Source organism: Apodemus sylvaticus, chromosome 2 (assembly GCF_947179515.1).
Source record: "Apodemus sylvaticus chromosome 2, mApoSyl1.1, whole genome shotgun sequence".
NCBI lineage: Eukaryota > Metazoa > Chordata > Mammalia > Rodentia > Muridae > Apodemus > Apodemus sylvaticus.
Window position 1 is genome coordinate 12,918,692 of NC_067473.1, and position 144,179 is coordinate 13,062,870.

A 144,179-nucleotide genomic window follows, 5' to 3' on the forward strand; every position below is an offset into this window, starting at 1 on the left:
AGGAAATGGACAATTTCCTAGACAGAAACCAAATACCAAAATTAAATCAGGACCAAATAAATCATCTAAACAGTCCTATAACCCCTAAAGAAATAGAAGGGGGTCATAGAAAGTCTTCCAACCAAAAAAAGCACAGGACCAGATGGTTTCAATGCAGAATTCTATCAGACCTTCAAAGAAGACTGAACACCAATAATCTTCAAACTATTCCACAAAATAGAAACAGAAGGAACACTACCCAATTCCTTCTATGAAGCCACAGTTATGCTGATACCAAAACCACAAAGATCCAACAAAGAAAGAGAACTTCAGACCAATTTCTCTTATGAACATCGATGCAAAAATACTCAATAAAATTCTTGCCAACCGAATCCAAGAACACATAAAAACAATCATCCACCATGATCAAGTAAGCTTTAGCCCAGGGATGCAGGGTTGGTTCAATATACAGAAATCCATCAATGCAATCCACTACATAAACAAACTCAAAGAAAAAAACCACATGGTCATTTCACTGGATGCTGAAAAAGAATTTGACAAAATTCAGCATCCTTTCATACTTAAAGTCTTGGAAAGAACAGGAATTCAAGGCCCATACCTATACATAGTAAAAGCAATATACATCAAACCTGTAGCCAGCATCAAACTAAATGGGAGAGAAACTTGAAGCAATCCCACTAAAATCAGGGACTAAACAGGACTGCCCCCCCTTTCTCCTTATTTTTTCAATATTGTACTTGAGGTACTAGCTCAGGCAATTAGACAACGTAAGGAGGTCAAAAGGTTACAAATTGGAAAAAAAGAAGTCAAACTATCATTATTTGCAGATGATATGATAGTCTACCTAAGTGACCCAAAAAAACTCCACTAGAGAAATCCTACAGCTGATAAACAACTTCAGCAAAGTGGCTGGTTATAAAATCAACTCAAGTAAATCAGTAGCCTTCCTATACTCAAAGGATAAGCAGGCTGAGAAAGAAATTAGGGAAGTCACACCCTTCACAATAGCCACAAACAGTATAAAGTACCTTGGGGTGACACTTACCAAAACATGTGAAAGATATATATGACAAGAACCTAAAGACTCTGAAGAAGGAAATGGAAGAAGACCTCAAAAAATGGAAAAACTTCCCATGCTCATGGATTGGCAGGATTACTATAGTTAGAATGGCCATTTTGCCAAAAGCAACATACAGATTCAACGCAATACCCATCAAAATCTCAACTCAATTTTTCATAGAGTTAGAGAGAGCAATTCTTAAATTCATCTGGAATAACAAAAAAACCCAGGATAGCTAAAACTATTCTCAACAACAAAAATTCTGGGGGTATCAGTATCCCTGACCTCAAGCAATACTACAGAGAAACAGTGTTAAAAACTGCATGGTACTGGTACAGTGACAGGCAGGTGGATCAATGGAACAGGATTGAAGATCCAGAAATGAACCCAAACACCTATGGCCACTTGATCCTCAACAAAGGGGCTGAAAACATCTAATGGAAAAAAGATAGCCTTTTCAACAAATGGTGCTGGTTCAACTGGAGGTCAGCATGCAGAATGCAAATTGATCCATCCTTGTCACCTTGTACTAAGCTCAACTCCAAATGGATCAAGGAGCTACACATAAAGCCAGAAACTATGAAGCTAATAGAAAAGAAACTGGGGAAGACCCTTGAGGACATCGGTACAGGGGGAAAATTCCTGAACAGAACACCAATAGCTTATGCTCTAAGATCAAGAATTGACAAATGGGACTTCATAAAATTACAAAGTTTCTGTAAGGCAAAGGACACCATTAAAAGGACAAATCGGCAACCAACAAACTGGGAAAAGATCTTCACCAACCCTACATCAGATAGAGGGCTAATATCGAATATATACAAAGAACTCAAGAAGTTAGATTCCAGAAAACCAAATAACCCTATTAAAAAATGGGGTACTGAGTTAAACAAAGAATTCTCACCTGGAGAACTTCGGATGGCTGAGAAGCATCTTAAAAAATGCTCGACTTCATTAGTCATTTGGGAAATGCAAATCAAGACAACCCTGAGATTTCACCTTACACCAGTCAGAATGGCTAAGATTAAAAATTCAGGAGACATCAGGTGTTGGCTAGGATGTGGAGAAAGAGGAACACTCCTCCACTGCTGGTGGGGTTGCAAATTGGTACAACCACTCTGGAAATCAGTCTGGTGGTTCCTCAGAAAACTGGACACATTTCTTCCCAAAAGATCCTGATATACCACTCCTGGGCATATACCCAGAGGATTCCCCAGCATGTAATGATACATGCTCCACTATGTTCATATCAGCCCTATTTATAACAGCCAGAAGCTGGAAAGAACCTAGGTATCCCTCAACAGAAGAATGGATGCAAAAAATGTGGTATATATACACAATGGAATACTATTCAGCCATTAGAAACAATGAATTTATGAAATTCTTAGGCAAATGGATGGAGCTGGAGAACATCATACTAAGTGAGGTAACCCAGTCTCAAAAGATCAATCATGGTATGCACTCACTAATAAGTGGCAATTAGCCTAGAAAACTGGAATACCCAACAAGCAGTCCACACAACAAATGAGGTACCAGAACCGAGGAGTGGCCCCTTGTTCTGGAAAGACTCAGGGTAGCAGTATAGAGCAAAACCAGAACAGGGAAGTGGGAAGGGGTGGGCGGGGAGAACATGGGGAGGGAAGGGGGCTTATGTGATTTTCGGGGAACAGGGGCCCAGAAAAGGCAAAATCATTTGAAATGTAAATAAAAATATATTGAATAAAAAAATTTAAAAAAGAAAGAAAAGGTCTTGACCCATTTTGTCTTAACGAGAAATGTTTTTGTTTTTATATAAAATGTTCTACAAGTACATATTCAATAAATATTATTTGGAAAAAATATCAATAAGCATTCTCACATAAACTGTTATAGTATACAACATTAGAGTTATATTATTTAAATTTGAATTTATTTTAGCAACTTATTAAATTGATCCAATGTTCAAATTATAATATTTACCATATGATTCAGATATTATTTTACAGATAGCTTAACATCTTAGTAAAAGGATATTATTAGAATTTTTTAACCTTTAGAAAATCTCATGGAAATAGACTGATGTGGCTATAACCCAATCTTGAACATAATAGAGAGATTCTTTATGTCTATATTTCCAATTATTTTTATGCTAATGTGATAATTAGCTTTATTCACAGAACTTACAGTAATTAAATTCTATTGTTAGAAGAAGATAATAGTGAATTTCCCATGAGTCGGATAGAAGTCAAGACAAATCAAATTCATGGTTAAAGGTTTTTTCACATGAAAAGGGAATCTTGGGAGCTTCATATACCAATGGTGAGTTTGGGAATAAAAGTGTAAAGGGAAAATCTATAATATATCCTTTGGCTTTTAAACAGTTCCATTGCTTCAGATAAAAGATTCTTTATCTGTTAGTTTCTTGTTTCTGATTTTTAAAATTTGCTTCTATGCTTGCATATAAAAAAAAGACTCCTATAAGGGCGATTGTTTTTAAAATAGTAAAAACAACTATACAAAAGACAAGTTTGAACACTTGGAACTTTTTTTACATAGACAAGTTTTTACCTACCATAGTAATCAACTTTAGGGGCATCAAACAAATAACATATACCTACTCACAAATTGAGAAAATGAAGACATATAGGCAAGACATTTTAATTATTTTATTTTAATTATGATCTAAACATATTTGAAATTTCCCTTGACCTTTTCATTTTATAAATATTAAATTGTGTGGTGTGTGATATAACCCCATAAACTACGTTCCATAAAACGTTGGGTATTCTCACTGCCTTTAGAACACTTGGAATCACTCTGCAGACAGGAGTTATGTCACATGCTTAGGTTGTTCCCAAAGTTGTTGGCATTATTTATCAGTGATACTTTCATAATTCACTTTGTTTTTTTCTTTGTCAATTATTTATTTCTTTTTTTTATAATTCACTTTGTAAGCATTGAAAAACTCCACTGAATAGTCACCCTGATTCTTTACCAATTAGATTGGTAGAAATATTATTTTATTAAAACATGGAATATGATTATAATTTTTGTTAAAAATAATTACATTGGCATAATTTTTAACATAAATAAACTAAAATATTCTTATGTTTACTGAAATCAGAACATTTATAGTCTGGGTTATAGTTTTTACACATCAAAATGGGAAAACGGGACATGTGTCTGTTTCTTGTGTTCTTTTAATTTATAGTGGTAATGATAAAATAATTTATGTCATCCACATTAGAAGAGGTTTGTGTTGTGGGTTACTCAGAGGAGAAGACTGTTTAGACATGTGCTTAAACTAGTAGAAAAGTCTTTATCAGCCACTTGGTGACTACACTAGTGTGTTCAGGATCTCAATGTTGCCCTGAGTCTTTCAAGGTTAACTTTAAAGCACAAAACCCATGTTCAGAGTTAACATACTTCAATTAACAAGAACAGGTTCATATAGTGGAACTACTGACGCTAAAATGCAATGTTTGTACATTTTGAGGCTTTCCCAGAGCTATAAGGTCTTTGATAGATAAGACCTTTATTTTAGTTGTGGCAGGTGATGCTGTCTGAGTTTTACAGAATGAATGATACTTCCATCATGGAATAAGTTGTGCTAAGGGCCCTGTTGCTGTTTGAAAATCAGTGTGGTATTTCACTGATGCTATTGTCTGCAGTATTCATGATTATACTATTCATGATTACACAGAATGCATTCTAATTTGTTTCATATGTATAGTTCTCTGTTGTTGTGGGTTCAGTCTGATACTATAAGCAAGCATTGCTTAAGTTTGTGTTTCTTGCACATAAAGCTGGTACATGACCAGCTCCAGAGACAAGAACTATAAAGGGAATCATAGCTGCAACTGGTTAAAGTGAATGTTAAAAATTTTGCTTTTCCAAAATGATATATTTATTAATACTTATTCAAAAGTATTTCATAATTTTTAGTTTGTTTTTACTACTGGCTGGGAAAGTTAAATTGCAATTAGACAGTTTTACTAGCTTTACTCTGGAAGTACAGCTATGTTTTTTTAAGTTTAGTTATATCTCTGCATAGATACTTTTTATATCCTAGCTTCTTTTACAGCAGAGTAAAGATTAGCACATTACTGCTCTGGCATCGGGCACTAATGTTGGAATGAAGTAGATAAGTTTATACTCTGATGGCAAAAATATTTAATCTTCTTACATTTCAAAAGAAACAAAGCAAAACAAAACAAAGCAAACAAACGATAAATTGGTTGTGGGATGTCTAAAGAAAACAAAGCACAGGACTTCATCTAGAGGGAATAACCTACAGTCCAGGAATGAGCGATATAAAACCTCTCATGAATAAGCTGGTAAGTAGCATATTAGAGTCAGAAGTTCATGCTTTGCACGTCTATTGGTATTGTCTTTGTTCAGCTCAGGTTTCTGTAGTCATGTTGATGTAGCTAACAAGTACATTAACATTCCTAAAAGATCCAGTCTCGCAGTACACTCCCTGGTCCTCTGGCTCCTATATCTTTCAGTTACCTCTTCTTTAATAATCACAGAGCTTAGGTGCAGACTTAGGTGTGTTAGAGATGTATCCATTAGGACTGGCATAACTATGCATATTGATTAGTTGTGGTATTCTGTAATGATATCTGTTAAAAAGAGAGGTTCCCTTGATTTGGGGTGAGGACTACACTTATCTGGAGATAGAATGACAAATATTTAGACTGTAGTAAAGGATCAAACAGCATAGAGGGAGCCCAGGAGGCCTGACTGCTACATAGCTACATACTCTAAGGAATGCTGCGAGCAGTAAAAACATTCTATCTCTATTTTATATATCACAACGATTAATGATAAAATAGAAAATTAATGTCAAAAAAGACAAAAGGGTTTATAGGAGAGATTTTGGGTGAAGGAAAGGGAAGGAAAAAGTTATGTGATTTTTTTTTCCTTTTTTTATTTCATTCGATATATTTTTTATTTACATTTCAAATGATTTCCCCTTTTCTGGCCCCTCACTCCCCGAAAGTCACATAAGCCCCCTTCCCTCCCCCTATTCTCCCACCCACTCCTTCCCACTTCCCTGTTCTGGTTTTGCCTTATACTGCTACACTGATTCTTTCCAGAACCAGGGGCCACTCCTCCATTCTTCTTGTACCTCATTTGATGTGTGGATTATGTTTTGGGTATTCCAGTTTTCCAGGCTAATATCCTCTTATTAGTGACTGCATACCATGATTGATCTTTTGTGACTGGGTTACCTCACTTAGTATGATGTTCTCCAGCTCCATCCATTTGCCTAAGAATTTCATGAATTCATTGTTTCTAATGGCTGAATAATACTCCATTGTGTATATATACCACATTTTTTGCATCCATTCTTCTGTTGAGAGATACCTGGGTTCTTTCCAGCTTCTGGCTATTATAAATAGGGCTGCTATGAACATAGCGGAGCATGTATCCTTATTACATGCTGGGGAATCCTCTAGGTATATGCCCAGGAGTAGTATAGCATGATTTTTCAGAAGTGACAGGCCCAGTTTTCTGAGGAACCACCAGACTGATTTCCATAGTGGTTGTACCCTCCTGCAATCCCATCAGCAGTGGAGGAGTGTTCCTCTTTCTCCACATCCTTGCCAACACCTGCTGTCTCCTGAGTTTTTAATCTTAGCCATTCTGACTGGTGTAATGTGAAATCTCAGGGTTGTTTTGATTTGCATTTCCCTGATGACTAATGAAGTTGAGCATTTTTTAAGATGTTTCTCGGCCATCCGAAGTTCTTCAGGTGAGAATTCTTTGTTTAACTCTGTACCCCATTTTTAATAGGGTTATTTGGTTATCTAGGGTCTAACTTCTTGAGTTCTTGTATATATTCGATATTAGCCTTCTATCTGATGTAGGGTTGGTGAAGATCTTTTCCCAATTTGTTGGTTGCCGATTTGTCCTTTTGATGGTGTCCTTTGCTTTACAGAAACATTGTAATTTTATGAGGTCCCATTTGTCAATTCTTGATATTAGAGCATAAGTTATTGGTGATCTCTGTTCAGGAACTTTCCCCCTGTACCGATGTCCTCAAGGGTCTTCCCCAGTTTCTTTTCTATTAGCTTCAGAGTGTCATGACTTCTGCTGTTTGACTTACTTTCTCCTGCATTTCTTTAAGGTTGTGTGTGTGTGTGTGTGTGTGTGTTTCTTCTTTATTGGCTTCTATCTCTTTAGCCATATACTCCTGAATTTCTTTAAGTGATTTTTGTGTTTCCATTATATGGGTTTCTAGCTTATTCATGTTCCCATGTATTTCTTTAAACGATTCATTTGTGTCCTTTTTGTGTTCTTCTAGCAGCATCATAAACAGTGATTTTAAATCCAAATCTTGCTTTTCTGGTGTGTTTGTATAGTCAGGACTTGCTGATGTTGGAGAGTTTGGTTCAGATGCTGCCACATTGCCTAGATTTCTGTTAGTAGCATTCCTGTGTTTGCCCTTTGCCATCTTGTTATTTCTGGCTTTAGTTGGTCTTGTCTCTGGCTGGTATTTGTGCCTCCTGTGAGACTATAGGGCTATTTCTGCAACACTGGATGGCTGGGTTTCCCCTGTTACAGATTGCTAATGCACTGCATTCCTCTTGGTTGCCCTTGCAGCCCTAGTGTTCCTTGCCCCAGGTTGTCTGTGTGAACCAGGAGTGGCCCATTTGCTCCTCCAGTGAGTACTGATGGTCTATGTTGAGGGACCTTTTCCGAGTGCCGGTCACTCTGCTGGGCAGCCTATCTCCCAACAGGGTTGGTGCACACAAGGCTAGCCTAGCTGCTGAGGCCCTGAGTCTACTCAAAAGTCTGGTAGGCTAAGGCCTGAGCAAAGTTCCCTTCGGGCTATGACTGTTAATTGGTTCTGTCAGGTGGCCAGGATGGTGGAGTGTGTGTGCTCCCTGAGAGTGCCTGGAGACTCTGCTAGGCTAACAACCTCCTGGCGGGGTTGGCACACAGATGGCCCAACGAACAGCCCATGGCCTGGGGGCAGTCCAAGGCCTGTCTGTCTTAGACCCCTGCAATGTTAGCCTCAGGCTATGATTCTTAGATGACTTTGCCTGCTAGAACTCTCTGGCATCCCATAGTCAAAATGGTGGAGGGCAAGAGCCTGTTCAGGCCAACAACCTCCTGGCCGGGTTTGCACACCGATGCCCCCACCCCAACAGCCCTGGGCCTGGGTGCAGGCCAGTGCCCATTGGGCTTAGACCCTGCGATGTTGGCCTTGGGTTATATTTGCGTACCTCAGTCTGTCTGGTTTCTCTGGTGCCCGAAATCCAAGATGGTGGAAAGAATCTCATAACTGACTGGCGGGAGGCAGAGTTCTGCTGTAGCTTCTGTGCAGTGAAAGGCGCTGTAAATCTGCTACCGCTTGCAGCCCGGCTGGCCAGCGAAGGTCAGTGGTAGGAGGTGCAAGGCCTGCCTGGACCCTGTCACCTTGGTTCCACTGCTAATGGCCCTTCCGCTGGACCAGCCACCACCACTGCTGCTGTGGTCGCCACTCAAACGTTATGTAATTATAATCTCAAAAATAGTATATAATTATTATATATACCAGTAGTCATGCAAATGCATAAAGCTCTGATTATAGTATGGATTTACTAGTTTATTCTTGAGAGTTTTTATATTTCTGATACATAGTTTATACATGAAACATCACCTATTGCCACTAGGTGGCAAACATGAGCTGATAATTTCATATCTCAGGAGCAGTCTTGATGCTGTCTCAAATATTTCAAAATAGTTTGAATTACTATTAATAATACATATATCTATAGATTGAAAATAAATATTTTAAATTGATAAATAAACACTTAATACTGTGACCTGATCCTGTCTATAGTTGGGTTTGTGTATATTCAGTGGCTTCCAAGCAGGGTGCTCAATAAAAAACGCAGTAATATAAATAAGGGAGTAAAAGATACACTGTTTCTCCTACAGAGCAAATAGATTTTTTTCTCTAGCTTATATTTCTTCATAATTGTGTCATTGTTTTAAATATTAATGGAATTTAAATAGTTTCTCCAATATGGCAGATTAGGCTACAATTAATTTTAAGTTAATAAAATTGTAAATATGTAGATTATTTCTATATTGACTTAAATAAGGAGTGTTAATTTTATTTACAAAAAATAACTTTCTGCTCTCTCTTCTAATTTGTGGGCATTTTATATGATTTTTCTTATATGATTTCTCTAGATTGTATTTCTAGCACTACCCTTAGTAGAAGTTGTAAGGGACATCAAATCTTAGCTGAAATGCTTTTTAATTTGAATCTTCAAATGTTAGACTACCTACATTTTTATTTACTATGTTGAGGTCAATTCCTTCTACGCTTAGTTTGTAAAGAACAGTTTTTGGTTTATTTCCCCCCAAAATAGATTACCATCTTTTTCTGTGTCTCTTTAGATGAACCTCCAGTTTCCATCCTTGTTTGGTTAGTGTGGTTCATCCTGCTAATTGATTTGCATGTTGAACATTACTTGCATTATGATAAATTCCATTTGTTTTTAATGTAAAGGCTTTTTGATGTATTGATGATGTGTTTCTCTCTCTCTCTCTCTCTCTCTCTCTCTCTCTCTCTCTCTCTCTCTCTCTCTCTGTGTGTGTGTGTGTGTGTGTGTGTGTGTGTGTGTAAGACATGTATATGTACAGATGTCCAGATTTAGGAGGCCAAAGAGGGCATTTGGTGTATTCTTTGGTCAATTCCCCTCTATTCCTTTGAGGTATTGTCACTCCCTTACCCTGGTGCTCAAATTTCCAAGGCTAAGCAGGAAATCAATAAGCCCAAGCTGGCTTCCTGTGTCTGTCTCCCTTAAAATTGGGGAAGCATATATACAGGGATAACAGGTTTGTTATATGGGTGCTGGAATTTAACATTTAGTCCTTGTGATTCAGTAGTCTTAATCACTGAAATGTCATTCTACCCCTATTGAGGATTTTTGCATAACATTTTCCATGGATTTCCCATCTCACAGTGTATCTGGGCAGCTTCAGGGTCAGTGCAATGTCATCTTCAGAAGGCTGAGGAATATTGTTTCCTCATCAATCTTGTTAAAGCAGTTTGAAACGTTTTGGTATTAATTCTCTAAATGTTTGGAACAATGCAGTAGTGAGCCATTTTATCCTTGGCTGTTCTTTAATAAGATTTTTTTTCTTCTGATGCAATCTTCTATTTGTTACTGTAAAGCATATGTTTTCTCTTTAAGATTACAAATCTTTTTATGTTTCTCAGAACTTACCCATTTCTTCTAAGTTGCATAATTTGTGGCAGTTGCTCATAGTTTCTTTTGATTGTTTTTTTTATTTTTATCAGTTATAATGTCTTCCCCATCATTTTTGAATTTACATGAACTTTCTCTCCAATTTTCTTTATCAAACTAAATATTTTTCAATTTTGTTTATCCTTCAGAAAAATAATTTTAGTTTTGTGTACAAATTTTAAATGATATGATCATTAATAGCACATCTAAAAACAATGCTGCACAAAAATATTGTTAAAGGTAAATCGATTTAATAAAATTGAGGGATAGAAAATTTATACACACACAAACACACACACATACACATACACACACACACAAATAGTTGTGCTGTATTTCAATATACAGACAACTATAAAATAAAGAAATAGACACATTGTCACTAATAACAGAAATGGGAAGAAAGAATTTAGCATCTTTTCTTCCTTTAACATCTCTTCTTTTAATCTGAGTACTGATATCATTTTTATTTCTCAGTATAGAATTCTATCACTGATACAGTAAAGAATGGACTCTACTTCTATACTGAGGCATGTTCTTGTCTTAGTCCTTGTGGTAAGCCAGTCAGTCTGATCCAGGACCACGTTAAGGTACTATTCTACAAGAGGGTAGGAAGGCATGTTTATTTTTGAGATAATGTACTTTTTCTTCCTAGAATTTCTGCCCCTCCCTGCTTAGTGCCCCTTAGAGCCATCCTCAAGGTCAACTGTATTTAAGTGTGTCTTTTGAGTCTTGACTCACAAAAGTATACCTCTTTATTATTTTCACTTATGTCTTCTTTCAGATGGTGTCCTGAGACTGACTATGCTTTCCCTGATCTTTGAGCTTCCTTGCCATTTCTTTAAATCTCCGTGAACTATCAAATGACTTTTAAGCCACCATGTGACTAATTCTTTGCTGACTTAAACAGCATATTGTTTTCCTTTATCTTCCCCACTCTCCTCCAGATAGCTGCTAATAATTGATGTTTATGTAACCTAAGGTTTTTCTTTTGAAGATGAATGAAATTGACTTTGAGTTTCTGAGTCCATTTTTAAATTTTTTTTTACCGTTTTTTAGATGTATTTTTTAAAAATTTATGCATGTGGGTATTTTTGTTGTGATGCATTATTTCACACAGAAGTTTGCTACCTAGCCAGTAGGAGTATTTCTGCAACCAAATCTCTCTATATAAAGTATATATATATATATATATATATATATATATATATATATATATATATATATATATATCCTGGAGAGCACATAAAATAAAGAATCTCAGGCCAAGTCCAGTTTAGTCAAAGTCCAAGGTGATGACAAGCTTCTCAATTCTTGTTCCATCTGCTGACCACCTTTTGTTCTAGGACAAATAATCACATATAACATGATGTGGGCCCATCATGATGAGCACAGAATTGGTGTTTTAGCCTGTCAAAAACAAAGGTCGAATGCATGGCTTTGAATCTACTCCCACTATGGTAAAAACAGTGTATTAAAAGCATCACTATTTGGGGATCAGGAAGCACAACCCTGTTTAGTGGTATCCATTATACTTAGAGGGAAGTATTGGTTCCCATCATAAGACTTTCCATTGCAAAAGTCAGAATGAGAAGAGACAACCTCAAACTCTTCCCAGAAATAAACTTTTCCCACCTTTGGGATGATTACAGCAGCTGTGCTAGTCAGATCAGCTCTCCCTCAAGTGCATATTATGAGAATGATGACTTGAGAATATTCTTTTTACTATTATTATTATTACTTAATTTTCTATATTCTTTGTTTACATTCCAAATGATTTTCCCTTTCCTGGTTCCCCCCACCCGCTAAGTCCCATAAGTCCTCTTTCCTCCACCAGTTCCCCAATCAACACTCTCCCTCTCCTCTGTCCTGGCAATCCCCTAAAATGCTGCATCAACTTTTCCAGGACCCAGTCCCTCTCCTTCCTTCTTCTTGGGAATGATTTGATATGTGGCTTGGGTTTTGGGTATTCAGAGCTTCTGAGCTAATATGCACTTCTCGGTGACTGCATTCCATGTGTGTTCTTTTGTGAATGAGTTACCTCACTTAGGATGATATTTTCCAGTTCCAACCATTTGCCTAAGAATTTCATGAATTCATTGTTTTTAATTGCTGAGTAGTATTCCATTGTGTATATATACCACATTTTCTGTATCCATTCCTCCACTGAGGGACATCTGGGTTCTTTCCAGCTTCTGGCTATTATAAATAAGACTGCTATGAATATAGTGGAGCATGTGTCCTTATTACATGTTGGGGAATCCTTTGGGTATATATGCCCAGGCGTGGTACAGCAGGATCCACCAGAAGTGTCCTGATCAGTTTTCTGAGGAACCACCAGACTGATTTCCATAGTGGTTGTATCATCTTGCAATCCCACCAGCAGTGGAGGAATGTTCCTCTTTCTCCACATCCTCACCAACACCTGCTGTCTCCTGAGTTTTTAATCTTTACCATTCTGACTGGTGTGAGGAGAAATCTCACAGTTGTTTTGATTTGCACTTCACTAATGAACATTTCTTAAGGTGCTTCTCAGCCATCCAAAGTTCTTCAGGCAAAAATTCTTTGTTTAGATCTGTACCCCATTTTTAATAGGGTTATTTGGTTTTCTGTTGTCTAACTTCTTGAGTTCTTTGTTTATATTGGATATTATCCCTCTGTCTGATAGAGGGTTGATAAAGATCTTTTCCCAATTTGTTGGTTGCCGTTTTGTCCTTTTGACAGTGTCCTTTGCTTTACAGAAACGTTGTAATTTTATGAGGTCCCATTTGTCAATTCTTGATCATAGAGCATAAGCTATTGGTGTTCTCTTCAGGAACCTTCCCCCCTGTGCCCATGTCCTCAAGGGTCTTCCCCAGTTTCTTTTCTATTAGTTTTAGTGTGTTTGGTTTTATGTGGTGGTACTTGATCCACTTGGAGTTGAGCTAAGTGCAAGGAGATAAGAATGGATCAATTCGCATTATTCTGCATGCTGACCTTCAATCGAACCAGCACCATTTGTTGAAAAGGCTATCTTTTTTACACTGGACATTTTCAGCTTCTTTGTCAAAGATCAAAGACCATAGGTGTGGGGGTTCATTTCTGGGTCTTCAGTCCTATTCCACCTATCTGTCACTGTACCAATACCATGCAGTTTTTAACACTATTGCTTTGTACTATTGCTTGAGTTTTAGAATACTGATTCTTCCAGAAGTTCTTTTACTGTTGAGAATACTTTTAGTTATCCTGTTTTGTTTTGTTTTTTGTTATTCCAGATGAATTTGAGAATTGCTCTTTCTAACTCTATGAAGAAGTGAGTTGGGATTTTGATGGGGATTGTGTTGAATCTGTATATTTTGTTTTTGGCAAGATGGCCATTTTAATTATTTTAATCCTGCCAGTCCATGAGCATGGAAGATTTTTCCATTTTCTGAGGTCTTCTTCAATTTCCTTCTTCAGAGACCTGAAGTTCTTGTCATACAGATCTTTCACTTGTTTGGTTAGAGACACCAAGATACAATATAGTTTGTGGCTATTGTGAATGGTGTTATTTCCCTAATTTCTTTCTCAGCATGCCTATCCTTTGAGTATAGGAAGGCTATATGCAACTGAGAAAAGAATCAAAAATAGACCATGATAACTGCCTGTGGTCTTGTTTGGGTTAAATGAATCCTCATACTTCTGTTATAGTAAGTCTAAAGGAACCATGACTGTTGGGATATGGCATCACAATGATACATTGATACCTCAGTGTCACACTAATCATGCAGGTGTGCAAAGTAAGGAAGTTATAGGGCTTGTCAAGATGCACATACAAACATTTGTAAAGAATAAAATCCACACACTTAAAAGAAAAATTATTTCCACTTGGTTATTTGTTTGTTTATTTTGTTCCCATGCAGTTTGGTGTAGTATTGTGATGCTACCTTAAAATAGTCAATACAAATTATTTATTTTGGTATTCCCTAATCACGAAGAAGAACAAGAAAACCCAGTATCTTTACATAGTAAATTTATCTACTTTCTAGTTGCATGTATGAGTCTCAGTTGCAAATCCAAACTGCCTTCAGGAGAGAGTCCTACAACATTAAAAAACAGAAAACAAAACATAAATGATATTTCTGAAGTTCTAATAATAAAGTGTCTGGATACAGAATTTACTAAATGCCTTTGTGGCCACATGTTGGTTCTAACAAACCAACGGAGGCAAAAACTGAGCAAAACTTACAATAATGCAGGGTAAAACAAATGTACCAATATATCCGAGATCAGCCATGCTAGTGTCTGAGGAGCCAAGTGAGCTATGTGTTTCGACACCATGCATTAGTAGTCTATGTTCAGTTATATGACTGAGGTGACCCAGGTCTTAGAAGAAAGAAAAGCCAATATCTGATTATCGATTGATATTTCATGGTATGCAGATGACTGCAGAAAATTGGCTGCTGCTGGCACAGCTGGTTAGAGAACTGCAACTACTATTTGCTATTTCTTTCCTACTATTTATTTTACATTATTTTTCATCCATAATACAAGCCCCATTGCACACCTTTGAAAATTCTATTTCCAGTCAACCAATCTATCACTGTCTTCAACGTGTATCCCCAAAGCACCAAAGAGTCACAGATGAATGCGTGCAAAAGAATTACAGTTTCACATCTACTGTAAGAGGAAACTTCTTTGATAACAGATTAAGAAAGGCAATGATCTTATCCTATGGGTATACCAGAAAATAATCAGGCATCATTTTATTGCTATGATCCTTTAGCAGAAGAGTAGTATTTTGCTCTATCCTAGGCCCATGAGCTATGCAGTCTAAGGTTCATGGCAATCTGAGCAATGTCTAACATGGGTTTTTGCTTGTGGAGCATGTGTGTGTGTGTGTGTGTGCGCGCGCGTGTGCGTGTGCGCGTGCATGTGCATGTGTGTGTCTGGGTGTGCTTATGTGTGTTTCTTGTGTTTTTAATTTATTCTGGTAGGTCAATTTTTGATTCTTTAATTGCCAATTGGTTGATCATTACATGAATGGGAGAGAGAATAAAGTTCTCTGTTTGGGAGGTGGAGTCTGTAAAGAGTTGGGGGTGGGGAAACCATGGTCAGAATATAATGTTTTACTTTTTATTTTAAATAAAATAAGATTTAAAAATTCATTTTCAGAGAATCTCACTTAAGACGTGCCTATTTCCACAAAACCTAGGTAAGTGAAATTAGCTGTCTTTCTTTGCATTGCAACTGATAAAATGCTACTCATCATCAGAACACCTAAGTTTTGGGGTTTGTTGGTACAGATGATTAAATAAGGCTCATAGAAGGATTCTAAAATAGGGATGGAAAAGAAGCTTCATGACCTTGCAGAAAACCTGGATTTTCTTTCCAGCACCCAAATGGGGTAGCTCACAACAGCCTGTAGCTCCAATTCTGGGGGATGTTAATACTTTCCTCTGTCCTTTATAGGCACTTGAACATACATGGTGCACATGTACACAAGCAAACACCACCCCATACACATAAATAAAAACTAGTTAATCAGAAAATGTCATTGTTTACAGGATATAGACTTATCATACATGCTCAACCTTGTTTTCCAAAAATAAAAACAAATATCTTGGTAACTTAATGAAGAATTTAGTCTTCTAGTGTATATTTTATGTTCTGAATTAATCTGTATAGTGGCCACTGACCCTAAATACATTAAAACTAGTTATTGAGATGTCATCACAATTTGAGCATAATTTAGATCAGTGTAATTTCAACTGGTGATAAATACTTCACAGTAGATTGTTAACTGTTCATGAACATAGCCTTACAGCATATAAAGCTTAGCCCAAGTGCTGCGGTAGAAATGAGGGATATCAAAGCATATGGCAGGTTATACGAAGGTACCAGGCCGTGTTGGAGAACGTGACAGTCTTTTATTGCTAAAAAGCTGTGTTTTCAAAGACCTTTTCAAACAAAGCAACTGACATGGAGACACAGTAACCTTTCTTATGGTTAAAGTCAAAGTGTCTACAGTTTAAATAATTTTCTTTTCGTTTCCTTGTTGGGCTGTCCAGTAGATACTGTGTTTCTGTCACTGGTGAAAGAAAAGAAATACTGAATTAAATTTGTAGTAAAAATCTGAATATTAAGTTAAATATCTTGACATCTTGACAACTTCTTGACATACCCTGTCTGGCTGTTAAATAGATATTTCATTTCTGCCACTGAAGAAAAAAAATATGAGCTTGAAATTTAAGTAAAAATTTGAATATTAAGTTATGCATTTAAATATAATATTTAGTAGAGATAATACCAATGGAAATATTATATAGTGTTAAAATTAATTAGTACTGCTTCTAGTGCCACATATGTTTCCAAACTTATTCATCTTATTGAAAACAATAATACCCCCATAATACCAGCTTCACCAATAATTACCCAAATGTATATGTTCATTGCTTTACATATAACATATAAGAGAATAAAGATGATATTTAGATTAAGCTTAATTGCCGTACAAATTTATAATGACATATATTGATTTCTTGTTTTATTGTATTCTGCCAATGAAATACCTTCACTCTCTCTTAGGAAGCTTCATGAATCTCCTTCTGCTCTTGAGGAACTCTTCTCCCTATTGTCAATAACATCTGCTCACTCCATTTTTCTAGGTTCTAAAGAGCAGTCTCATTGAGAGATTAACAAGAAGAACTGCACAATGACCTATCCTGAAAAATTCTTTTATTTTCTAAGAGACCAAAACTTTTTCTAGGGCTTACAATCATAATATTCCTTGAAGTCACTTAAGTCTACTGTGTATGCAAACTATTTGCTTGACATGTCTTTAAAAGAACATTCTAACAACCAACTTTACTTGTTTTGGACATATATGTGTAATCAACTTTTACAACCTAAACTAATGTATACCTGACATCTTTCTTATATAATCTTCCATGGCCCTGAGTGAGTATAATGCATGCAAACCATTTGCTAAAAGCAACAAATGCATAAAATTTAAAGTAACTTCCCAAAATCTACCAGAAAATTTGAAGGCAAACATTTACTGGTGTTGGTTAATAAACAATGATATTTGCTATATGTGTTAGTTGAGATCAGTCGGTGTGAGTGATTTAATCCCTTGTAAGACTCTGTTAATGATTTCTGTAAATTATTTCATTCCTTATTCTATCTGATGTTTTCTATGAGGTTTAGAAAATACAGAGTAAAGCCCTTTGTTGGGGACAGAAAATAACACCAGTCATAGATAGCCAGAGAGAGAGAGAGAGAGAGAGAGAGAGAGAGAGAGAGAACTCTTACAAGTGACAGACACACATAGGGATAGACACACACAGGCAAGTATAAATTGACTCGCAAGACTGCTGTCAGGCAGCCACAGATTCAGACTAGTAAAGCAGACAGAGGGAACATGAAGTAGGGACTCAAATATGGACTCACTTTTCTGAAATGGCTACAAGGGAAAGTTCTTTTTATTTCTTTCCATAATGTGACACAGATACATTATTTGGAACTTGTAGTTAATCACAAATGTGCTATGCAGGAAGGAAATCCTCAAGATGATGCACACTCTATATATGGTGGGTACATACAAATGCAAACCAAATGGTACTATAAATATTTTCAAGTAGTCTAACTTAAAGCCAATCATTAAACCAAAATAAACTTATGGAATATGGTTTGTAGGAAATTTGAAGGTAGAAATGCAGGTTCTGGAGCCAGACTACTTGCAAATCCTGTTTCCATATCAGCCATCTGTGACTCTTGTACAAAATTCTTGACTATTCACTGTATCTGTCTTTAGAGTAAAACAGTACTTAGCTCCTAGGTTGGTTATGAACCTTGTATTAGTGTATATGTTTATTCTTTTTATAAAAAATACTGGAAAATCTAAGGATTTTTGTCATTCATAGTATGAGGGAAACTCTCTCATCCTCTCTAATAATGAATTTAGGATATAATATAGGAGATGCAATCATAGAATCAAAAACATTTGCATAGCTATAAAATGAAGAATGAGCACTATATAAGGTTAGTGTTTAGGGGGCTCAGTTGTCATGTGAATTGTTCTTCAGAATTCATTATCAGTATTTCCTTTTATTCCATTTATGGAAAGAAGAGTTGAAAGATACATAGTTTTCACAGTAAACGACCTACCTAATATTATTTTGCTTCATCTCATTTTATTTTCAAGATGAGGATCATAAGCATTAACAAAATCAGGAAAAAATGGAAGACCATGGTGAATAAATATGTGTGAGCTGTTTTCTAACTATGAGGGTGGGAAATCTGAGGAGTTGATCCTGACTGACTGAGTACACTCAATAGCGGTTATAAAACAAACACAAATAAGCAAACAAAAACTCAATATAAACGTTGTTATCAGGTTTTCATGTGTAAACTCATCCAAGTATTCAGAAACACACATAAAGAAATCACTGATATTTAATGGGACAAAAACTCTCCAAATGGAATATAAGGTAAAGAAGACACTGTTGTATCACTTGATCCAAATTGCACAGAGTGATGGACAAAAACTTAGGAAGGGATAGTTTTAGAGAAAAAATAAATGGAATGGATTTTATATTACAGAAATAATTTGAAATAAACTTAGTTTGAGAAATTGGCAAAAGCATATTAGGTTTTAATCAATTTCCACAACTACTGACAATAATGTCAACTACACATTACAGAAGAAAGAACAGATTAAAAGTGTATGGAAATGATGCAAAAATATTATGACTCCTAAATATTCCAAACTCCAGTTTCTATATATATACTTTCCACATCTGAATCAAACAATACATATTATTCACCTCACTTACCATTTCAGTAAATGTCTCCTTATCTTATCATTATACACACAAGACAGAAATGGAGACAAACAAAGATTATGTCCAGAGCTTTATACTATCTTTAGACAAAGATAAAGTACCACATGAAATCCTCTGTGGTGAGCTACTATATCCTTTCCTCAATTCTGCTTTTAAAAAATCTCTGGAAAAAAATAGATTGTACCTGATTGACTAAATAATTTTCTAATTAATTCGTGAGCCTTGTTATTTACATTTCTAAAGGTTACCAGCAATAACTCAAATAGAAAATCCCCTTTAATCAAACATAATTTGAATACATAGTATTTACTTAGCACAAGAAATAATAATTTAGTTGGCATTTCATATGGTCTTCAAATAAGTATATAATAAGGATAACAAAGACCAGCATTATTATATATATAGGGAAATGATTTTCTAAGCATAATAGAGATATGCACATTCAACAAAGTTTATCCAGAGGATAGGAATTCTATCCTCTTTTCAAATATGGGTTGGTTAGTTGAGAAAAAGTTAAGTAGGTCAGAAATGGCCTAAAACTTGTAAAATACATAAGCACCCTATATATAAAGATTTCCTTTAGAAAAGAACAAAGTTGTGGTACACTGTGAGAAAATTATAAACTACAAATGGCACTATCATATCAGAAATAATGGAATATATTTGGAGTTCTGTATATTGACAGATATTGAAAACATTCTGATCATTGTCAGCTAATGATATGAAAAATTGGCAATATGATATTTGCCCAAATTTTTATTTTCAGGAGGTTCCTATAATATTGCCCATAGCAAGAGATGCAGAGTTTGAATTGCTAAGAAATACAAGAAACAAAGAGTAAAGCAAAATAGGGGACAATTTCCTTGCATGGGAAAAAAGATTAATTAAGGCTGTTCAGGTAACAAAGGAGGTTAAAGGGAGATAATTGAAATACTTGCAATTAGTTAGATAATTATGTCTGAACTTTTGTAATATAAAATTTCAAAATGTACCTACAAAGTTTATAAACTAGTGTGATGACAAAAATAAACAATACCTATTTTTAAGTATATAATAGTTTATAATACACATGGATCTTTAAGCATAAATGAACATTCTTAGTTTCCTTAATTAATATCTTTAACATAGTGAAAACTTGATAGTATAATATAAATCACACAATAATGCTTCTCTTCAGTGTTATGCAAGCTTTCCATGATTTAGACACAGGCGTATTGATTGATATAGTATGCTTCTTACCAGGATCTACTGCATGTCCATCATAAACTACTGATTGCTGGAAAAACACTTGTAATTATTATTTTATTCCAAGTTTTTTATCACTATATGCAGATGCTTAAATTATTAGTTACATCATAAATATTATGAAAATAATGCTTCACAATTATGCCCTATCATCCTTGAGTCATTTATACACAAGAATTCTGAGAATAGAGAGAGTAATTATTTTGTTTAATGCTATTACCCATAAAGGAGCATTTAGTGTTATCTTCCTACTGGATTTACAACAGGTTTAAAGAAATCACAATTAGGACAATTATCTTCTAAATTTTATGCATAAGGAATATATAAAGAAAATATTGATTATATGAGGACCCCTTTTGAGCTGAATATATATATATGAATATATATATGGGTTAGCAGTTGTATACAGCTACTTAGTGCTTCTCACTAAGAAGAGTTTGGATGGGTTCCTATAAGAGTGAATGGTGTCACTAAAAGTACCATAAAGTTGAATTGTGAATTGTGAGACTTTGAGAAAAGCAAAATAACAGTGCCTTGCCATCTTGGGCCATACACATTAGACAGCAGAAAGAGACCAGAAAAGTATTTTTTATGAAATGATCAGAGAAGGGTACTTAATACATAAGGAGAGCTGAGCACTGAGATATGAACGAAGATACTATGATACCTGGAAGTTCGACGAAGTTTCTCCTGTGACCTCTTAAGAGCCTAAGAGAGCTTTTTAAAGATTTGTTTATTTATTTAAAATTTTGTGTGTGTGTGTGCGTGTGTGTGTGTGTTTGTATGTATACATACGCATGTGCACATGCATGTATATGCGGGCATCCATAAATACCAAAGACACCCAATTCTCTACAGGCACATGTAAACCAACAGTTGTAGGTATTGGAAACCAAATTTTTTTCCTCTAAGGGCAGCATATGCTGTGTACTACTTTGGCATCTCTCCAAGCACATCTGAGTGAGTTTTAAATCTAATCTTGTCTTTTTGTTTGTGAAATGTTCGGAGATATCACAGTTCAAAGTGAGAAGACAGAGATGTGCTAAAAATTAAGAAAAAAAATGGAAGAGCTGACAGGCATCCTCAAAGTGGGAAATCTAATTGATTATGAATCTATAGCCTGGTTATGTTGATCTGCCCTTTGAAAGCATTGCCATAAACTGTCGTGAGATAAAAAGACAGAACTACAGAATTTTCTGAGGAAACACACTGTAGATTCATATTGTCATACACTAGATATGTGGATTTCGTGGGGATTGAAGAGTTTTCCTAAATGAGTTTAAAGGAGATGCTGGGAGAAAGATGTGAAATGCTTGGGAGTGGAACTGTGATCTGAGACAGAGAGATGCAAAGTGAAACATTATGTGATAATGGAGAAAGAAGATGCACAGGGTTCTAGAAATGATTCCATGTGTAAGGGCCTGCTTTGCAAGCACGAGGACCCAAGCTTGCATCTCCAGCACCCAATCAAACACTGGACACGGTCAAGTATGTCAATACCACTAACCACAAGGAAGGGAACATGTAGATCAATAGAATCCCTGAGCTTAGTAGCCAACAATCCAAGTGAACAAGTGAGTGCTGGTCTACAAAAAAAAAACATGTAAATTGAGTTAGAAAGATATCTAACATTGATCTCTGTCTTTCATATGCCTATATGTATATATTCACATAAATACACATATGCATACTTACACAAGTACAGAAACACACATACACACAGAGAGTAAGAAGAGAGAAAGAGATGTATTGAACACAACAAAAAAGATATAGAAGCATGATAATCAATATAAAAGAGTTGGGGTAAGTTGAAAATATCTGAATTTTTTAACCAAATTGAGAAATAACCAGAAAGGGATATATTTGCAATCTAGATCTTTAAAAGTGTTAAAACATTCATGACAGAGTCTTGAGGGCTATCATGAGAAAGCATGTCTAGAATAAGTAGAACAGGAATGAAGGAGTTAAAGGAGTGACTGGTCAGGATATATGTTGACCATGTTTGAGATATTTCAGTATTCCATGAAATATGCCAGAAAACACACTGGGAAATACTCCTTGGAGCCAGGGAGTAGGCTATTCAATTAGTTCAGTGGAAACTTTAACATGATAGTGTTTATAAAACATACGATGGCATTTGTGTCCAAATATAGTAATTTGAAGGAGGAAAGAAATATAGACAGGAAGAGGAAATGGGGTTAAAAAGTAAGTTACATATTTCCCCCACAGTCTTTGAGATATCTATCAGGATTTGTGTGCAAACATAACTTTATAGATAATTTGTTTCATGTGAAATGCATTAAAAATTGCTTCAATGAGAAAGATAAAAGAAGTCATGTTCTGGAGATGATGCACACATGCCCATTCATACTACATGACAGTGTAATGTGTGCAGGATTCTGTGGGTACACTTAGCCCACATTAGCATGGACAATTACAGAAGATGGCACCATGGAACTGTGAATCAGCATTCAGAGTCCTAGTGTATGAGAAAGAAAACAGAGAGAGAAATGCTGGTCCAACTACTGCAAGGAAACGTCGTGAAAGATTGAAGAATTTTAAAGCCGTATTTAGTGCCAAAATAAACACTCCATTTCCCATCTACAAATCAATGCAATTTCCTCGTGTGGCCTCACAGACTCATTCTTCTGAAGTTCCCCTGCATGTTCCACTACACAGGGACTATATAGGTCTCTGAATTCCTATGACTTACTACATGCACTATATATTTAGAGAGCTTATCAATTATCAGCATTAATCCTTCCAATATTATACTTGAATTCCTCTAAGATGAAATATAAGCTGATTGATAGTGAAATCCATGTAATAGCTCCTAAATACTCTACAAAAAGACCTTTGTAGTTAGAAATTGAATAAATAACCACTGAAATAATCCCATTGGTTAATATTATATAAGTTGACTTGAAATATTTTACTTGTCAAAGACACTGAATCACATCAAGTTTTAAATAAAATCTATTGCTGTAGTTCAAAAGCATCTAGGTTTTAAGTCATTGTTTTAATCACAATCCATATCATAGCTCCTTCTCCCAAGGCTTAGAGATCATTGCAGAAAAGGGGTGGAAAGTTTGTAAGAGACAGTGGGTGATTAGAACAAGACAGTGTCATTGGGATAAGAGCTTCTCATGTAAAATCACAGCAGGTGGGAAAGCACCTACAAGACCTGCACAAGATGAAGTCCCAGCATGAAGAACTAAGGCAGTCATACAGTTTCATCCTAGCCAAGGAGCTCTTGCCAATCAATGGTTTCTGAAAGAAAAAGTCTGTTCTTATAAAAATGTTCATGTTATCACTGAAATGCATGGTATATGCTATGGATTAAAATAAATATTTCAAATATGCTCTGTAATAGGTATGAAAATTCACCACATTTTGATACTAAAAAAAAACAAAAAAATAAGAAAAATATCCCTCAGTTTTCTTGAAGGATGTATCAAGTGTGGCAGTTAATCAGGCTCCAGTAGAAGACTCTACACCTGTACACATGCAGGCATCACTTAGTGAATTCAGTAGGCGTCACTTAGTGAAATCAGAAAGGGGACAAATCATCTTAGGTTGAGAGGAAATGCTCATGTTCCAGAGGGAAGGAACGAAATGAGGATTTGAGCAGGGGGAATGGGAGGGGTGAACTTGATAAACCATATTGTATGTGTGTATAAAACTCTTATTCATACAATGACAAATGCACTTAAAAGAACATTTCCTCAATGAATACACCAACAGAAACCCTCCCATGAGACAGGATGACATGTGACAAGTATTCACTGAATAATTGTGTTGATAAAGATGAACAGATAATAAAGTCACCCTTAGCAGTGACCCCGCTACATTATCTATGTAATTTAATTTCACCCAAGAAGGAACAAAAGAGACTTGAAAGCTGTCTCAGCAATACCCACCATCAAGTCAGTTCAACCTCTACAAACGTATCAGTGCTCTCCTTGCCTCCCCACAGACATTATCAGCATTAAATCATTGAAAAGTGAGTGGGAATTCTACCTTCTTCAAGTTTTGCTTCCACTCTGAACTGAATTCAATGAATTCTCTCATTTCTACTCATGAGTTACTATTAACCATCAATTATTCATAAGTGTTTTTCATTGTCTACATTCTGTAAAATGCAAGAAACCGGCATTCTAGGCTCTGTGGCCTGATTTTGCTCTTTGTCCTTACTTGGACATTTCCAGTGAGTGCAAACCATTTCCAGGCAGCAGGTTTGATCTTGTGGTTTCTTTGGTGCCAACACTCATTGAATTTTCATACCTATTAGAGAACATATTTGAAACAGTTATTTTAATCTTTAACACAAAATATTCCCTTTGGTGCTAATATGTGCAAATAATAAAGATATATCAGTTCACTTTTATTTTTATACTTACCTTACATAATGCTAGAGGTCGGCAGCAATTAAAGTAACTTGACTAACTTCTGGTATGTTATAGCATATAACTGGTTATGTTTTAAAGTTTATTATTAATAGGGCCTATTATTAGTATCTCATATTAAATCTTCTAGGAATGAGTAATTTGCTTTGATGCTATGCTAAATAAAATTTCTGCAAAGTATTGTATTTGTTCTTGTTTTTTTTTAGACTGTTTGACTTTCATCATTAAAAAAAAAATCAGAGTTTAAAAGTATGATAATGTTATCTGTAGCTAGACTATAATTCTCATTTCAAGTCTGACTTTGCTTTCTGCTATGATCCCAGGCATAGTAGTCAACAAACATTGATGAATAAGACTAGTTTTAAAAATTGATACAGAATTTAAAGGTTTAACCTTTAAAAGCACTGACTATACACACACACATATCTATCTATCTATCTATCTATCTATCTATCTATCTATCTATCTATCTATCTATCTGTCTGTCTGTCTGTCTGTCTGTCTGTCTGTCTGTCTGTCTGTCCGTCCGTCTGTCTGTCCATCCTTCCGTCCATCTGTCCGTCCGTCCGTCCATCCATCCATCCATCCATCCATCCATCTATCTATCTATCTATCTATCTATCTATCTATCTATCTATCTATCTATCTATCTTATCTATTTCAAATGCACTGAATCACTTAAGACTCAACTTATAGCGCCTCAAACTTCTTTCTTTAAAGCATCAAGTCTGCTTTACCTTAGTACCTGTGCAGCATCCTTTTCATCTGGTACAGTCAAATTTGGTTGACTTTTCTGCCTGTGACAGTGAGGAAATAGTCTTGAGCAGGCAGGAACACTGAAAGGAATTGAATATAGCATGTGTTTGTGATGCAAAAAGAAATGGGAGCTCACACTCCTTTCCTATCCCCTACTCCTTTCCTTCCTAACTCCAAGTGACCCTTTTCCTTAAACCCATTCAGTCTACTTAGCGTTATTTGTATGAATAAGAGTGAAGGGAAGACTACTGAACTATGGGTAGCCTATCAAAGGCTCCATCTGTGAACACATAGATTTCCTGCCCCACCCCCTGTAGCTATCAATTGCTAATAGCTTCTCAGCTAGAAGTAAGAAATCATGAGTCCCCTCCTCCCCAGTCCCTGATGGAATTTTGGCTGGCTTGTTTTTGAGCAGGTTATATGTAGTCAGACTCAGATGTTGTGAGCTCATGTGTGCAAATGAATCTTAAAATCTTTTCAGCTGTCTTTTTTTTTTTTTTACCTTCTTGCAAATCCTTTATCTTTATATCATGTCATTTTACCTTTTAGAATCTACAGTACATCTGTGAGGGTAAAATCAAGGTTAGAAGGATAATAGATCCATATGAAACCACTTCTGTTTCTATGATTATACAAAGGAGAATGAATCACCATTGATATGAATAAAGTATTTCCAGTAGCTTTCTGTTAATTTTGCTTCCATTTACTCTTCTAAATCCCACTTTCTAAAGTGCACTTTCTCAGTAAAACTTTCTCATGATAAGGTCTCATGGTAAGGTTAGGGTTAGGGTTAGGGCTAGGGACAAGAGTTCTATATGCCATAGAAAGGTGTTTACATTTCAGTCACCCCTTATCACTCTGCTCTGTGATCTAATTCCTTTTCTACTAAAGGATGTGTTCCTGTCTGGTTATGTCGTAGCACTCAGCCTTTTCCCATCCAAGTGTTCCTATCACCTGTCAAAACAGCCCAACCATGAGGATCACAAGATAATTGCGGGATTATTTCACCCCACCCCACCCAGTCACCCAATTACCACTAAGGCTCCTTGGTCTCTTACCTTATGACTTCTGTCTATCTTTTAAAAGTTAATACAGTCAGAGACCCCAATCTTGATTATGTATGAACAGTTTAACATATCATTTATTGTTATTTTAAACAAATCCACATGGCTATAAGCTGGAATCATTTAATCAACCATTTTTGTATTGAATCTTGACTTTCAGGATAGGATTTCCTTAATACTCCAAATGCACATATCAAACAGTAATCATGACAATGAATGAAAAGCAATGGAGAAATTTTCCCAAAGTCTTTGTCTCCATATTCTATCTGTCTTTGAGGGCATCCTTGATTTATTTTCATTACAAACAAATTCAAAAGAAACCAGAAGATGAAAACTTACTCTTTGAAGAGGCACCATGCAACTGCATAAAGGCACAACATAAAGAGAACTCCTGCTAGCGTGAGCACTGCTGAAAACCAGCTGTCAGGCCTCCAGTAGTATGAGATCTTCCTTAAGACAGAGGTAGTAATCTGAGAAAGTTGAATAAATACTTACTAAGCATTAACACTTGTACAATTGACAAAAAATATGAGATTAAGTATATACTGAGAGGATTTCTTCATATGTATTATCTTTATGATTAGGCCCATTGGTAAATAAACTATTGTTGAACAAGGATTATTTCTTACATATATTTGTGAATTCTGAGAAAATCTTTCCGTGGACAAGCTAATGAACAGTGACTAAACGGCATAAAAGATGAGTCAGCCTGTTCTTTACAGCACAAAGTATTATTTCAAAATGAACCACACTATTATTGGATTTTCCTGTTTTCTAGCAAGAATCACAACATTCCCTCCCCCACCCACGCCCACCCACACACATAAATTTCCATTACTATCTTGACTGGCCATTAAAAAATGATTAAGTAACACAAGGTTTTCAAATCATGACTAATGTCCTTGCCTAAGGACCAGTGGAGTCCAGCAGATGGCAGTGTCAGATAGGGTAAAATTGTGAACACACTGAGACATTTAAGGTAGTATAAGCTGGATAACTTGCGAGTAGGAAGCACTGAAAATGGGAGCAAAAGACATAAAGGATCCATCCTCAGGGGTGGTGGATGAAATCCCATTGTTTGTGCCATTCAGTGAAAGGAGTCTTAGCTGTATTGAATTTGGGTAGTTGTTAAGATTAAGCATTGTACGACTAGCAAAATATGAAAACGAGTGTGGGCATGTCTGAACAGAGACAGATGGGGAAATCAGATTAAGCTTAAGTAATGCCCCTTTAAATACTGTGATCTACTTTTCATAAATAAATACTGTTGGGATGGGTTTCCAAATAATAAACAGATCAAACGGTTGACAATGTGGTACTTAGACACATAGCTTTATTTTCAGATCATTAAGAAATAGCTGGGTGGGATGGCACACCCTTGGAGTTCCAGCTACTCTAGAGGCTGAGGCTGGAGGATTACTATAGCTAAGAAGTTAGAGGGCAGACTGGTCATCATAGTAAGAGTCCCTCTCAGAGATAAAAATAAAAATAATAATAATAATAATAATAATTAATAATGATGATGATGATGATGATGATAGTTCAAGTACATTTGCAGACAGATTCTAACCTGCACTTGTTTAATCTTTCTCCCTACTTCCATCTCTCTTTTTATTCCTTCTAAAGAGTATTCATTAAATATTCATTGTGCTCTGGGAATCAACATACGAAGGTCATACGATATCTTGAATCCAAGGCACTTATTACTAATGACTATGGACCATGAGTGATGAAAGGAACTTGGTAGCAATGGTGCCCAATTGAACTCTCAGAAGAGAGGAGATCACCATGGAGAAGAATCTGTAATGGAGATGCAGAAAGGAGTGGAGCCTCCTTGTCAAGTCCAAAATGGCAGAAGTGGAGTTCACAGTCATACCTGTATGCCTTCCAAGAGCACATCCCTTTCAGAACCTTTTGCTACAAACTCTGAGAGTGTTGTGACAAATTTAAGTCTAAAAAGTCCAGTGAGTAGCAAGACAACAAGGCACAATCTCACAAATAGCCATCGCAGCTCTGCATACAGTTACACAGGTGCAGGAAACTGACAGTACTTGAGGCTCACCTACTACTTTTTCCTCTCCTACCTGAAAATAAGCAAAGATTTTTTAAGGCTTTTTCCCCCTTTGTTTTCTCAACTGTGCTCACCTAAAATTTATATAATGCTTTTTATTTTTAAAAAAAACATACATAATTGTGAAATATGTCAGTCTTCTTAAGACAAGTCAAGATAGTACGTTGAGAAGTGATGTAAAAAGAACAAAATCTATCTGCAGGTAGTAATACAATATAAATAGCTTCTATTTACATAGCATGTTTATTACAAGATCTTTGTGTCTCTTGTTTCGTTTAATCCTAATAAAAACTTTTGTACAGCACATGGAGCTATTCTAATACATCTAGTAATCCCTGTACAATGAGTAAATATTTAAATGTGCATGTTGTGGAGCCTGGACTCTTCACACTATGTGCTTTCCACTGGTGATTCAAAAGAACTTGAAAGAAAGGTGTTGGGTGTGGGATTATATACTCTCATTGCTCACAGAGTTTGTTAATCCTCGCTTTATGTTTTAATTATTTGCAAGTCTGGTGTTGACCACAGTGCACAATAGTCTCAACAGAGGTCAGAGCTTGCCTGACCTTTTGTTGTAGCACTTGCCTGTCTAGTTTCCTTGCCTGTGGTCTTTTTTTCCCCCTGTTCTCCAAGCTTTGTCAATCTACCTAATTTCTTAAGTCCCTGCCTCAGGGCAACCTCACTTTCTGTCTCAGGACACACTTGATCATTTTCTCCTTTTATGAATAAACCATGTGCTCACGAATCTATATTTCGTCAACTGTGGCTGTTGCTTAATGTCTCTGCTTCTCCTTCTGTCCATCAAAACCTACCTAAAATTCCACTATCTCTTCTGGGACTTTCTCAGATCCTTCAAGCCAGAATTTGATATGACATCTGCCCTACATTTGTTTATCCTTCACAGCACTTGTCAAAATGATGTGTAACTTAATTTACTGGAAACCAACCTCTGTTCTTACTGGAACTTCTCAGACTGTATGCGATGGCCCCTTCCTTCTATTTTATACCTTATTTACTACACTGGTCACATGATCCCTCTAGCTCCATGCCTTGCTGTTTCTTACATAATCTTCCCAGTTATGTCATTTTGCAAATCTGTGACCTTGAGAAAATAATTTAACCTCTAGAAAAGAATTTGAACTTTTCAGTGACAGTCAAATCTTTGATTAAATCAAATCACGTTTTTAATGTGAAAATTCAAATTAGGTACATAACTTTCACTACTAGGTAAGAAATCTTACTCACACATTAGTTGCACAATGTTCTCAGGAAAATTGACTTCAGTTATTAAATCCTGCACTTTATAGAATTTATTTTAAATCATGTCTTCATTGTTGTACAAAGTTTGTGCATTTTATATTTGCTTGGAAATGTTGGGTGATGCATGTTCCAAACACTGCCATGTTTGACTAAGTAAACAATCCAAAGGCACCCGTGGACTCAGACACAGGCCTGGCATTCTCTACAGTGACAGATATGGATACCAAGAGTGAGGAAACACACAGCTCTGCGTGGTGGAGTCTGGATGCCATCAGACATTTATCTCACTATTAGGTAAAGCATATGAAAACAGTGGAATGTCCCATCTGTCATTCAGTTGCGCACTAAACCTCTTTCTGCTGCATACACTTAATTTACTTTGATTCTTAACCTTAATTACCTAACTCATTATACTTTACAGGAAAGACAATAAGAATAATCTTCTCTGCCGTGGAATCTTTTATCAGTGTTTGGGATCAGAGTCACAGCAGATGCCCAAGGCTATAACATAGTAGGGCTCCAACTATATAAAAATAATCTATTTCTGCTGCTTGTTATGCCCTTCCATTTACCTCTCACTAAAGGAGACTTTTTTCAAAAGGCGTGTCAACAAGTTTTACACTTAATTTTTATTCTCAAATACTTTATTAAATGCAGAATGAAAATGTCATATAACTTTTAATAGTAAAGCTGATTACTGTAGATAGTCAAAATTATAGAATTAATATCAGAATACTTAAATATTATAAAGAAAACACAGGAGCATTTTTCCTTAGTGGAAATTGTAATTGAGAACTTAGTGATTTGTGCTGGATTCTTGGAAATAAGAAACAATCTATTTCTGTATGATTTCAGTCAATTAAAAAACATTGATGAAGCAAGCTATGTATTAATTACAGCTAATGTTCTGGCCAGTGCACCAGGAAGTGTTGATACAACCTCTATTAGTAATCCTTATTGACAGACCAAAACTGAGGCTCAGTATAGTAGGTGACTCAGCAAAGGTTTGTCTAGTGATGGAGAGGAAGAACTTAAAGTCAAGTCAGGACCTGCCACATTACTAAGGACTATACTCGGCTCCTGCATTTGGATGCAAGATTGTTTACTATCAGTATGAAAACTGTTTTAGCAGGCTCTACATGATTTTACATCACTACAAATTCTTTCATTTCAAATTTTATTTTCCTTCAGCCAGGGCCCTGATAATATTATGAACAAATGGCTATAAAGAACATGTTTAAGTTTAAAGTAAAAGATGTTTGGAAGAATTCTTGTAATTAAAAAAGAATGGCCAGGTATATTTAATTTTTTAATGATGATAATGGTCTTTAAGCTCCTTATCTATGTACTAATTCAATTATTTGCTAAATAAATTATTTATTACACTAATTTAAAAAAACTGGCACAAAAGAAACAGAGAACTTTAAAATATAAATACAGACACTTCTGCATGTGTCAATGCACAGCAGCGATCCTAGATCCTGAGGCAATGATGAACTTGGAACACCCCATCCCACATCCAGAGTTATAGTCATTTAGAGCACTGTTCTCTTACCCCCACCATTTACATATCTCACAACCATCTGAAGTCCAGTTCTGTCGTATCCAACGTCCTTTTCTGAATTCCGTAGGTACCAGAAATGTGTGTGGGGCACATACAAACATGCAGTCAACATAATCATTCACAAACAAATATATATATATATATATATATATATATATATATATATATATATATATATATATATATACAAAGTTAATCACCTATCTCCATTTTCTAAAATGAAAAGGCCATATCTAGAAGATACTGCTTAAAAGGGGAAAATAAAAACTAAAATGATGTAAAAAATGAATTAATTTCTTATGTATTCCTGATCACCAGTTTTCCTTATTTTGGTTACTGTGTTAGTTTATCGTTGTGCAGAGACATGGCCAAGGCAAATCTTATAAATGAAAACATTTAACTGAAGTTTGCTGACAATTTCAGAGGCTAAGGACCTTACCATCATGGTGAGGCTCACAGGGAGGACAAGGCAGGTATCCAAGGAGAAGTAGATGAGAGCTATATCCTGATTTACAGGGAGAGAGAGAGAGAGAGAGAGAGAGAGAGAGAGAGAGAGAGAGAGAGAGAGAGAGAGAGAGAGAGAGAGAGAGAGAGAGAAAGAGAGAGAGAGAGAGAGAGGAGATAGAGAGAGAGAGAAGAGAGAGAGAGAGAGAGAGAGAGAGGTGGGCCTGGCAAGGCTGTGAAACCTCAAAGCCCACCTCCAGATGCACATTTCCCCCAACAGAACCATACCTCCTAATCCTTGTAAATAGAATTTCATTACTTTTAGATAAATAATCATTCCAATACCTAGGTCATTCTTATTCAAACCACCATAACTGCTCATAGCATCAGCACAGAGAAACACTGGATTTTGCCCCACGTATTTTGTAAGCCGTAATTTCCATTAAGGCTTAATATTAATCATTGTGACTTCAGTGAAAGTAATCACATGAATCTTCCTGCATGGTGGGGTTGTCCCGAGTTCCTCATTGCCTCAGGATCTAGGATCGCTGCTGTGCATCCACACATGCAGAAGTGTCTGTCTTGTTTCCTTTATGTTCTTCTATAAACATTTTTTTTTAATTTTTACTATTCTTTTTATTTTTTTTTGAGATTTGATATAATTATTTGATTGTCTCCTTTCCTTTTCTCCCCTACAACCCTTCCTGTGTATCCAAACCCCACTTTCATTGAGATTTCCATTAAGGCTTAGTTGCTACTTTAAGGCACAAGAGTAATCAAGCACAATGATAAAATAGGAAAATTATATATACTTCATCTAGGATGTAGTTCACGTATGAAACAACTGGCACACGCAGGGCACACGCAGCGCAGCGCGTGCGCGACACACACACACACACACACACACACACACACACACACACGGTTGTTTTTCTTCAGTGTTTCCAATGCCTTTCCGAAACAGTATCTCTTATGCATCTCTTCAGTTACTCTGTACTTATTTCTTGTTAGAGTTGAATGAGTACTGAAACCCAGGAAAGGCTGACTAAAAAGGAGCTAGTCAAGCATGCAGCTTAATTTTTAAGGAGCTGTTATTGTGGCAAAATACACATATAGACAAATGCTCAAACACTTGTCTAACATGCAACTTCCCCGACTCAGCACCAGTCTTTGTTTCCCGGTCATATTGAGAAAGGTGACTAAGTCACAGTCCCCATGTCTACAGCCTAAGAACAATACCAGGTCTCACAATAGACCTTGAACCCTGGAAGGTTCCAGCCACACAGTATGTCCAATTCCCATATATGCTCAAGGGAATAGTTATTATTTCATGCAAAGACATATTACCATCATGACCTTTATGTGAAGTTGGTGTAAAACAGACATAATTCTCTTCTGCTTAATTTCTACCTCACAATGAAGTCTCTATATTTATTGTTATCAATTCACTGTTTCAGCACTTAATTATTTTGTTTTATAAATAACTTGATATAATAGATTAATTGCATTCTTTTTTACTTTACTAAGAAATTATACTTTCAAATGTATCTTTGTGTAGGATTATAATCCCAGCTCAGAAGACTAGGCAAAATGCTTGTAAAATAAATGTAAGGGTTTTGCTTATTGACAGGGGATGGCCTGGCACACATGAAGCCCCTAGGTTTAATTTTCCATGCCACAAACATGAATTAGAATTTAATATATTTTCCTTTATCCTTTAAGAATGATACATTATAATAGTAGGAATTTTAATGAAGAATAGGAGTACTTTACATGAGGTTGTAAGCATTCTCTAAGCAATTAATTAATGTTATGATCATTTAATACTCTAGTTCTTATATTCACTGTTAAGCCTTTCTATTAGAAAAATAGAAATAACAAGGGAAGTTTAGTTCAAGTCATAGAGATAGGCAGTTATGGAGTGAATGCTATGGAGCGAACTCTACTTTCTAAGTCAATTCAGAGTGCATTTAAGGCACAGCTCACTGCAATCCATATATTTCTCTCATCTCTGCTTCTGCTTTATAAAAGTAAAGAGTAGATTTATGTTTGCTCATACATTCATAATCCCTGTACTTCATCTTCTGAAGAATGGACATCATCAATTTGAGTCTATCCTGTGCCATCTAGTAAGACCCTGCTTCAAAATGAAGCCACATACAGTGGCACAATGTCTCTAATGATTTTATAAAGTAGAGGCAGGAAGATTCTCAGTGTCACACAAGCTTTAGCTACATATGGAGGTCAGCATCACATGAGTTAGAAGAACCGGTATTAAAAATCAAACTAGACCAAACCGAAACCATAACAGGAAAATTACTAAACTCATCTGTCACTTTTATAAGTACATTGTCCTTCAAAAATGGCCTTACTGGTGTATTACTATTTAAAAGAAGCAAAAGAATAAGAAAATAAACGTCCATCATTCATTTTGGTGGTTTAATAGTATTTTGTTAATTATATATAAGCATGAATCTCACTTACTTTGAAATATTTTCTATGCATTAAGTTCCCTTAAGAATAAGATGGCGGGTCTAAGAGCAGGATAATAGACAACTCAAAAAGGACAAAAGAAAGCAAAATCCTGGGATGTTCCATTGGACCACTTCTGTGATGAAAGCATCTCTATTGTGATCAACTTCAACCTACCTGAGACTTTATCAGAAGAAAGACATTTCTAAAAATTTATACTGGGCTTTGATTACTAAAGTGAATTAATTGCAAATTATTTTATGAGGTACATAGTAATAAGGATTGCTCTTTTGGTGTGAGAAAACTAGCTTTGGAAAGGTAGTTTACCAGTGAGTACATCAAGAGAACAAAGCACAGAAAGCTAGAACCTACCAGGATAGCTTTTAATTCGATTTTAAAGTTCAGATTCACTAAAAGAAATAAAGTACAGATTTTGCCACTCTGCACACTAATGTCTTGTTTCAGTTCTTCACTGATAGGATAACAGCCTTTCCATTGTACTGATATGCATCAAGAAATACGGATGTGCTACCCCGAAGAACTGATGAAAAGGTTGGACAGAGTTATTTAAGGCTTTCTCCCTTCTTTGCTTTATGGTGAAATAGGAATTAAAACCATAGTTACAAGTTAAGATGATTTAAAGTTTCTACCATCTTCCCTTCTGTCAAAATAGATATTAGTCCTGGAATTTTTATTATGAGCTCAATTTGCTGCACAGTCTCTGGAATTTTGATTCATGATTCCTCTGGGGAATTGCATTTGCAGGAAGCAGTGTCTAGCCAGTTACCTCACTGTCTCTTTAGACAACATACATTAATTCAGTTCATGAAAGATGACTTAGTGTCTCTCCTCTTCTCTACCTGAGAAAGAAGCTCTGGATGAAGAGGCAAGGGGTGATCAGAGGCACTTTACATTTCTTCTGTTTGTTCTCAGCAGTCCATGGTTGGGGTCTCTTGTTATTCGCCTTTTAACTAAGTTGCTCTGTTTTGAAAATGAGTTCATCTTGCTTCCGTTCCTTCAGGAATTGTATTACTCATTCTAACATCTATCTTGCCAAGTGTCACCATATTTAAGGATTGTTTTATGGTGTTCTCAATGGCTCTGTAGCCTGTCTTCTTTGTTTCCATTGTACCAAGGGGAACATATTTGTTCATGGAAACATTTTTGTACAAATTCAGAGGCAGTTATATACTGCTGTTTTTAGTCAGGGTTTTGTAATCTGGGTTCCATGGTGGGTTTTTTAAACAAGTCTCTAAGATGGAATATAAAATTTTATATGTGCATGTATTGTTCTACATAGAAGGAATATAGACTTCATCAGATTCTTCAACAGTTCCCAAGCCCCGACAATTCCCAATTAGAAAGTGTCATATGTCCTTCTTATAACATATGGCATTTGTCCTTTGAATGTACTTGTGCATACTTGGCACCATAAAATATGCAGAAGTCTGCAGATTGTCTCCTAGAGATTATAATTTCTGAGATGCCCTGTGTATATTCTGAAAAACTAAAAGAAACTTTTGTTGATCTCTCTCTGCATTTAAAATGAATTTTAGGATGAAGATGTATTCTATACTACTTATAATATAATTGAATAAAATTTAATTTCTTTAAGCTTTTATCATTATAACTTCATTTCTCTAAAACTCACAGACAGACATGGTTAGCAATATGGTTTTTAAGAATGTTCTATTTTTATAATGGATGTGTAATTATATTTTAAAAGCAGTCAAAATTCTGGCAGGGTAGTTTGACCACTTAAAATGTTTTTAAATTTCATATCTAGTTTAACATTCTTAGATGAAAAATTGTCTTACAATAATAATAAAAGATACTTTATAATAATATGGCTAACTCTTAAATTTTTTCTCTCCAGTGATGTATTATGTTCATATATTTGACCTGTTTTGAGTAAAATTCATGAAAATTTTTATATATCTATACATATATATGTATATCTATCTATCTACCTATCTATCTATCTATCTATCTATCTATCTATCTATCTATCTCTCTATCTATCATCTATCTATCATAGCAAAGGTCTTATTTTCAGGTCTCCTTTATCCCTATCATTTCTATAAAAGACTAACAGCAATTGTGGGTGTTTCTTCCACAGTCTACCAATATTCACTGTGCCCTAAAAACCACTATCAAACGTGGAAACATTGTGTCTAGCACAAATATCAAATCACCTGACTGTAAAGCCTTCATTATGGAAAATAAAGTCTATATTCCTTAACTTGGCACATTGACCATTCACCATGTTATTATATGAGTCTGCTACAATTCTGAAATCAATTTTCTCTTATCAAAGCCATTTCTAGTCAAAATTTTTATTATCTGTTTTTCTTTAACTTAATTAATGCTGTATGCTAACAGCTATCCCAAAGTTTCTTCACAACCTTACTAGGCAATTAAAGATACAGGTAAATTATCTAATAATTGTCTGATAATTATATAATATCCTTAAATTAAATAGTAGCTGGTCAATTCAATTTTAAAAACTCTTTAGACATATTCTATATATGTATACTAACACTCAAGCAAGTACATTAAAATTAGAACTGTTTGAGTAGCATTTTTTCTTCCTCTATAAACAAGTTGAATTACAGATTTGTAAGGTTATTTCTGGTTTGGTTGCATTTTTTCATAATGAGAAGTACACGTATCTCTTCGTGTAGATCTCAGTATGATACAAGTTCAGACACAAACATTAACACTAATATAGCTTTTTAAGGGAAAATTATTTGCTTCATGGACATAACTTCATAAGTCACAAGTTGGTAATCATTTCTAGATAGTTTTAATTGCCCTGATTCTTTTAGAAAGTCCAATGCTGGTGACCAAGCGAAGTGTATTAGTCTCTACTACAAATAAAAAACAATCCCTGCATGCTTTGCTACAGAACTTGTTTATTTTGCCTATTACATTTTAGTAAAATGGCTTCTGTTTTTCTCAACTTTGCCTTTTTAATTAACCTTTTGGTTGATAGAAATTTGGGTGTAAACATAAGTTGTGAGGGATGCATTTATTCCCTAATAACAATGTAGGCTAAAATAGTCTCCACCAGAGGAGCAGAAAACAAGCAGAGTAGAATGATTCAGAACCAGGAGATATAGTCTAACTCTTTGAAATACTACTCTCATGTCTCACCACATTACCAATAGGCCTTTCACAGTGTTTCCTGGCTTATAAAATGACTCAATAAATGTTCACAGGACGTAAAAGTTTGATGAGTATATATACCAGGGTGAGTAGAGTAGATGAAAATTAATTGCTGCTCCCCAGAAGAATTTTTCTATTTAAAATCATAACTGATGAAGATTAATTGAACAAAATGTATGACTGGAATCCCTGACAGAGAAGACAAAGCTTCAATCAATGAGCAAAACTGTCTTATTTCTGAAGGCTGTGTTGGAAAAAGAGTTCAAGCCATTAAATATGAATCTTTTAGTAAGATGCATAGCTCCATTAAGCATTTGTGAGAGTGGTCATATTGTATCATTATAATTCATTTCATTTTCTTTAGATTTAGAATATTAAAATTTGTATTATTATGTTTTTCTGTTGCTAAAACCAAACTTAGGTATAAAGTCAATAAATAGAATTTTTTCATAACTTATTTAAAAAAGGACTTATTTCATTTCTAGTGTGTCCCTTTGATTAGCATTTTTAGATGGGGAAACATCAAAGATATGTTAATGAGGTCATAGCTATGCACAGGTACTTGGCTGATTAAATCTAGCTTGTCCAAAGTCATGCACAATCAATTCTACCACAACATTTGCTATTTATTTGAGTATCAGAAAGCTCTACCAAACACTGGTTTTATCTTCTCTGTTGTAAAATGGTTATAATTTCAGGCCTTTCCTAACACACAATCATTCAGCTTCCAGACATCCCCTGTTCCTATAGTTTACATATCTACTAACAATAGATATGTATCTTCTTCATCTGTACGATACATGATCAAACGTCTTTGTCCCAAAAGGGAAAATAGCTTATTACATCACTTTCTTGGGATTCATTATATTCTTCTGGGATAACTGATGCTTATCCCTTGAAAAGTTTTCCTCTTTTTGTATAAAAATATTAATATCTTTTTTAGAAACTACAATTTCTTTTACTCTACAATGGAAAATTAAGAATTCCCATAAAGACTTACATTATTTTCAATCTCAAATATTGAAACAAGTGTACCATAATTTGACGCTGTGCAGTATTAGTAAACTATAGTAAATTTATTAAGTTATGTGTTAAAGACCAAATGTGTTGCTTGTGTTTCTTCAAAATGCATACATTTCCATCCTAAACAATTTAAGAGTGGTTGGAGGCAGGGGTCTTCTTTGTGGTGTGATTTGGTCTTAGATGCAGAGTCTCAGTGGCCTCACTAAAGAGCTGGAAAAGCTCTTTTGGCTTCTTTCTACTATGTGAGGAGATGGTGTTAAGAAGAAAATCTTTTTTATTTTGTTCTGCCATATAACACAGCCTCACTGTGAATCCCTGGCTGACCTCAAACTTCCTATGTAGCTCAGTTGGGCCTACAACTCACAGTGTCACAAAGGCTTGCCTACATGTAAATCTTAGACCTGGAAATGAGAGTATTCATTGTACTCACCTTTACCATCAACCTGTACATGCCAACTCCAACCTGTGTCTACAACAAGTGTCTGTTGTATCAGTCACTCCGTTTTTGGAATTGTTGCTTCAACCAAGTCAACACATGTCTCTTACTTCCCCACGAGTCAAAATGTTTCTAATAAGAGAAAGCTGCTAGGTATCTTTTAAGCATAAAATGCTTTTACCATACTAAATTATTCTTGGATATAATTTTAACAGAAAAGAAAACACTGTGATGGGAATCAACAGAACTAATAAGGTTTCTAAAAAGCAAAGCCCACAAAATTGATGTGTGATGTATTTGTCTTGCTTCAACACTGACAGCTAGCAGCTCCAATAGTTTTTCCTTATTGTGAAGATGAGAATTTTACTCTATTAAAAGAAATCATTTCCTTTAATTTTCCCACCCACAAACAATAAGGAAAGTCCTATGAGAGTTCCCAAGAACTTCCTATGAGACTAATTCAAACTACTTCAAAATCCCAGGTCACCATTTTTACTTACAGTAGTTGTAGCTGGTTTTGTAGAAGTAGTTGGCTGTATTGTAGTCCAGGGAAGCACATGAATTATGACCATAGTAGTGGCTGTCAGCTGACTAGCTGCATTCCCACCCAATTCATCAGTGACTTCAATAAGTAACTGGAAGGTCATTACATCTTGTGCTCCTTCTAATAGATCATACTGGAAATCTTGCCTGGTGGCCAGAAATGGAGACTCAGCACCTTCTCTCCAAAGTGTGAACTGGTTGTTTGTGTTTCCTAAGGATAATGAGGTAATAAAATAATGGAAACCATATTGCAAATGGTTATTTCCAGTTCCTTTCTTAAGTTTCTAAATAAGATATATTTTATGATATGTTCCCAACGGTTATAAAATATCTGACATGAGAATCTTATAGAATAGCCCAGAAGTGACCAAGTTCAAGTCTCATACTTTACCTACCTCCTGTGATTAAATAGCTTAAGTGATCCTGTGGAGAATCCTTGTCTGAACACCTGAGGGGAATGATAGGCCCCCTAAAGGTGGCATAAATCTGAGTCTCTACATGTGGTGGTGTGCAGACTGGAGGCTCGTCATTCACATTCTACAACAAAAGGATATTTCCTTAGGTTACATCATGTTTCAAAAAAAAAAAATCACCACAGACTACTTTTCAACTTTTGTGTATACTGTTGCCCTTGGTGATTTCAACTAAATGATAAAAATATATCACACACAGACACATGCACACACATGCTCATGAACACATGCATGCACACATGCATGCACACATACACACACACACACACACACACACACACAAAGTGCACATGACCGTAAGAGAGACAGAGAGAAAGAAAGAAAGAAACAGAGAGAGAGGCAGAGAGAGAGAGAAAGAGATTCCACACCTCTGCAATTTTCTCCAATGTGCCTCTTCATAGACAATTTAGTTCTCCACATATTTTTCAACTATTCAGCCAACTCTACCTTTTCCTTGAATTTCTAACTTGTGAAATCAAACAGGTATAATAGACAGCTGATTGTACTAATTTGAACCTATAATAGCTCCTTCATGAAGAGTACATAGGAAACATTACTATTTAATTTGTAAATACCCCATACTATGAAGCCCTAGAATCGTGCAGAAGAATTCTACTGTCAACCCCCCCCCTTTTTATTGGATATATTCTTTATTTACATTTCAAATGTTATCCCTTTTCCCAGTATCCCCCCTTCCTGGAGATCCCCTATCTCATCCTCCTTACCCCTACTTCTATGAGGGTGTTCCTCCATCCACCCCACTCCCACCTCCCTGCCCTTGATTCCCCTACAACAGAGTATCAATTGAGCCTTAATTGGACCAAGGACCTCTCCTCCCCTTGATGCCCGACAAGGCAATGCTCTACTACATATGCAGCTAGAATCTGAGGATCTAGCCATACCACTTCTGGGTAGAAGTGCTACCTAGAAGATGCTACAACATGTAATAAGGACACATGTTCCACTATGTTCATAGCAGCCTTATTTACAATAGCCAGGAGCTGAAAAGAACCCAGTCATCCTTCAACAGAGGAATGGATACAGAAAATGTGGTATATTTATACAATGGAGTACTATTCAGCTATTAAGAACTAGGAATTCATGACATTTTTAGGCAAATAGATGGAACTAGAAAATATCATCCTGAGTGAGGAAACCCAATTACAAAAGAACACACATGGTATGCACTCACTGATATGTAGATATTAATCCAAAAGCTCTGACACCCAAAACACAATTCACAGACCACATGAATCTCAAGAGGCAGGAAGACCAATGTGTGGGTGATTCGGTTCTTCTGAGAAGGGGAACAAAATACTCACAGGAGCAAATCTGTAGATATAGAGTGTAGAGCAGAAGGAACGAGCAGTGTAGAGAAGAAGAGGCCATCCAGATTCTGTACCACCTGGTGATTCAACCCATATACAGTCACCAAACAGTATTGTGAATGCCAAGAAATGCTTGCTGAAAGGACCCTGATATGGCTGTCTCCTGAGAGGCCCTGACAGAGCCTTACAAATACAGAGGAAGATGCTCACAGCCAACTATTGGACTGAGCGTGGGTCCCCAATGGAAGAGTTAGAGAAAGGACTAAAGGAGCTGAAGGGGTTTGCAACCTCATAGGAAGAACACTACTGTCTTTTTTTAAAAGAGATATGTAATTTCAAGTTATGAATCGATAATCATGACTGTCAAAGTTGTAAAGGGAAAAGTGAAGTGGTAGAGAAAGAAATCAATTAATTTGTTTGAACTTCTCACAACTTTGGAAGAATTCAATTAATCCACGTTCTTAATGCAGATTAATACATATACAAAAGTAACCACAGTTTAAAAAGTAAAGAAAGAGTGAAGCAAATATTTTTCAGAAAGGAATTATGTAAGCACTTTTATAATTGCTCTTATTATTATATGGAGCTCACTTTCTTAGTGGACTCCGAGAAAACTTCTCAAATAAACTCCCATGACTGTAATTCTCCATAATCATTTTGATATTCCTATTCCATCTTGACGCTCTGGGAACATTTTGGAAGAAGAAATTCTTAGTTCACCAACATTATTATAGCCAGCTTTTAAGCCTGTTCTTAAATTAAGCAAAGGAGACACTGCCAACCTTGAATCATCAGTTTCTTATTTTGAGGTGCTGTTTCTATGGCTTGGAATTCAATATATCATTCCAATCTTGCTTGCCAGAATTAATTTTGGCAAATGACCATCATTTTCTTAAATAACTGGATCTCCAATTACATTAGGATGTAGTGTATTTGTGTTACTAAATTATTATTCTTTATGGAAATTTAAGCAATACATGGTATACAAGAAAGCAAAAACTATGGGTTTAGTTGTTCATACACCTTGAAAATTAGAATCACTATAATTCTGGAACAAACATACTCTGAAATGTTATTCACGTATTTATTCACTAAATTTCAATAAATAAAAACAAACTAAGCCAGTGTATTTGGTAATTTCTTTAAAACCTGTTCCCGATTAAGGAGAAATAAATTGAGTTGCAATTATCTTTAAGCAATCTGGAAAGGCATTTTCAATCCCTGTGTTGTTATGCAATTACCTAAGGTGGTTATTAAATAAAACATATTTGAATTTTCTTAATTTCTAATAAATAAAATGTACTCTTGCTACATAAAATATAAGTCAGCAATATTTATATTTTTATTTCATTTGGAATAGTATATAAATTGTCTTTACATATAGAAGTCCATCATGCTTTTTAAATGCAGGAGTTGGAGACATGGTTTCGTAGTTAAAAGCATTCATTGTTTATAAAGGAGGGCCCAGGTTCAGTTCCCAGCACCTATATGGCAAATCACAATCATTCATAAATTAAGTTTTAGGAAATCAAAGCAAATTGTCTGATCTTTGGTGACATCAGGCATGCACATGGTGATAGTACATATAGGCAAAAATGGATTAACATAACCTAGAACACATAAATAAATTAATTTTTATAAGTTTTTAAATATAAATATGGTAAACTTTGACAGGTTGAGATGCCGTGGATCATTTGCTTGCTATGATTTAGACTCTAAAACTTTAGAGTAGCAAAAATCTAAAATGGATCATTTATAAAGCTGGGTGCTTTTGTGTTTGATGTATAGATGTTTAGGATTGTAATGTCTTCATTGTGGCTTTTTTTTCTGTTAGAATTAGAACTTTCTTTTTATTTTTTATTAGATATTTTCTTTATTTACATTTCAAATGTTATCCCCTTTCCTGGTCCCCCAGCCCCTGAGAATACCCTATCCCATCCCTCCCTTTCCCTGCTCACCAACCCACCCACTCCTGATCCCCTGACCTGACTTTCCCTTACACTGGGGCATCGAGCCTTCTCAGGACCAAGAGCCTCTCCTTCCTTTCATGCCCAACAAGGCGATCCTCTGCTACACATGTGGCTGGAGCCTTGGGTCCCTTCATGTGTGCTCTTTGATTGGTGGCTTCGTCCCTGGGAGCTCTGGTTGGTTCATATTGTTGCTCCTCCTATGGGGCTGCAAGCTCCTTCAGCTCTTTGGGTCCTTTCTCTAGCTCCTCCATTGGGGACCTTGTACTCTTTTTTTTTTATCTGAATGAAGGTGCAATATCCTTCCCCACCTCTTCTGGTTAGTGTTTGTTGGACGTCTATTTTGACAGCCTAGCACTGAAAGGGGTGTTGGACACAGGGTCTCATCTCTCTCCAAGAAACCATTTGCAACTGATACCTGCTAGAAAAAGGAAAATCAGTTTCCTCCACTGGAGGAAACTGGGTTTATCAGCACACTCCAAGACAGAGCCCAGGCCAGGATTATTGTCAACACAAAATACACTCCATGGTTTTGCTGTGCCTGTGTATATTTGTGTGTGTGTGTGTGTGTGTGTGTGTGTGTGTTTGTGTGTGTGTGTACTTTCTGCTTTGATTTTGTCTTATTAGGTTTTTTTCTTATTAGTGTTTTTTCTTATTAGTGTTTTTTTCTTATTAGTGTTTTTTGAAGTTGTTTTGAGAGAAGAAAAAATAGAGACAGAGTGGCAAGAAGAGACAGAGAAAGGACACACCCAAAGAAGCCAGGTGGGTAAGGAAGTAGGGAGGACCTGGGAAGAGATGGGATAAGGGAAAAATAGGATAACAGTACATTATATGAAAAGCTAAACATAAAACAGTTTTAAAATGAAAAAGGGCATGATACATGGTAATATGGTCAAGTCAGTACAGATGTGGTCTAAAACGTATTTATATTCTTTTTTTATTAGACATTTCTTTATATACATTTCAAATGCTATCCCCCTTCTTGGTTTCACCTCTGAAAACACTCTATCCCATCACCTATCCCCCTGCTTCTCTGAGGGTGTCCCCCACTCACCCACCCAATTCTGCCTCTGCGCCCTGGCATTCCCCTACTCTAGGTCATTGAGCCTTAACAGGACCAATGGCCTCTCCTCCCATTGACGCCTGACAAGGCTGTCCTCTGCTACATATGCAGCTGGAGACAGGGGACCCTCCTCTTTGTTTGGTGATTTAGTCCCTGAGAGCTCTGGGGTGTTTATTCTCTTTTTACAAATACGACATTCAACAACTAAAACCTGAAAAGTTCTCTAACAAAGAAGGTTCACTATTGCTTCTCCAGAACTTTAAAATAAATATATAGATGCTATTTATATCTTTATTTACCTATTATTATATAATCATATATAATATATATGATAATTATATATAAACATAATATACATATGCATACATACCCACACATATAGTTCAAGAGAGGAGAAACTAGCACATGGGAACTTCTGAAATAAAAAATAATGGAATACGAACAACCTGCCACCAAAACCATATTTTGTCTGCTTGCCTTGATGGTGATTGTTAACTTCAACTTGCTAGAGTCTTAGTGCTCTCCTTCTTGACATTGGGTATAGAGCGGCCAGCTCCTAACTTTTTAATTTCCTGCCATCATAGACTCTGTGTAGATCTAGAGCCCAAAGGAAGTTATTTTTTTCTTTTCAATTGCTTTTGTCAGAGTATCTTATCACAGCATAAAATAAAAGTGATGAAGACACTTTCTTAAGACATTATTCTTACATAAAATAAACCAGGGCCATCAAGATGAGACCATGGGTAAAGGTTATAGAATTCTACCTGAGTAACAACCTGAGTTCTATTCCTAGAACAGATATACAGAGGCCGAGAAACACAACTCCCCAAAGTTTTCCTCACAACTCTTCAGGTACTCACACAAACACATCAAATACATTTTAACTAAATCAAGAATGAAAAAGAAAGCAAAGGAAGTATGTGAAACTGAAAACTCAATGTCCATTTTTATTTAAAGCTTTAATAGTAAAAAAAAAATAACTACATTGTGTGATTGAAACACCAAATGTTAAAGTATGTACTGACAGCACGCATATCAAGGAGATGAATAAAATGATAAAGTTCCATAGACTTGAAAAGTTCTTAATATTGGCTCTAATGATAACGTTTATTAAGCTTTGCTATCATTGCCCGTGAATGTCTTTTATAGTTTATGACGCGAGAGCTGGGATCCTCTTTCTCTGATTTCTCATTGCTCCCTGGAATTTTTGTAGGCATTGACATAGTGTCTTAGCACTACAATTCACAGCAACAATCCCAGAGCAAGGAACTTCTTTCCTCAAATTTAGTCCTGCATTTACTATTGTAGGGTGTGTGTGTGTGTGTGTGTGTGTGCGTGTGTGTGTGTGTGTGTGTGTGTGTTCGTGCACACACATACGCATATATGAGTGTGGATATTTTAGTTTATTCTACCTTTTAACATTTTTAGTTTTTGGCATAGATTTCAGCACCCCCCCCATAGGACTTTCTCTTCACTCCCAGGTAATACGCCTTATCAAGTGGCTCCAAGTGCATGACATGCCCCAGCTGCTACCTGTATTGAGCAGTCTTGGGGGATGATGTATGGATAAGCCGGACATCCCCCTAAGGTCTGTCTCTGATTCTATAGACCAGTTCAGTCTCATGTCTTGTGCTAAATTTCCCTTTTATCCTTTGCCTCTTATTATGTTTGAGCTCATGTCTGCCTGCCTCTCTGCCAGCTCACCATCCTGAGAGCTAGGATAACACGTGTTCCCCAGGCTTGGTACTCATGTTTACTCAGGCAGCCTGTAGGCCAGATGGAAGGTACATATTTCTCCCTCTGAGATGTTCTCTCACCAAGAAGGACACCCTGTCATCATCCCATAGTGCTGGTGTTGCTATCCCTTCCTGTGCCTTGAGGTGGTGAGTTCTTTTACCCCTGATACTCTGGAAATGCCTGACATTTCCTTTCCGCACCAATGAAGTTAACCATGATCTCCTTTTTACTTCGTAACTCAATACTGAATGCCTTACCTCTAATAGTGTGATCCTTATTTTAATTGACACTTTGATTAATGATATAATATTTTAGAAGGACTTTATAAACAAATATATAGTCCTTTATAGTAAATATTATTTAATTTTATGAATGGGGCATTCATTTGCTTCATTATTTCTTAATTGATTCCTGAGAAATTTGTAGTCACTGGCAAAAAAATGTAACATGCAACTCAAACACATTGAAAAAATAATTGACAGAAAGGAGAAAAATGTAGAAAAAGAAATATAAATATATCTGATAATATGTAAACAAGATAATACATAAATATGAATACATTAACAAGCACAATGACTGCAAAGGCATTTGCTTTGCCGTAAAATACTACTATAATACTGATATAAACCATAAAATGAAACAGAAACATGTTTAAAGGCAAGAATACAAGGACAAGGCTTAAAATGTAAAACTAAAAGATAAAATAAATACAAACAACAGGTCAATATTGAACATAAAAGAATTCTTGTGTATTTACAACTAGCAGCCATTGTTCATTTAAGTAAACATCCGTACAAATTGTCAGTCATCATACCAAGCAAAGGGGAAGTGCAAGCTAAACTATAGTTGTTAGCATCAAATAGTAACAACATCAAATGATGAAAAGGAAGAGGAATATCTTGTACTTCATGGATGGATATACAGTGATCAAGTCAACTTGGAAAAATTAAGAGTTTCCAGATAGCAAACAATGCACTTCAGAGTGTGTCTGTGAAGGTATGTGGAGAGGTTAACACCTGGCTCATTAGAATACATAATAAGAAATAACCCAATGATGAAGATGGACACTGTTCAATCCTCTGAGGAATCAGATTAGAAAGACCAGGCTCTCATCTGATTATTTGGTGATGGGAGCTCCAGGTTATTTTGCTTTGATACGTCAATGTCCCTGTCTCTAAATTTCTCTTTCAGGACTTTTGGACTAAATTGGGCAATGGGTTGAAGCAACAAATTAAACATGAAGCACAGTTTCTGCATGGTTTTGGTAACTTCTGCTCAAGATAACAGTTATTTTCCTCTCTGAGTTCAAGTTTGTCCTATCCACATATTGTAGGAACCACAAAAAGAAGCACAATATAAATTTTGACCCATAACATATGATATTCACAAAGTAAAGAGCCAAAAGAAAACCAGATATACAAGTATAACTTTATGATTCAAATAGTTTTTTCATTTTAAGGAGGAAAACCTGAAAATAGTAAGTATACAAAATTGTAAACCACATACAGTCCTCTAAGAAATGACAGAATTATCAGAAAAGGACAAGAAAAATAAATGTACTTGAATTGCATGATGTTATTTTTTAAATATTAAGACATGGATAATTCAAGATTTCATTAAAATACAGCATGATTACTTCATAATTTGAAAATTAGTGTAAGAACTATAAGCTGCCATTTTTCCACATGCTCATGCTGCTTGTAGTTTTTGATCAAGTCACTGATAACTAATCTTCTTTAATAATTATAAACTAGGAGCTTGGGAGATGGCTCACTGGAAATGAGAATTTGCCTCCAGGCCTGAAACCTGAATCCCACCCCAGAGGCACATGGTAAGAGAGAACAACTACAAGTTGTCATTTGACCTTTACCCAGAAATGATGGTATGTGTTGTTCTCAGGCAAGCAATCACATCTACTAGCCTCTATGGACACCACCATAAATGTCATACACACACACACACACACACACAGAGATACATACACACACACACACACACACAGATACATACACACATATACACACACACACACACACACACACACACACACACACACACACCAAATTAATTAATTAATGTTGTCACTGTAGATTATTTCCCAAATAGAAGCAATGTTCTTTTCTATGTTCCTCTTAAGGCTATCTACAATTTAAAATCACTACTATCCAACAGCATTACAGTTCCCCCATTTCTGCCTGTCCCCAAGGCTACATATTTCCATTCATCCTCCTGGTCCTTGAGACTTTTCTTCTGCACCATTATATCTGGTCCTGTTCCCCTGTTCTCCTCCCCCTTCCATCTCCCACCCAAGTCCCACCGTCACTCTGCCTGCATCCTGTGATTATTTCCTTCTCCCTTCTAAGTGATATTGAAGAATCCTCACTTGGGCATTCCTGCTTGTTAAACTTCTCTCAGTCTGTGTATTCTATAGTTTTAGCTAATATCCACTTATCAGGGAGTACATACCATGCATGTATGTCCTTTTTGGTCTGGGTTACTTCACTCAGGATGATTCATGATGTCCTCATTTTTAATAGTTGAACAGTATTCCATTACGTAAATGAACCACATTACCTGGGAGCTAAGAATCTATTAGGACTTAATGGGGGTGACCTTAGCCAAAATGCCCAATCTTGGGGAAAGGGAACTTGAAGAACCCACTTCCAATAGATAGCCAAGGCCTCAAGTAGAGGGACTTGGTTACCAACCCACACTCAAAATTTATGACCCAGAATTGCTTCTGTCTATAGAACTGCAGGACCAAAAATGGAGACGAGACTGAAGGAAAGGTGGTTCAATGACCAGCCTAACTTGGGCTCCATCTTATGGCTGGGAATGGGGGCAGGTGAGGGCAATAAGGCCTGACAGTATTACTAAAGCTATGATGTGCTTACAGATGGGAGCCTGGAATGGCTGTCCTCTGAGAGACCCTACCAGCAGCTGCTTGAGACAAACACAGATGCTTACATTCAACCATTGGATTGATGTTGAGGACTCCTATGGTTGAATTAGGGAAAGGAATGAAGAAGCTGAAGGGGAGAAAGACCCCATAGGAAGACCAGAAAACCCAACTAACTCAGACCCCAGGGAGATCTCAGAGACTGAACCACCAACCAGGTATCATGCATGGCCTGGTTCGAGGACCCGAGCACATATATAGTAGAGAACTGCCTGGTCTGGCCTCAGTGAGAGAAAATATGCCAAATCCTTGAGAGACTTAAGGCCCTAGGGAAGGGAGATGCCTGGTGGTGTTGGGAGGCCATCCTCTTGGAGGCAAGGAGGAAGAATGGGAGGATGAATTCTGGAAGGCAGGACTTGGGGGAGGGTGAACAATGGTTAAAATAAAATAATTTTCAAAGGAAAAAATAAAACATAAACCCAAAGTTTGATATAATAAAGAAAACCAATATTATCTGTATTATCTTTCTTCTGTCTATCTTTCTCTTTCTCTAGCCTTCTCCCTCCCTCTTTCTCTTTCTTCGAGTTGTTCTTTATTTGATCTGTTGGTTGGTTGGTTTGGTATGGTTTTGCAAGTAAACAACATTGTAGGCAATTGTGTAAGATTTGAAAAGAAAATCAGAGGACGTCCTTGAAATATTTGTCAGATCTCCCACTTCAATTCAGTCATATTTTCTGGTAAGTTAGGGTAAAAGACTGGAGTATATCCTTTAACTTGCATAGCGGGACTCAAATTTCATTATTTTATTATGTTTTTCTTCTTATGAGATCAGTTTTCCATATGCAATTGTAATACTTAAAGGAAGGTTTATATGTTGGCTTTCTCCCTGGTAAAATATATGTTCTTGACTCTGAGTGAACATCCTTAGCCTCAGAGGACCTAAGAGGCTACTTTCATGTTATCTCTGGTGTTTCTATACGTAGCCCCTCTAGCCTCAGGCTGAGCTTTAATTTCTAACTTAGAGAGGACTTTCACTTCTGGGTGGGCACAGAATCTTTTCTTAGACTCACACTAACCATCTTTATCCATTTATATATATATATATATATATATATATATACACGTGTGTGTGTGTGTGTGTGTGTGTGTGTGTGTCTTCCTGTCCTTCCTTTCATTGTTGTGGATTTTGCTGCATTGGAAAAAAATGTTTTAAACAACATCAACATTGAAAATAAATTCAAACTCATATAACAAATAACAAAAAATACCAAAAATCAAAAGCAACCCCCTTATGGGTTTGTTTCTGCATTTTCCTGTTTTGGCCAAAGAAGAAAGAGAAGACTCAGAACTATCCAACAATGCTGTCCCAATGTTCAGAATCTCATGAGCAATCTTGGCTTTCATGGCAAGTGCAGTTGTATGTCTGACACGCTGCTCTAATGCAAGATGGTATGGATGTTGACAGACAGCAAAATGGCACTGCAGCCAACACCAGAGGATCTGCTAATCATAATCTGGAACATGCTTTGTTATGGTCTGGCAAACATCCAAAGATCAAACTAGACTAAAAATAGTAGCACTACTGGGGATTCTTCAGCAGTCATCTCTCCCAGTCTTTTCCAGGTCCCTTTAGCTTCCAATAGATTTTGTTCCTCATTTTTATTAAGTGGTCTCATCTATTTAATGAAGTTATTTAGGGCTCTAAAGAACAAATTTCTTGGATTTTAGCTATTAAAATAAAATTTCAATCCTATGTGTCTATTACATTTTTTCTTATCTAAGTCTTGATTTCTCAAATAAGTATTATCCATTCACCCACTAAAGTACATCCCACTTGTTTCTAAATGTGAGCAGTTAGAAACAAAGATGCTCTAGGCATCTAAATGCTGGCTTGGGATGGACATACATTTTTAGTTAACTCAACTGAATATTGTGGAGCATAACTTCCAGATGGTGTGGCTGAATATTTTTACTTTTGGTAGAAAATGTTGAACTTGTCTGAAGTAGACATTATTTTTAATACTACTGGTAAGGAACAGGAGTAGTGTCTTTTGTCCTACAGTCTTGCCAGCATTTGATGGTATTTTTATTTTGACCATTTAATCGCATGCCTGTTATATTTAATACATTTAATTGCATTCCTATTAGTCTTTCATTATAATTTTAACATTTACATCTGTAAGACAGTGGTGCTGAGCAGAATTTCTTAAGCTTCTTTACATCTATAAATCCTTAGTAAATTATCAACTGAGGATTTTGGTTGTTGGTATTGGTCATGCCTTAAAAAAGTTTCTTTTCTTATTGCTGATATATTTTTTGCACTCTTCAAAGGCCGTCAGCAATAGTCTTAAAGGAGGTAGATCTCTTGCAAACACTTTTTCTCTTTCACTGCAGCTCCTCTTTAAATGCTTTAGTCATTGCTTTTCAGAAAGAAGCTGCAATGAATTTTACTAAAATGTACATTGTCCATCATGTGTCCTCTGTCCTGTGTCTATAGAAGATTGGGTATTAAAAGCACTCCAGAATACTTCTATGTTTTCTAGCATTTTTGCAGTTTGCATTTTACTTTTAGATCTAAAATCACATTGAGTGAAGTCTCAAGATTGTGAGTTCTTTTCCTGATGTCACTACCATTTACTAGAGACACTTGTCTTTGCTCAATGCTTTGGTTTCTGCTCCTATTTCTGTTCTATCAATTTATTTCACTGTTCTTTCAGTAATATGAAGTTGGCTTAATTACTGTGGACTTATATTTTTTGAGTCAGCTCTTCACACTGTAGCAATGTAGACCAAACCAGCCCAAATTTATGGAAATCACTCTACCCAGACCTCCCAGGTGATGGAAGTAGAGAAAGGAGACACAACACCCTGCTGTATGTTCTTATAGACTTTATGCATATTCTTCAGTATTTCATTCTTAGCCTTTGGCTCTTCCAAATTGTTTGTCTATATCCCTAAAGAAAATATGTGGAATTTCATTTGATTACATTGAATCTGTACAGCAAGTTGTAAATAGCTGAAATGTTAACAATAATGAGTCTTCTGCCTGAGAATATGAAAAAGCTCTCCATGTTGTTCTCTTTACTTTTTCATTTAAATTTTAAAGTTTTCTCCATCTAGGCATTAGAAATTGTATATTAGCTTTATACCTAATGTTTCACTTTCTAGACTTTTTATGTCTACTACTTTTATGATTTCAAGTTCTACTTGCTTATTGTGGATTATTAGAAAAATAATAAACATCAGAATATTTTACCATTATCTGGTAGGCTAGTGATAATAGCTCCTCAATTTGGGGATTAATTTATTCTCTTATATTTTATAAATACAAAAAATATCACACAAAGAACAATAATTTCTATCTTTCTTTCAAATAATTAAATCTCTTATTGAATTAACTAGGATTTCTGTTACAACATCAAAAGAAAGATGAAAAGGCACATATTCACGTTATAAAGTAGAATATTAGTTTGAGGATTTTTGCTTTTTAGATGTATCAAATTAAAGAATTTCTCTATTCCTCCTTTGTTTAGAATATTTATGATGAAGTAGTGTTTGATTTTATCAAATGTTTTTCTCCATCAAATAGTATAACTTTTTTTGTTAATCTTGTAGATATGAAAATATTCAACCATCTTCATACAAGAGAAATGACACATAATATCTCTGTCTATTTTAGATATAGCTTGTCATATGCTATTAGAGATGTTGCATCTACATTCAAAAGAAGCATTGGTCTATAATTCTTGTGCAGTTTTCATCTGGCTCTAATATGTAATTTTGTTACCTTGTTCATAAAAGCTCACTGGTTCCTTTTCGCAAAGGAAACAAATTATTCCTATGAAGTGTTTCTGACACTATTGCCCAAGTTAGAAGAATATGGTGATAATATTTTCAGTTGCAAACAAGACAGTGGCCAGGCAGTAGTGGCACATGCTTTTAATCCCAGCACTTGGGATGCAGAGGCAGGGGGATTTCTGAGTTCAAGACCAGCCTGATCTACAGAGTAAGTTCAGGACATCCAGGGTTATACAGAGAAACCCTGTCTCCAAAAACAAACAAACAAAAACCAAACAAGACAGTGCCTTTGCACAGACAGCACCTTTGGCTATCATCTTTAGCCCTTTAGGTTACAAGAAGGTTCAGAAACCTCTTCTCTTTAGAAAAAGACCTTTAGTTGAGAATATAATATTCTGAACATACGCTATCAAGATTAGGAGATATTGATTTTTCACTTATAATATAAATCTGAAATAGTTATCTTATCACTAGGTAAATTCTAAGCAAAATATCATTTGTTGATGAAAACAAAAGAAAATGATCATGTGGTCAAACTGTTTGCCAATATTTATTTTTGTATCTACAAACTACTGCTTTCCTTAGCCCTGATCAAAGAAACTGTCATTTGTAGAGAATGCCATTAATACAAAGTATTCTGGTTACCCAATTACTGAGAATCAGTGACTGTTGTGTACACCACAGGACTCCCAAATAGCCCCCCCCCCCCCTTAAAGGCTCAGGAAGTACCATGGAAAAGGGCACAGAAAGAATGGACAGCAAAATGATAGGGAGGATTGCTGCCAACTGCTGTCTATGCATATCTATGGCTGAACACTCAAAATATATAACAGTTGTGGTTGTCTACATACAGCTTCCACAAGACCGAGAAAGCAAAGATTTAGTCCTAGATAGGAGAGACGATCATAGGGCCCTGCTATTCCCAGACTGAATAACAGTGGAGGGTTTCTAGAGGAAAGAAAATAATTTTCTTCAGTGAGGTAGCTATTGTGTTATTCATGTTGCAGTAGATACATTTGTAATCATGCCCATATGAGTGACCCTGGTCAAATCCAGTGAATCACCAAGCAGGAAAAAACAGAAGGAGGAAGAAGAGAAAGAAAAGGAGGCAGGAAAAAAGGAAGATGGGGAAGAAGAGGAGGAAAAGGAAAAACACCTAAAGATAGAAATAGGCTATCAGAGAGTGAGTGAGTATGAAAGACAGTGAGTGAAGAGTGTGATTAAAATGTATGTTGTGGGTTAAATCATGAAATAACAAAGACTCTTCATTTCTTGTTATTAAAATAATGGTGTATTAGGTTTGTGATGAATTTATCCCCATTTGCTTATGGAATAACAAAGATAATAAATTTATCTTTGTATATTAATTTTATTTTAAGTAATCATCAGATTCTGTTTTATGTTATTGACACACAGGGATAAAAATGTACATGCATATATTTCTTCACACATGTGTATGTATTTGACTATTATATGTAATTCAAAAATACATTGGCTTATATATGATCAACTTCAGTTATTATAACTTGAACAACAATCTTTCAATAAAAATAAAAGGTGCAAATTAGGAAGAGTATTCATGTGAGGCAGTTGTTGCCACAAGGCACAGTGCCCTCCAAATCATCTCAAGGATGGAAAAAGGTTTACACAGAAATATTTTAGAGCTACACCAATATTTCAGCATCATATTTGTGGCTTTCCAAGAACATCACTTTCTATTATTTTTGTACTTTTGTTTGTTAAAATCATATTACATTTTATCACAATTAGTCTGGATTACTCAATGTTGCAATTATTTAGTAATACTGGAAAATTGCCATCTAGTTAGAAAAATCATATTCTCTCACCTCAAAAAGTTAGGTGGTAAAAAGTGGAATCAATAGTTTTCTTTGTGAACAAACTCTTTAAATGAATGTTTCTTCTTTAACACAAACTACCTAAATAAAGAATAATAATTTAATCTCAAAGCATGAGAATAGAAAGCCGGGAATAAGTATAGGAGAATATAATCATTTGGAGGGATACTATTAGAAACAAGGAGAAGTCTGCAGTCTGTTAAATGCAGTAGACCATGCAGAGTCACAAATAAGCATAAAATATGGCTCAGTACACTAGTAACAAGGTTTACTTTGCCTGTGTGAAAATCAGATATGCTAAGTATTTTTGATGGCTGCTTTTTACGCATTGACTTAGAGATTCATATTCATTCTTTATATATTTTTTTTCTGCTTTCAATGTTTCATTTCAGGAGTTCTGAAGGTCATTTTGTTGATAAAGTGCTTGTCATGTAAACACAAAGAATAAGTTTTCTCTCCAGAAAGCCAGGGTTGGTGGGTTTGTATTGGTTATCCCAGCACTGGGGAAGAAGAGACAGCCAGAAGCCTAGAGAAGGCTGGCCAGGAACTTTACAACTTTATACTTACAAAGACAACTCCAGACTGTCTTAAAACACAATATAGCAAAAACCCAGGAGAGCAAAACCTATTCTCACCAATAAAAGAACTTCTGGGGGAATAACCATCCCTGACTTCAAGCTGTACTACAGAGCAGTAGTGATAAAAACTGCATGTTATTGGTTACAGAGACAGGCAGGTAGATCAACGGAATAGAATCTAAGACCCAGAAATGACCACTCACACCTATGGTCACTTGATCCTTGACAAAAGAGATAAAACCATCCAGTGGAAAAAAGACAGCATTTTCAACAGTAGTGCTGGTTCTACTGGGGGTTAACCTGTAGAAGAATGCAAATTGATCCATTCTTATCTCCCATTCTTATCTTATAAAGCTCAAGTCCAAGTGGATCAAGGACTTCCACATAAAACCAGATACAATGAAACTAATAGAAAAGTGGGGAAGAGTTTCAAGCACATGGACACAGGAGAAAATTTTCTGAACCGAACACCAACAGCTTATTCTGTAAGGTCAAGAACTGACAAATGACATCCCCCAAAATTGCAAAGCTTCTGTCAGGCAAAGGACACTGTCAATAGGACAAAAGGGCAACTAACAGATTGGCAAAAGATCTTTACCAATCCTATATCTGATAGTGAGCTAATATCCAAAATATACAAAGAACTCAAGAAGTTAGACTCTAGAGAATCAAATAATTCTATTAAAAATGGGGTACAGAGATGAACAAATAATTCTCAACTGAAGAATACCAAATGGCTGAGAAGTACCTAAAGAAATGTTCAACATTCTTAGTCATCAGGAAATGAAACTCAAAACAACCCTGAGATTCCATCTCACACCAGTCAGAATGGCTAAGATCAAAAACTCAGATGACAACAGATACTGGAGAGGATGTGGAGAAAGAGGAACACTCCTCCATAATTGGTGGGTTTGCAAGCTGGTACAACCACTCTGGAAATTTATCTGGTGGTTCCTCAGAAAATTGTACATGATATTACCGGAGGACCCAGCTATACCACTCCAGTGCACATACCCAATTGATATTCCAACATATAACTAATGTTCATATGTTGAACATATGTTCAAATGTTCACTATGTTCATAGCAACTTTATTTATAATAGCCATAAGCTGAAAAGAACCCAGATGTACCTCAACAGAGAAATGGATACAAAAAATGTGGTATATTTACACAATGGAGTACTACTCAGCTATTAAAATCAATGAATTCATGAAATTCTTAAGCAAATGGATAGAAGTAGAAACTATCATCCTAAGTGAGGTAACCATATTAAAAAAGAACACACATGATATGCACTCCCTGATGAGTTATACTAGTCTAAAATCTCCTAATAACCAAGGTCTAATTCACAGACCACATGAGGCTCAAGAAGAAGATAGACCAAAAAAGTATGGATACTTTGATCATTCTTAGAAAGGGGAACAGTATAACCATGGGTAGAGATACAAAGTGTGGAGCAGAGACTGAAAGAAAGACCATTCAGAAACTGTGCCACCTGGGAATCCATCACATATTCCCTTAACAAACCCAGGCACTATTATAGATGCTAACACATACTTGCTGACAGGAGCCTGATATAGCTGTCTCCTGAGAAGCTCTGCCAGTGTCTGACAAATACGGAGAGTTATGCTCTCAGCCAACCATTGAATTGAGCACAGGGTCCCCAATGGAGGAGCTAGAGAAAGGACACAAGGAGCTGAAGGGGTTTGTGAATCAACAATATGAACCCACCAGATGCCCCCCTCCAGAGGTCCCAGGGACTAAACCACCAACCAAAGAGTACAAATGGAGGGACCCATGACTCCAGCTGCATATGTAGCAGAGGATGGCTTTGTCCAGCATCAATGAGAGGAGAGGCCCTTGGTCCGATGAAGGCTCAATGCCCTAATGTGGGTGAATGCCTAGATGGTAAGGCCAAGTGGGTGGGTTAGTGGAGGAACACCCTCATAGAAAGAGTGAGTAGGGTGGGAAGGGGGTTTTCAGAGGAGATACCAGAAAAGGGAATAACATTTGGAATATAAATAAAGAAAATGTCTAATTAAAAAATCAAACAAATACAAAAACAAAAACAAAAACAAAAAAACAGAAGATAGATAGTATCTGAGGAATGACACCCAATGTTGACTTATGGTCTTTTGTTGTTGTTGTTTTTAATTAACTAATAAAATTTATTTTAAAATATACAACTCAGTATCTACAGTTTTTTAAATCATCAAAATAAGTTATAATAGTTAAATGCCTCTTAAATATAGATGATATCTTTTGAAGCTAGAAATTATATACACTCAACCTTTTTTTAATGTCAATTTGGAACATTAAACATGATAGAAGAAAAAATTCTCTCTTCTTTTTGTTTTGTTTTGTTTTTTCAAGACAGGGTTTCTCTGTGTAGCCCTGGCTGTCCTGGAACTCACTCTGTAGACCAGGTTGGCCTTGAACTCAGAATCTGCCTGCTTCGGCCTCCCAAGTGCTGGGGTTACAGGCGTGCGCCACCACCACTCACCTGAAAAAAAATCTCTTATGAAGTCCTCTTGGAAAGGAAATTGTGACAGGTCTGTGATTAGACCTGAAACCATTCCATCTCTAAGGGAGAATACACAGTAAAACTATGGCTTCATAGAATAGATTGGTTAATATTCCTTCTGTTTCTATTTTTTGCTATAGTTTGAAGAGTATTGGTATTAGGTCTTCTTTGAAGGTCAGATAGAATTCTGTACTAAACCCACCTGGTTCTGGGTTTTTCTTGGATGGGAGACTATTAATAACTGCTTCTATTTCTTTAGGGATAACGGCACAGTTTAGAAGGTTTATCTGATCCAGATAAAAGACAGGAGCACACAAAAGTAGGTAGACCGGTGCGCACACGCATGCATGCACACAAACACACACACACACACACACACACAAACACTACACATACATACAAAACACACAGAGAGATACACACAAGCAAAACACATACACCACACACATAAAAAACACACACATAAACACCACACACACACATACATACAAAAGACACAGAGAGACACACAAAAACAAAATACACACTTATACACCACACTCATACAAAACACACACATAAACACCACACACACACACAAAATACACAGAGAGACACACACACACAAAATACACAGAGAGACACACACAAACAAAACACATATACATACACCACACACATACAAAGCACACACATACCCCCCCCACACACACACACAGTAAATAGGCCTCCAAAACAGGTATTCACAGGCGAATTGGGCAAAGATCCTCATTCCATAAACTTTTCAAATGACCACAATCTTGCTGAAAATTTGCCAGGAAATGTAAAAAGCTTAGTTATGAAGAAAAAATGTTTTCTGGATAAAAAAAGTGATGGCTACTACATTATAATAAACACTCAGAAAAACATCAAAAACCACACTGCTTTTGATTAGTGGTGAGGTTAGGTCTCTGTCTCCATTGTGTAAATGGGAGAACAAATATGATTTTGTTAATTTTTCTCTAGCTCTAAAAGTTTTGGTCTTTGGGATAGAATTTAGGGATCAGTACTTTGTTTTCTACTCAAACTTTCTAGCCACACTTCCAATATATATTATTCTAAATTAATGTTTATGGAAATCCTTTGATGGTTAGATAAAGAGAAAAGATACATGAGAAAGAATTCTGCCTTCAACGGCTTAATGTAATAAACTAAAAGTACATTTTTTTCTGAATTATTTCAGAAAGTTTTAAATGACAAAATATAGATATGAAGAATCCTGGGGATAATGGAAAGAATGATTAATATCCAGTTCTCTGCATCTACCAAAAGAGTAGTTTGGTATTTCTTTTGTCTCCTTCAGCTTGCATTTTTCTCCCTCCGAATGTGATCTTACACAACTTATAAATAAAATCTGTAGTAGGTTAGCTCTTTATGCTATATTTTTAAAATTCCCTAAACTCTGCCATATTTAGTGCATGAAAGAAATTGATTTATAGTTTTTACCATTGCAGTTTCATATTAACATAAACAATTCAAGGAACATTGTGCTTTAAAAAATTTTCAAGATGAGGAATATTTATGCTTTAGCTTAATCTACAAAAGCAAGAACATTTCAAATGTGTTTATCAGTCATGGTTAAGTTAGTGCTTAGCTGTTGTTCTGTGGAAGAAATGATGAAAAGCCCATCCTAATAAAATATGTTAAGCCATTTGAACAACAATGCCAATGAGGTTTTCCTCCATCTGTAGAGTGCTCCTACTTCACTTGCTTATGAAGGATGAGTACAGTATTCACAATGAGCCCGTAGGTGCTTTACAGAGTCATGTTTAAATTTCAGTTATACTACAGAGCTAAATAGAATCATCAGCATTTTGTGAAGAGACGAATTAAAATGTCTCAATAAACTGTTCTACAGTCATAATATTAGGTGGAGATGCTGGGATTCTAACCCAAGTTAACCCTTTGAACTCTACACTTCTTGCAGAGACAAAAAGTATATGTGAAATTAAGTGAGAGTTGGTACTGAACATGCGCACATAGTTCTACATCATTCAGGTTGAGTTTCTGTGGCTAACAGATCAAAGTTGGATATCTGTGTATGTGTTTCACTGGCAAAAAAAAAAAAGTCAAACATGCAAAATCTCACACTTCACAGGGTGATTTGTGTTAAAAAGAAAAATCATTAAAATTCACTTTCTAAACAGGTAGTTTCCTCTAAAACCAGACCAATTTTAGAGGACCTTCCATGCTTTCAGAGTAATGGCTTTCTATAGGAATGAATTTTGAAACTCTGACTTATATGAGAAGCACTTTCAAGGACATTCATTTTTTTTAGCCATTATTCAATTATTATTTGCGATGTAAAGAGAATGTTAAGTCTTTACATGTTCCAGAAATGGAGCATTCATCTGGCACAGGAGAGCCGCTGTGCTTCGGTCTGGAAACAAAGGGCACATGTTTGCTAACAATTCCTTCAAAAAAGACTCACAAAAGAGACAGTGATGATTTAGAAACTGTCCTCTGAGAAAATTGATCATTCTCTTTGCAGGAGACAAAACAGTCTTCAGTTTTGTATGCAAATTCTTGTCAGCAAGTACATTATGGTGAAATATACACTATATGATCATGCTATGAAATGATTTTTGCTTGGGGATTTTTTTCACTTTGTTTTGTTTTTATTTGAGTAAAAGCATCTGACTTTGCTTTGCCTCAAACCCTGGCAGCCAGACTATTGGAATAAAGATTGATTCGCTTACCTTGAGTACTATGGTCTCTGGCTAGACAGGAGCATAGACCCATTTAACTATTTCATTGTTCACAGGACAGGTTTCTTCTGTGCTTATTGTTGCCAAGTTGAGGCGTTGAGTTATTCGACTCATGTATGTACTAATTTATCATTTAACCTTGACCCATTTATCTTTCCACATGTTTGCTAAGGATATAGATTTAATAATATATCTTTCAAATATTTTCTTCACTCTTTTGTGTGCTACCATTACAAAATACAAAAGGTTGCTTGACTTAAATAGCAGCAATTTAGTTTCTCACAGTTTTAGAAGCTGACTAGTCTGAGACTAGCTCATGATCTGTTGGACCTTTTGTTCTTGTGAGTTGTTTTCTACAGCCATTTTCTTTCATAATATCTAGAAGGGGGAGAGGGAATATGCCCTAGAGGGTTTTGTTTGCTTGTTCATTATTCTCTGAGTATACTAATCTCATCACACTAAGGCCACACCTGCCTCTCATCCTTTATCAAATTACCTTCTAATACAAATGCAAGTAACTCCAACAAATCACCCTGGAGATGAAGAGACATGAGTCTTGGGAATGTATGGACTATTCAGTCCAAAAGAACATTAACTTTCCAGTTTATAAAAGGCATAATCTGTTAGTTTATTCTGACAGATGTAGTGTAGATACATTCTTGTGTTTCTGATTTAAATAATAGAACTCCACTATGTTCATCTTCATTATGAATTTTAGTCTCTGTTAAAAACAAGGTACTATTTTAGAAACCTGCAGCTTTAGAAATCTGAGCCTTGACTTACTTTCCAAATAAAATAGTATTGGCAACTTTCACCCAAAAATGTTTTATAGAATGTTTTCAGAATAAAAGGTATGCAGTTCGAAGAAATGTACAAGCTTTGCCTGATCTTTACATATACATATATGTTATATCTACTATAAAATTATTTTTACCAACTGTATCTTTCTGATTCCAAAAACAAAAGAGATGAGTGCTTCTTCAGTGAAGAATACAGGGACCTCTTTCCATCCTACCAAGTTAATATTAGTCATTTACATTCAGAACAGAATGGGAACAATAGGTTTAGAAATCCTAGCATTTGGGCCTTCTCCCAGTAGAGAATCTGTAAATATGAGTATGTATAGGTGTACTGCTGGAAGCTTGCATAGAAAAGAAGTTTCATTAGCTCACGACATCCTTGAGTCATAGTTGAAACCAGTCAAGTCACTTCATTAAATTTCTCTTTAAAAAGATTTTGGCCTGGTTTATTACATTTTCCAGACATAACGAGGCTGTAGAGGGGATTACAACACTGAGCCATGGACACCGCTGAGAGGTTTAGCTCAACATAGCACATGTGAAAATGTTCACCTCTAAGCATTATGCGAAGGCTCTACTCAATGTCTGCAGCTTTAAATCATCATTTGTTTGGAAATTATTGCCTTTTCAATGGGATCCAGAGTTGAAAATCTTGACGGTCTTAAGCAGCAAAAATTAATGCAATCATTTCATAAAGAAAATTTGGCTCTATATATAAAAGATAATTTTTCCTTTTTTATCAGTTCCACCAATAAAAGTGATGCATTTGATTATATTGATGTTCAAACAAGCCAGATCACATATATTCTCACACTGAATCTTTTACGGCCTGTTTTAGAATAATATTTTAATAAATTAAGTACAACTTATGATACTAGGCTCTCTCTTCATGCAAATTCTTATTGTGTGATTTAGAAATCACGACATATTCTACATGTGCTAACAATTCTATCATGGCCCATTACAATTAACAAGTAGTTTTGGACCACACATCTCACTCAGAACTTAGGTCAATGATGAAAGACTATTAACCACTCCCAAGTATCTTTTACTTTGAGCTTTTGAGAATATGTCTGTTAAGTAATAACAATATATCACACATTGATGCATTCTTACCAGAACATGGATGGTCACCTGAGCAGTAGTGCTTCTCTGCCTGAGAGGGTCAGGGAGCAGATCATTTCCCATGTCTATGACTCTCACAGATATATTATACTGAGAAGCCACTTCCCTGTCCAACGAATTCAACAGCTTTATCATCCCTAGCACAAAGACAATGGGAAAGTTAGCTCAGCACTACTTAATAGTTTTAATCAGTGCTAGATTGCAATCTATCTAGATGAAGTCTTTGTGACAGTACCAAGGTAGAAACGGAGTGATATAATAACTTTTGTCTCAAATTCATATCACTACTTCCACAGTTAAATAATGACAGATGTTAATTCATGCATTAGTCACCTACTGTACATTCTGAGGCATTTGGAAGAACACATGTGTGCAGAGGCTTTCTGAGTTTCAATATATCAAAGATCAAAGTTTCAGGGTTTTCTTTATGTTTGCTAAGAATTATGGATACAGCTAACAAACCATGGTGAACACTGTAGCTCAAAGAGGAGGACTCCGACAAAAAGTGTTTTTTCCCATGAATATATTCAATACTTATAAAGTATATTCAAACTTAGGTACTTATTTTTAATTTTAATTCTTTTTTAGATTTTCATACAGTGTTTTAACATAATTTGAACCCTTCACTGTCCCCCCTCTAACTCCTGTCATAGCCCTCGTGAATTCATGACTTCATCTTTTATAACTCATTGTTACACATATACAAACATATAATCTACCAAATCCACTTAGTGCTACCTGGATGTACATGTGCCTAAAGTCAATTAATTAAGACTGGGGAACCTATCAGGGAACTTTGCTTGCCCCTGGAGAAAATTGTTTCTTAGTCTTATTAATAACTGATATTTCTATGTCTACATTACCTGTATCTGATTCAATGTAGAATTTGGGAGGTATTCCAAAGTTGCCTCCAACAATGGCATAGTGTACATTGTTAAATGGCCAGTCTTCATCTATAAACGTAATTTTTCCAACTAGTGTATCAATTGGACTGTTTTCAAATACACTGAAGGTAAATGCCATCACTGTCCCAATAGGCTTGTGTTCATTTATACGGCTCACTCTTAATATGATTCTAATGATGGCTGTGGAGAAAATAATTTATAAAAGTATAGATAGAGCAATGATATGTCCTCTTCAACAATTCTTAGGTTTTCCTTTAAAACGACCATTCACACATTCGATTTTATATGAATAGACTTCACAGATATGCTTATATTGAGGTTTTACTAGAACTTGGTAACTTTTAGTTATACAGTACTTAAAAATAATTAGCAATGCTTTATTAACTGATTTTTAAATATTCTCCAATGTAGAATACATACTGATTACTTGTTCAAACAAGTAAATATTACAGAAAATTTTATTTAAAAGGTGGTGTACTATACATTTGAGAAGTAGTATATCAACTTATTCCTAGTTTTAATTTGTCTTTCAGTATTTAAATATTAATATACAGGGACTAAATAAATTAATTTGATCATAACTATATGTATGATTACAACTTATGATGGGAATATTTTTAACCATAAAAATCTAAGAACTAATACTTAAAATACTATGCATTTTACTTAATTCAAACAATTTTAATATATTGAATTAATAACTTCTTACTTGAAAGTACAGGAGTACCTTCATCAGACACTCTTATAAACAATGTGTGTTTAAAGTCCATTCCTGCAAAAATTGTACTATCATAATCTAGATTCATAGGTCCAATCTGTAAATGAAAAATAATATACTATTAGTTTTGTTTTGATTACATGTCTACTTTGCATTTATGAATCTAAAAAGAAAATATTAAACCAATAAAGAGGAGTATTATTTTACAGTACTACTGTTTAGATAAATATCCATGAGCGAGTTATTAATTCTAATAACATGCTTTATTCAGGAAAACATTTTAAGTACTATGATTTCAAAAATTAACAAACAGGACAATATTAGATATGCATACACTATTTGTTAATCATAATCTGGTGGAGACTCTTAGTTACTTCACAGATGCAGTATAACTAAGAAATGTGGTAGGTTGTTCTGATGCTGTTTATAATCTAATACTAAATACTTGTTCTTTAGGATGTGGTTGCACCCTGCCCCAACCAGCAGATCCACACATACTCAAAATGATGGCATGTGAAACTTCTTCCACATTTAACTGATCAGTAAAAGACTAAAGCCTGTGATGGGCAATGAAGGGGGGAAAGTGGGACTGGAGGTTCAAGCAAAGGAGTTGCAAGTAAAGAGAGAACATAGAGGAAGGCTGCGAGGAAGAAACCACCATGGACGAGAACCACATGGCCAGGAAAAACAGCAAGTAACAGGAACTTTATAGCTCAGGAATAAGTTATTATAGCCCTAGATCTGCCCAATCTAAGCTTACGGCTTGTAAATAAAATACCTGCACTGTGTTTCTTTTATTCAGGCTTGTTAGGATTATAAATTCATAGCACAGAGAAAACTTGTATTTCAGGTGTTCAAGGGAATGTTTAACTCCTGGTTTCCCCAGGAAAGTTTAATCAGTTCCTGGCTATCTGAAGAGCAGCAGGTACCCAGTCTTCCATCTGCCATAACATCATAAGGGTCAATAGCTACTTTTCTGCAGCATACCATGGTGCAGCAGTATAAGTTACAGAACATAGATTTTGGATTAATTGAAATATATTGATGTTAAGTGGAGGGGTACCAGAAATTACTGTTTTGTGTTTTGTACTTAAGAGTTTTGTAATGATATTATAAGAACTTACTTGCTTTTGCCCCCAAAATTTATTAAATGTAAATTGGAAATAATGAGAGTTTATAAAACAAGTCTAAACTCCAATCTTCAACATAATGTCAATGTAAAACTTGACGTCAACTCTGCTAAGGGATCTAAAAAACTCATATGTTTGTTCTTCTGTTTTACTCTCCTGAGATGGACATACAGGATGTTACTGGGTGTTTAATAACAGTAGATATAATAGGCAAAGTAATCTAAGAGACTTCTGTTCACATATCTTGCCTAATCATACAATCCTCATAGAGCTCACATCTTCGACTTCATCTGAAACATTCCAAGAGAATAAGGAAAGCACATGATTGCTTATGGCTTCTCCAGGCTATTTGAGATCCGTTCCATGCCATATCCATGTGCACATTAGGTATTTCTCAACACTCAACCATTATTATTAAGGGAAGATGTATTTAGACATCAAGTGATTAGTTGGCACAAAAATATGTTGCTTTTTAAAGATTCTATGGTGTCCCAAAACTCACAGAGAAGAAAAAGGCTATGTACATTAGCCAACTGGGAGAAAAGAGGTTTATTTGGGAATTAATGAAGATGTTAGGTGGTGTCTAGGGTTTATGCCACTGCAAAAAGTCTACATTCTAAGTAGATAAGGAAAGATGAAATAACTAACATCAATGTCACTGATATCAATAATGCAATTAACTCACAATGGTAGTGTTCCAAGACAATTCCTGCTTATGCTAAAAACTATCTGTTCAGTGATATGAAACATAGAAATAAATCAAATACTAACAGGAATTATAGCTGCTGCCAGAAAATAACCAAGACTGGTACAAACATAGAATTTCTGTACGTGACACCAATAGAATTGAAGACCAATTTAGGAATATGATCCTTGGAATTAAGGTTTGGAATTTTTTTATATTCTTTTATGACTAAAAGAGAGTTTTTTCCCTGTAAACTAGAAATCCAATTTTTTTGACATGTTCAAAAATCTAAAATTGAAACACCATTTGTTAAAATATTTATTTAAAATATAAAGACTTCTGTATAGAAAGTATACCATTGTCCAGGAAATATCGCAGCCTCTAGAAAGGAAAAAAAAATCTTTACAAATGTATATCTGACTAACTATATCTACTATTAAGATATGCAAAATATCTATATTGTAATCAGATATCCAAATTTTATATCTTATTAGAATATTGAAAAACTTAAACTAAAGTCAAGAAAATAATTCAATTAAAATAAGTTAGAGAGCTAAACAAAGAGTTCTCAAAAGATGAAGCACAAATGGCTGAGACACATTTTTTAAATGTTCAGAGTTATTATCCACGATAAAATTGCAAATTAAAACTGCTTTGAGATTTCATCTTTCCTCTGACAGAATGGCCAAAATCAATAAAACAAATTACAGTACGCACTGAGAAAGATGCAATCAAAGGGAAACTTAGTCATTGATGGTGGGAATGCAAAATTGTACTGGCACTATGGAAATAAGTGTGGAGATTCTTCAGAAAACTGTAAGTTGGTCAACCACAACATCCTATTACATGAAGACTCTCAGGAGACATTTATTCAGGCTCTTCTCTCTCATGTCTTTCTGGGTCTGGATTCCCTCACCCCAGATATTTTCTAGTTTCATCCATTTGCCTGAAACTTTTATGCTGTTTTTATTTTTAATAGCTGAATAGTATTCTATTGTATAGATGTACCACATTTTCTTTATCCATTTATTCAGTTGAGAGACACCAAAATTGTTTCGAGTTTCTGGATATTAGAAATAAATCTTCTAAGGACACAGTTGGGCAAGCGTCCTTGTGGTAAAATGGGGCATCTTTTAGGTATATATGTCTTGGAGTGGTATAGGTAGGTCCTGGGATAGAACTATTCCAAATTTTCTTAGAATCTACCAAAATTATTTCCAAAATGGCTGTACAAGTTTACACTCCCACCAGTAATGGATGATGTAATCCATGTTCTCATCACCATGTGCTGCCACTTGACCTTATCAATTCTGAAAGGTCTCAGAGTCATTTTGATCTGTATTTCTCTGATGACTAAGGATGTTGAACATGTCTTTAAGTGCTTCTTGACCATTAGAGATTCCTCTATTGAGAATTCTCTGTTTAGCTCTAGAACCATTTTTAAATTACTTTATTTGGTTTGTCATTGTCTAATTTCTTGAGTTCTTTATATAATTTGAATATTAGTCCTCTGTTGGATGTATGGTTGGTGAAGAACTGTTCCCATTCTGTAGGTTGCTGTTTTGTTTTATTCAGTGTTTTTAGCCTTGCAAAAGCTTAACTGCCTCCTGAGACTTCATCTAGTAGCTGATGGAAACAGATGAAGAAGCCAACAAGCAAACATCAGGAAGAATTCAGGAAGTCTTGTGGAAGAATGAGGGATTTAGTTTGAACAAGCCAGCGGGGTCAAGGACACCATACAATTCACAAAGTCGAGTCACCCGGGCACATAGGCACTCACAGAGACTGCACCATAAAGCAGAGAGCATGCAGAAACTTAGGTTCCCACACAAGTGTGGCAGATATGTAGCTTGTTCTTCGTGTGGGCCCTCTAACAATCAGAGTGGAAGCTGCCTCTACCTCTATTGCCTGCCATTGGATCCCCTTCCTCTAGCTGGACTGCCTGGTTGCCTAGTGCAAAAGGATGTGCTTAGTCTTGCTGAAAATTCATGTCACAGGGTGAGGTGGTACCCAAGGGGATTTTCTGCTTCTCTGAGAAGAAAGGGAGTGGGTAATGCTTGAGGGACTTGTAAGGGTGGAATTAGAAAGAGAGGAACAATAAGGGATGACTGAGATTGGGATATAAAGTAAATCAATAGCTAAATTAATGGAAAACAAACAATCTTGCTATGAAATTCCTGGACATATATTAAAGGATTGAATACACTCCTACAGAAATATTTGCTTATCCATCCAGGCTCATTGCTGTTGTTTTCATAATACACAGAAGTTGGAAACAGGTTAAATGTACAAAGTCGTATGGATAGACAATAAAATACTTGGTACATTTATACTATGAAATATTAGTCACCTACTAAGAAAAATAAAGATATGAAATTTGAAGATAATTACAGAAGGCTAAAAACAATCACTGTGAATGAGGCAACCCAGAAGACCCCCAAAGAAAAATATTAATCTTTGCCTTATATGTGGATACGGCCTTTAAGCTTTAGACTTGTGTGTTTCAAACCAAATAACACAGGAGTTTAGGTAGTAAGTCTAGATAAAAATCTCAGCACAGAAAAGAGTAAGGACAGACAAAGTTTTGTGCTAACCAACAAGCTATTGGATTGATATATGTTGGGAACAAGAAAATAAGTTTTCTTCAATGAAGAGTCTCTGGTTATATGAATTGAATTCCAGGACAGGCTCTGGGTGAGGAGTACTTGGCCAACACTCAAAAAAAGACTTCATTGGTTTTGTTTTGTTTTGTTTGTTTTCATTGTCTCTTTGCTCATTATGACTTTTTAATGTTGTTTTTGCTTTGTTTTGTTTAAATCTTTGGTAAGAAAGACAAAGACCATTAAATTGGATGAATAAGGCAGAGAGGATTTAGAGAGAGATACAAGGGAACTTACTTGACCCGAAAATATTGTATGAAAATATTTTTTTCATTCTTCTGCTCTCATTCAATACATCTTGAGAGAGCCTTCTCACCCCCCTCTCGTAAGCATCCCTCCCCACCCTGCCTTCCTCCCCAGATGCGCTCCTCCTCCATTTCCCTTTGGAACAGAGCAATGATATCAACTAAACACTGCATAAGAAGATGCAAGAAGAGTACACACAACGTTCATATCAAGGCTCAAAGACGCAACACAGTAGTAGGGAAAGGATCCCAAGAGCAGGCAAAAGAACAGAGATACCCCCACTACCACTAGGAGTAGAACATAACTCCAAGCTAAATAACCATGGTCTTATGCAGAGGGCCTAGTTAGACCCATGTAGGATCCATAGCTGCTCTTCAGTCTCTGTGAGCCCCTGTGAGCCCTGCTTAGTTGATTATGTGCACCATGTTCTCCTGATGTACTTGAACCATCTGACTCCTACTAAAACATTATTTTTTTTTACTTTTTTTCTTAGATACTTTCTTGATAACATTTCAAATATTATCCCCTTTGCCAGTTCCCTCCCTGAAACCCCCTATCCGATCTCCCCTCCATGCTTCTATGAGGGTGTTGCCCCATCCACCTACCGACTCCTGCCTCCCAATCCTTGAATTCCCTACTCTGGGGCATCAAGCCTTCAAAGGACTAAGGGCCCCTCCTTTCATTAATGTCTGACAAGGCCATCCTCTACTACATATGCTGCTAGAGCCATGAGTCCCTCCATGTGTACTCTTTGGCTTGTGGGTTAGTCCCTGGGAGTGCTCGGGGGTTTGGTAGGTTGATATTATTATACTTTCTATTGGGTTGCAATAGAAAGTACAATAATACTTTCTATCCAATTCTTCAGCTCCTTCAGTCCTTTCTCTAACTCTTCCATTGGGAGCCCTTTGGGGACCCTGTGCTCAATTCAACAGTTGGCTGTGAGCATCTGTCTCTATTTGTCAGGCTCTGGCAGAGCATCTCAGGAGACAGCTATATCAGACTCCTGTAAGCAAGCACTTCTTGGCATCCACATTAGTGTCTGGGTTTGGTAACTGTATATGGGATGGATCCCCAGGTCGGGCAGTCTCTGGATGGCTTTTCCTTCATTCCCCGCTCCATACTTTATCTCCATATTTGCTCCTGTATTTTGTTCCCCTTTCTAAGAAGGACCAAAACAACCACACTTTGGTCTCCCTTCTTCTTGAGCTTCATGTGGTCTGTGAATTTTATCCTGGGCATTCTGAGCTTATAGGCTAATATCCACTCATCAGTGAGTGCATATCATGTGTGTTCTTTTGTGATTGGTTTACCTCACTCAGGATGATATTTTCTAGTTCCATCCATTTGCCTAAGAGTTGTGTGAAGTCATTTGTAATAGCCAAGTAGTAATGTAAATGTACCACATTTTCTGTATCTGTTCCTCTGTTGAGGGACATCTGGGTTCTTTCCAGCTTCAGGATATTATAAATAAGGCTACTATGAACAAAGTGGAGCATGAGCCCTTGTTATATGTTGGAGCATCTGTTGGGTATATGCCCAGGAGTGGTCCTCATGTCCAATTTTCTGAGGAACCTCCAGACTGATTTCTACTGTGGTTGTACCAGCTTGCAATCCCACCAACATTGTAGGCGTGTTCCTCTTTCTCCATGTCTTTACCAGCTTCTGCTGTCACCTGAGTTTTTGATCTTAGCCATTCTGATGGATGTGAGGTGGAATCTCAGGGTTGTTTTGATTTGCATTTTGCTGATGTCTAAGGATGTTGCACATTTCTTTAGGTACTTCTCAGCCATTCACTATTCTTCAGTTGAGAATTCTTTTTTTCTGTACTCTAATTTTTTAATATGATTATTTGATTCTCTGGAGTCTAACTTCTTGAGTTCTTTGTATATATTGGATATCCGCCCTCTATTAGATGTAGGATTGGTAAATATTGTTTCCCAGTCTGTTGCTTTCCATTTTGTCCTATTGACAGTGTTCTTTGCCTTACAGAAGCTTTGCAATCTTATGAGGTCCCATTTGTTGATTCTTGATCTTAGAACATAAGACATTGGTGTTCTGTCCAGGAAATTTTACCCTGTGCCGATGTGTTCAAAGCTCTTCCCCCACTTTCTTTATTATTTCTATTAGTTTCAGTGTATCTGGTTTTATGTGGAGATTGTTAATCCACTTGGACTTGAGCGTTGTACAAGGAGATAAGAATTGATCGATTTGAATTCTTCTACATGGTGACCTCCATGTGAACAAGCACAATTTTTTTAAAATGCTGTTCTTTTTCCACCGGATGGTTTTAGCTCCTTTATCAAAAAATCAAGTGAACATCAGTGTGTGGGTTCATTTCTGAGTCTTCAGTTCTATTACATTGATCTTCCTGCCTGTCTCTGTACCAATACCGTTCAGTTTTTATCACTATTGTTCTGTGGTACAACTACAAATGGATGGTGATTCTTCCAGAAGTTCTTTTATTGTTGAGAATAGTTTTTGCTATCCTTTGTTTCTTGTTATTCCAAATGAATTTAGGAAATATTCTTTCTAACTCTATGAATAATTGAGTTGGAATTTTGATGGGGATTGCATTGAATCTCTAGATTTTGGTAAGATGGCCATTTTTACTATGTTATTCCTTCCCATCCATGAGCAAGGGAGATCTTTCTATCTTCTGAGATCATCTTCAATTTCTTTCTTCAGAGACTTGAAGTTCTTGTCATACAGATCCTTCACTTGCTTGGTTAGAGCCACACCAAGGTATTTTATATTATTTACAATTATTGTGAAGGGTGTTGTTTCCCTAAGTTCTTTCTCAGTCTGTTTATCCTTTAAGTAGAGGAAGGCTACTTATTTGTTTTAGTTAATTTTACTTCTAGCCACATTGCTGAAGTTGTGTTATTTATTATTTTAACATAAATTTTTAGTGCTGACTCTCAATCTTAGTATTGAATACTGTACTGGCTAGTTTTGTGTGTCAACTTGACACAGGCTGGAGTTATCACAGAGAAAGGAGCTTCAGTTGGGGAAGTGCCTCCATGAGATCCAGCTGTGGGGCATTTTCTCAATTAGTGATCAAGTGGGGAGGGCCCCTTGTGGGTGGTACCACCTTTGGGCTGGTGCTCTTGGGTTTTATAAGAGATCAGGCTGAGCAAGCCAGGGGAAGCAAGCCAGTAAGAAACATCACTCCATGGCCTCTGCATCAGCTCCTGCTTCCTGACCTGCTTGAGTTCCAGTCCTGACTTCCTTTAGTGATGAACTGCAATGTGGAAGTATAAGCTCAATAAACCCTTTCCTTCCCAGCTTGCTTCTTGGTCATGATGTTTGTGCAGGAATAGAAACCCTGACTAAGTCAAACACAAATAAAAACATTTATCATCTTTATATAGCATACATACCAAATGTTAGTTCTCAAAAAGCTAATAAATTATGATCTTATTTTAGTTGAATAGTGAAGGATTGTTGAAACCCCATGTAGATTTTCTTATTATGTTTCTATAATAAATATTTTATTCACCAAGTGATAAAATTGTGTCATTTTCTTTAAATAGCTTGACTTTCCTGCCTTGAAGAAAGATAAGAACTGAGGCATTTTAATAACTTCAAACCTAATTACCTTTTATAGAAAATATCATGTTCATTTTCAAACCATATAGCAAATGGAATGAAAAGAAAATTGTTTAATCTATTAATGTTTTTAGACTCTTGTATTTTTTAAATGGTTTTGATCCTCATATTTTTAGTGGATATTTATAGGGATTTAGTACAAATAGTTTCAAAGCAATAGTTTTGTTGTTTGTTCATGTATTTCATATATCTTATTAGAATTGTCTAATATACATGATTTAAAGAATTGTAAATACTTCTACCATTTTTATATGTCCTACTTCAAGAACAGTGATGTTGTATTTTTCCTTCATTATTGGGTTATAAATGCACTTAGATTGTAAAAATCCATTTTGATATTCTGGTTCCTTCAACATTTCCAGTTATAAAATGTTGGAAGTAATATGTTGCTACATGATACAAAAACCTATTGTTTCACACGGTTTTTCATCATAAATTCAGTCAAAAATTAATAGAATTCTAATTAGGATTATACATATCCCATACATTCATTTGATGTTGAAAGTTTGTCTTTCATTTTCAAACTAGGGACAAATGAAATGTTGAATTAATTCACAGAAGGGCAGACACAAAATATTGGGAGAACCCAAAAAGATATGTGTAACACAGCTCTAAGTCAGAAAAATTGTCAGGGACAGATTCATATGAGAAATGTATGCAAAAACTATTAAGCTATCTAAAAGTACCTAAGTAATGGAGACATAAAAATTAAGGAGTTTTCTAGCTTGATAAACAGTACACTTTCCAAAACTGGAAGACATCTGTTTTTAAGATCATGAATATGATTCTTTGCATTTCATTCACAGAACATAAGTGAACAAAAATATTAGGGGTTTCTATGAAATGTATCTTGGATAGAAGTTCAGTTCTATGGAATCAATATCAAAACACGATATAAATATACATGTTGCCTCCATCCTGCTCAGGCAGTGCACATTGCACTGTTCATGAGCAGTTGTCCAAGGGAACTGCATTTAATTACCATGTTGAACACTGCTTAATTTCACTTTTCTCAATCTATTTTGTAAATGATGAATATAACTACATTTAGCCTAACAGATTTCAAAATGTATTAGAAATAAAATACACAGCTATATCTATCTGTTCTTCTGTATGTCTTTCTGTATGTCTAGCTACCTATTTATCTTCACATACGCACACACATACAAACACACACAAACATACACATATAAACCCATACATATTTACTAAATTGGTCAAAAATATTTGAGCTGCTGAATACTACAGGATACAGTAGTAAAGTATGCATGTTTGTTCTATTTAATTCAAAATAATTTAACATATTTATCAAGAGTATTTCAGCATATTCCTATTGAATACACAATATTTTATCCTAACACTATTGTTCTAAGAAATTCATAACCTTCATAGTTCAGCCCTCGAGTTCAAAATTGCATTCCAGCGTTCATCCTGAAGGAAGCTAGGCTTTCAGCAATTTAAGGTTCATTGGAAAATCCAGGAACAATTTCTGCCATCAGCTATTTGAACTACTGTAGTTCATTAACTCTTTGTAATAATAAAAATAAATGTACTTTTTTATATCTCAGGTTAATCACAGGGCCACAAATCAGAGTAACTTTACAATACTTACTTTCAATTCACTGTTTGTAAGAGTAAAGGTTCTGTTTGTGAAAGTGTCTTTAATCAAATGATAAGTTATATTGTTATTGGGAATAGTTCCGTCCTGATCTGTACAAGTTAAGGAGACTAAAGGGGTGTCAACTGGGGTGTTCTCTGGAAGTTCAATTCTGTAATGAGAAAAAAATTGTTTCTTGATTTAGGTAGATTATTTGAATTTAATTTAATAGATTATTTGAAAAGTGCACACAATTTAAATAACCCTCTTGACAATATGTATTTCATAGTACCCAATGAAACACTTGTATAATATATCATATAGACAAATGACAAAGCCAAGGGAAATGGCATTATTGTTATTCTAGATTTCTGAACAACAAACTTAAGTCATAAGTATTGCTGAACAAATGACAATCCATTCCTCCTCACATAGATAATTTTAAATTTGTATATCATCAACTTCTATGTCATCTTATAAATAGTCATGCTTGTAACTTTAAATTGCTACTATATCATTCTCCCTACCTTAAGAACAAATAAAGTAAGGATTACTCTTTAGATGTACTTAAAAGAGAGCTGAGACTGTAGATTCTGTATTAAATACTTGCCTATTTACTAAGACAAAATACTTGCAAATAAGTAACTGAAGGGAGAAGGGGTTATTTTGGCTTCTGCTCAGGTTCAATGTGATCTGCAGGGTGTGGTCTAGAAGCTATGGGAGTTGGAGAGGAATGCATCTGGGTAATAGTGTAATTGTAGTGAGTCAGAGAGAGCGGTGAGTACTGGTGCCCAGCACATTTTCTTTTTCCTTTTCAGTCCTGACTTTCTAGGCAGGCCAGATTTTGCAGCACTTCATTATTGATCTTTACCTTTTGTGACAACAAATGAAGCAAGTCAATGTGTCCCAGACACATGACAAAAGAGGCTGGGTTGCATGTAAAAATAAAGGAAGAGAAGAGTGAAAGGATGCCACCTCTGTTCTAGGACAAGTGAAGCCCATACACTCATTTCTGTCATGTTTTCTCAATACAAATATCTGAAGACCCAACAACTGCAGACATAACTTACACATAAATTTCCTGAGAGCATCGTGGAGGGTTGTCATTTACATCCTGCAGAATCACTGTCAGTGTCCCAGTTGTTGAATGTGTGCGCTCATTGTCATAAACTCTAACATACAATACCCAAGATTTTGGTATTGTGTCATCTTCATAGTCTAATGGATAGGCAATAGTGACGTCTCCAAAGTCTAAGAGGCAGGCAGATTAGGATATGTTTACTAAACACAAGATAAAGCATGTGTACATTAAAATCATGAAATGAATAGAGTAGTCTTATTGATTAAAGACCATCTGCTGACCTAATGAAACCACAAACAAGTCGCAATTGTGCACCTGTGAGGAGTGGGAGTTGAATGTGTAAGGGAGACAGAAACCTCCTATGTTACTCAGGTTCTTTTGTCAGAAAGTCATAGCAACTGCACTGAACACACAATGAAGGTTAGCTTGAGTAAGCAGTAGTGAACACAGTACAGTCAGGAAAAACTGAGGTCCTGGAGAAGGGTAGGTTTGGGATGGCATACATCCAAAAACAACAAAAAGTGAAAGGAGGAACTACATCCTAAATACTTACATTGCATCTGTACTTGTAGAGTATACAAACTCTAAGTGTATGTACTGCTTTATATAAATAACTGCTGTATATCACTATCATGATGGTAAATAGCCAGGATGATTACTCCTTTATCCCTTACCTTTCCTTCATGTCTGCTGTCCTTCTCTGTAGAGACATTATTTTTCTGGATATAATCTTGTTAAAGAGTTGCTTACTTATAATTATTCAAATTGTAGTGAGGGCATATAGAGATGAAGTGCGTATAAATGCAAGATTCCTTATGTGGAAATCTTTGTTTTGAGATGATGGGCAATGGATATTTAATCTTACTCTATTCTTATATGAAAGCATATGTTCCCTTCTAAAAGGGGAAGAAATGGTTCTTTCCTCTGTATTCTAATTTTATGCTTAAAATAGCCTTTTAACCTCTGAGTATGTGAGATGTACTTAAGTCACAAATTCCATATTCAAATGGGTTGAATCCAAGTGTATCTATGTTATGGAAATTCATCACGGGAGTTTAGGCTGGGAATTTGAGTAACTCAGGGATAAAGCAGTTACCTAGCATTACAAGGCACCGTGGCTGATCCCCTCCATGGTAGTGGAAAAATGGAACAAAAAAACTCCTCCTTAGGACTATATTTCAGATGGGGATTGGTCCAGTAAAAATGCAAACTGCCTTTTATGTACATAATGTCCTGACAAGAATGTACGGCATAAAATGGATATTCAGTTTATGATAACTAATATTCTAGTTTCCATGGGAAAAGTGGTTTCTCAGGGAAAGCTCATAAAGTAAGTTCCCAGTGCAAACTTACACATCTGAATTGTCAACGAGTCTGCCAGAGCAGACCAATACTAGGAACGCTTCCATACTTCTAACAAGGAACGAAAGGATTACCATTTCCTTCATAAAAACATGTTAAGTGCTCTCCTACATATTTTAAATATCATTTCATTCTAATATAATGACTTTAGAGCTTAGTTTTATAAATGAAAACATTTTATAGTATACTTTTTGAAATGACTAACAATAAAAATTGTTATACCTTCATTTATAGCAAATTCTTTCTGTGTACCTATGAATTCATAATGTACTGTATCCTCTATATCACTATCTGTTGCCGTGAACTTGGCCACCTTTGTTCCAACAGGCAGATTTTCATTAATATTTATAGGTGCCTCTGGTCTATATCTATAGGACAAAGAAAAAGTTTTTATCACTCAGTGTAAACAAATGTCTTCTTCCATCCATGTCACACATCAAATATTTGAAATTTTACGTAATACATCTTTTGTGACATTTATGCCCTCTCAATTCAAATAATTTTAATTGACATACACACACACACACACACACACACATATATATATGCCATTGTTGATGTTTAAAAATAAATCTAAGTAATATTTTATCCATTCTATTTCTTTAGTCATTCACTTTCAAATGATTGACAAATTATTAATTATAAAACATAAGAAAATGCTGTAAACATTTCAGCAAGAACCTTACATTTAATGTATATTTGTGCACATATCCATGTCAAAAAGTATTTTGATGCAATTACCTTGAGTAGCTACATTGATCTCACAATATGAACAAATCACTGTTCATTTTTATACTACTTCTCTCAGTAGTAATACATTGCAGAAAACTAAAAAACAATTCTATTTTGTGAAAAAATATCATTTTCTATAGTTTCAAGTGAAAGTATAAATGGAGTTGACTTTGCTTAGTGAATATGAGGAGAGGGAAAAAAATACTCCCAAGCTAATAGAAGTTTGTTTTCGAGCACACTTTGAATATTATAAGTAATTTTTGCAATGAAAATAACAGTAAAACACTGGTATTTTTCCTGCCATAAAAAAGGTCCAGAGGTTAAATTGAACCACTTAAATATTTAGATTAAGCAGTGCTTACATCAGAACAGGACTCTCATCATTAACATTTTGGATGTTTATAGTGATGGTTCCAACGCATGATGCCAGAGACAGGCTGTCCCTGTTTCTCACAGCGATTACTAACTGGAAAAGCTAAGAACAAAAGACAGAATGTTTTATTTTTTTCACTTAGAGTGCTTAGTACATACAATTTCCTTTTACATGAAAAATAATATTTTTAAAATTAAATGGAAAATAAGACTGGAAACAAACTTTTACAATTCCTAATTACCTTAACATTCCTATACATATGCAATACATATATATATATATATATATATATATATGTATTGCAAAAATACTGCCTTCCAATTATCACAGATTTTATGTTGTATTTTTAAACATTACTTTAATATATAATAAGAACATATTCAAAATAAATGAATTGAAGTAACAAAATAAATGTATTGAAGTAACAAAATAAAACTAATCAAGTATTAAGATAAAATGATGAGTTAAGTCTCTTTGTTTAGAGAAACATCTGAAGCATATTGTACTTTTAGAAAATGTTATTAACTCAGATATTTTTACCAATTTTAAATGCACAAACTTTCTTTAAAATATGATTTCTAGCATAACCAAGCAATTGTGAAATATACTATTACAAGATGATGTCTGCTAAAATCTAATTATAGATTTTATTTGTTAAAGTTAATTCTATAATCATTAAGATTAAATATGAATGATAAAATACTATTAACATCCACTAAGTTTCAATGAAAGCTGCCCTTATTGAACCTTAAACTCTAGGAATATTTCGTAAAGGTGGGCAGGTATTGAAGCTCATCCCATTAAATTCTTGTTCGACTATTCCCTTTTCTCCTGTATAACATTGTCTTTTCTCTCTCCAGTTCATTGAAAGGTCAAGTGGACTGACGACTAGAGAGGCAGAGTAGAGGAGGAAATAAGTAGAAGGGATAATAAACTAAGGGCCTTCTGAAACAGTAATCTGGAATAGCTAGAGCCTTTCTCCTGGGTGTATTGGCATAAGCCTTTAATTTTAGTTCTAGCAGAAGCAGGCAGAGTTCTGTGAGTTCTAGGCCAGCATAGAGTACATGCTAAGATACAGAACATCTAGGACTACATAGAGACACCCTTGTGTCAAAAGAATAGCATGAAAAGAAGCTTTCTAAAATAAATGTATATATACAAATAAAATAGTTTAAGTATCTTAACTAGACAGCATATGCTAACAAATAAAAGCCCCAGCACCAGGAATGGGTTATCTCTGTTTTGAACCAAGTAGGATTCCTTAGACTTTCAAACATTATAGGATAATCCACTCTGTTTGGTCACTGGAGGAATTTGATACTAAGAATTTGCTACTCTTACTGAAGACATCATAGCATTGAATTATAAAACCTGAATAAAACAAAGAACTGACTGGAATTGTATCCTTAGGGAGTATTTTTCAGAGCATTACAAGGCATTTTGTATGCTATAAGAGGGGAAAATTAATCACCAGTCTCACCCAGATGTGAACTCTGTGAGCTCTAGTAATAATGATTGTGGCAAGAAATATCAACTTATAGTGCCACAAATATGGGAGAAAGTGCACACATGTTGGTTGGATCTAAGGAAAGCTCCACAAAATGAACTCATTCATAATACTATTATCAGGGCAAAGAATAGATAGCAAAATAGGTGATCAACACTAGAAGATCTTAACATTGTCTAAGTGAATATAGAATTTAAATTGGTCCCAATGATTTATTGCTACATTAGTAGATGAGTACATTTCTCAACACTCATAGAAGCATCTTCTTGCAGTAGACACAGAGATACAACTGGTCAACAGAGAGAAAAATAGAGTGTGTGGTGTTCAGCCCTAAAAGGGACATCTATAGCAAACCCCTCCTCCCAAAGCTCAGCAATCATGATAGAAATGGATGCAGAAATATTCCAAGAATGAGAGGTATATGTTGACTACAATGAAGTGTTTTCAGACAGAACAGACTAAGATACACACCTCTATGCAGGACATACATCAATTCATAACAGTTGTAATGACTACATACACTAGACGAGAAAAAAATTGCAAGACAGGGGGAAAAGAAGATCTAGCTATTGCCTTTCTCCTAGGTGTATTGGCATAAGTTTTTAATTTTAGTACTAGAGAGGTAGAAGCAGGCAGATTTCTGTGAGTTCTAGGCCATAGCCTAGACAGCATAGTGATGTAGGTGAACATGACTTAACACCTATAGCTGAGCAGCTTAGCAATCGATGGTTAAGGGGACTAAGTTTCTTTAAGGATATAGCCGCTATTAAGTGGACCACATTCCAAGGCAGGATGTCCACAGAAGAGTAATTAGGCAACATGTATTGAAAATATATGGACTCAATTGTTTTAAAACAACAAGAAAATAAAACATAAATTTGGGTACATAGATAGGAGAGGGACAATCCAGGAGGAGCTGGGGTAAAAAATTGAATGAGATCAAAACGTACCACATGAAATTCTAAAAAGGATCAAAGTTTTATTTTAAAAAAGAAGTTTAAAAAACAACACTACAATTAGTCATGAACAACATATTGTCCTTTAAGTAAATTGCATATGTGTGCATGTGTGTGTATGTATGTGTATAAAGTTTATTTAGAAATAAAATAGTATGTAAAGCAGGAAGGAAGTACATTATTTCCTTAGGAAAAGAAGAAAAATTCAACAAGCATTACCTTAGAAATAAGAATGAGTGAAAATAATACTTGACATACAAAGATTATTAAGAGTTAGTAGGTGAGTTCTTAGATAGTCAGTGTTAATTTTTTGTTTGTTTTGCTTTGCTTTGTTTGAGATATGGTTAGTCTTTGTAGTGCTGACTGTCCTGGGACTTGCTTTGTAGACCATGAAAGTGTATAGATGTCAATTATTCTCAGTTTAAGTTAAAAATTAATGCAGTCATATCAACGTGAAGGCAGATTAGAGGAACTTCCATGTTCCACAAAACAGGACAGACACCCCTGTGCAGGATTAATGATGGAGCAGAGGAGAGAGTCCTGAAAGACAAAGGCCCAGGAATCCCAGAGAAGTCTGACCCAGAGCCCCCTGGTTTACTCTCAACTTTGTGCTCATGGGTGCTGCTTGTCTGCTCTGATAATGTTCTTGCTTTCCATCTAGTTCTGTGCTGTTTCTGTCCCATCCTTAAAACCCTCTAGCTGCATCTGCCATTTCCATTCCCTTGGCATCTGCAGTTCCCCCATTCTTTTGTCACTTTTACTTTCTCTGCAGCGGTCTTCTTTCTCTCTGTGCCCATCCTAGAGAGTACAGGAAAGGGTATGCCTCGATCAACACCCTCGTATGAATTTCTATTGACCCAGATGAATTGGTTGAATTTTTATGCTTTGTTTCAATTTAAGTAAATTTCAAATATTTTGATTAAAGGGTAAAATAAAACCATTTGCTTTATTAAAGTACTGGTTGTTCTTACCTTAGGATCTGATTCATAATCCAAAAGTGGTTCCACGGTTTTAGAAATGACACCACTATGTGAATCCAAAGCAAAGTAAGCAGTGGCATTGGTTGAAGAATTTAATATTAAAAACTGGAACAAAACCCACAAATATGGCTGATATACTGTGATAAAAGCATGAATTCTGAACTGACATTTTAGATGCAATTATTTGGCAAAAGCTACACACAGTTTCATTCTGTGAAGACAGTGCCTATAAATAAAATCTGAATTCGCTTTTATATTCAGACTTCAAAAACAATGCAAACATTCCTTCACGTTTTAAGCTGTACTCCCCCCTCCTCACCACCATCTTTTGTTTTGAACTTAAGTACTGGGGCATTTTGGTAAGTGGATTTCATCGATTTCACAAGTTTGCATACTTTTTTTTTTGCTACCATGACAGCTTTGTAAAAAATATAAAACCCCATTCCCTCTTGTACACTGAAGAAGGGCATCTAAAGAGGTACATCCAACAAACAATTTTGAACAAAGCTTTTAATCTCATCCCAGTATTGATTTTAAACATGAAAAATAAATTAAAATTAGTGCTTTAGACCAGTAGGTTGTTTTATTATAAACAATGTCATAGTATTCTCTATTGTTATTACCCACACTACTAACAGGGAAATAGGGCCCAGATTAAGAGAAATACTACTGGGTATAAAAGTAGTTGTTAAGAGGTGGAACTGTAGAAAGACAAAAAATTCCATCCTTATTATTTCTTGTTCAGAGAAACAACAAAGCCTGGGTGGTATGATAATTAATGCTTAGAAAGAGATATGGCATCTGTGCTGATGAATACATTGGCTTGCTTTACTTTGCTGTTTCTGAAGAGCCAAAGTTGAACCCACTAAACATTTTCATGAAAAAAATTCTTTTATTTCTTCTGATATCATTTTTGGATTTGCAAAAATTACTGCTTTTAAACTAAGTGTTTCTTCTCACTTTAGTGACTTATAATTCAAATCTTATATTAATTCCCTTCACAGAAAATATACATGTTTACTCAAACTACAGTGTGTACACATACATCAATATATAGTCCCACAATCTCAAGGGCACATTCTTACGTTCTTATGATCTTCCTTCACCATAGCAATAGACTCATAAAAGTACTTTTGTGTACAGTAAGAAGATACTATATTTTACCTTATGGTTTTTCTCAGTTTAAAAAGTTGATAAGGAAAAAATAAATAGATCTTAGTGTTCTGAACAATGCTTCATAATTAAATCAGAAGAAAAATTCTACAAAGACTAAAGTATCATGACAGCTACACTCTCAAACTATAGTATTAGCCATATTACCAAGTTTGTTTAGAAGTCAATGGTTATGAACATAAGCCAAAAAAAAAACCCTCTTGCTCATTGTTTCAAGAAATCGACTAAATTTTTATAATTAGGCGAGAATATCCCAATCTAATAATCTGAAGTATTATACTATCAAGAAACTAAATTTTGTTTAGTTTTGTATAAATATAAGATTCTGGGATGTATTATACCATAAAACTTTTGAGAAAACAATGATAAATTTCTTCCTTTGCCCATTGAACTGTAAAGATCTATTACATATTAATTCTTAATATTTTACAAATTATTGCTGAAGCCAAAATAATAATGTCTAAAATACCCTTTATGTAAATTCTGGCTCTAATAAAATAAATAAATAAATAACCAGAAGAGAACGTTCCAGAGTGCACAGCATCATGAGATAAATGCAGGAATGGGATACACTTCCCTTACAGAGCCTTCAGATTATTTTAGGTCTATGACTTCCATTTTCTGTCTTATTGTGTTTACTTTGCTGCTATACCCAAAAGCTTTAATTCTCGCTTTGTACCTTATGGTGATAAACTTCAGTTATCACCATAAGGTACAAAGACATGCTTAACTAAAACCTGAAAAATCAGTTTTTGTTCATTGAAAATCAAGCAATGCATTCCACTTTTTAAACAATGGGGAAAACATAAATGATAATGACAAACTTACTTCAACCTCTTGTCCCAGATCTGGATCTCTTGAAAGAATTGCATAGATAAAAGCAGATGAGGGGACGTTTTCAGCAACAGACACTGAAATACCTACACAATCACACAAGTCATTAACTGTAATTAAATGACACATGCCTCCGTCTCCTCTTGCTTCACGTGGCCACTGTAAGTCACCAAGCTATAAAAGTCTCTATTGAGTAATTTCCTAAGGATACTTGCTCTAAAAAAACACCACAAATGTTTATTCGCACAAACTTAAATATTGATCTTTTACTTTAACTTTATTTATGTTTTAGGGATGGGGGAGTATATGTGTTTACTGATACTATTACCCACGCAGGCACACGTGAGGGTTAATAGGTTGATGTTGGTTTTCTACTTACCTCTTTAATTTTCTGAGAGGTTTCCTTACATACCATGAGCTCTCACTTTGAGGTGCATGCCCTGGGCAGTGAGCCCCTGATATTTTGTTCATCTTCCCAGGAGTGGGTTTTTTGATGGATACAGTCACACTCTACTTTTGGGGATGTTTCGGGGAAATACACCAGGTTTTCATGCTTACATAACCAGCGCATAAGCACTGAGCAACCTTCCCCACTGTTATTTACATAAAAGCATATGAGACTGAAGGAACTAAAATAATTGTGCCTCGACTTCCTAAATAGCTGGGACTCGAACCTGAGAACACCCAGCCCAGAAAATTGCTTTAGGTTTTGATACTTAAAACAATTTACACAATTCATAATTTTATTTTTAAACTTAAATATCTGATTGATGTGAGGAATTAGGTATAATTGTTCATTGTTTGAAACACCAAAGGTTACAAGGATACTTACACTTAAATCCACATATGCAAGAGTATTGATTTTTTTTATTTTTCCCACAGAAATGCATACAAATAGATGCAAACAGTAAAGTAAAGAAAAATGCCTTTTAATTCATACTGCATTCCTATTCTTATTTGTACAATGCTGATAAACTGCATTCTCAACTTTAGGGTGGTTATGAGAAGTAAGTATAATATGTACATATCTCACACAACTCAACAAATGTTACTCTGCAAACTGTGCTCTTTATCTTGGTTCTGATGTAATCAAGTACGATTCTGTCTCATTCCCAAATTAAATAAGACAGATGCATACATGAGTATGTAAACCACTGAGAGTTTCTTCATCTGATTCATCTTTAGAAAAATGTGATTCATTTACGCATTCATTCATACACAATCGCCACACAAACATTAAAAGAAGGAACAAAAATGAAGTTCAGGGGAGGAAAGAATGCAGAGATGAGCCAAAAAGATACAGTTCTGACATCCAATTGATGCAGCCAGAATTAAATGAATTAATCTGTTGCTTGCAGGTAATTATGTGCAAGTTCTTAATATATTCAAATATTTTATAGACTCTTCTACTTGAGGATTATTGCTTACTGTGCAGATAAATTTAACACCAAACCTGGTGGATTTAAAAATATATTTATTTTTTACTTTTATTTCATCCATATACGTGAGTAGCTGAATATAGATATGTAATACCACATGTATGACTGGACACAAAGTTACAAAAAGGAGGCTAGATCCTCTGGAACTGATGTTGCAGATGATTGTGAGCCATTATGTTGGTTCTAGGAACCAAATCTGGACTCTCTGCAAGAGTATCATGTGTTCTTAACCACTGATCAATTCCTCCAATTCAGTGGTTATTGTTTATCATCAATTTTGGTGGTCCTGAGAATCCTCGTGGTTTTTAATATCACTGAAGATATTAAAAGATAATTAAGAATTCTATAAGAATTAAGATTAGTTTATTTTGAACTACTCTACTCTACTCTAGATGTATGGGAACATATTATCAGGTTTAGGGATTCACTCTGGGTAGCTGTTGCCTTTGGGCAACTAAAAGTAGAAAGTGAACTGATTAGATATATGCCAAATCACCGACATACAAATTACAATAATGTCCTTTGGGGGATTGGTCACAAAATTGTATGCTGTTTTGAAATTACAGTGAGTCGTTCATGCTTTGCCTTAGTTGCAAGGAAACCACAAATGCGATGGGACAAAGGCTCCCTGATCTCCAGCATGTCTTGGGAGTTAAGCCAAGTCCATGGTAGAAATCAGGTCAGCATGACCTTGAGATTCATGCGCATCTTTTAAAAGTTTACTATAATGAGGAGACACTAAAAACAAATTACCAAGAACATCAAATCGTTTCATAGTCATCCAAAAAGATATTATCTTCATGAACACAAAGACAGAAAGCTAGTCTACACCAGGAGCCTTGCAAGATTTGCCGTATTTAAAAAAAAAAAAAACATTGAGATTATAATATAATAAAATCATTTTTCTTCTTCATTTTTCTTCTTCCAACCATATATTTCTTTCCCCCTGGTCTCTTTCAAATTTATGGCTTTTTAAATTTCATTGCTGGTGTGTGTGTGTGTGTACTCCTGAATACATAAATACCATCTTCCCAGTCTGTATAATGTTACTTGCATGTATACATGTTTGTGGATGACCTTATGTCATGGGATAACCAATCCCTGTGTTGTTTTTTTTTTTAATTTGGGAAAGATTATTTCTCCTGCTCTCAGTATTCTACACTTGCCAGTAGTTCTATGTCTAAATGTCAGCTTGCCTGTTGGCTAGGCTGAATGGACGAGGTTCTCCAGAGACCCACCAATCTCTGACTCACCAGCATTAAGACTGTAGGCATAGGACACCAGCTGGAATTTGTTTGGATTTTTGTTTTATCTTGTTTTACATGGGTTCTAGGGGACTTGACACAGGTCCTCACACTTTCAAAGCTCACTTTACTTACCGAACTTTCTCCCCAGTCATTAAAATTGTACCTTACTGTTTACATTTTATATATTTGATTCCTTGTGAGGAACATATTAAACCATATGTTATAGATTCATTTAAAATACTGTTTCTATTACTCTTCTCCTCTGTCTCTCACACAAACTAATAAAGACAATTGAAATTTGAACTGTACAGATGTTTTCTTTCTTATTTTGTAGCCCATCTCTCCTATCTACTTTTAAAAACAAATTCTTTTTTTTTACTCTTTGAATCCTTCCATATTCAAATTCACAGTTATTTTTTCATTGATTGTTGCTAATAAACATTTTCAAACTTAATGGCATACACTGGGAGAATGACGTAGGAAGACCACAAGTCCAAGTCCAGCCAGAGTTATGAAGTAAAGCCTTTGTCTGAGAACTAGAACTAGCTAAGTGGTAGACATAATGTCATGGGTTCCATCCTTAATACCCTTTCCCCTAAATCAAATCACCAAGGAAGCTCAGCTATGTTTCCAAGCTACTTCTTTTTAGATCAGTCTTTCTTGAATCTTTAAAATGATATGTATTTGTAATATACCTGCTCCTGTTGAAAAACTTGGATTACAGGAAATAGGATCATCAACATTTTCCACAAAAACGGTGAACATATATGAACCGGTGTTGTTGCCATCATCTCTGGCTTCAATTTCCAAATGGTAGATTCTGGAGTTACTTGGATTGTCAAGATTCAAAGGTTGAAGAAGAGTGATTATACCTGTGACTAGAAAAGGAAATAAAAATAATTAAACTCAAGTACTTATTCCTGTTAGTTTATCCTGATGATGTCTAAATTTATATAAAGATATAATATTTGTTTGTAAGAAAGTGATACATAAATACCATTCTATCCACTGTAAATATTTAAAGCATTTTCTTTACTACATGTTTATTTTAAAAATAATTCCATATTAATACTTAATTTATTATATTTACTTTGAGTCTTTTTAAATAATTATTATTTTTTATCAAAATATAGAAAGTAGCAATCCTACTCTAAAATACCATATATAAGAGGTACATTTGATATTGATTACAAATATATAAGAGTAATGAGTATAAAAGTTCAACTCAATTATTCATTGCTTCTGATACTAAGCTTCAGTCATTTTGTTTCACTCAAAAGTGGAAGAAAGAAGAATTTAAATGTTAAACTAAATAAGAAAATTTTGATAAAATGAGATGACTGTTCACCCCTGGAGCAACAACCTGATTTTCTTCTAAAAATTTGGGTTTTTTTGTTTTTTTGTTATTTTGCTTTGAAATGATTTATTTTGATATATCGCATATGTCTTCTTCGGTGTTTTTACAAAATTTTAGGACACCCTTAATATTTTCTTACATTCTTTTTTTCCACTTATATTTAAAATTGAAATTTTTTAAATAAACAAAAAACTACAGATTCAAATATTAGAATTTTTTTTTTCAAGTTTTGGCTGATGAGTAGGATAGCTCTGCAATGTGCCAACTTGAAAAGGTTATTTTCATTTGTTTCTGATTTGAGGGCCCACAGGATATCTGGTTAACTGAGTGTTGGAAAGGTAGCAGTAGCCATATAGTTTATTTTAGTTTAGTTTTTACATATATTTTGAAAAACTGAAACAGACGCACAAACATATGCACACACATGCAGGAGAGAGAGAGAGAGAGAGAGAGAGAGAGAGAGAGAGAGAGAGAGAGAGAGAGAGAGAGATCTTAAAATGTTTGGATTAGGTGTATAATTTTGTGTTTCCATAGTCATAGCTAGAGTGAACCTCAGATTGGATACATGTGTTGAATCTTTCACCTTTTCTCACTGCTTGGACAATTATGCATACTATGCTCTGAGACAGAAGGACCCAGATTCTTTAGAATACCAACACCAGCAGAGTGAAAGACGAGTCTTACAGACAAAGTCATGTTACTGGAATTCCATCCATCCTTTTATATTCTAATCTACCCTAAGACTTTTCCATTTCCTATATACCTCTCTTACATGACTTCAAGTTCTTGAATTAAGTGGAGAGCATAACCCATTTTAAAACAATGCAGTAAGGAGAGGGAGTTTCTGGGGGGGCGGGACTAGGAAAGGGGATAATATTTGAAATGTAAATAAAGAAAATATACAATAAAAAACAGTCAGATTCAACAACATATTCTTCATTCTTCTTATATTTCTGTTTCTCATATTTGATAAAAATCACAAGTACAATATTTCAGAGTAACTATTCTGTCCACATAGATAAAATTCATCCATAATCAAATATTTAGGATTAAATTACCTGACAAAAGTCCCAATTTTTAAAAATATAAACCAAAAGATAGCTATGTGTCCCATAGATGTATCCATGTGAATTATCTCTGAAGGATAATGGTCCATCATAAAGGCAAAGTTTTATATCACTTTCTATGTCATGAGACTGTGTTTTAACAAGTAGGAAAGTCATAAGTATAAATGTCATATGTTTCTGCTATGTTTCCTATGCTGTGTTTAATTTTGAAAGGGTAATTCTACCAGCCCAAACTCTCAAGGGAGTGTAAAGATTGGTTATGTTTAGCTAAAGTAGTCTAGAAGTATTTATCTAAAACTTACAAGGGTCTAAAGCAAACATTTCCTGCTGGGTTTTAAAGGAATACATGATGCTGCTGTCTTCATCGCGGTCTGTGGCTTTGACCCTTGCTACAAAATCTCCAATGGGTTTCTTCTCAGTCACATTAATCGAATCCATAGGAAATGGCCTAAGAGAAAAATTGTGAAGAAAATTTTGGAAACAACAATTTCACAACGTAATTGCTGATCCATAAACTTAAGGAACTTCTGGATTTATGATAGCATTCCCTCTTGACAAGAGTATAAGAGCTCCAATCCTAGTCAAATGTTGAAAAAAGTTGTTTGTGGCACAAAGTTACATGATTTTTGAAATTTGTTCCATATCATCTTTGGTTCTAAGCGAGATTACCCGAATCAGGAATGGAATTTTATCATGAATAAGAGAGATAGAAAAAAAAAAAAAAGAGAATGGAATGGTTCAAGTCAATTGTTGCAGATAGATAATATGTGGAATTTGTGGAAAATGAACATACGACACTGACCCTATTCATTTTCATCTTCTAATCTGGTAGGGTGAGTTGCTTTTCAAAGCTGTAACTTAGAGCTAGGTATGAAATCAATTTATATAACATTATTTATTACCTGTCTGCTCCTTACACAATGTTCCTGATCACCTCTATAATACTTCTGAAATGTCAGTCTTTTTATTTAGAACTTTTTCAGGTATCATACTAACTGATAACCTAGGTGTGTCATGTAAGGTTTAAGGACAAGAGAGCTGAGTGTGTGATGCTCGACCTACAAGCAACAGTCCTGATCATGTCACTCTTGGCTTTTTTTAATCTCACCTAATATGATAAATACAATGCCCCATTATAATTACATACTGGATCACTTTAGGTCACATCATTTTCTTTTGCCCTATTTCCTAATGCTCTATGATTTTTTTGTAAATGAAAAATATATTTAAAAGCATTTAATAATTTAGCCATGGCTCATATATGCTTAGCATTAGATTAAGTTAAGTGGGTAGTAATGTTATATTTATTAAGTAATGAGAGCAACAAAATATTATTCCTAAACATAATTAGAACTACAAATTAACTATTTTGAGAAATAATGGATTATAGAACCTCTAAATTTGTTCCAGTTCCTCAGATACCGTAACCATGTGAATGCGGGAACTCAAAAAATTATGCCCTGTAGATATCTGTGGAGACCCAACCTACAAACCAAGGAAAGCAGCTGTAATTCTACTGCCATTTTGTCTTTACTAATCTAAAAATTATTTGACTACTCTTCTATTATAGCAGAATATTTTAATTACTTCATTTTGAAGTCTGAAAAGTATCAATTCACAATCTGCAAATATTTCTTAATGCTGCTTGTACTTAGAAATATGAAAATAAAACATTTAAATATTTTAAATGCTTTAAGGCCAATATCATTCTTAGAAATCAGTATAATAGCTTTGAAATTTTTCACGAATGGAAACAGAAACAAAATAAAATCTTTCCAACTCATTATAGGTGGATCACTTCTAAATTTACTTCAAGTATTTTCTAATAGATTTTGTGTACTGTATCCACACACGCACATCAGTTGTGGATATATACTAATATGGTTTTTGACAGATCATGCTATCACTTTCTTCAGTATCACAGACTCTATCGTCATTTAATATACATAAAATCTCTGTTTTAACCATTTTTCTATGCATATTCTTTAAAAGAAATGTACTTACTCAAATTGAGGTGCCTCATCATTTATGTTTATAATGTTGATAATTATTGTCCCTTGACAGAACAAGCCTGCTGTATCTGTCACTCTCACTGTCAGCTGGAAAGACTGGAAGAGAGGTTTGCAAAATTATAGTATACTATTTGATAACTGGTAATGCATACATACTGTATTTCATGATAAACCCAAAGTACAATGAACTGAAGCTCTCACAAAGCAGATTACTTGGGAATGATACCAAGACACAGGCCTTTGAGGTACTAAGAAATAGTGTAGTTTCTGAAGGGCTTTTAATAGAAATTAAGAGTCATGAGAAATGAGTATGCTCCTTGTTAGCCTGTCCCTCTACCCACTCCTTATACATCATACATTCCCATTAAGGGTCTCTTTGGGAATGCAAAGAAAACACTACTAACATAGGGAAAGGTCTCGCAATTCCCATCAAAATCCCAACTCAGTTCTTCACAGAGTTAGAAAAACCAATTCTCAAATTCATCTGGAATAACAAAAAACCCAGGATAGCTAAAACTATTCTCAACAACAAAAGAAATTCTGGGGGTATCAGTATACCTGACTTCAAGCAATACTACAGAGCAATAGTGTTAAAAACTGCATGGTATTGGCACAGTGACAGACAAGTGGACCAATGGAATAAAATTAAGATCCAGAAATGAATCCACACACCTATGGTCACTTGATCTTCGACAAAGGAACCAAAAATATCCAGTGGAAAAAAGATAGCCTTTTCAACAAATGGTGCTGGTTTAATTGGAGGTCAGCATGTAGAAGAATGTGAATTGATCCATTCTTATCTCCATCTACTAAACTTTACTCCAAGTAGATCAAGGACCTCCATGTAAAAACAAACACACTGAAACTAATAGAAAAGAAACTGGGGAAGACCCTTGAGGACATGGGCACAGGGGAAAAGTTCCTGAACAGATCACCAATAGCTTATGCTCTAAGATCAAGAATTGACAAATGGGACCTCATAAAATTACAAAGTTTCTATAAGGCAAAGGACACTGTTAAAAGGACAAAACGGCAACCATCAAATTGGGAAAGGATATTCACCAACCCTACATCTGATAGAGGGCTAATATCCAACATATACAAAGAACTCAAGAAGTTAGACCCCAGGGAACCAAATAACCCTATTAAAATGGGGTCCAGATCTAAACAAAGAATTTTCACCTGAAGAAATTCGGATGGCCAAGAGGCACCTTAAGAAGTGCTCAACATCATTAGTCATTAGGGAAATGCAAATCAAAACAACCCTGAGATTTCACCTTACACCAGTCAGAATGGCTAAGGTCAAAAACTCAGGAGACAGCAGGTGTTGGCGAGGATGTGGAGAAAGAGGAACACTCTTCCACTGCTGGTGGGGCTGTAAGATGGTACAACCACTTTGGAAATCAGTCTGGCGGTTCCTCAGAAAACTGGACATGACACTTCCGGAGGACCCTGCTATACCTCTCCTGGGCAAATACCCAAAGGATTCCCCAGCATGCAATAAAGACACATGCTCCATTATGTTCATAGTGGCCTTATCTATAATAGCCAGAAGCTGGAAAGAACCCAGATGTCCCTCAATGGAGGAATGGATACAGAAAATGTGGTATATTTACACAATGGAATACTACTCAGCAATTAGAAACAATGAATTCACAAAATTTTTAGGCAAATGGTTTGATCTGGAAAATATCATCCTAAGTGAGGTAACCCAATCACAAAAGAATACACATGGAATGCAATCTCTGATAAGTGGATATTAATTAGACCAGAAGTCCTGAATACCCAAGGCACAAATCGCATAACAAATGACTCCCATGAAGAAGTATGGAGAGGGTCCTGATCCTGGAAAGGATTGATCTAGCATTGGAGGGGAATATAAGGACAGAGAAAAAGGAGGGAGGTGATTGGAGAATGGATGGAGAGAAGAAGGCTTATGGGACATATGGGGAGGGGGGATCTGGGAAAGGGGAAATCATTTGGAATGTAAACAAAGAATATAGAAAATAAAAATATTTAAAAAAAAAAACCTTTGAAAAAGAAAGCATGACTAGATGCCTACGCTGTACACACTTCCAAGTGAATAAAGGACAGTGAATGTGGAGGTAACACTGTGTGCAACCTTATAAAAATTAGTTGCTGCAGTGTATAGTGAGAATAAAGAAGAAAGAAGTTTGGGAAGACTTCAGATGATGGGGAGGATGTGTGAGTAGAGACAGAAGGGAATCGGGTGGTCCCCAGAAGAGTGGCTCTGAACAGCTCTCACACCCATGGCGGTGTATATTTAACTTCCATCTATTTTCTATCTAGCTTAATCTCCTACAACAGGTACACTTAAAGCCTGTTCTTGTCTTTTTCACCATTCTGTAGCATTCAATGTTTCCAAACTGAAGGTAAAATAAGATTCATTTGCTTTTTCCAGCCTTTTAGCTTTCTCAGATTAGAAAGTTGAAGTCATCTTCAACTACTACATTTTCTTCAATGTAATCAGCAACTTCTTTTTGTTCTTGAGCAGTGGTTCTTGGCTTTTGTGTCACAGTCCCTTTGGAGGGTTGCATGTCAGATATTCTGCAACTCAGATATTTGCATTCTGATTCATAACAGTAACAAAAAAGTAGTTATGAAGCAGCAGTGAAATAATTTTATTGTTGAGGGTCTCCACAATATGATGAACTGTATTAAAGTTTCATAGCACACAAAGGTTGAGAACCCCAGCCATAGAGTCTTGCATTTTCTGTTTACTCAACATTTTATCAACTGCATCCTGAGTTAGCTTATATTGAGGTGATTCTAAAACAGTAATGATTTCATAATAATAGCAATAGCAGTCATAATTTATATGCTTCTACATTTCATACTCAATTATCCTAACAGGTCATTTAACTGGTATATCTGTGTTCATTTTATTCTAAATTTCTTTAGAAACATTTGATAATTATGGTACAATTCCTATACTTTGGTAACTAACGAATTAGTCCCAGACATTTGGTTAACTACACAAATCCTTGCCAATGAATCCTAAAAAATTTGTAATGTTACAATGCCTTTAATTTTTCATGAAGATCTCAAAATTACTTTCAATTTACTTCCATTCTTAATAGAGAAATAAATAAAATTAAATTACATGATATCCAGCATCAAAATCCAAGATATCTTCACCTCTTAAGCTTATAACACCATTCACAGGATCTACTCCAAAGGAATGTGCTCCCCTCTTTGGTCCAGATAACTCTGTCTCGATATTGTACTGAAAAAATAAAATGTATATTCCTCATTCCAAAGTGAATCAAAAGGAACATAAAAGTTATCAGTGTACAACAATGGAACAAACATATAGAAAGTTCTTTAGGTTTACATTATTAGTTTTCATAATTACGATTATGCTCTGCCTGGTATAAAATCACAGGCATAATGTCATTTGGATAGAAGAAAATAAACTCACTTGGTCACTGTATTTTATACTCCCTATACTACATTTTTATAACAGAATTTTAAAATGACTATTTCTTATTCTATAAATAATTTTATATATGAAAGGATATAGATACAGAATAAATTTATTGTCAGTTTAACTTTTTAAAATATCAAAGATTTATACACATTTTAAATTTTCAAATAATAATACAGCTGGATATATACATTTTACAATTTTATTGAAAGTTCTCCCGTGATTTAAGGAGAGGTTAATTTAGATAAATCTTTACTCAAAACTATCTGACAAGAAAGTTAAAGGAGAAAACAATTTATTAGAGAAAGATCCAGTTACTGTTGTGAATTCACTAGCATGAATCCTATACCCACCCCATTTTAACTAATTCTCAAAACATTGTATTTTGAAACTATTACCCACTGATCCTTCTCATGTTCCTACAAATAGGAGACTGGCAATAACTATTTTCAGCTGGACCATAGGTTATTTTTCTTCAATCTACTGAAAAGACATTATCTAATGGGAAAGCTCTCAGATTACTCAACAATTTCATATTGGCTAGTCTACAACAATACAGTTTTGACTATTCCATGGAGAATCTTAATATACTCACTGACAACAACACATGTATTAAAGAAAAGTGGGGAAAGAATAATTATCTTTTAATTGAGGAAATCAAGGGCAGGAGAGATTATGTGGCTTTCGTACATGCCGGTATTTTAGGGTAAATCCAGAACACCCCAGGTCAGCAGACACCTCAGCAGCAGCTGGTGCTACATTACTTCACTCTGAGAGTTATTGAATTGGTAGTACAAGATTTCAGTATGTGTTCAAAAGAACCATATGTGGAGTTTATGTGCCAGGAAATCACACAGAGTAAAATGGCAGTACACTTTCCAAAGAGAACCTTAGACGTTTTTGTTGTTATTGTTATTGTTGTTTATGCCAAGTCTATGAAAAACTTTATCACCATAAATCGGTCATGAGAAAAGAAATCTCTGTAGGTTAGAAACTTATGAATTAATCATGTTAAGTATCAAAATCACACACAGAGACACACAGACACATAGGCACACAAACACATATATTCATTTCTGAAAATACAGTGTCTATTCCTAAAAACTGCCTCAGAGACTGCGCCTTGCATGCCTGCTGTGAAAATATATGCAAATCCCACAATAATGGCCACCTACTGTTAGCCTGTCACCATGTGCAATGTCTTCATCTGTTACAGTCACTTTCCAAATGGATTGAAAGAGTGGATAGTCCTCAGCAATTTCAAATGTAGCTGTGAAGCAAATCAAAATCAAAAGCATTGCATTAGAACAAAATATTAATTAGGTTAATGTGAATTTTGGATTATTGTGGATAGCAATGACAATTTAGAACAGGGATCTGATTTTTTTTCTCTTTCCTCTACCATAAAGCTTTTCTTTACTCTGTAGCATTACTGGCAACAACTGTAGCTCAGTAAGAGAGAGCATGATGTGAGGATCCAGTAGGGAGGCACAAAATACTTTCATATCTACTGGAGTCTGTTTCTTATAGAAGTATGTATAGATAATAGTTAACCTGTAACTCTCATAAACCTTCAAATATCTCTTTACATCACTGAAATAAAAGGTCTTTAAAAATACATAAAACCTATAAAAATATATCACGGATTAATGAAGTGGGCTCAGCAAAAGACAGGTTAAGTGAATTCTTTTCTGGATATATGAAATGAGTACATTTGCACATACATGTTTGCATTGGTGCATTCTGTAAGTGTGTGCATGTGTGTGTGTGTGTGTGTGTGTGTGTGTGTGTGTGTGTGTATCTGTTTGTGTCTGTATAATGTTCCATTAGACCTCACTGAAACATGATCTCAAGTTTGGTTGCAAGGTATTCTAAACTCTCCCGCTTCTTATCTAAGAAGTAGACTAAATTGAAATTATAACAAAACCAAATATTACCAAAGTGCTCAACTAAATTTAAATTTTTGTCATGTTTAAAGGAAAGCTCTAAGAGATTGTGACATAGTTCACAGTTATGCTAATACCTAGCAACATGTGTCCCATCTTTTCTCCAGAAAACAAAATGCAAGGAAGAGGAGCAAGGAGGAAAAGGAAGTAGAATAAATGCCAATGAAGAAGAAAACTTTAATAATCTTAGTAACGAATGTCTTAAGTTTTCGTTTCACTATGTTGCCATATGCCAAGCAATAAATAACCCAGAAAAACTGTAAGAGAAAAATGCTAACACCAGTCTAATTATGATGCAGCTTGTCACCAGAAAAATTAAATCTATTCAAAGTGCAAAAACAGAAAATTCTTTTCAAAGCATCACAAATGTACAGTAGTGTAGGGAGGTGCAGAAACAGCTAAGAACACATCCCAAAACTTTTTCTTAAAGTCAAATAAATATTAACAAAATAACTTTTAGATAATAATTGAAATTTAAAATTGACGAGTGAGGGAAAGCATAACTAGACAGAAATAGACATCTAGATCTCTGGTTGAATCAAATCATCAGAGCACTTGATTTAAGCTCCTTTAGAATTTTCCAACTGTTGGACAATTGTCAGATTTGTTTTGAGTCTTTATGAGCCCAAGCTATTATCTACAAAAAGAATTATTGAAGATTTAAATGTTCTGGACCATCAAGGCTCTGAAGCAATTCTCTACTGGCGTACTCTTTGGTACTCTTTGACTTTCTACATTATCTCACTTTGCCTTTTATCCCCTGAAACTTTTAACCCTTTCTTGTCTATCTTGAAATCCATAGGAGAGCTACCAAAATATCACAGAGAAAACAAACAAGCAGGCTATTAAGATCTGAACTTCCCCCAAGCGTTCTGCATAACGACTTAGGTCTGTGTATTGTCCTTGTAGAACTTTTGTCTAAGGTGCAAACCTGCTCACTGCACAGTGCCACTTTTTCACTCATTTCGGCATCCTTTTCACTTCCGCCTACTGCTGGTTAGCATGCCAGCACATGCAATTCTGTAAAACACCACACCTAAGCATGCATTGTTTAACTGTGACCTCAACTCTCTTTCTCTTTGTTGCAAGGACTTTTGATGTCTTTTTACCTCTTATTTCATCCTAAATCCATTGTACAGCACAAACAGTTTCCCAAAACTTATTTGTACATCGATGCTTGCTTGCCAAATGGACTAACTAAACTTGGCATCCAGGTTATTGATTTCCTGTCAACATTTTTACACGTGATTCTTCTTTCTTCACTTGACAGATAAAAGGGTTTGCTCTAAGACTTCCAGCATCTAAGGAAAACACCTACTGCGAAAATCAAAGATAGCAATCTCCCGAATAGCTGTTACGTTCTTTGATAAGGCAGAATCCTGTTAACAGGTTTTCAAATTGCGTCCAACAGTCTTTTAACAACCCACACTCTCTGGTGACTACCACCCTTATTCGGTCATTCTCAAAAACACATTTACTATTCCCTCATAGACAAGAAGAGAATCCAAATTAAGGAGTGAGTAGCCAACAGCCTCTAGAGTCACTAAAATCTGAGTTCCAAAAAGAACTCACAGGAGATCAGGAGATAATCTGATAACCTGCTTCCTGACCATGAGAAGCAAGAAAAACAAAAAGAAGAAAAGAACTCAGTTATCTAATTAAATCTACAGCATGTACCACTGAGAGTAGGTATGCATGTTTCTTTTTCCTTTGAGGACAAACTGCACATAGTTGTCAGGGAACATCTTTTTCATAGTAGTAAAAGACTACTTTTGTATCAACATTATGGAATACACATTGCATTTCCAAATGTAACCAGCATTCCTAAGGAAGTAAATGCAATAGTCAAGTGCAATCTAATGGAAGTACCTTTTAAAAACATAAATAGTAATCTATATTAATGATCATTTTAAAATATTTAATATAGTTCATTTGATAAATTGAACATGTGATCTTGATTTGTAGATTTCAAACTTTAAAAAAATCATTTCTCATTTCCAAAGGCAATTTATGGTTGAAATTTGTAATCTAATCTTCATAATTGAGGAATAATAAATCTCATTTTCATGGAACCACACTTTAATTGCAGTGGTAAAGATGCCTTTCAAGTAGGTACTCTTGGGTCATTAGAATGTTTTAGAATGTAGGGTGTAAGAATAATTTGAAGGGAGAAAATGCAAAATTTCAAGGCATTTTTAAATTTGATAAACACAGAAAATAAATTAAAATGATAAACAAAACATATAACTGTTTAGAAGAGAGATGCACACATTGATAAATCTTTCATTAATTCCAGCTGTGCTTTTATCTGACCCATTTGTACTTTCCTTCATGTGAGTTCAACCTCTCAAGCAAATGAATCCTGTTTGTTTACAAATTACCACAATGTCTTCTTTCAAAATTAATAAGCCAGACAAGAGTCTTGCAATCCCGAGTGGTCTAAAGAACTCTGCTCTTCTTGTGTATTCCGAGCTTCTGGGCTAATATCCACTTATCAGTGAGTGCATACCATGTGTGTTCTTTTATGATTGGGTCACCTCACTCAGTATGACATTCTCCAGTTCCACCCACTTGCCTAAGAATACCCAAGAAACAATTCACATATCAAATGCTGCCCAAGAAGAAGGAAGGGGAGGCCCCTGGTCCTGGAAAGGCTCAGTGCAGCAGTGTAAGGGAATACCAGGACAGGGAAACAGGAAGGGGTTGATTAGGGAACAGGGGGAGGGAAGAGGGCTTATGGGACTTTCAGGGAGGGGGATGCAGGAAAGGGGAAATCATTTGAAATGTAAATAAAGAACATATCGAATAAAAAAAGCCATTTTCATAGACAATTCTACCATCAACAGGGACCATCTATGATTTTAAAGCATGGTCATTCGTTTGTTTGATATTCTTTTAATACTTTCTCTAGCCTTGAAGACAAGAAAAGGCAATCTTTTTATAATCTGTCTTTCTTAAATCCCAATCACAATGAGTCCTGTAACACATAATACCCTGTAATATCCAATATGCATTGTCAATTTGTATTTCTTCTTTTATGAATTGCTGTTTCATTTCCTCTGGGGGGGGGGAAAGAACTGTGCTCTTTTCTTGGACTCACTAATCAACCTGCAACACTCTGTCTTCTACACCTATGACATAGTAAAATAGCTCCAAGGCTCATTAGTTCTGCTTCTTTATATAGTTTATATAGTTTTTTGGGAAAGTAATGGGCATTAGAGTTAACTGTACAATGCCATTCTACTAAGCAAGCACCTGGCATGCTCCTGGAATGTTCTTTTCCCCTGTCACACATGGTATAACTCCCTCCTTTCTCTACCATCACTGTGAGTCCTCTTTCTTTTCTTGGCAGACTAAATTTCTTCCCAACGTCAAGGTTTGGCTGTATGCCTTCTCTACTCTAAGTCCCCACTGTAACTGAGTGATTTCATCCAAATACATGGTTTCAATTACAAAACCCGCATAGCCCTATACAAGACCTCTGAGCTCAACTGCTAACTTAAATCTCTTCTTTGATATATTTAACAAGGGCATATCAAATATGATATGTTGCGCTGGGGATGTCATTCAATGGAAGATTGCTTGCCTGTCATGTTTAGGGATCTCATTAAATATTTATTGCCTAATCCTGTAACAAACAACTCAAATTCAAAGTGAGCTCACAAATATCTTCAAATGTCTGTTCCTCAGTTTCCCTTTTATGCTTGAGAATCTCTACCTTAGACTTACCAATCAGAAACCTTTTTTATTTAGCTTGTTGTCAGCTTTATTTAATACTGAAGCTTATCATAGCAATTATTTCCATTTATTTCTACCACATTCCTAGGTCAAAATGTACCATATCCTCCCTGGATTACTGAAACAAACTGCTGTCTAGTCTTCTTCTGCCCATTCTATTTATCTTTAAACTTATTCGCTTGAGTTACATGTTAAATTCTGTCTATGTTTCTATGGCCTATGAATCAAAAATAATGCCTATAAAATGACATGATTTAAAGAGACAAAGAAGAAAGATATTTTTGACACAAAAAGCTGTAGGAATGTGAGATTTCAGTGTTCACAAATAACATGTATGCACCTGCTTGCTGCCAATTATTCATTGGTGCATTTCTGGTATAGGATCAGAGTTAATTGATCACAGACTCATCAGTTCAAACTATGAGCCCCAGATTTCCAATCCTCCATAACTTAATACTGTCATTTAAGGAGGGCCATGTATCCTCCTTAAAATAATAATAAAAATAGGCAGAGTGATTAACACAACTTTAAGAAATGTGAACTAGTCTGTCACTGATTTTTTTTTTTTTTTTTTTTTTTTTTTTTTTTGGTGACATAGGAGTACCCAGACAGAGAAATGGGACGGGGTAATTGGCGAATGGGTGGAGAGAAGAGGGCTTATGGGACATATGGGGAGGAGGGAACTGGGAAAGGGGAAAACACTTGGAATGTAAACAAAGAATATAGAAAAAAAAGAAATGTTCAACATCATAAGTCATTAGGGAAATGCAAATCAAAACAACCCTGAGATTTCACTTCACACCAGTCAGAATGGCTAAGATTAAAAACTCAGGAGCTTGCAGGTGATGGGGAGGATGTGGAGGAAAAGAACACTCCTCCACTTCTGGGGGGATTGCAAGCTGGTACAACCATTCTGGAAATCAATCTGGCAGTTCCTCAGAAACTTGGGCATGACACTTCTGGAGGACCCTGCTATACCACTCCTGGGCATATACTCAGAGGATTCCCCAGCATGAAATACAGATACATGTTCCACTATGTTCATAGCATATATATAATAGCCAGAAGCAGGAAAGAACCCTGATGTCCCTCAGTGGAGAGATGGATACAAAAAATGTGGTATATTTGCACAATAGAATACTAGTCAGCAATTAAAAACAATGAACTCATGAAATTTTTAGGCAAATGTTTGGAACTGAAAAATATCATCCTAAGTGAGGTAACCCATTAACAAAAGATCATACAAGGAATGCAGTCACTGATAAGTGGATATTAGTACAGAAGCTCTGAATACCCAAGACACAATTCACATATCAAATGATTCCCAAGAAGAAGGAAGGAGAGGGCCTTGGTCCTGGAAGGGCTTGATGAAGCAATTTAGGGGATTACTAGGACAGATAAGTGGGAGGGGGTTGATTGGGGAATGGGCAGAGGGAAGAGGGCTTATGGGACATATGGGGAGAGGGGATCCTGGAAAGGAGAAAATCATTTGGAATGTAAACAAAGAATATAGAGAATAAATTTAAAAAATTAAAAAAAAAGAAAAAAAGAAATTACCTCTACAGTTAAATCTGATTCATGACAGAGAACAAAGAGAAGGCACTGATCACAATAACTTTAATAGAAAATAATTGTCAGCAAAAGTGGAATACTTTTGGTGAAACATTTTGTGCTCACAGCTTTTTGTCACAAAAACAAATAAAAATGGGTATACAACCAAATAAAGATTCTGAAACACTTGGTAACCAAGAAAGAAAAACCATTTATTAATATATGATTTATTTATCTCTCCTATCTTCCTGCCTTAGTTTGTTTATAAATGCCCTCAAGAGTAGTTTTCTTAATTTTAATGTTTACCTTCTAAGCTCACAAGTATAAGTGAAAATTCTACCTAGCAAATTTATTTTCAATTATTTTAGGAAGCATTTTTGTGCTTCCTTACACATATGTATATTGGCATATATTTGCTTATTTGTATTTACACATATTCTTTGTCTAATAAAACATTGCCAAAATTAATATTTTCATATTAAATAGTATATGTCATCTCTTTGATTATAGGTTTCTATTGAAAACAAATAATTGAAAAAAAAATAAGAATCATACCTGAGCCTGAAGAAAAGAGGGGGTCAATAGTACAGTCTGGAGGTTCTGGAACATCAATTATATTAATAGTCAAAACATGTCTCATGACTCCTCCAGTATCAACTATAAGTAGAAATCTGGTTGGATCTGTTTCATAATTAAAGATTTTTGTAGAAGTGATGACACCTGAATCTAATAAAGAAATAGTTAAAATTATAAATATTGTCTATTAATCTAGCTAGTAATCTACCTACTAATAAATATATACTTGAATATTTACAAAATGTGTTAGAATTATATAAGTGTTATATAATGCTATATAAATAAATTAAATTGATGCTGACATGATTTATCCAAAGCTGCACAATGAATAGTCATTCTATGAATCTTTAATGAATAACTGAAAAGAAAATAGGTACAAAAGTAGATTCCCTGCAAAAAATGAAATATAAATGATTTGGACATTGTCTAATAAACTCCCTTTTCCTAAACCATGTTCATTGAAAATTATTTATGAGATCACAGAGGCTAAGATCACAATGATTTCACTGCCTATATTTACTTGCTAGAAACAAAGAAAAGTAAATAACATACATGATATATGTTCTTTGTATATGTTAGAATGTGGGTATAGGGCTGTGGTATGTACATGTACGTTTTTTGATGCTGCCCTCAATCACTTATTATCTTGTATTAGAACAGGATATCTGTTTATTTCAGTGCATTTATTGACTATACTGTCTGGCCAGCAAGCATGCCTGCTAGATCTCTCTGTCCTGTTCCCACCAGCACTAGATTACAGACAACCATGCCATGCCCAACCTTTTTTATGAGTGCTAATGGTCTGGCCTCAAAATACTCATGTTTATGTGGTAAATACTTTATCAACAGAGCCATCTCTCCAGATGCTGAGCTCTGGGTTTTCCAGAATTTTTTAACTGAAACTAAGATAAAAAAAAAATATTAGCAAGAAGTCTATGTTGTGGAAAGAGCTAAATTGCTTCTGATAGACTACTCTAATTCTCAGCATTAAAATAATCAGTTAAATTAAGGCAAGAAGAGCTAGTATAGATGAAATGCAGAAATATAAAGACATTTCAAAATATTTTTGTTGTTAGTAGGAATATCAATATTATTGAGACTGGATATTTTCAAAAAATTATAAACACATCTTAAGAGCTAAGCTGCTTTAAAGGAAATATAATATAGTCTTCTTAAGAAACTTATTCACAGGAGGCAGAGGGAGAGAGGTATCTGGGAGGGAGAGTGAATGGAGTGGGGAAAAGGGGAACAAGATCAGGTATTGGGGGCAGAAACAGGAGAGAAGCCCAGAGTGTCAAGAGAATGAATGGAAATAAGCAGCGTTCGGGGGAGGGAAGTGGGAGCACCCTCTAGAAAGTACCAGAGAATAGGGAGGTGATAGAGTCTCAGGGCTCAATGGGAGTGACCTTAGTCAATGTGCCCAACACTTGAGGGGTGGGACTCAATGAGTGCACCTCCAGTAGATAGATAGGGCCTCAAGTGGAAGAACTGGGTTACTAACCCACAGTCAAATTTTCTGAGCCAGAATTATTCCTATCTAAAAGAAGCACAGGGACAAAAATGGAGAGGAGACTGAAGGAAAGGTGGTCCAATGAGTGGCCAAACTTAAGATTCATCTCATGGTAGTGAAGTGAAGGGCACCAAGGCCTGATACTATTACTGATGCTATCTATGATGTGCTTACAGATGGGAGTCTGGTATTGCTGCCCTCTGATAGGCCCTACCAATAGATGACTGAGACAGAAACACACAAATATTTACACACAAACATTGGACTGAAGTTGGGGACCCCCAATGATTAAAATAAGGGAAGTATTAAAGAAGAGGAGAACAATCCCATAGGAAGACCAGCGGTCTCAACTAACCCAGACCCCAGGGAACTCCCAGAGACTGAGCCACCAACCAGGGACCAGTCCAAGGCTCCTGATACATACATAGCAGAGATCTGCCTGCTCAGGCCTCAGTGGGAGAAGATGTGCTTACTCCTCAAGAGACTTGAGGCCCCAGGGAAGGGAGAGCCCTAGTGAAAGGAAGCTCCCTCTAGGAGGCAAGAGAAAGAGGAATGGGATGAGGAACTATGAAAGGGAAGTTCGAGAGTCAGGGAGGAAATGACTAGAATGTGAATAAATAAAATAGTTTTTTTAAAAAAAAACATATTGAATAGGAATGAAAAACCATTATAAATTCTGAGAAACTCAGTATGACCGACAGATAATATCTTTTACTATCTTTTAAAACAAGTACACTTAAGGATATTAGCTTATGAATTGAAAAATGACAAATAGTATGCTTTCCTGAACAGACTTCTTATAAGTTCTAATAGATTTCCTTTTTGATTTTTTGTAATGCTAAGTGTCAGATAAACTCAAATCATAGACAAGACAAACATAGCTCTACCAGAACTTCTCTTCAACTGACATGGGGCTTATGTATTGTTCCTAAATAGTCAAGAAGTGATTTCAAAATGTGGTACTAGATGAAGCCTTGAGGAAATACCAATAGGCCAATGAAAGGATGTGTTTACTATAGTGTCTCCTAATTGGTCTCATCTTCTTAGGCTAAGCAAACTAAACTTGATTCAATGGCCCTATGGGCCTTTCTCAACTCCCATTAAAGATTTTGCTGTTAAGGATATAATGCAAGATTGGTGGTATCCCTGTAGATAAAATCTGATTTAATCTAGTTTTAAAGGCCCAACTACCAAAAATAGCTCATATACCGGTACCAATGTAGTCCATGATGTTTGTTGATGATGAGGTATAATGAAAAAAAAAAAAAGAAAGCTTTAGTATCTGGTGTGATTAGACATTTGAATCTAGAATGTTTTATTTGTTGGAGGCTACTTGGTGATTTACCAAGTTGGTAAAATCAAACTTGGTGCTTTGGGGAGGTAATGAATTCATCAAAAGTGAGGATCTCCAGATTATTAGGGAATGTCCTAGCAGGGAATTTTGTGAGCCCTGCCTTTGTTGTCTTCTCTCTTCTCTCATGACACTCTTCATTTTCTCTCTGTCCATGCAGTGAGCTACTTTTCCTTGTCATTCATCTCTGTGATGTCTTAGAGCCTTTCATGACTAACAGCAATAAAAATCAACCAATGAGAAACTATCATGTCTCAAACACTGTGCATATTAGATAAAAGAAAGGAAGAAAGTTTGGTGCTTCATAGATTTGAAATCTTGGACAAAAGGGAGTGGCACTATTTGGAGGTGTGGCCTTATTGAAGTAGGTGTGGCCTTGTTGCAGGAAGTATGTCATTAGGGGTAGGCTTTGAGGTTTTAGATACTCAACCTAGATACAATGGCTTTCTCTCTTCCCACTGCCTGACTACCAAGATGTAGAAGTCCTGGCTCATTCTCCAGCACCATATCTGCCTACATGTCACCATGCTTCCTACCAGGATGATAATGGACTAAAGCTCTGAACTTGTAAGCCAGCCCAAATTAAATGCTTCCTTTATAAGTGTTACCAGGATCATGGTTGTCTCTTCACAGCAATAGAAATTTGATTAAGAAAGAGTGTTTAGATATTGATAGACTCATTTCAGCAGTTTATCAAATTCTTTCTTAGAGACAAATTTGAATAAAATTTCAGAATTTATTCTTATGAAGGAATACAATAATATTGGAAATGTCACTTAGCCAACTTGCAAAATAAAAAAAAATAGTATAGCTTAAGGAAACTAATTTAAATAACTTGTTATGCAGCACAACAGAATAAAAGAAGTATGTAGATAGAGTTGGGTTAAGAATTAGAAATACAGCCATGAGTTTACTAGTATAACAGTATACTCTAAAAAATCAAAGATGTGGTGCTTACCCTCAAGAAATAAAATTGGAAATAGAAGTAGTAAAAAAGTAAATCAAAAAAAAAAAAAAAGACTTACAGTACACAAAGGGAGCTAGATATGATGACATAGCACCATAATGTTAATACTCCCAAAGAGAAAGCAGGGAGTTTACTAATTTAAGGATAACTCAGGCTACTTAGAGAGAATATCCTTTTTAAAATAAGGAATGGAATAGAAGAGAAGGAAAGGAATGGGAGGGGGGAATGAGAAGATAAAAGAGCATTTTATATAAGATTTAGACCAGGTTGCATTCCTAAATGATACCTTTGATTTATTTCTCAACTGACAAATCAAAGTTGCAAAGAGATTGTTCAAGAGAAGAATAGAGACAGATGTCATGACATGTGCCAAGGTTCAGAGAAAGAAGGCTATGTATAGGAGACACTAACTAATATATAATATATTTAACTGATAGTGTTAACTTTGAAAATATAAGTATCAAAAGGGGTCACATTTTAAAGAGACTCATGTATTATATTAAGGAATTTTTCTTTTATCTTGGGAAAATAGAAACCTATTGTGTAATTATGTGTTATAAAATATATGGGAATATATATTATTTATAGAATTTAATATATATAGAAATATATTAAATATAAATAAATAGAAATATATCAAAGTGTTGTACTGAGTGACCATATTTTCTCTTTCATAAAAGGTCTGTCAATAAAAAGAAATTAGTGAAAAAAACCTGGAAGCAAGAAAGCTGTTTTGGAGACTGGTATAAAAGAGAAGAGATGTGATGGGAAATGGCTTGAGACAATGATTTTGAAAATGAAGATTATGTACCAAAGAATTAGAATCCCAACAATTTGAGATGGATTCAATCAGATCAAAACTATGCTGAAAGTCTGCAATCCACATTGTCACACATTTCTAAAGGGCACACAGTAGCAAAGTCTAATACACTTCATGTGTGTGATGTTCTGCAAAGTAGTAGAGGATGCAGGCCATGGGGTACTGGGAGGTTGCATGTTCTTGTACAGGGCTGCTTTGTCTTTTGAGAGTAATGTAATATATATAGGTCTTCCACAAAGGTTAAAGGAGAAGTTTCAGGAAAAGCTAATCAAGCCTTTGAATAATTAAATTTAAGGTGTTTCTGAGTACCTCTTTGCAGTAGATATGTTGAACTATGGTTCACTCATATGTCTAGGATTAGGGTGTGTACTTTGTTATCATCCAAATATACTTAGTAACTGTGGTAATGTGATAGTTAGGTAAGGTTTTAGTCAAGACATGAATGCAAGATCTAATAAGTAGGTGGAAACCAATATGGCCCTATATAACACAGTATAGATAATAAGAAAGAGAAAAGCTGGTATTGTGGGGAAGAAGAGGTGGAAGAAAAATATAGTTAGGGAAACTCAGTACACTATAGTGTCATAGGAATCAAAAGATAAATGGGGTGGTTGGAGAAATAGCTCAGTGGTTAAGCATACTGACTGTTCATCTACTAGAGCCTAGTTCTAGTTCTAGCATCTATATGGTAGTTCATAACTATTTGTAACTCCAGTTGCAGAGGATCCAACACCTTCTTCTGGATTATAGAAGCATTGTATACATATGGTGCACAGACACACATGTATGCAAAGTAGCTACAGACATAAAATAAACATAAATACAACTTTAAGAAAAAGATGAGTGTGCTTCAAAAATAACTTTTACTTAAAACAGTAATATTATATGAGGCAAGGACCAAACAATAGCCTTGCATAAAGCATTAGAGTGCTATGTTTTGTTTGATTCACACTGAACTTACCCAAGAATATATGACATAGGTCAGTGTTTAAAACAATGCTGAAGAGAATTCTTTACATACTGAACAATTTAATGAGATGTGAGATGTCTTGTGGAGACATGTGAGTTTTATTAAGATAAGAATCGCTTAAGTGATTACAGAAATGATTACCAATTCTTTTTAAAGAGTTTAAAAAATAACCTGAGTTTGAGATTCTGAAACTAAAAGGAAAAGAAAAGGGATTGGGAGTTTGCTTAATAGTTCTAGAACTTGTTGTTCAGGCTCAGGGGTCAGAGTCTAGATTCCCAACACCCACATAAAATCTAGGCAGACATAGCTCACCTATATCCCTAGTCTTAGAAGGAAAATACAATGGACTCCTGCAAAAACAGGATAGCTAGATTAGCAAAATTTGTTAGCTCTGAGTTCAAGTGAATGACCCTGCCTCAACACATAAGTCAAAAGCAATGAAGGAAGATATTCAACATCAATCTTTGACCCCTCAACATATGTGTATGAGAATCTGTATAAATACATACAGTCATAAACATGTAAACACATATGTCTTTACACACATGCAAAAAATGAATACAGGAACAAAATTGTTTGGAATGTAGATAAACTTCTGGCAACAACCATAGGGATGTGTGAAGGGCAATTTATTCTAATGTTATCAAGATTGGAGTACAGAGTTTTACACTGGCTCACAAAAGGGATTCAGCACTTGTGACACTGGGTAAAAGATAGTATGAAGATCAAAGAAACAGAAGAACTGCTGTGGCAGAACATGAAATGGAAAGAAATAGTATGAATGACATAATTCTGTCCCCAAGGAAATGACTACTAGGGTGTGGGAAGAAGCTGAAAATAAGCAGGGAAAATTCCGAAGAGGGCCGAAGCCACACTCTGGAACCAGTTTTACAGACTGAGAAGTATGCTGACTCCCCACTTCCTGACAGAGATAAGAGATGTGTGGGAGTGTGAGTAATATAAACAGGAAACGTGCTATGGTTCTCTCTGAAGAAGTAATTTTTTGGGAAAAACCAAGAGGTAGAAAAATGTCTCAAGATAGGTGGAGAAAGAGAGGGTTTTTTTTTTAAGATACATTTTTCATAAGTGGCACAAATTGGGGGCAGAACCAAAGGATTTGAGTTAACAAGACTGTGTGTGAAGAAGTTGAGTGGGATGCTGGTGAGCAAGAGAAAGGCATAAACATTTGTTGGCAAGAGCTTCCGCCTTAGGTGACACCAAGGACCACAGATGCAAATGTATTCATATTGTAAAAAAAAAAGTGGCAAACAAGGAAAATGGAAGATTTCATAGGTATCTAAGCAAGAGCTACACGATCATCCTAGCAGAGGTCATATAGGAAAAACATGTCTTGCAACCAAATAGCAGGCATGTGCAGGAAGCTCTTTGTCTACTGAACTATTTTCTCAGACACATGGATTTTGATTTTTCCTAGTCACATTGCTATAAGACTCACTCCTAAGACTCTTCAACTGCCTGCCATTCAGATCCAGACAAAGTATGGGCAGAGTCACGTGTCCTGTGATACCAGAACCAGAGCAGCAGAGACAGGAGGATTCCGAGATCTTTCTGGTTAGACAACCTAGTCAAATTAGTGGACTCTAGACTTAGTGGAAGAACCTATGTTAAAAAATAAGGTGGAGAGCAGTTGAAAAAGACCAGCCATGCCAAACTCTGACCTACACATACACTGTTACAAAAACCACACACAAATGGTAAAGAAATGAATCAGAGGCCCTAGAGCCACAGAAAGATTTCTAGTATCAAACTCTAGTAAAGAACCTTAATTCTAAATTTGAGGTTTAAGTCTCAGAAAGTAAATGGAGGAGGAGGCCTCTGAGGAACAGAATTTGGAAATGACTTCTATAAAATGGGGCTGTTGTAGAGTGTGGAGTTTGCTCCACTGTTGGTAGAACATTCTGAAGAAGACACATGGTTCGCAACTGAGACATAAAGCTATTTCTATTCTTAAAACTTACATTCTTATATTTAGAATCATCATACCAGACAATATTTTGATATTTCTTGAATATAATACACAAATAAATGTACATGTGAATTTTTAACAACTGTGTGAAAAATGGATAATAGATATGCTAGGGCACAACTCAGTTTATAATTAACACTTATCTAATTTCATATATAATTATAAAACTCATGTATTGAACAAAAAAAAAGCATCATGGATTAAAAACAAGCTAGTGTTCTCTCAACAACCTTCACAAGTATCACCTGTATTTTCAGGAGGTCCTGGACCACAGGCTAACTATGGGAAAAAGTAAATTCTGCTGACTTCTTCAGTGTTTCAACTAAGAGCATCTTCTTATTACGCCATTGAGCTCTTAGAAGGTAAACCACCTGACTGGGATTTGGGTGCTGCCAGAAGTGTGGGAAACAAACTGTGTTCCCTGCCTTAGTGATGCATTAGTGACGCATTAGTAATTCTCACAGAGAGAGTTAAAATGTATTGGTCAAAATATCTTCAAAGTTTTTTCCTTGAAGTTGATTCAACACGCATAGCCCAAAGCATCTGTTATTCAGTGGCCACTTTCTGCTTTGAAAGGAACACTCAGGCTCTTTAATGGACAAAACTTAATTTTCTTAGGAAAGAAGACTTGGGGCAGTGTCAGACTTATTCTGTGTGTGGAGCAAGACAGAGGGGAAACCTTGAGGGATGGCAATTATCTGAAGAGAATTTTGAGCAAACATTCTAATGCACAGGTGGAGTATAACTAAACAATTATCTTAAGAGTCTTACTTTAACATTTGGAAAATAAAAATACGTAAATGATAAAAATTAATTTACTTGCATCGATGACAAAGTCTTTTGTCTTATTCAAAAAGCGGTAGGCATTTGGTCTCCCAGCCACATCTTTGTCATAAGCACGGCTTAGCTCTGTTCCAGGAAGTTTATTTTCAGGCAAATTCACAGGGTTGATTAATATCTGAATATCTGCTCCGATATAGGAGAACACTAAAGTGTCAACACAGAAAGATTTAAGTGAAACCAAGTATAAATTAAAATTAAACATTTGTCCCATAGTCATTCTCTGGGGTGGTGCTCACAGTTGGAGAAAGTGCTGCATGTGAAAAAAAGCTGCAGGTGAATTTCTTTTTAAAAGGCATTTTGACACACATTTTCTGTTGGGCCCTACATAATAAATTTGGCTGATCAACAAAATGAGATTCTTGTTTAAAGATTCTGTCTTTAGATTATGTCTTCATTCAATCTGCTATTGAACTATTAATAACCATGATCACTATTCCTGTCCAGAGAAAATTTCACTAGTTTCTTCCTTCTTATTGATCATTCAGTCTAGGAATTTTGTACATTCAGTTAAAATATATTTTAATGGAAACTTTATTGCATTTTTATTTGAAATACCACTCTGAAACATCACTGTGATGTCCTTCCTCATTTTATCTACTTACTCATTTTCATTGTTTTCATCATCATGAAAAAATACTCTGTTTTATTTTAGATGTGACTCATTATAGATTCACAACTTCACACCTCCACAGCAAAAAGCAGATATAAAATATTGTTAAATTCATTCAGTGACTGTGAAATACAACTCAAGAGATAATATGCGAGCATATGCAGTATCCATAGACATAGCACAGTGTGAAAATTATTCATAAGCTTAAGAATTGTATCATATGATCCTGTTATATGGTAGAAAGATGACAGAAGCAAATAGTATTATGAAAAAACTCTGGAAAATATCAAGATGAGTCCTGTCTGAAATAACCCAAGGCCATATTAAGTGTTTCTCCTTACTCATACACACAAAAGAATCTAACATAGTTCCAATTCTTCAATACCCATATTCTTTTAAAAGGAAACTATCAGTAAACTTAAACTCACCTGAGCATATTAACAAAATCTGGAAGATATTCATCTTCAGGCTGGCTTCTTCAGGGCATACACTAATGCCTACTAACAAATGCACAACTTTGGCTATTTATACAAATTCTGTCTTCATACAAGTTAAGCCAGCAGGTCAATAAGCTGTTACTCAACCACGATGCCAGTAGGTTTATTCTCTTTGGCTGTATGATTATGTGCACAGATCATATTTCGACTCCTGTGTTTGTTCCCACACAAATCTGGTGAGATTATCAGCAAACTCAGGATCGTTAGGTGCCACCCATTCAATTGACACCTTTGCAGTTGATGAGTGGTTTCCTATGGAGAATTTTGGGCCAGATGCCAGGTATTTTCTTTATCCCTGCCGATCTAGAAACACAGTGTATACTTGGAAACCCGACTGGTTTGGAAACTTGTAGCTGGTATGTACTTGAGTACTAGTGGTTGTACAATCACCTCTGTACCTACAGTTTCTGAAGAAACAAGACCAAAACCTAGGTATCTCCTAACCTAGCAAATATAAAGAGTGGATAAAATTAACTATAACTCCCAGAGAGGAAGTAGGAGGTCAATAAAAATCTATAGAAATTTAGGTAAGAAAGAAACACTTCTAAGGAAAGAAAATCCTCAGAGAGGGAACATTATGTAAAAAAACTTACTAGAACTAAATTTTCTGACAGTCATCGCATTATAAAAGGATTTTTTTACTCTTCTCAGTATTTATAAGTTTATATATTTATAAATTATTCATATTCAATTTGGCATCATTTAGAATTATACACAAAATGTGAATAAATTTAAAAGAAGGATATAATTATTTAAGTATTATGTTACATTGATAGAGAATTATGTTCATAAATACATTGGAAATTATATAAATATGTCACACAAAAAGATTTTCTATCTCTCAACTATTTAAAATGATTTATTTTCTAATGTGAACTATTATTCTTAGTAATATTAATGAGATGAAGAGTGAAGCAAATAAAAAGCAAGTAATATTTCTTTAAAAATGTATTTCATTTGTTAAAAATGTCTTTTTTCCACTGGATGGTCTTAGCTTCTTTGTCAAAGAGCAAGTGAGCATAGGTGTGTGGGTTCATTTCTGGGTCTTCAGTTTTATTCCACTGATCTTACTACCTCTATCTGTACCAAGATCATGCAGTTTTTGTCACTATTTCTCTGTAGTACAGCTTGAGGTCAGGGATGGTGACTATCCCAGATGTTCTTTTATTGTTGAGAATAGTTTTGCTATCCTGGGTTTTTTGTTATTCCAAATGAATTTGCAAATTGCTCTTTCTAACTCTAAGAATTGTGTCAGGATTTTGATGGGAATTGCATTGAATCTGTACAAAATATCATCCTGAGTAAGGTAATCCAATCACAAAAGAACACAGATGGTATGCACTCATTGATAAGTGGAGATTAGCTCAAAAGTTCAGAATACCCAAGATACAATTCACAGACCACATGAAGCTCAACATGAAAGTGTGGGTGTTTCAGTCTTTCTTAGAAAGGGTAACAAAATACTCACGGGAGCAAATATGGAGACAAAGTGTGAAGCAGAGACTGAAGGAAAGGCCATCCAGAGACTGTCCAACCTGGGGATCCTTCTCATATAGAGTCACCAAATGCAAACACTATTGTGGATGCTAAGAAGTGCATGCTGACAGGAACCTGACATACCTCTCTCCTATGAGACTGTCAGAGTCTGACATATACAGAGGCAGATGCTCGCAGCCAACAAAGGAACTGATCACTAGATCCCCAATGGAGTGGAGAAAGGACAGGAGGAGCTGAAAGGGTTTGAAACCCCATAGGCTAAACAACAACTTCAACCAACCAGAGCTCCCAGGGTCTAAACCACCAACCATGGCTCCAGCGCCGGAAATGGCATTGTTGGACATCAATGGGAGGAGAGGTTCTTGGTCCTGTGAAGGATCAATGCCCCAGTGTAGAGGAATGCGAGAACAGGGAGGCAGAAGTATGTGGGTGAGTGGTAGTACACCCTCATAGAAGCAGGAGGACAGAGGGTTGGGATAAGGGGTGTTGTTGGGGGAGAATCAGGAAAGGGGTATAATATTTGAAATGTAAATAAATATAATATCCAATCAAAAATAAAAGTAAATGAACAAAAACAACAACGAAAAACTCATTTCAATTTTGCCCATTAACTGTACATGAAGAAATTTACTTACTAAACATTTTATTAGATAGATATGTTATATAGAATACCAAAATTGTATGATTCATTACACCCCTTAAAATACTTAGACTGAAAAGTCCATGAACATTCCAATCAAATGTAAGATTTTTTTTACATTTTATATAATATTGTTTATTTTTAACAATTAGGTATATCTAAAAATTACATTGATTACATGAACTCTGGCTTGCCCCAACACATCCTGTGTATTTCCCTTCCTTCATGGTCTCTCTCTCTCTCTCTCTCTCTCTCTCTCTCTCTCTCTCTCTCTCTCTGTGTGTGTGTGTGTCTCTGTCTCTGTCTCTGTCTCTGTCTCTCTCTCTCTCTCTCACACACACACACATGCACACACTTGCGCACGCACGCGCACACACACACACACACACCTCACTGGGAACAATTAATGCCACCTGCTGGGATGTTGCCTGTACTTGATCTCATGTGGGTAACCATGCAGCATCTTATAGTACTTGCCATTATCATCCGGTTATTAACATTATTTTCATTCATTCTTTCAGGATTTTTACCTGATCTTTGTATAGGGGTAAATATATGCATCATCCTTTAGAGCTGAATACACAATAGTTACCTATTCCCTACATATCAGTGTTATCTAACCTGTTTAATATTTTTATGTGCTCATATGTGAGGCCAAAACTTATAGAATGGAACTAGAGAGATGGCTTAGTGACTAAGAGCTCTCCTGGTGCAATAATAATACCAAAGCTTTGATACCTATGGACATGGCAAGTGAGGTGTCTGCACATTGATAACTTCTTCTCTAACCAGAACACAGTCACTGTGATCTCTGGGGGTTTCAGGATTTTAGCTCAGCCTAGAAAATGAGGGCTCCAAATTTAGGAAGAGACTTTATTGCAAAAATGGGCAAGGAGTCATACAAGATGCCATGTAATAGTCTCTTCTGGACTCCATTGACAAACACAGATATCCTATGTGTGCTTGTGTGTACACTCATGTGGATAAAAAATTAGATTATGTTTATACTTGTAAGTTTTACATTTGGGACGTATGCCAACCATGTCTCAGAAATATAGGCACAATGGAAGTGTAGGATTTAACACACAATGAACAAATAACTCAGAAGCAATGAATATCCACAGGTGTAAAGCAGTGATAAGGTTTAAAAATCACTGAAATGTTTCATTCAAAAATTCCACTTCTTGCATTGCTATGAGAGCTTAGCTAGAATTCAAAGTTGCCAAGATGGACAAGGGGAGATACACTCAAGCCCTAGCCACTAACAGAAACAGCTGCAGTTAACGCCAACTGGAAAGAGGAAAATCTGTTTTCTCCAATGGAGTGTCACTGGGTATTGTAACCCCACTTCAGGGCAGACCCAATGACCAGGAGTAGTTGGCCAACACGAAACAGATTCCATGCTCTTTTGTTATGTTTTGGGTTTGCTTCTATTGAATTGTTTTTGTTTGTTTTGACCTTATTTTCACTACATGCATTTTTATTTCTGAGGGAAGAAATGAGAGGGCACATGAACTTGGGTGGGTAGTGAGGTGCTAAACACCTGGGAAGATTTGGGGAAGGGGAAGAATATGAGCAAAATACATTATATTTGTATTTTTTTAAAAGTTCAAAAACAGAATGATAAAAATACACTTTTCCCAAAATACCTTTGTCATATGAGACATTCTCTATAAAAGCAGTTACTTTCCTGTTCCTCCTAAAATGACACATTTATCTTTAAGGGACAGATATAGTTCATATTCTTATAATCTCATATAAGATACCTGCACATTATAGAAAATAATAAAATATTATGATCTAAATTCATATTTAATAATGTTGTTTAATAATAAATAAGAAAACATCATATGGCCATTTAAGAATTAGCTTTAAAAAAAACTTTTTCCTTTTGCTGCTGGCATTTTGCTTACATATATATTTCCACCACTATGGGCACAAATTCTAAGCATAAGCATGTCACTAATTTTCTCTGAGTTTTTACTTACTTCCATTGCTTCAGTACTGGATGGTACTGGGTTCAGATTTTGCTGGGTATCTCCTGTAGGTGTATTGTCATTGTTTCAGAACTAAAGGGCAACCCAAGTTCATGTTTCTCTTGTCTGCACTATTGGTGTTTATTTCTAAAATAATCATAAAAGTACGCAGAAGGATATTCTGTTCTCTCTGAGGACAGAGTAAGTAACCTACAAACCTCAGGCATTTACTGGCCTGTGGTCAGAGTATAAATTTCTTCCTGCAGTCAATTGTGATAAACCAGTCCCTGGCTCAAGCGTTGACTATGGTCACTAGTTTCCCTCTGCTGTGTCTTATGCTGGGCCAATAATCTATACACTGAAATCATACAAAAACCTTCCTATTGAAGTGGTCTTGTGCCCAAAACTACTGTCACCAGGCATAAATTATCTGCCTGTTGTAGAAATCTCATCAGCTAAAGCTATCTGCCTTGCACTGGTACCTGAGCTGTATGAGAGTCTTTGTTCTCAGTCTGCTGCAAAGGAGACACTGTCATGACCATCCCAGTGTGAGGCTTTAATGCATTCGCACTGAGTTCCAGCTCTAAGTCTTGGGTTTAGAAACTAACCTTACCCCCTCTGAATAGGCTCTAGTATGATACTGCTACCCTAGGATTGGGTAGTGTTAAGTCCATCTCTTGCTACACAGAATTTTGCTGTCCCAAGTCATACAGGAAAAAAAAAAAGGAAGACAAAACAAAGAAATAAAAGACCTGCATGTTTTCAGTAGTGCACAAACCCACATAGCAACTTAAGGGACAGACCAAAATGTAAATCCATCCAGCTGGGGCACTTATTTCTCTACCTGTTGCTTGGCCAGTTTGGGAGCTCTATTATTTGCACTGACATAAAGGCAGCTGTGCTGCTCAAGGGTGGAGGGAAAATGATGGACACGACACTTTGGTCAACACAGCACACCATAGCATGCAGGATCATGCATGATTCTTACAGTCCCTAGAAACTGCTCATTCTTGAAAAGAGGTCAGATGTGTCTCAAGCTTGTTCCAAAGAAAAAACTGATTGGGGCTATAACTGTCACCAGTGTTACCAATGCATAGGTTTCCACATAACATCATAGAAGCTCCAAACTCTTCCTTTATAAGCTCTGGTTAAGTATGAGGGATTTCTGTTTCTACTAGGTGTTGGGTCTTTCATTACGTCCTTGATATAGGAGTTTGTGCTGTTTCCTATTGAGAGGAGATTTGCTTCCTATTCTGCTAGTCCAGACTAAAACTCCATTTATGGTTATCAACATTGCATTAAAATAATTTCTTAATTTGATGAACAATTTAATAAAAATTTCATTTCTAGATTTTTGTACAGTTTCTATTTCTTTTTACCATAAGAACTTCAGGATGAGCAGGAAAATGAACCAACAGCCAAAGTTCTTTAATAATTTAAATACTTTGGTGATTTAATCTTCCATTGACAACTAACAAGAATGCAGAACATAGCTCGCGACAGTCATTTATTGAAATATTACCGTACTTCAATAAGAACGTCAAAATTTCTATGATAAAATTAAAATGAAATCAATAAATAAGTGTAACCTAACAATGCAGTAATAAAATCAATAAACGTGTGTACAGTACTGGCAGCGAGGTGAAGCTTGGCTTATATTAGCTCTCTAAGAGCAGATCTTGGAAATGCTTGTGTATCAATTCTTGAGTGGAATTCGGGGTGTATAATGTTATGACAATTATGTGGCTTATATGCCTGTTATCCTTAGCCAATGCACTTTGCTGGAAATCAGCTCTCCAGAGACTTCTATCATTTTTACAAATCTTGTGAACTTAGTACCTGACCATACTGGTTGTTAGCTCTCTTCAAAGACTATCTTATAACACAGTCTTGAAAGATGTAGAGTTATCCCCGGGAAAAGAGATGGTTTGTTCTTTGGACAAAATAAAAATCTCCCACCTGTTTAACAGTCAGTCAGTCAGACTTGGGACATTTGTAAAAGTTCAGGTTCCCTATTCTCACTCTAATCATGTGTACACATTACTGGGCCTTCTTTTTTTTATTTCAAGGACATGGGACTCAGAACCAAAATAAATTCTGATATTATCACTTCTTTAGTTTTCATAAGAAATAATGTCCTTTGTACATGACTCCCCTGTCTTATACCTGAGGAAAGCTTAGTTCTCATTGAAAATAGGGCAAAACCTCAGATCCTTCATGAGTTTTGCCATGAAGTGTTTCTAGTCACAAGAACCTATCACCTCAGGACATGACACAAAGTCAAGTCAAACTTGTAGAAATATTCAGAATGCAGATTGAGATTATGCTGGTTTATTAAAGGGGGGTGATAAATTCTCTTCATGATCCATGACCTCATGACCTCAATAGTTACAGGTAGTTGACTAGGGTTTCAGTGCTAGGCATAATTTCTCTCTTGTTTAACAGACAATAATTCCAATTTGAGAGCTGGTGACGAATACCAATTGGTTATTTGAGACCTAGGGGTCAGCCTTGAAAACATATGCACAATATATACAAGTAACATTATACAGAATGAGCAGGCTGTGCATATATATATATATATATATATATATATATATATATATATATATCCAGGAATTTGAAAGACAGCAAGGTGAGTGTAGGGAAGATTTTGGAAGGACGAAAGAGAGAGGGAAAGGAAGTAACAATATTATAATCTCAAAAATCAATTTTGTAATTGCAGAAAGTAAAATCAGATATATGTCATGCCTTCATGGTGATATTATGAACACCAATATGTGCCAGTTTAAAGAAAACATAAATGTAGTGTAGCAGCACATATGCAATTAAAAGTACCTAAGTCCAAAACATTGTTCTATCTATAAGCTTACTGCTTAATTTTCCAAGACATTAAATTCTTCATCTATAAGGTATAATAAGTTAAAACATTGTCCTCAGAGCTGATATGAAGAAAATATGATGTCACACTTAAAAGAAGTTAGCACAGTACAGTGTATCCAAGAGTCATTCCACAAACATTTCTATGGCTTTGGAGTCATTTTGGGCACCTTACTAAATACCTCATGTTCTACAGTGGGATTCTGTTTTCCTTAACACTGTATATCCCATGAGATTGTAATTTAAATATTTTCAGAAGAAACTTATCCTATTCTGAGCTATATTCTATATCAATAATAGGAGTGAGGTTTCTATGTAATGCTATAAAGCTTCCTTAAAGAATTAGAAGCTCTTTATACATGTGTCTGCAGGGACCTCTTATGGGCAACTGGTAACAGCAGATAGCTGCCTGTGTGATGCAATCAAGCCTATAGATTCAATTCATCAAACAGTTCTAATTTGAAAACCTGTGTTACACGTTCATTAAAAATATTCCTCCCACAAAACATTTTAAACAACTCAGAATGTAGAATTCTCCTCTTCACTCTTTCCTTCTTTTTCCTTATTAGGCATAATGCATCTAATAAAATAGAGCTCTTTCATATTTTCTTTCAGTCAATTACAAATATAGTTCATCTTCCAGAAATGCTTCTCTTCGTTTTCACTTCTTGCCTATGAAATTTGCTCATTGTTTTAGGAAGAAAATCAAACATGACTTTATCCATGAAGCTATATATGATTTTTCCAGCAGTCACAATGCCCTCCTCCTATCATGTATGACAGCACATATAACTAGAGTGTAATGAATAATGCACATGAGTTTTTATTGTCGAACTAATATTTTCCACAAGACTCTTGAACAGAAAACATTTTCTTAGTATATCTTTATCAGTAATGAACAACAACAACAACAAAACCGTAGACTTTCATTTTGCAAAACCTAACTTAATAAAAGTTCTTAAATGTTTCAATCTCCCTTCAAGCCCACTGACCAAAGGTAGAGGGTAAGAAAGGTTAATAGGAAACATGGGATGTGGACCAGTTTAGAAGTACTTGTTCAGGGCAATTACAAACACAAAATCAGTAGCAGAGACTCTATACAGAAGAAACCTTGAAGCTCCACTGAATTAGCAGGAATCTGCAGAAGTGGCAAGAAGCTGGAATACCATGAGAAGTTCATTGGCACTTTTTGCTCTATGACGTCATGACTAGAGAAGATCAGCGATGAGCAGCAAAACATTGCAAGTCAAACCAATGCCAGGGCATCCTAAGTGAAGACCAGCAAAGCACTGAAAGGGGAAAAAAGGGAAGAGTATTTTCTGACTGTCTGTGGGGTTATATTTGTATTCTTTTTAAACATCACTTGCCCTTTCAAGTGTCCACTCCAGCAAAATATCCTCTCATGTGTCTGCTTCAGCAAAACATCCTCTCATATATCTGCTTCAGGAAAACATCCATTCATCAGACAGCTTCCAGATTTTGTCACAAGACATAACTAAGTCTCTATGGAAACCAGAAATTTCCTCCTCACACTGTGTTTAATATGATTCTGTAAATTAAATTAACTTCTACCAAAACAATTTCTCACTTTGTATATGTAAGTTTTATATGTAAGCATAGTCTCAAAGAATCTCACATTAACTTCTCTGACTGCCTGGAAATCATATCACACATACTACTGCCTCAGTTCTTTGAAATTGAACATTTTCTCTTCCTGGAACACTTTGAACTTGAATATCCCAAAGTCTTAATTTCTGCACTCCTTCAATATTTGATTTATTACTTTCTTAAGGTTACCTAGACCATGTGATCCCTTCTCCCATGTTTCTTTCACTCTCTGATTTTCTTTATAGCACTTGTTTTCTTTTAACATACCATGTGATTATTTAAAGTATGGTTCTGTTGTCTGTTAGTAATCCATGATATGTAAACTACATTAAAAATATATTTATTATTTATTTATTTATTTATTATGTACATTGGTGTTTTTCCTGCCATGGGGGTGTCAAATCTCCTGGAGCTGGAGTTACAGCTAGCTGTGAATTGCCAGGTGGGTGTGGGGAATTGAAACTGGGTTCTCTGGACAAGTGGTTAGCATTCTTATCTGTTAAGCCATCTCTCCAGTCCCTGTAAACTATTTCTAAAATGTATTTTTTTCTTTTCTTCAAGAAGGTATCTTTAGGAACTTAAAGAAACCTAGGCTAAGCAGTTGTTTAAAATAATTACTGGGGATTGGGAAAACTACAGGAAAGATTTTCACACAGTATTCTTTTGCATTTGGTTATAAAACCAGATTCAGGAAAATGTGAAAAAATTATACTGAAGTTTGTATTCAATATGTTTTGCATCTTGTTAGATGATGGTTGCTATATAGGTTGATTTTAGATTTATTTCATGGATATTTTAACATTATATTATGTTAATTATACTTATTTTGTGTCACTGTGAACAAAACATTTTGAATAACTTCAAAGGATCACAATCATCTGACTCACATTCTCAGATGGTTCAGTTCATAATAATGTGACCCCATGAACCTATAAAGAAAGTATGTAACAGATCAGGTTTCTCATAGAGGACAAGAAGACAAAGTCAAACAGGACAAGACACACCGTTGTCCTTAAGGTTATGCTACCGTGATCGTACCTATCCTCTCTGTAGATAGAACCCATCTCTTAAAGTTTCCCAAAGTTCCTAAAATCGTGCTACCAGAAGGGAATAACAAATTCATCATATGAGCTCAAAGGAGACATTTTATCCTCAAACCAAAACACACATATTGTGCTTACACATGTGTAGAGGAATTTTAATCCAGTACCATGGCTGCTTTGGCTGGAATTCAGACATGCTCTTAGTACACAATTTTAATCACAGAGACAGAGGCAAGCACATCTCTGAGTTCAAGACCAGCCTAGTACAGAACAAGTTCCAGATAAAGAAAAGGTTAGGCCCAGGTGTGGTGGTACATGCCTTTAATCGCAGCACTCAGGAGACAGAGGAATGTAGATATCTTGTGTTCTAGTAAGTTCTGTTTAGTCAGTTGAGTTCAGTTCAGTCAGTCCATTCAGGAAGTAGTGCAGTAGTTCAGTTCAATTCAATTCAGTTCAGTTTAGTTCAGTTCAGTTCAGTTCAGTTCAGTTCAGTTCAGTTCAGTTCAGTTCAGTTCAGTTCAGTTCAGTAGATGCAACAGAGGCATTGAAACCAGACTGTAAGGAGTGAGAAGATTAGAACACCTTTCCATGGTTAGTTTAAAGTCACCAGAGCAATTCAGTAAGAAACTGAGAGATGCCAAACTGAATTAGTCAGCTTGGTGAGAGGAGTTAGAGCCAGAGTAGGTGAGTTGAGACAGCCAACCAGATTTCAAAAAGAGATAGAAAGGTTGAGCTTATTCAATAAGTCTCTGAGATGACAATTATATCAGGTGAATAAACTTACATTTACACCTTTGTGGGTGTCAGAAAAGCGCTTGACAAACATTAGCTATGGCATACAAGTTTCTTAGGATACTTCCTCAAGTAACTCAAAGTTGCAAACTAGGCTTTTGTAGGTCTTCTATGTGTGCTTTTCATAAAATAATTAATTAAATTTCTGAGGGGAAAACAAGAACTGTAATTCTGAGCATTTGTACCAAGTAGAAAAGTTTATGAACTCCCTGACATTTTAAATATGAAATATTAGTAAGTAAATAAATTATTTGAACAGCACAAATAAACATTTTTTCTCCTCGGAATATTATCTGTTAGTTCCTTTGGAATATAATTTTTTAAATCATCTTTAAAAGTCAAAAACTAAGATAAGCAACAGAAGGGCATGCTAAAAACAGCCAATTAGTCGGCGTTCTAGTGAAGCCAAGAAAAGCAGGGGAAAGTGAGGAAGGAGAAGATGAGAGCGGCCTCTGCTATTTTCCTGTGAGTCACTGGTGGCCTCACTGGAAATGGAAATAAAGCTCAGTGAAGATCATGAGCCCTTTTGAACCAAAGGCTTTAGTAACCTTTGAAGGAAATAGCAGTTTATAATTGGTTTTGAATTATAATTTAATCTCACAATGGAGAAAAATTCCTATCCATCTAATGAGTCCTCTCTTATAAGATATCAGACCAAAAGAAATGTTTAATAAGAAGCACCCCATTTCCTGCTGCATGTGGTTATTAGGACCACACAATTTGCTTGTGCAGGATTATGAGATCTTACAGATATGTAAATGCTATTTAGTTGTTTGGTGTGTTTTTAATTAATTTTCCTTTATTCTGAAATGTACAAAAATACTACAAGAAACCCATAATATAAAATCCCTACTAATTTTGCTTTGATATAAGGAGAATGCACTTTAAATCTACTCTGTGTTCTTATTTTTCCTTAACGCTGTTCATGTTGGCAAGTATGAATTGAGAGGGAAAACCAAGGCAAATGATACTTTCCTTCTCTATCTTTTTTTCATATGCTGTTTTGAAAATCTCATCAATGAGATCTTGAATTCTTCATTCTACCAATTACTGTAAGGATTATATCTAATTAATGTGTCCCAGGAGAGAGAAAGGAAGGTTTGACTGAGATACAGAAAATTATGGAAAAAAATCAGCTTCCTGGGGAATCTCATTTCAAGTCCATTGATTTGTAACTTTGACAAGGAGCATACCTCACACTGCATTTTATAATAACTTTGCCTCTTACAGGACAGTTATGTTATACTGCATGAATACTACATTATACCTATCAAAAATCTGATTGCATATTAATATTTCTCTCTCAAAGTAAGAATACTTTAAATATCAGAATACCTTTATTTTCATTTTTTCTGTTTGTGCCTTGTATATGACTTGCAATTTGGTGGATAATAGAATAATGAATTGCTTATAAGTTATAGAAATGAATGAATAACTGAAGGGAAGTATGAATAAACTATTAAATACTTAATGATTTTTTTATCTTAATGTAACTATGAACAAAGCAATCCATTATTTTCTACCATAATATCAAGGAGCCAGAGTTTTCACATTCATTCAAATGTAAGAGAATCACATTTTCTTTTTTTTTCTTTTTTTTTTAATTTATTTTTATTTTTTTTGTCTTTTTTTTATTCGATATATTTATTTACATTTCAAATGATTTCCCCTTTTCTAGCTCCCCACTCCCCGAAAGTCCTATAAGCCCCCTTCTCTCCCCCTGTCCTCCCACCCACCCCTTCTCACTTCCCCGTTCTGGTTTTGCCCTATACTTCTTCACTGAGTCTTTCTAGAACAAGGGGCCACTCCTCCTTTCTTCTTGTACCTCATTTGATGTATGGATTATGTTTGGGGTATTCCAGTTTTCTAGGTTAATACCCACTTATTAGTGAGTGCATACCATGAGTCACCTTTTGAGTCTGGGTTACCTCACTTAGTATGATGTTTTCTAGCTCCATCCATTTGCCTAACAATTTCATGAATTCATTGTTTCTAATGGCTGAATAGTACTCCATTGTGTAGATATACCACATTTTTTGCATCCACTCTTCTGTTGAGGGATACCTGGGTTCTTTCCAGCATCTGGCAATTATAAATAGGGCTGCTATGAACATAGTAGAGCATGAATCCTTATTACATGGTGGGGAATCCTCTGGGTATATGCCCAGGAGTGGTAGAGCAGGATCTTCTGGAGGTGAGGTGCCCAGTTTTCTGAGGAACCGCCAGACTGATTTCCAGAGTGGTTGTACCAATTTGCAACCCCACCAGCAGTGGAGGAGTGTTCCTCTTTCTCCACATCCTCTCCAACACCTGCTGTCTCCTGAATTTTTAATCTTAGCCATTCTGACTGGTGTAAGGTGAAATCTCAGGGTTGTTTTGATTGCATTTCCCTAATGACTAATGAAGTTGAGCATTTTTTAAGATGCTTCTCCGCCATCCGAAGTTCTTCAGGTGAGAATTCCCTGTTTAACTCTGTACCCCATTTTTTAATAGGGTTGTTTGGTTTTCTGGAGTCTAACTTCTTAAGTTCTTTATATATATTGGATATTAGCCCTCTATCTGATGTAGGATTGGTGAAGATCTTTTCCCAATTTGTTGGTTGCCGATTTGTCCTTTTGATGGTGTCCTTTGCCGTACAGAAACTTTGTAATTTTATGAGGTCCCATTTGTCAATTCTTGATCTTAGAGCATATGCTATTGGTGTTCTGTTCAGAAACTTTCTCCCTGTACCAATGTCTTCAAGGGTCTTCCCCAGTTTCTTTTCTATTAGCTTCAGAGTGTCTGGCTTTATGTGGAGGTCCTTGATCCATTTGGATTTGAGCTTAGTACAAGGCGATAAAGATGGATCAATTCGCATTCTTCTGCATGCTGACCTCCAGTTGAACCAGCACCATTTGTTGAAAAGGCTATCTTTTTTCCATTGGATGTTTTCAGCCCCTTTGTCGAGGATCAAGTGGCCATAGGTGTGTGGGTTCATTTCTGGATCTTCAATCCTGTTCCATTGATCTGCCTGCCTGTCACTGTACCAATACCATGCAGTTTTTAACACTATTGCTCTGTAGTATTGCTTGAGGTCAGGGATACTGATTCCCCCAGAATTTTTTTTGTTGCTGAGAATAGTTTTAGCTATCCTGGGTTTTTTGTTATTCCAGATGAATTTGTTAATTGCTTTTTCTAACTCTGTGAAGAATTGAGTTGGGATTTTGATGGGTATTGCATTGAATCTGTATATTGCTTTTGGCAACATGGCCATTTTAACTATATTGATTCTGGCGATCCATGAGCATGGGAGGTTTTCCCATTTTTTGAGGTCTTCTTCCATTTCCTTCTTCAGAGTCTTGAAGTTCTTGTCGTAAAGATCTTTCATTTTCTTAAAGAAAAGTGAATTCAATGATGGTAATTGTGATGGTTTGTATATGCTTGGCCCAGGAATTAGCACAATTAGAAGGTGTGGCCTTGCTGTGCTTGGTGTGTCACAGTGGGCATGGGTTTTAAAACCCTCATACTAGCTGCCTGGAAGTCGGTATTCTACAGGCATCCTTCAGATGAAGATGTAGAACTTTCATCTCTGCCTGTGCCATGCCTGCCTGGATACTGCCATGTTCCCAACTTGATGAAAATGGACTGACCCTCTGAACCAGTAAGCCAGTCCCAGTGAAATGTTGCCTTGGTCACAGTGTCTATTCACAGCAGTAAAATCTTAACTAAGGCGATAATTAATTGAACATATCAATATAAAACCACAGTAGCCCTCATAAAATCCTAAGATTTGGCAATGTGGATCGTATACCTACAGAATGATCACTAACTCTGGTTAATGTCATCCTCTATTTAAGACACCACAGTCTTGGCCCTATTCACTTACATGTGCAATGTACCATTCATTTCCAGTTCATGAATCTGAACCTAGGATTTAGTAAGTACTTTGAGAGTCTACATTAGTACTGTGCTAAGTTAGAACTCTTGGTGAAATAAAAGGTAGATATTTCAACAAGGAAAAAATTGGGAATTATATAAAAATAGACATATTTAGAAAAATAAGAATGTAGGTATTCTTATCTGGATGTTAAAGAAGCCAGGCAGAACATTAAGTATACATGTGAACTCTGGGTTCAGAGATCTGAGGCAGAGCTAAACATTAGAAACTTCTGAAACACTAGACGTTAGAAACCGCTAAAACAAAGGGGCTAAGTTTTCTCTCTGTGTATACAGGAGGAATGAAGGTTATGGTTTTATGGACACACTCATGTATATACAATATTTATGTATATACAGTAAAGACAGATATAGTAAGAAACTATATAGTGAGAGGAGATAGTGCACTCTAATTATTTAGTAGACAGACTATAGTAGCTATATACATAAGTGCACATAATGCAATTTCAGAAGGATATGTGGAGGTTTCCATAAATGTAGGTCTGTGATAAGAAAACTGTAGTGGTTTGAATACACGTGGCCCAGGATAGGGCAAGATTAGGAAGTGTGGCAATGTTGGAGTAAGGGTGACCTTGTTGCAGAATGTGTATCATTGTGGAGGTGGGCTTTGAGGTCCTATCCTCAAGCTCTGCCCAGTGTGCATGATAGTCTTCTCTTGATTGCCTGAATATGACAATCTCCTTCTGCCTGCCTTTGGAATAAGATGTAGACCATGTTTGCCACCATAATGATAATGGACAGAACTTCTAAACCCATAAGCCAGACCCAATTAAATGTCATTTATAAGAGTTGAATTAGTCATGCTGTCTCTTCACATCAATGAAACCCAAACTAAGACAAAGAGGAAAAGACCAGGAGCATGTCATATAATATGATTGTGATTCTGCTGTGCATGCACACCCCCCCACACACACACACACATACACACAGAGAGAGAGACAGAGAGAAACAGAGAGAGACAGAGAGAGACAGAGAGACAGAGAGAAGAAATATATGTATATACATATACAGTATAAGCATATATATTAATGTTTTCATATTTGAAGGTCTCTCAACCCATTCTCCTGACTCTCCTGATTAAAGCAAGAGTAACTTTGTTTTCACCAATACTAACTTTCTGTTATTCCTCATTCCCAAATAGAAGACATCTTCGAGCCTTTCTATTTTGATGTTTTGGGTGCCCCCACTTTTTTTTTTTACAAGCTGTGGCTAAAGATATGTGAATGTCATTGGTATATGCAATCCTAAACCTAGTACATGAAAAAATTCCCACATGAACCTCCAAACTTTTTGATAATAAAATGTAGGGGAATCTTCAAAGATCCCTGAGCCCACTGAGTAGACTGAGACAACCCCACGAACTTATGAACCTGGGTCCCCAAATGGTACCTGGATCGATGCCCACCAACCAGAAGTGTCTGCTCCAATCGAGAGTGAAAGAGACTGTGATATCACAGGTATTTGGCAGTTATGTCGCATAACAAATGTACACAAACAAATATTCTGAAATGCTCACAACTTTGCAGGGGTGATCTCTCTGGATCTATGAAAATAAGAGAAGAAGTGGGGGGGGGAGCAATAGCCAGAGGTAGTTGAAACCAGACACCACAGCAGACTCTGTTCACAAGTAAGTAGTTACTTGAGCTGTCTCACAACAGCCATGACTTCAGTCTGCATTGTCTACCTGAGAACTGTCCAGGACTCTGTCTTTGTCTGTTCTCCATCTGAGAAAAGGTTGACCTGCCGTAATTCGCATGCCAGCAGTACTGTTAAAAAAAATCACTACACACTCACCAATCTGTACCTTTCTTCCTAAAACAGGGTGCTGACCTCAAAGGAAAACAGGTTTAGGCCACATCTACACGGGTGACCATGTGTGGCATAAAATAGACTTTCCAGCATGCGTTTATTTGGCAATGACTTAAAAGTACAACCAGATGTTTTTATGGAGAACAGTTCTTTCTCCCACAAGTGTTTCCAATTTAAATACATTTGTTTTGACTCTATTTTGCTGCACATGGAAAACATCCATTTTCTTTCTTTCCAGTGGGGATAGACAGTGAACGTTGGCAAATCTCATAGAGAGTGATTACCAGCATAGGCAAAACTTCAGTGAAAGCTGTATTTCCATACGGAGAATTTCTTAAAGACAACTTTGCATGTTAAGTAGGTTGGCTCTTTTAAAACAATTTTTTCCCTTTAATTTGTACCATAAGTCTTAAACATCTGTATGTGTTTGATCTTAGGCAACTATCTTATTCTTCAGTGGTAAGTCTGACGGATCTATTCAGAATGACGGGCCAGCTTCTGGGTAGGCCATCAATGGCTACTGAAAGTAGATGCTTAAGATCTTATCAAGAGTATATTATGTGGAAGCATTTTATCAAGCATGCTTGGAAATGGCAAGATAAAAGGTAGCAAGAATTTTAAATATCATTTTGAAAATAATAGGGGGAAAAAGAAGTTTCTCCCTTTTTTGGGAAAATAATACCAATGTGAGCAGGACAATGTCTAGCAAAATCTTGGCAAGAGTTTACACTTTTTGTTTTAGGAACCCAGGAGTTATATTTTAGCTCATAAAACACATAGTTTTCTTCAACAAAATTTTCATTGATTTTCTTTTTCTTTTAAATTTAAATCTCAGATTTGTGGGACACTTCTAAAAAGATATTTTAAAATGCTATTCTTTGTCTAAGAATGTTTAAATGAATAAAAGTCCTAGCACTATACTGACAGTAAACTTGTTTTATTTTTCCCCCTTGTGTGTAATGCTTCCATTGTCTGGGATACACAGTAGTGAGTTCTAAACCACATATTCTGTCAAAGGAGCTATAACTATTACAGTGGGTATTAATTTTGTTACTGGATTAAAGCAAGACATTCTAGTCTCCCCACCTAATTTTCCTACTAAAAGTGTTTCTTCTAAGATGTTTGGAAAGTTTTCACTCCAATGGCTTTTCAGTTTTTCTTTCCACATAGTATTAATTTTTATCAGATACCTTCTGATTATTCTCTTCTGTCACAATCCCATCTCATTCTCAGTAATAAAAACAAAAGTCCCATCTCTAAAAACCATTTCAACTATCCTCCCATCTCTGCAGCTACTTAGCTTTTGCAACCCAAACACTTTAACTTTTTAATACATGCCTTCAGGTGGTTAGACTTAGCCACAGATACCTGTTGGGACAACTTTAGACTTCTCTTACATCTCATTAAAGAGAACACTGCAAGCTCCTGACTTGTGGCAGTCTGTCCAGTGGCTCTCCCAGCTTGATATCACTAGCAGAAGACTGAGTTTTGCCAGACCACAGAGTTAGAGAGCATTCTGCCAATGTGGTGTAGTCATAGATTGTTTAGATGACCCATTAGATCCAGCTGTTGACTCAGAGAAATACGAATGAAGGGGCATTTTGTAACAACATTGTGAAATGGGCTTTGTCATGTTCTCTGGTGTTATTTGGAAATGGCAAATACATTATTTTTCATTTATATTTTCCCCCAATTTGTGTTGCATTTAATTTGTGAATTATAGTGAAAAGTTGTAAATATTCTTAATTTGCCACTACTTCAATTTAGTATAGTATGCATTCTGGGAATAAGAAAATAAAACTCTTTCACTTCAGCTAAATAATGAATTAAGCTACATCCAATTTAAAAGTCCTAAGAGTTCCTATTTTTTTTTTACCATCTTAAAGGTACTGTCAAGTGTTGTATTGTCATTTGTTTTTTGTTTGTTTGTTTTTTATAAGTTTATTTATTTTTGTATTGTCACTTGTTATTAAAAAGTATAATGTCTCCTTTAAAAAAATCCTCCCATAATGATTGAAATATCTGTCTTGAGTTAAAGCACACTCTTTGTGATTTTGCCTATTTGAAATACTACTTATTATACTTTCTGCAGAAAAACTGAATGACTTCTCCCATATGACAGCTTTCTTCTTCACTATTTCCATTTTTAATGTGAAAGTGTCAATAAGATGCTAACACAGTTGCTATGAATTTTTTATCATTCTTTCAAAATGAATCAAGTTTCTGAAACTAAATCATAATTATTTCCATTTATTTTGCAAGTAAACATTTAAAGTAGATAGCATAGTTGTCTCAGTTTCTGGCTTTGCTCATGGATGCATTTCCAGAAGAACAGCCTGAGGTCACTCCAGTAACCCCTCTTTTATTGCTATTGTTACTTTATCCTGATAATTTACTTTGCATCTTTTGGTCTAAGTGTATTAGATATGTGTCTAAACGTGATATATTCATAAAGTCACTAGCCTGTCAGTAACTTTTTCTAAGGTTTACTTTCACCATTTCACAAGTACTCAAATTGAAATATATATTAAGCTTTGTCCACTTATTTACACAGTCTTAGCCTGCTTTCATAAGTGCATAAGTACTCTTATAACTTGATATTCATAAGTATCTATGTCTTAGTTATGGTTTTATTACTGAGAAGAGACTCCATGACCAAGGAAACTCTTATCAAGGCACACATTTAATTTGTGATGGCTTACAGTTTTAGAGGTTTAGTCCATTATCGTCATAGCAGGAAGCATGGCAATGTACAGGCACACCTGTTACTAGAGGAGCCAAAAGTTCAACATACTGATCTGAAGACAGCCAGAAAGACACTAGCTTCCACACTGGATAAGACCTGAACATAGGAGACCTCAAAACCTATCTACACAGTGAAACACTTCCTCTAACAAGCCAACACCTCCTCCCATAGGGCCATACCTCCTAATAGTGCCACTTCCTGTGGCCAACCATTAAAACACATGAATATATGGAGATCAAACCTACTTTCGAAAATGGGAACTTTATGGTTATCTGAGGCACAGTCACTGAAAACCAAAGGTACTATGCTCTGTAATAACAAGGGACAAAATCCTTAGCCTAACAGTTTGTTGGTGAAATCATTTTTATATTGAACTTAGAAAGATGTTCCTCAAACAGTTTATATATAGTATAAAAAACTGATAGACGTAAAAAGCAAGAATTTTCTTTCATAAATGACATCATGAACCTACAGGGATACTTAGGCTCGGCATCTGTTACATGGTGAGTAATCATGTACCATTGAAGGGGAAGTTTATAATTAAGTAAAACTAAATAACTACAGAAAGTTAAGACATCTTAGAATGCCCTGTGCTGGTTGTACATGCCTTTAATTCCAGAATGAGGAAGGCAGAGGTAGGCAGATTGCTGAATTGGAGACCAATCTGGTCTGAAGAAAAAGTTCTATGACAGCCAAAGCTACATAGTGAGATGTTTTCTCAAAAACTAGAAAAAAAAAAAAAAGAAAGAAAAACTACAATAGGAACAGTAGCAATAAAAATCCTACAACAATGTCAAGCTAATGAACAAAAGCCACGATTCTTAAATACAGAATATTTGTTCTTCAATTTCATTAATACATACTTAAAACAATTCATTTAAACCTATAGAGAAATTAAAGTTTTGCTATCCTCACCATGAAGAATTATTTAAAATTCCTCATGTTAGTTTGTATGAGCCAAAAAATACAAAATGAGATCTGAATAAAGACTCAATAAGATAGGTAAAGAACAGAAAATTTTAGAAAGCAATAATTGATTTACTACTAACTCCATCACTTATAGCAATGTTTAAGCAAATTTAATTTTATTGAAAATAGGAGAAACTAATAATATAGCGAGGGATCCAAAAGCAGTTAAGCCTTAAGATTTTCATTGCAATTGTGTTCTACTGTACCTTTCTCATCCAAATGGAACCTGCAGGAGTTGAAATTGAAGTTTTGCCAACATTTTTAAATGTTCTTTGTTTATTATTTCTCTTTCACTGGTTGGTTCTAACCTTAGTGAAAATAACTCAATCATGAATCTATATTAATTAGTGAACTTTAGAACTGCTAGATTCAACACAAAGAGGGTTTTGATTAATAATCACAATAACTTACCAACAATTTGGCTTTAGAATGGAGAGTTAAGTAAAATTTAATGCACACTTTACATAAATGGAAATACTTGACACTTAAACTTCAGTGCAAATAGCCAGAAGGAAAATGCCAAATTGTTGAACTGTGACTTAAAATCAGATTAAATTGCTCCTGATAATGTAATTCCTGTGTTTAGGATAAATTATTAGAATTATTTAAGCCTTAGTTTCTTCTTTTATAGATTAGGGCTGGTAATATTATATAAATTATATGTGAGAATGTATGCAAAGTGCTTACTGCAGAGCAAGCGACATAGAAAATATTTAACAAAGATGATTATAAAAGACAATTATAAAAGAATACCTTTTCAATTTTGATCACATGCTGTGCACTGTGCAACAATGCCACAAAAATACAGAGAACCAAAATGGTGTAACTGCACTTGCTTTTGGATTCATGTCATACTATGTTCATAGAACATGGCTTATCATCTGAGTCCTTCAACCACATTGATTCTTCTTCTGGATATCGAACGTTAAGGATGATCAACACAAGTTTGTGGCCATGTTTATGTATGGGTTCACAATCTTGTCAATGCTCAGTTAAAAATGGAATACAGCATTCAATGTGGTAATAAGCTTGAAAACAATTATCCCACACATGTTATTAAGCTCACAGGTGTTTTTCTAAATATAAAAAAAAAGAAAAACATTTTCTCCGTAAAGAGAATCTTGTTTCAAAAGCCTTGAATTTAATATTGTGAAGATTATAATATTGTGTTACAATTTAAAATGAGGCAAAAAGGAAGACACAAACCACAACCAGAGTAGATAAGTGAAATGAAATTAATGTGACCTTTTACCCTACAGCTAGCAAAGTCATTGAAGAATAAATTTGCTAGAAATCATCACAATGTATGTAAAATTCATGTTTTAATTATTGATTGTTTTGAAGAAGTATACCAAATTAAAATCGATATCATTTTGATTTATTTTATTTGGGCTTGTAAATAAGATTTATATTTATAATTGGACTTAGTTCCAAGCAATACAAGATTATTGTGCTTTGTAAGGCATTTCTGGTTAAGAAATCTGATCCAAGACAATCTAAATACAGTGGTAAATATGGTTTATCTTTCCATTTTAGCCATGCATCTGGCAGTACTGATGTTCAAATAAGCTCCCATTAGAATCATTGGTCTCTGCAAAGCTGAGAAGACTGAGGTGGCTATAGTTGACCTTACTAGGTTTATAGCTTGACTAATCAGGATGTTCCTTTACTCCCATTTCTAGAGATATGCATAATCTAAGAATGATCTGCAACTATTCATCTGTAGAGAAATTTTAATCAAACAATATGGCTGCTCTGGCAAAAGATATATATCTCTGTTATTTGGCTGGAATTAAGGCATGCCATTTATACATACCTTTAATCCCATACAATCAAGGTAAAGTCAGTTTAAAAGTTAATTAATTAAAAGTTTAAATTAGATAAAAGTTAGTTTAAGGTTAGTTTACACTTAAAGATAGTTCAAAATTGTAGCCATATTTGGAAATGAAATCTAATTGAGTGGCAGACAAAAAGAAGAAACAGAGAGATTTGAAATTATGAATCAAAGATAAATTATGTCTTTCATGAGAACAGACAGGAATGAGAGGCTACTTAATAGCAGCACAGGCAGAGAGAGAGGAGAGTTTTGTACCAGGATCATTTGACAGAGAGAGCTTGCAGACAGAATGAGCTAGGCACAGGTGAAAGATAGAACAAGCCAGAAAATGAGAAGGAAGGAGGGAAAAGATTACCAGAATCAGGTTGAGGCCAAGCCAGACAATTTAGTAAAAAGTCAAGAGAAGCTAGTTTGAATAGTCAGCTGGGAGAGGAGTTTGAACCAGAACAACTGAGTTGAACCAGCCAGTGAGAGTTCAGAAAGAACTAGAATAGGTGAACTTATTCTTCAGTAAGCTTCTAAGACAACGTTTGGTTCTTGTGACAAAAGTAGTTACTTTTACATCACACAAAATGTGTAATTGGTCTACTGAATGTGTCTTCAGTGCTCTCAGATGTGTATCTTCAGACTTTTACAATATGTCCAACAAATCCAGAATCCAGCAGCATTTTATATAGAAAACACAGTACTTGGTGTGTTTTGGGAGTGTCAGAAATTATATAGACTTACTTTTATCACACACTAATGGCAAAGCACCACTACATACCCAGTTATAAGGAAAAGGGACCAAAGAGTAGCTTCTCAGAAACTATCAAAAACTTGACAACAAATTTTTAACTATGAGATTATGCTTTCTTGACACACATATTTCACAGTTATTTGAATAAGAATTCTGTGCCTCTTCCTGTGCTTACAGTCACAGTGTTAAGGACAAGGTCATGGTGAAGAATCACATTGTTTAAACAGATTCCAATGAAGAACTAATGTAGAACATTTATCTCCTCCCACTATCTTCACATCTCACATAGCAAGACTATATCCATGGGTTTGTTTTCTAAAATATAAAGTGAATAACCACGGTTTTCTAAAATAATCTTGTAACTACTTGGGTCACAGATAGTTAATTGTTATTCTTAATTCCTGTAATATAGGTGTCTTGTTTAAATTTATAATAGCCAGAAGCTAGAAAGAACCCAGGTATCCCTCAACAGAAGAATGGATGCAAAAATGTGGTATATATACACAATGGAGTACTCTTCAGCCATTAGAAACAATGAATTCATGAAATTCTTAGGCAAACGGATGGAGCTGGAGAACATCATACTAAGTGAGGTAACCCAGACTCAAAAGATCAATCATGGTATGCACTCACTAATAAGTGGATATTAGCCTGGAAAACTGGAATACCCAAAACATAATCCACACATCAAATGGAGTACAAGAAGAATAGAGGAGTGGCCCCTGGTTCTGGAAAGACTCAGTGGAGCAGTGTAAGACAAAACCAGAACAGGGAAGTGGGAAGGGATGAATGGGAGAACAGAGGGAGGGAAGGGGGCTTATGTGACTTTCGGGGAGTGGGGGACCAGAAAAGGGGAAATCATTTGAAATGTAAATAAAAAATGTATCGAATAAAATTTAAAAAAAATGAATAAAATGTCTTTCCTATGCTTACGAATTCAAGTTCATTCCTTATTTTCTCCTCTACCAGGTTCAGAATATCTGAATTGATATAGAAATCCTTGATGCATTTGGAATTCAGTTTTTGCAAGGTAAGATCTATATAACTATCCATTTTGACCAGCAACATTTGTTGACTATGTCATTTTCTCCACTGTGGAGCGTTGAAATCCCTTTAAGAATTAGGTAGATATAGGAGTGTGGGCTAATATGTTGTTCCCCAGTTTTATTCCATTGATTATTGTTTGTGTTTATGATTGTCTCATACAAATTTCTTTACTATAGCTCCATAGCATATCTTGAAATCTGGGATGGCGATACCTCTCTTTATATTTTAATTTTTCAGTATTGTTGTGGCTATGCTGGGTCTTCCTGTTTCCTAAGAAATTACAGATTGCTTTTTCAGCTTTTGTTAGCAAATGTACTGGAATTTTTATGGGCATTGTGTTGAATGTGAATGGCTTTGGGGAAGTAGGGCCGTATTCATAGCATCAATCATACCAGTCTATAAGTATCAGAGACCTTTCCAGTTTCTGGTTTCTTTTTCTATTTACTTTTGCAGTGTCTTAAACTTTCATTGTTCAAGTATTTTTTGCTTCCCTGGTTGGATTTATTCCTAGATATTTGGAGAAAAAAAGCTGCTATAAAAGATACTTTTCTTCCTTATTTTGTTCTCATTATGTTTGTCTTTCATTTACCCTAAGGCTATTGATTTTCCCATGTAAAATTCATTCCCTGTCACTTTGATGAAAAAATTTCCTTGTGGGTTGATAGGCACTTTTACACATAGGATTCTATCACCTGCAAATATAGACAGGTTAACTTCTTCTTTTTTGCCACATCTGGACATTTCAAAATTGAGCCTAACAGCCAAATTATATAAAAAAAACCTATAAAAGAATTTTGTTTTAAAACATCTAATTAGAATTTTGTATAAAGTTAAAATGCATTGAATGTACATCAATTTCTAGATATTTACTCAATAAAATATTTCCAAAAATTGATGTTTTTTCATTCATTCAAAAATGTCTTAGTTTTTTATTCAGCATATTTATAAACTGACAACCCAATTATCTACTAAGAAAACTGATATATTGAAATCAATTCATTTAAAGGAATGAAATTAAGTAAAAGGAATGATGTGCTCAGATCTGCAGCACTGTGAATGCACCTTGTAGATACTGTTATGAGAGAGAGGAGCCAAATACCAGAGTACTTACTGAATGATTTAAGTTGTATGAAGTCCACAAACATGGAAATATCTTCAAGATGTTGAAAAATAATATAAATCTACAAGTAGAGTTAGGGAGGAGTGATCAAGAACCTAAAGATGTGTGTGTGTGTGTGTGTGTGTGTGTGTGTGTGTGTGTCATATATATGCAATCCAGGTATACTATAGTGTAATGAATAAAAGTGTTTAAAAATAATATTAATTTTTGATCATTAAAGAAATTAGCTAAATTATTCAGTGAGCACGAATTTTGCAACCAAGAACGGTGTAGTTTATATAACTAAAGATAAAAGTAACACTCTTCAACTTATCTGAAATCTTTTAGCTTTAATGCCAACAACTGGAATGGAAAGCATTAAAGAAAGGCCAGTTCCAAGTTAGTCTCTGTCATACACTCAAAATGGAATGTTGGCTATTCAGTGACAGAGAAGTGTGTAAAATCATAAATACCCTCTGTTCATCCAAAGAATGTATGATTCTGTCAATATTTAAGAATCTATCAATCATTTTCACTGCAGAAGAGAATATAAAAGAAAATTAGATATTAATGTGTTGAAGATAATTTCATAAAATTCATATTCATGATATAACAGAGTGTGTAATTCCTGGTACCATGGGATTTCTAAAGAATATCTTTAACAAACATGAACTTTTAAAAGAAAACTGTTCCTACAAATCTGAGAAGGCAGTGTAGCCTGACAATAGCACTTCTATTTAAAAGTTTGCTTTTCAAAACTTCTTTAATTGTTTTTTAAAGTAATCTAAAGATATAATGGAAAAACTGAATTACAGTAGTTATTATTCTAGATAACCTAAACTTGTCAGAGAAAATCAACCAAAATCTGTAGTAAACCATTAAAACGTATAAAAAAATTGATGGTCCCTCAATAGAATAATTAATTGTAGGGCTAGAGAATATATCTCAATTGGTAGAAGTGCTTACTGTATTGACCTGATACCTAAGTTCCATTTTTGGATCTGACAGTGGAAAAAGAGAAGTCATCCCTAAGGGCTGTCCTCTACCTTCCAAAGCACAAACTACATACACACAGACATATGCATACTTATTCTGGGGTGGCTTAAAGGAGAAATACACTGTATAGGCTTATGTATATTAAACTGGTCTCCCTGGTGGTGGTATTTGTGGAGTATTTAAAATCTCTATGAGATCAAATCTTGCTGGAGGCAGAAAAACACCATTGTTGGAAGATCTTTGATAGCTCACAGCCTTTTCCCCACTACCAGTTGTTTCTCTCTGTTTCCTGTGTTTGGTTGAGATGTAGTATCTCAGCTTTCTGCACTGTCTTGGGTCATGACTATCACCAGATGGATTCTCTCTTTCTCTCTGACACTGTCATCCAAAATAATCTCTTCCCATTTTAAGTTGCTTTTCATCATACTTTTCATCACAACCAAAAAAATAGCGAAGTAAACATTCATTAATAAGTGAAACTAATTTTAAAAGTTAACTGTGGTGTGCTAAATACCACATAAGGACAACCTTCTGAATATGAACAATGTTAACTATATGTATGTTTTCAGGGTTGACCATTTGATATTGAATAACTAATCCATGGGCTCCTTCCTGGGGAAAATGATTTCTCCTGCTCTCAGAATTGCTTAGTTTCCTGTAGTAACAATGAACAATAATTTAAAAGAGAGGCAATGAATTTAAAAGAGAGCAAAGAGAGATATATGGAAGATTTTGGAGGGAGGACAGGGCAAGAAAAAAAAATATGTATTATAATCTTAGAAAACACAAGCAATAATTTTTAAGTTATTTTCAGTCTTCTAAATCAACCCAGTTATAAACTGGAAGTTTTAAGCTGTCATAGTACGCCTGCTCCTTCTCAAAGGCAGGAGAGTGAGGAACCTGCCACTTGAAACCTTTGGTAAAGAAATCAACAAACTCTCATCCCCTGAAAAGTTCTCAAGGTGACAATGAAATGCAAATTGCAAAAAGAGCAAAGAAAACATGGAAGGGCAAGAGTGACTTCATCTACTGCTTGTGAGATGCTGCCACAAAGCTGTATTAAGCCTTGGCTAATTGCTTCAGCATTCGAAGCTAAACCAACACAGTTAAAGAACCAGGAACAGGTGCATGGAAAACATAGACTACAGCACACTGGAAAATCAAATGCCTTCTCAGTGGGTAACCTGGCATTGAGGTCAGATCAATAAGATGAGATGCACTCATATAATGAAATGAGGTCAAACCCAAAGCACCTACAGGGTCCAGAGCTTGAAATTTCAGTAGTGGTTTCCACTCCATGACACAATGCACACTTAATAAACTAGTTCTCAAATTCTCTAGTTCCAAAGCTTTTATGTAAGAACTACCTAGCTATTCATGTCCCTAACTACAGGCCAATGGTAAAAACAGCCTACCTTTTGCTACAAATACAGATATTGGGATGTTTAGACTAGTGTTTGTTCTGCTGTTTTGAGAAACATTTTCACAAATGTTCTATTTATGCTAACAACATGAAATTATGCTACACTAAAATGGACCAATGAGATATTTTCATGGTTAAAAGAACTTGGTAGCAAGTCTAAACACATGAATGACATTCTTAGGACTCACATAGTAGAAGGAGAGAAAAAACTCTTGCAAGTTGTCCTCTGTGCTTAAATACACAAAAGCAAGTAAATAAATGTAAGAAAAACCTAAGTAAAGGGTAATCCTTTAAGTGAAGAATAGACAATATCTGTTCATTCATTAATAATGTTGCTTTAGGCGGCGGCGGCGGCGGCAGCGGCAGCAGTGGCTGCTCCAGCTGAAGGGCCATCAGCAGTGGAACCAAGGCGTCACAGGGACCAGTTAGGCCCTGCGCCCACGACCACTGACCTTCGCTGACCAGCCGGACAGCAAGCAGCTGCAGTTGTGCGGCGCCTTTCCTGCACGGAGGCCACTTCAGAACTCGGCCTCCCACCAGTCAGGAGAGGAGCATCCATCTTGGATCCGTACTCCAGGAATCGGACAGACTGAGGTACACAAACATAATCCGAGGCCAACACCGCGGTGGTCTGAGCCCGACGGGCGTTGGCCTGCACCCAGGCCCTGGGCGGGTCGGGGGGCCATCGGGGTGCCAACCCAACCAGGAGGTTTTTTGCCCAGGCCTGCGAGCGCGCCGCCGCCATTTTGCCTGCAGGACGACAGAGAGCTCAGGCGGGCAGACCTGTAACAGGCATAGCCTAAGGCTAACAAAGCGGGGGTCCAGGCCCCAAAAGGCACAGGACTGACCCCAAGAACTGGGCGGCTTGGTGGGCCATCTGTGAGTCAACCCGCCCAGGTGATTGTTAGCAAAGCAGACTCTCCCGGCGCTTTCAGGGAGCGCGGGCGCGCACGCCCGCCATCCTAGTCACCTGGCAAACCCAATTATCAGTCATAGCCCCAGGGGAACTTTGCTCGGACCTTGGCCTCCCAGGCTTTTGCCTGGACTCAGGGACTGGGCGGCCAGGCTAACCTTGTGTGCGACAGCCCGGTTGGCAGATCGGCTGCCCAGCTGAGTGAGCGGAACACAGGGGAGGTCACAGTAGCATACACGGTCGGCACTCCCTGGGAGTGCACACGGGCTCCATCTGCTCCACAGACACAATCTGGGGCAAGGCCTCAGGCAGAAGCCCCTAGCTCTACTCTCTCCGCTTCCGGATCCAGATCAGTCTGGGCGGCAGCATTACATCTCCAAGTCCTGCAAGTGGCTAGCTGGGCTTCCGGGCGGCCAGCTGGGAGAAGTCAGTGTGCTCCAGTGAATCCAGCGGGCCCCAGCGGGAGCCTTCGGGTGCCTGCTTTGGGATCAGAACAGCCTGGGCAGCAGCACACTGTCTACAAGCAGTGCAGGAGGTAAGCTGTGCACCAGAGGCCAACTGGGAAGGGGCAGCTTGCACTGGTGAGTCCAGCACTGACAAGATAAACTAACACCAGTGAGATCTAGATGGCAAAAGGCAAACGCAGGAACGTCACTAACAGAAATCAAGGCAATATGGCAACATCTGAACCCAATTCTCCTCTACCAACATGTCCTGGATACCCCATCACACCAGTAAAACAAGATTTGGATTTAAAATCACTGGTCATGATGCTGGTACAGGAACACATGAAGGTCATACATAAAGAAATTCAGGAGAAAATGGATCAAAAGTTAGAAGCCCTTGCAAGGGAAACACAAAAATCATTGAAAGAAATCCAGGAGAATACAAAAGCCAACAAGGAGGAAATGCAAAAAACACTTAAAGAAATACAGGAGAACTTTGCTCAACAGGCTGAGGTCATGAAAGACGAAACACAAAAATCTCTTAAAGAAATACAGGAGAACTTTGGTCAACAGGCTGAGCTCATGAAAGAGGAAACACAAAAATCTCTTAAAGAATTACAGGAAAACACAAACATGCAAGTGAAGGAGCTAAGCAAAACCATCCAGGATCTAAAATCAGAAGTAGAAACAACTAAGAAAACTCAAAGGGAGACAACTTTGGAGATAGAAAGCCTTGGGAAGAAATCAGGGGACAGAGATACAAATATCAACAACAGAATACAAGAGATAGAAGAAAGAATCTCAGATGCTGAAGATTCCATAGAAACCATGGACTCAACAGTTAAAGAAAATGCAAAATGCAAAAAGCTTGTAACCCAAAATATCCAGGAAATCCAGGACACAATGAGAAGACCAAACCTAAGGATTATAGGCATAGATGAAAGTGAAGATTTACAACTTAAAGGGCCAGCAAATATCTTCAATAAAATTATGGAAGAAAACTTCCCTAACCTAAAGAGAGAGATGCCCATGAATATACAAGAAGCCTACAGAACTCCAAACAGACTGGACCAGAACAGAAATACTTCCCGTCACATAATAATCAAAACACCAAATGTTCTAAACAAAGAAAGAATACTAAAGGCAGTAAGAGAAAAAGGCCAAGTAACATATAAAGGAAGACCTATCAGAATCACAGCAGACTTTTCACCTGAGACTATGAAGGCTAGAAGGTCCTGGGCAGATCTCATGCAGACTCTAAGAGAACACAAATGCCAACCAAAACTACTATATCCAGCAAAACTCTCAATCACCATAGATGGAGAAACTAAGATATTTCATGACAAAACCAAGTTTACCCAATATCTATCCACAAACCCGGCCCTAAAAAGGATAATAGGAGGAAAACACCAATACAAGGAGGGAAACTTCACCCTGGAAAAAACAAGATAGTAACCTTTCATCAAACCCAAAAGAAGTTAAGCATTCAAATTTAAAAAATAACGTCAAAAATGATAGGAAGTAACAATCACTATTCCTTAATATCTCTTAACATCAATGGACTTAATGCCCCAATAAAAAGACACAGACTAACTGAATGGATACGTAAACAGGACCCTACATTTTGCTGCTTACAGGAAACACACCTCAGGGTCAAAGACAAACACTACCTTAGAGTAAAAGGCTGGAAGACAATTTTACAAGCAAATGGTCTCAGGAAACAAGCTGGAGTAGCCATTTTAATATCAGATAAAATTGACTTTCAACCCAAAGTCATCAAAAGAGACCCTGAGGGACACTTCTTGCTGGTCAAAGGAAAAATACAAAAAGAAGAACTGTCAATCCTGAACATCTATGCCCCAAATGCAAGGGCACCCTCTTTCGTAAAAGAAACTTTATTAAAACTCAAAGCACACATTGCACCTAACACAATAATTGTGGGTGACTTCAACACTGCACTTTCCTCAATGGACCGATCAGGAAAACAGAAACTAAACAGGGACACAATGAAACTAATTGAAGCTTTGGACCAATTAGATTTAACAGATATATATAGAACATTCTATCCTAAAACAAAAGAATATACCTTTTTCTCAGCACCTCATGGTACCTTCTCCAAAATCGACCATATAATTGGTCACAAGACAGACCTCAACAAATATAAGAAGATCGAACTAATCCCATGCCTCCTATCTGATCACTATGGAGTAAAAGTGGTCTTCAATAGCAACAGAAACAACAGAAAGCCCACATACACGTGGAAACTGAACAATACTCTACTCAATGATACCTTGGTCAAGGAAGAAATAAAGAAAGAAATTAAAGACTTTTTAGAACACAATGAAAATGAAAACACAACATACCCAAATCTATGGGACACAATGAAAGCAGTGCTAAGAGGAAAACTCATAGCCCTGAGTGCCTCCAAAAAGAAAATGGAGAGAGCATACATTACCAGCTTAATGACACACCTGAAAGCCCTGGAACAAAAAGAAGCTATTTCGCCGAGGAGGAGTAGAAGGCAGGAAATCATCAAACTCAGGGCCGAAATCAATCAAGTAGAAACAAAGAGAACCATACAAAAAATCAACAATACCAGGAGCTGGTTCTTTGAGAAAATCAACAAGATAGATAAACCCTTAGCCAGAATGACCAAAGGGCACAGAGAAAGTATCCAAATTAACAAACTTAGAAATGAAAAGGGAGATATAACAACGGAAACTGAGGAAATCCAAAAAATCATCAGATCCTACTACAAGAGCCTATACTCAACACAACTGGAGAATCTGGAGGAAATGGACAATTTCCTTGACAGATACCAAATACCAAAATTAAATCAGGACCAACTAGACCATCTAAACAGTCCCATAATGCCTAAAGAAATAGAAGGAGTCATAGAAAGTCTTCCAACCAAAAAAAGCACAGGACCAGATGGCTTCAGTGCAGAATTCTACCAGACCTTCAAAGAAGAGTTAACACCAATACTCTTCAAACTATTCCACAAAATAGAAACAGAAGGAACACTACCCAATTCCTTCTACGAAGCCACAATTACGCTGATACCAAAGCCACACAAAGATCCAACAAAGAAAGAGAACTTCAGACCAATTTCCCTTATGAACATCGATGCAAAAATACTCAATAAAATTCTTGCCAACCGAATCCAAGAACACATCAAAACGATCATCCACCATGATCAAGTAGGCTTTATCCCGGGAATGCAGGGTTGGTTCAATATACGGAAATCCATCAATACAATCCACTACATAAACAAACTCAAAGAACAAAACCACATGGTCATTTCATTGGATGCTGAAAAAGCATTTGACAAAATTCAGCATCCCTTCATGCTTAAAGTCTTGGAGAGAACAGGAATTCAAGGCCCATACCTAAACATAGTAAAAGCAATATACAGCAAACCGGTAGCCAGCATCAAACTAAATGGAGAGAAACTTGAAGCAATCCCACTGAAATCAGGGACCAGACAAGGCTGCCCCCTTTCTCCTTATCTTTTCAATATTGTACTTGAGGTACTAGCTCGGGCAATTCGACAACATAAGGAGGTCAAAGGGATACAAATTGGAAAGGAAGAAGTCAAACTATCATTATTTGCAGACGACATGATCGTCTACCTAAGTGACCCAAAGAACTCCACTAGAGAGCTCCTACAGCTGATAAACAACTTCAGCAAAGTGGCAGGTTATAAAGTCAACTCAAGCAAATCAGTGGCCTTCCTATACTCAAAGGATAAGCAGGCTGAGAAAGAAATTAGGGAAATGACCCCCTTCACAATAGCCACAAACAGTATAAAGTATCTTGGGGTGACTCTTACCAAACATGTGAAAGATCTGTATGACAAGAACTTCAAGACTCTGAAGAAGGAAATGGAAGAAGACCTCAAAAAATGGGAAAACCTCCCATGCTCATGGATCGGTAGAATCAATATAGTTAAAATGGCCATTTTGCCTAAAGCACTATACAGATTCAATGCAATACCCATCAAAATCCCAACTCAATTCTTCACAGAGTTAGAAAGAGCAATTATCAAATTCATCTGGAACAACAAAAAACCCAGGATAGCTAAAACTATTCTCAGCAACAAAAGGAAATCTGGGGGAATCAGTATCCCTGACCTCAAGCAATACTACAGAGCAATAGTGTTAAAAACTGCATGGTATTGGTACAGTGACAGGCAGGAGGATCAATGGAACAGGATTGAAGATCCAGAAATGAACCCACACACCTATGGCCACTTGATCCTCGACAAAGAGGCTGAAAACATCCAATGGAAAAAAGATAGCCTTTTCAACAAATGGTGCTGGTTCAACTGGAGGTCAGCATGCAGAAGAATGCGAATTGATCCATCCTTGTCTCCTTGTACTAAGCTCAAATCCAAATGGATCAAGGACCTCCACATAAAGCCAGACACTCTGAAGCTAATAGAAAAGAAATTGGGGAAGACCCTTGAGGACATCGGTACAGGGAGAAAGTTTCTGAACAGAACACCAATAGCGTATGCTCTAAGAGCAAGAATTGACAAATGGGACCTCATAAAATTACAAAGTTTCTGTAAGGCAAAGGACACCATCAAGAGGACAAATCGGCAACCAACAAATTGGGAAAAGATCTTCACCAATCCTACATCAGAAAGAGGGCTAATATCCAATATATATAAAGAACTCAAGAAGTTAGACTCCAGAAAACCAAACAACCCTATTAAAAAATGGGGTACAGAGTTAAACAAAGAATTCTCACCTGAAGAACTTCGGATGGCGGAGAAGCATCTTAAAAAATGCTCAACTTCATTAGTCATTAGGGAAATGCAAATCAAAACAACCCTAAGATTTCATCTTACACCAGTCAGAATGGCT

At 35.8% G+C, this 144,179-nt stretch overlaps 1 protein-coding gene across 1 annotated transcript; it reads right to left on the reverse strand.

Moving 5' to 3' along the window:
* Positions 1-16,278: 16,278 nt before the first annotated feature.
* On the reverse strand, positions 16,279-110,877 carry LOC127677246 (cadherin-related family member 3-like). Its single transcript, XM_052172373.1, has 21 exons — positions 110,844-110,877; positions 109,782-109,949; positions 101,337-101,507; positions 94,722-94,816; positions 93,223-93,345; positions 90,091-90,194; positions 88,389-88,534; positions 86,358-86,540; positions 82,971-83,062; positions 77,516-77,628; positions 76,644-76,789; positions 75,049-75,229; positions 73,994-74,150; positions 64,043-64,148; positions 63,292-63,513; positions 62,420-62,565; positions 39,948-40,089; positions 39,510-39,763; positions 26,911-27,041; positions 25,489-25,587; positions 16,279-16,345 (listed from the first exon to the last, which is right to left on the reverse strand). Exons 1-21 carry the CDS (start codon positions 110,875-110,877, stop codon positions 16,279-16,281), a joined length of 2,880 nt encoding a protein of 959 aa, XP_052028333.1.
* Positions 110,878-144,179: the final 33,302 nt, after the last annotated feature.

Coding starts and splice junctions, on each gene's coding strand:
- LOC127677246 (XM_052172373.1), bottom strand. CDS start 110,877: ATGAATATCTTCCAGATTTTGTTAATATGCTCAG. Junction 75,230..76,643: donor AGAATTTGCTATAAATGAAG/GTATAACAATTT, acceptor CCTGCCTCTTAG/ACTTTGGAGACGTCACTATT. Junction 25,588..26,910: donor GCATGGTGCCTCTTCAAAGA/GTAAGTTTTCAT, acceptor AATTCCTTTCAG/TGTTCCTGCCTGCTCAAGAC.